General features: G+C 48.9%; 1 protein-coding gene across 3 annotated transcripts; it reads right to left on the bottom strand.

The window, feature by feature from the left end:
* Positions 1-52,540: 52,540 nt before the first annotated feature.
* LOC140204705 (ceramide synthase-like) lies at positions 52,541-121,119 on the bottom strand. Of its 3 annotated transcripts, none has more exons than XM_072271398.1 (6): positions 121,057-121,119; positions 96,542-96,668; positions 92,087-92,173; positions 73,538-73,754; positions 72,549-72,644; positions 52,541-53,285 (listed from the first exon to the last, which is right to left on the bottom strand). In XM_072271398.1, the coding sequence occupies exons 1-6, from the start codon at positions 121,109-121,111 to the stop codon at positions 52,983-52,985; spliced, it is 885 nt and encodes a 294-aa protein (XP_072127499.1). In that variant the 5' UTR covers positions 121,112-121,119; the 3' UTR covers positions 52,541-52,982. The 3 variants fall into 3 exon arrangements, with proteins under 3 accessions (XP_072127499.1, XP_072127500.1, XP_072127501.1); XM_072271399.1 differs by lacking the exon at positions 121,057-121,119 and adding an exon at positions 99,716-99,796; XM_072271400.1 differs by lacking the exon at positions 121,057-121,119 and adding an exon at positions 97,551-97,640.
* Positions 121,120-144,179: the final 23,060 nt, after the last annotated feature.

Consider the following 144,179-nt stretch of genomic DNA (forward strand, 5'->3'; position numbering starts at 1 on the left):
CCTTTCTATGGTTTCCAAATCCTTCCTATAGTGAGGTGACCAGAACTGAGCACAGTACTCCAAGTGGGGTCTGACCAGGGTCCTATATAGCTGCAACATTACCTCTCGGCTCTTAAACTCAATCCCACCATTGATGAAGGCCAATACACCGTATGCTTTCTTAACCACAGAGTCAACCTGCGTCGCAGCTTTGAGTGTCCTATGGACTCAGACTCCAAGATGCCTCTGATCCTCCACACTGCCAAGAGTCTTACCATTAATACTATATTCTGACATCATATTTGATCTACCAAAATGAATCACTTCACACTTATCTGGGTTGAACTCCATCTGCCACTTCTCAATCCAGTTTTGCATCCTATCAATGTCCCACTGTTACCTCTGACAGCCCTCCACACTATCCACAACACCTCCAACCTTTGTTTCATCAGCAAACTTACTAACCCATCCCTCCACTTCCTCATCCAGATCATTTATAAAAATTACAATGAGTAGGGGTCCCAGAATAGATCCCTGAGTCACTCCACTGGTGACTGACCTCCGTACAGAATATTCACCCATCTACAACCACTTTTTGCCTTCTGTGGGCAAGCCAGTTCTGGATCCACAAAGCAATGTCCCCTTGGATCCCATGCCTCCTTACTTTCTCAATAAGCCTTGCATGGAGTACCTTATCAAATGCCTTGCTGAAATCCATATACACTACATCTACTGCTCTTCCTTCATCAATGTGTTTAGTCACATCCTCAAAAAATTCAATCAGGCTCTTAAGGCACAACCTGCCCTTGACACCAGCAAACCATGCTGACTATTCCTAATCATATTATACCTCTCCAAATGTTCATAAATCCTGCCTCTCAGGATCTTCTCCATCAACTTACCAACCACTGAGGTAAGACTCACTGGTCTATAATTTCCTGGGCTATCTCTACTCCCTTTCTTGAATAAGGGAACAACATCTGCCACCCTCCAATCCTCCGGAACCTCTCTCATCCCCATTGATGATGCAAAGATCATCGCCAGAGGCTCAACAATCTCCTCCCTCGCCTCCCACAATAGCCTGGAGTGCATCTCATCCGGTCCCGCTGACTTATCCAATTTGATGCTTTCCAAAAGCTCTAGCACATCCTCTTTCTTAATATCTACATGCTCAAGCTTTTCAGTCTGCTGCAAGTCATCACTACAGTCACCAAGATCCTTTTCCATAGTGAATACTGAAATAAAGTATTCACTAAGTATCTCTGCTATTTCCTCCGGTTCCCACTGTCACACTTGATAGGTCCTATTTTTTCACATCTTATCCTCTTGCTCTTCACATACTTGTAGAATGCCTTGGGGTTTTCTTTAATCCTGCCCACCAAGGCCTTCTCATGGCCCCTTCTGGCTCTCCTAATTTCCTTCCTAAACTCCTTCCTATTAGCCTTATAATCTTCTAAATTTCTAACATTACCTAGCTCTCTGAACCTTTGTAAGCTTTTCTTTTCTTCTTGACTAGATTTATTACAGCCTTTGTACACCACGGTTCCTGTGCCCTGCCATAACTGCCATGTCTCATTGGAACATACCTATGCAGAACTCCACACAAATATCCCCTAAACATTTGCCACATTTCTTCAGTACTTTTCCCTGAGAACATCTGTTTCCAATTTAAGCTTCCAATTTCCTGCCTGCTAGCCTCATAATTCCCCTTACTCCAATTAAGCACTTTTCTAACTTGTCTGTTCCTATCTCTCTCCAATGCTATTGTAAAGGAGATAGAATTTTGATCACTATCTCCAAAATGCTCTCCCACTGAGAGATCTGACATCTGACCAGGTTCATTTCCCAATACCAGATCAAGTACAGCCTCTCCTCTTGTAGGCTTATCTACATATTGTGTCAAGAACCCTTCCTGAACACACCTAACAAACTCCAGCCCATCAAAGCCCCTGCTCAGTAACTGGAGTCTGTGCTGGCCATGTGTTCCTGCGTTCCACGTCAATCTCCATGGGATCCTCCACATCTGTGATGGTGGGTCTCTGGAGGTTGGAGAGTTACTGCTACTTTACATTCAAAACGTCTGCTTTTATATTTATTGCTTACCAGTTCAACTGTTGCATTTCAGTGGTATTGGCTATGGGTCATGTGACAGATCTAGAACACCTTCTTATTGACCCTGGTCCAGGCCAGCATCCATTTATTGCCCTTCTCCCACAAGTGATAACTGGTCATTTATGGCTCTTTGTTCTCTTTGACTCTGGTTCAAACCAATCAAACTAGATCACTCAGACACTGGACCAAGATAAGGAAATTACTTCTGCAAGCCTGCTAATTGTTCACAATACACAGTTTATCTGAGAATGCTCTCAGGTTTAGCGGGTCAATAGCAGAAACACCTGTGTCCACCTTCAATTGCTCTGATTAGATTATCTCAGAGTGAAAATCAGTTCTCAACCAGTTCAGAATGGCAGCCTCCATCTCCTTTAAGTACATGGCAAAAGCAAATACAATTGATTTGTCTACTTCCACTGTCCTTGACCCATTCAAATTTACTGATTTGAAAACATAGAAACATAGAAAATAGGTGCAGGAGTAGGCCATTTGGCCCTTCGAGTCTGCACCGCCATTTATTATGATCATGGCTGATCATCCAACTCAGAACCCTGCGCTAGCCTTCCCTCCATACCCCCTGATCCCCATAGCCACAAGGGCCATATCTAACTCCCTCTTAAATATAGCCAATGAACTGGCCTCTACTGTTTCCTGTGGCAGAGAATTCCACAGATTCACCACTCTCTGTGTGAAGAAGTTTTTCCTAATCTCAGTCCTAAAAGGCTTCCCCTTTATCCTCAAACTGTGACCCCTTGTTCTGGACTTCCCCAACATCAGGAACAATCTTCCTGCATCTAGCCTGTCCAATCCCTTTAGGATTTTATACGTTTCAATCAGATCCCCCCTCAATCTTCTAAATTCCAACGAGTACAAGCCTAGTTCATCCAGTCTTTCTTCATATGAAAGTCCTGCCATCCCAGGAATCAATCTGGTGAACCTTCTTTGTACTCTCTCTATGGCAAGGATGTCTTTCCTCAGATTAGGGGACCAAAACTGCACACAATACTCCAGGTGTGGTCTCACCAAGGCCTTGTACAACTGCAGTAGTACCTCCCTGCTCCGGTACTCGAATCCTCTCGCTATAAATGCCAGCATACCATTCGCCTTTTTCACCGCCTGCTGTACCTGCATGCCCACTTTCAATGACTGGTGTATAATGACACCCAGGTCTCGTTGCACCTCCCCTTTTCCTAATCAGCCACCATTCAGATAATAATCCGTTTTCCTATTTTTGCCACCAAAGTGGATAACTTCACATTTATCCACATTAAATTGCATCTGCCATGAATTTGCCCACTCACCTAACCTATCCAAGTCACCCTGCATCCTCTTAGCATCGTCCTCACAGCTAACACTGCCACCCAACTTCGTGTCATCCGCAAACTTGGAGATGCTGCATTTAATTCCCTCATCCAAGTCATTAATATATATTGTAAACAACTGGGGTCCCAGCACTGAGCCTTGCGGTACCCCACTAGTCACTGCCTGCCATTCTGAACAGGTCCCGTTTATTCCCACTCTTTGCTTCCTGTCTGCTAACCAATTCTCTATCCACATCAATACCTTACCCCCAATACCATGTGCTTTAAGTTTGCACACTAATCTCCTGTGTGGGACCTTGTCAAAAGCCTTTTGAAAATCCAAATATACCACATACACTGCTTCTCCCCTATCCACTCTACTAGTTACATCCTCAAAAAATTCCATGAGATTCGTCAGACATGATTTTCCTTTCACAAATCCATGCTGACTTTGTCCGATCATTTCACCGCTTTCCAAATGTGCTGTTATCACATCTTTGATAACTGACTCCAGCAGTTTCCCCACCACCGACGTTAGGCTAACTGGTCTATAATTCCCCGGTTTCTCTCTCCCTGCCTTGTAGTTATCAATGTAGTTATAAAGAAGGCAAGACAGCGGCTATACTTTGTTGGGAATTTGAAGGGATTTGGCATGTCAACAAATACACTCAAAATCTTCAATAGATGTACCGTGGAGAGCATTCTGACAGGCTGCATCACTGTCTGGTATGGAGGGGCTACTGCACAGGACCGAAAGAAGCAGCAGAAGGTTGTAAATCTAGTCAGCTCCATCTTGGGTACCAGCCTACAAAGTACCCAGGATATCTTCAGGGAGCGGTGTCTCAGAAAGGCAGCGTCTGTTATTAAGGACCTCCAGCACTCAGGGCATGCCCTTTTCTCACTGTTACCATCAGGTAGGAGGTACTGAAGCCTGAAGGCACACACTCAGCAATTCAGGAACACCTCTTCCACTCTGCCATCCGATTCCTAAAAGGACATTGAAGCTTCGGACACTACCTCATTTTTTTTAATATACAGTATTTCTGTTTTTGCATATTCTTTTAAATCTATTCAATATACGTAATTGATTTACTTGTTTATTTATTATTTTGTTTATTTTATTATTTTTTCTCTCTCTGCTAGATTATGTATTGCATTGAACTGCTGCTGCTATGTTAACAAATTTCACGTCACATTCCGATGATAATAAACCTGATTCTGATTGTGACTCTAGTTTTTTCTGACCAACAGTCTGGTCGGATGGTATTGCAGGTTCATTCCCCAAATCCACCACACTTGCTGCATCTAATCTTACTGCAAAGTCTGTAAACAACCCAGTGATGTGGACAAGTAAGTATGAAAATGTTTTTCAAACCCTTAAAGCTCAGCTGTTCTTCAGAGCCCAGACTTTAACTGTTCCTTGTCCAGGTAGGTGCCTCAGGAGTAGGCATTGGAGCAAAGCCAGCACAGGGAGGGCCTGGAAAAGAGCGACTTGACCTTTACCTGACCCTTACCTGAGCCAAAAACCCCTCCCAAGGGATACAGGTGTTTCCCCATTGGAAAGGTGTGCCTGGCCATTAAGTGGGCCTGTGACAGCCTCCAGTATGACCTCCTTGGCAGGGAATCTGACCTTTACACCAACCACATAGCGTTGACATGGATTCAAACAATGAAGGGTCCAGAGTCATTGCCAGAGTGACACGGCGATACTTGGAGCTCCAACTCTTCAAATTCTGTGTCCATCATACAGGAGGAAAAGAAAATGTGACAGCAGACTACCTGTCTTGGCTGCTGAATATCGTTGTTGCAGGAGAGAAGGGTGGTAACATGATGGAGAGCACTCAGTAAACACACACAGACATTTCCTTGTCATCGTGCTGAGTGTGTGTCTCTCAGTGTCTTCTCATCACGGGTCCTAAATCGGGCCGATGATCTCGGGTTGGCTTTGTGGTGCCTTTCCTGCCACACACAGCAGAATATTCCATTTCTTTTGTAAGGTTGCTAATCTACTGTATTTCAGGTCAATACTTCTGTTCATTTTGTAATATTGTAACTACATTGTGGGATACATCATATTCTAATTCTTAACTTTGTGGATAATTAAAGATGGTACGTCCTCGTGCTGAAAGGAATGGGGCAGTTCGCTCTAAGTGGCAGAGAGAGAGAAATCGAGGCTGCCAGGAGTTCACAATGCACAAAATAGTACGTAGCTAGAATGGGTGTTTTATGGTAGATATCTTTTTGTAAGTATTGGAGGTTTTCTTTTTGCTATTTTTGCTAATTTTTGTAAGTTTGATTTTTCATAGAAACATAGAACATAGAATAGTACAGCACATACAGGCCCTTTGGCCCACAATGTTGTGCCGACCCTCAAACCCTGCCTCCCTTATAAGCCCCCACCTTAAATTCCTCAATATACCTGTCTAGTAGTCTCTTAAATTTCACTAGTGTATCTGCCTCCACCACTGACTCAGGCAGTGCATTCCACGCACCAACCACTCTCTGAGTAAAAAACCTTCCTCTAATATCCCCCTTGAACTTCCCACCCCTTACCTTAAAGCCATGTCCTCTTGTATTGAGCAGTGGTGCCCTGGGGAAGAGGCGCTGTCTGTCCACTCTATCTATTCCTCTTATTATCTTGTACACCTCTATCATGTCTCCTCTCATCCTCCTTCTCTCCAAAGAGTAAAGCCCTAGCTCCCTTAATCTCTGATCATAATGCATACTCTCTAAACCAGGCAGCATCCTGGTAAATCTCCTCTGTACCCTTTCCAATGCTTCCACATCCTTCCTATAGTGAGGTGACCAGAAATGGACACAATTCTCCAAGTGTGGCCTAACCAGAGTTTTATAGAGCTGCATCATTACATCGCGACTCTTAAACTCTATCCCTTGACTTATGAAAGCTAACACCCCATAAGCTTTCTTAACTACCCTATCCACCTGAGAGGCAACTTTCAGGGATCTGTGGACATGTACCCCGAGATCCCTCTGCTCCTCCACACTACCAAGTATCCTGCCATTTACTTTGTACTCTGCCTTGGAGTTTGTCCTTCCAAAGTGTACCACCTCACACTTCTCCGGGTTGAACTCCATCTGCCACTTCTCAGCCCACTTCTGCATCCTATCGATGTCTCTCTGCAATCTTTGACAATCCTCTACACTATCTACAACACCACCAACCTTTGTGTCGTCTGCAAACTTGCCAACCCACCCTTCTGCCCCCACATCCAGGTCATTAATAAAAATCACGAAAAGTAGAGGTCCCAGAACAGATCCTTGTGGGACACCACTAGTCACAATCCTCCAATCTGAATGTACTCCCTCCACCACCACCCTCTGCCTTCTGCAGGCAAGCCAATTCTGAATCCACCTGGCCAAACTTCCCTGGATCCCATGCCTTCTAACTTTCTGAATAAGCCTACCGTGTGGAACTTTGTCAAATGCCTTACTAAAATCCATATAGATCACATCCACTGCACTACCCTCATCTATATGCCTGGTCACCTCCTCAAAGAACTCTATCAGGCTTGTTAGACACGATCTGCCCTTCACAAAGCCATGCTGACTGTCCCTGATCAGACCATGATTCTCTAAATGCCTATAGATCCTATCTCTAAGAATCTTTTCCAACAGCTTTCCCACCACAGACGTAAAGCTCACTGGTCTATAATTACCCGGACTATCCCTACTACCTTTTTTGAACAAGGGAACAACATTCACCTCCCTCCAATCCTCCGGTACCATTCCCGTGGACAATGAGGACATAAAGATCCTAGCTAGAGGCTCAGCAATCTCTTCTCTGGCCTCATGGAGCAGCCTGGGGAATATTCCGTCAGGCCCCGGGGACTTATCTGTCCTAATGTATTTTAACAACTCCAACACCTCCTCTCCCTTAATATCAGCATGCTCCAGAACATCAACCTCACTCATATTGTCCTCACTGTCATCAAGTTCCCTCTCATTGGTGAATACCAAAGAGAAGTATTCATTGAGGACGTCGCTCACTTCCACAGCCTCCAGGCACATCTTCCCACCATTATCTCTAATCAGTCCTACCTTCACTCCTGTCATCCTTTTTTTCTTCACATAATTGAAGAATGCCTTGGGGTTTTCCTTTACCCTACTCGCCAAGGCCTTCTCATACCCCCTTCTTGCTCTTCTCAGCCCCTTCTTAAGCTCCTTTCTTGCTTCCCTATATTCCTCAATAGACCCATGTGATCCTTGCTTCATAAACCTCATGTATGCTGCCTTATAAACACCCTTGCACAAAATTGCTAAGCGATTCCAGCCATCTTTACCCTGGGGGAAAGGCACTGGATGTCCACTCATTTTGTGCCTCATTATCTCGTACACCTCTATCAGATCACCCTTCATCCTCCTGCATTCCAAAGGGAAAAACCCTAGCTTGCTTAAACTTTCCTCATACAACATGCTCTCTAAACCAGGCCGCATCCTGGTGAATCTCCTCTGCACCCTCTCTAAGCCTTCTACATCTTCCTATAATGATGGGACGAGAACTGAACACAGTATTCCAAGTGTGGTCTGACCAGGGTTGCAGATCTTGAACTCAATCCCCCGACTAATGAAGGCCACCTTGTGCCTTCATGTTTGAGTCCTGGGTGAATGAGAAGGGAGGGGACCAGTATATCTACCTCAAGGGGTGGTGTAAGTTGAAACTTTGTACTTTCCACAGTTTTGTATATGATATTAAATATCTTTTACACCCACCCTCGTTCTCACCAGCTCTGGGTCTCTGTCCAGGAAAGATACTGTGGAATATCGCAATGAGTACAGACTGGGGGTGAGGCAGAAGGAACTGTGTGTGCATGTGTGTTATATCTGCCCCAGGAGCTCTCGAAGCCCTCACTGGGTACAGAGTATCCTTGGACCCACGATGTTATGTCGAACTAGTTATAATGATGATACGAAATCCCTTCACCAACACAATGTCCATCTCCCTCCATTTCTGCAATTCCATGTCTTTCTCTAAGACTGTTAATCACCTCTATCGTGTCTGCCTCCACCACCACTCCTGGCAGCACACTGCAGCCACCCACCATTCTCTGTGCAAAGATCTTTCTCACACATCTCCTTTGAACTTTCCCCTTCATCCCTGCTGATGTTAGACATTTCCATCCTGGGGATCAGGATACCAGCTGTCTATCTGTGAGAACCTCTTTCAGGTCTGCCCTTGCTTTCTGCCATTCCAGAGAAAACAACCCAAGTTTGTCCAACCTTTCCTTACACTCAGGCCCTCTAATCCAGTCAGCATCCTGGTGACTCTCTTAAGCACCCCGTCCAAAACCCCACACCCTTTCTTTCATAGGGTGACTGGAACTGAATTCAATATGCCATATATGGTCTAATCAGAGTTTTAGAAAGCTGCAACATGACCTCCTCATTCTTCTGCTCAATACCCCGACTGATGAAGACAAACGTGCCATACGCCTTCTTCACCACCCGTCAACCTGTGCAGAAACTTTCATGAAGTTGTGGACATGGACCCCAGGATCCCTCCTGCCATTAACTGTGCCCTGTCCCTTTGCATTTGACCTCCCAAAGTTTAACCTCTCACACCTGTCCGGGTTAAACGCCATCTGCCATTTCTTCGCCCTATCTGTAACTGGCCTATATCCCACTGTATCACTTGGCAGCCTTCTACACTGTCCACAATTCCACCAACATTTTACCCTCCACACTGAGATTCTTCACATCAGATATTGTGAATATTTAATGAATGTGGAGCAATACAAACACAGAATAAAAACAAATCCAGTAGATCTATTGTTAATTGCCAGAGGTTGCTTGAATTCAAATATTTGCTCTGGAGTCATTGAGTTTTACCTACAGAAAACAAAAGAGTGAGTGGGTAGATAGACCCCTCCCTCCCCATCCACTGCACCCCCTACTATTCCATTTCACCTGCTCACCCTCCCATCACTCCCTTCCTCCACCCCATCACTCTCTCCTTCTAGTCACTCCCCCACCCCACAACCCCGTCACTCTCTCCCTCCTTCCCTTCATTGCCACCCTCCTCCCACCACTCTCTCCTCATCACTCCCGCCACAACCCCATCACTCCCTCTCTCCTCCCCTTCATCTCCCACCCTCCTCGTTACTCCCACCTCCCTCCTCCCTACCACTCTTTACGCCCAGACACTCCCACCTCCCTCCTTCCCATCAATCCCAACCCTCCCTCCCTCTCACTCCCAACTCTCCACTCCCCTTGACATCCACAATCCCTCTGCAAGTGACACTACAAATGGTGATGTGGTCATCAGTGCAGATGGCGATCAAGATTTACAGGGGGTTCTTGATCAGCTGGAAAAGTGGGCCGAACAATGGCAAATGCAGTTTAATTCTGATAAGTGTGAGCTGTTGCATTTTGGGAAGACAAACCAGTGGAGAACTTTCACAGTGAGTGGTAGGACCCTGGACAGTGTTGTAGAACAGATGGACTGAATGTTTCAGGAATGTGGTTCCCTGAAAGTGGCCTCAGAAGTAGACATGCTGGAAAACACAGAAAACCTACAGCACAAGTCATCCCTACAATTGCCAAGATCCTTTTCCGTAGTGAATACTGAAGCAAAGTATTCATTAAGTACCTCTGCTATCTCCTCCGGTTCCATACACACTTTTCCACTGTCACACTTGATTGGTCCTATTCTCCCTCATTTTATCCTCTTGCTCTTCACATACTGCTAGAATGCCTTGGGATTTTCCATAATCCTGCTCACCAAGGCATTCTCATGGCCCCTTCTGGCTCTCCTAATTTCATTCTTAAGCTCCTTCCTGCTAGCCTTATAATCTTCTAGATCTCTATCATTACCTAGTTTTTTGAACCTTTCATAAGCTTTTCTGTTCTTCTTCATTAGATTTACAACAGCCTTTGTCCACCACGGTTCCTATACCCCACCATTCTTTCCCTGTCTCATTGTAACGTTCCTATGCAGAACCCCACGAAAATATCCCCTGACCATTTGCCATATTTCTGCTGTACATTTCCCTGAGAACATCTGTTCCCAATTTATGCTTCCAAATTCCTGCCTGATAGCCTCATATTTCCCCTTACTTCAATTAAACGCTTTCCTAACTTGTCTGTTCCTATCCCTCTCCAATGCTATGGTAAAGGAGATAGAATTATGATCACTATCTCCAAAATGCTCTCCCACTGAGAGACCTGACAGCTGACCAGGTTCATTTCCCAATACCAGATCAAGTACAGCCTCTCCACTTGTAGGCTTATCTACATATTGTGTCAGGAAACCTTCCTGAACACTCCTAACAAACTCCACCCCATCTAAACCCCTCGCTCTAGGGAGATGCCAATCAATATTTGGGAAATTAAAATCTCCCACCACGACAACCCTGTTATCATTACACCTTTCCAGAATGTGTCTCCCTATCTGCTCCTCGATGTTCCTGTTACTATTGGGTGGTCTATAATAACACCCAGTAGAGTTATTGACTCCTTCCTATTCCTAACTTCCACCCACAGAGACTCTGTAGACAATCCCTCCATGACTTCCTCCTTTTCTGCAGCCGTGACACTATCTCTGATCAGCAGTGCCACGCCCCCACCTCTTTTGCCTCCGTCCCTGTCCTTTCTGAAACATCTAAAGCCTGGTACTCTAAGTAGCCATAAATAATCTTCCGGAAATAGTAGGGGACAGAGGGTCCAGTGAGATGGAGGAACTGAGGGAAATACATGTAAGAAGGGAAGTGGTGTTAGGTAAATTGAAGGGATTAAAGGCAGATAAATCCCCAGGGCCAGATGGTCTGCATCCCAGAGTGCTTAAGGAAGTAGCCCAAGAAATAGTGGATGCATTAGTGATAATTTTTCAAAACTCTTTAGATTCTGGACTAGTTCCTGAGGATTGGAGGGTGGCTAATGTAACCCCACCTTTTAAAAAAGGAGGGAGAGAGAAACCAGGGAATTATAGACCGGTTAGCCTAACATCGGCGGTGGGGAAACTGCTACAGTCAGTTATCAAAGATGTGATAACAGCACATTTGGAAAGGGGTGAAATCATCGGACAAAGTCAGCATGGATTTGTGAAAGGAAAATCATGTCTGACGAATCTCATAGAATTTTTTGAGGATGTAACTAGTAGAGTGGATAGGGGAGAACCAGTGGATGTGGTATATTTGGATTTTCAAAAGGCTTTTGACAAGGTCCCACACAGGAGATTAGTGTGCAAACTTAAAGCACACGGTATTGGGGGTATGGTATTGATGTGGATAGAGAATTGGTTAGGAGACAGGAAGCAAAGAGTGGGAATAAACGGGACCTTTTCAGAATGGCAGGCGGTGACTAGTGGGGTACCGCAAGGCTCAGTGCTGGGACCCCAGTTGTTTACAATATATATTAATGACTTGGATGAGGGAATTAAATGCAGCACCTCCAAGTTTGCGGATGACACAAAGCTGGGCGGCAGTGTTAGCTGTGAGGACGATGCTAAAAGGATGCAGGGTGACTTGGATAGGTTAGGTGAGTGGGCAAATTCATGGCAGATGCAATTTAATGTGGATAAATGTGAAGTTATCCACTTTGGTGGCAAAAACAGGAAAACAGATTATTATCTGAATGGTGGCCAATTAGGAAAAGGGGAGGTGCAACGAGACCTGGGTGTCATTATACACCAGTCATTGAAAGTGGGCATGCAGGTACAGCAGGCGGTGAAAAAGGCGAATGGTATGCTGGCATTTATAGCGAGAGGATTCGAGTACCGGAGCAGGGAGGTACTACTGCAGTTGTACAAGGCCTTGGTGAGACCACACCTGGAGTATTGTGTGCTGTTTTGGTCCCCTAATCTGAGGAAAGACATCCTTGCCATAGAGGGAGTACAAAGAAGGTTCACCAGATTGATTCCTGGGATGGCAGGACTTTCATATGAAGAAAGACTGGATGAACTGGGCTTGTACTTGTTGGAATTTAGAAGATTGAGGGAGGATCTGATTGAAACGTATAAAATCCTAAAGAGATTGGACAGGCTAGATGCAGGAAGATTGTTCCCGATGTTGGGGAAGTCCAGAACGAGGGGTCACAGTTTGAGGATAAAGGGGAAGCCTTTTAGGACCGATATGAGGAAAAACTTCTTCACACAGAGAGTGGTGAATCTGTGGAATTCTCTGCCACAGGAAACAGTTGAGGCCAGTTCATTGGCTATATTTAAGAGTGAGTTAGATATGGCCCTTGTGGCTAAAGGGATCAGGGGGTATGGAAGGAAGGCAGGTACAGGGTTCTGAGTTGGATGATCAGCCATGATCATACTGAATGGCGGTGCAGGCTCGAAGGGCCGAATGGCCTACTCCTGCACCTATTTTCTATGTTTCTATGCCCCTGAGCCATCCAAGTCTCTGTAATGGCCACAACATCATAGCTCCAAGTACTGATCCACGCTCTAAGCCCATCCGCTTGTTCATAATACTCCTTACATTAAAATAGTCATCTCAAACTGTTGGTCTGAGTGCGTCCCTTCTCTATCGCCTGCCTATCCTTCCTCTCATACTGTCTACAAGCTTTCTCTATTTGTGAGCCAACCGCCTCTTCCTCTGTCTCTTCAGTTTGGTTCCCACACCCCAGCAATTCTAATTAAAACTCTGCTCAATAGCCTTAGCAAACCTCCCCACCAGGTTATTGGTCTCACTGGGATTCAAATGCAACCCGTCCTTTTTGTACAGGTCACACCTGCCCCAAAAGAGGTCCCAATGATCCAGAAATATGAATCCCTGCCCCCTGCTCCAATCCCTCAGCCACACATTTATCCTCCACCTCACTATTCGTATACTCACTGTCACGTGGCACAGGCAGTAATCCCGAGATTACTATCTTTTGTGGTCCTGTTTTTTTCATGTTTTTTTCCTGCGTCCACGGAATCACCTGTCTGACCCCCTAACTCTAGAGTCCCCTATCACTGCTGCCATCCTCTTCCTTTCCCTACCCTTCTGAGCCACAGGGCCAGACTCTGTGTCAGAGGCGCGGCCACTGTCACTTCCCCCAGGTAGGTTTCCTCCCCAACAGTACTCAAACAGGAGTACTTATTGTTAAGGGGGACAGCCACAGGGCTACTCTCTAGTATTTGACTCTTGCCCTTCCCTCTCCTGACTGTTACCCAGTTATCTGTCTCCCCAGGCCCCGGTGTGACCACCTGCCTATAGCTCCTCTCTATCACCTCCTCACTCTCCCTGACCAGACGAAGGTCATCGAGCTGCCTAACCCGGTCCCTAAGGAGGTGCAGCTCCTCCTACCTGGCGCATATGTGGCCATCCGGGAGGCTGGGAGTCTCCAGGACTTCCCACGTCAGACACCGAGCACAGAACATTGGCCTCACACACATACTTCCTGTCTGTATTCTACACAGGCAACCTACCTCGCTTCAACCCGTTATCGCCGAAGTCCCGTTAAGACAAAGCCCTCCTACTCTGTCTCCCTCTACTCAGTTGCCCGCTCTGTAAAGCTGTCTCCTTTTAAACTCTTCTCACTGTTCTAACTGGCTGAAGATGTTAGTGAAGATGTTTGGCACACTGGCTTTATCAGTCAGGGACCTGAGTACAGAAGTTGGGATGTTACGTTGTAGTCGTCCATGATGTGAGTAAGGCTGTCTAACTCCGCCATGGACAGTACAAAGCCTGGCAGTGAAAGGAGGGTCACTGGGCATGGGGCTAGCAACCACATCCCATAAAAACCCACCGCTACAGAGGCTCCAAAGACCTCATCCCTGGGAAAGGAAAGACGTTAAAATGGTCTACATCTGGGGGCGACGTGAAAGACAGAGGGACTCTAGTGAGTGGCTGTCGATGGCCTGTGCCCCAGCAGCAGTGATGGGCTGAAGGAGACGTGAGGCCTCACTTGGAGAATTGTGTTCCGTTCTGGTCACCCTGCTGTAGGAAAGATGCCACTAACTTGTTAAAGATGCAGAGGAGATTGACAGGAATCGAAGGACTGGAGAGAGGGTGGGCAGGTTGGGATTTTATTCCCTGGAGTTCAGGACACTGAGGGGTGACCTTACGGAGGTGTATAAAACCACGAGGGGTACGGACAGGGTGAATGTGCACAGTCTTTTCCCCCAGGGTTGGGCAATCAAGAACCAGAGGGAACAGGTTTAAGGTGAGAGGGGAGAGATTTAGCAGGGACTCGATGATCAACGTTTTCATCCAGAGGGTGGTCTGTATGTGGAACAAGCTGCCAGAGGAAGTGGCTGAGGCAGGTACATTAACAACATTGAAAAGACACTTGGACAGGCTCATGGATAGGAAAGGTTGAAAGGGATAGGGGCCAAATGCAGACAGGTGGGGATCTAGTCAGGCAAGGACCTGTTGGGCTGTGCGATCTGTTTCCAAGCTGTATCTCTCCCTCAACTCCCGAATCCTCTGAGCTCTCACCGGAAGCAGCACATCAGTCCCAGCATCACCGCAAAGGCAGCACAGAAAGATCCCAGCAGAACTTTCTTCATCACCCCATCCAGAGTGTCTGCAGTGGAGGGAGGGGCAGTCAGCATTCTCTTCCAATCACACGCCTCAGAGACCATGAACACGGACCCTCCCTATGTGCTGTACCCACTGCCCGCACCTGGTTCCTCTACAATGCATGGACTCTGTTACACATTCAATTCAATATAGAACACTACAGCACAGTCCAGGTCCTTTGGCCCATGACATTTTGCTGACCCAACATCAATTGAACCCTTCCCTCCTGCACAGTCACCATGTTTCTATCATCCATGTGCCCATCTAGGGGTCTACCACCACCCCAGCAATGCCTCCACCACTCTGTGTAAAAAAAAACCTCCTCTGACATCCCCCCAATACTTTCCTCCAATCACCTGATCCTCTTGTATGAACCCTCTCATATTCCACCCTCCAGCTGCCCACTCTATCTACAGAGACTTGGAAAAGTATTCAGCCCCCACAACTATTTTCACATTTTACTGTCCCATTTTCTAAATCTAAAATATATTGAAGTAGAATTTTTTGAGCTAATCTACAAAACATTGTGCATATGTTAAATCAAAAATGGAAAAAATATGAAACCAACACCACACTGCCTAGGTAGGCCATCCCTCTAAACTTAGTTGCTGGAGAAGGAGGGCTCTAGTAAGAAAGCCAACAGTCACTCTGAGTAAACTGCAGAAGTCAGTGGCTGCAACTGGAGATGAACTTCACGACTCCACAATCTCTAAGGCCTTGCACAAAAAGGGTATTTATGGAAGAGTGGCAAGGAAAAAGCCTTAGCTAAAAAAAGCATATCCTTGCCCATAAAGACTTTGCAAAGCATCAGAGTAAAGATTTGGAAGAAGGTCTTGTGGTCGGATGAGACTAAATTGGAACATTTTGGCTTCAACATGTCAGTGGTACATGAAGTCTAAATCTAATACTGCACATCAGCCAGATAACACCATCCCTGCTGTAATGTATGTGAAGCAGGGACTGGAAATCTGGTCAGGATTGATGCTGCTAAATACACAGAGATCCTGGGTACAAATCTGCTAATGCCTCTGCCAGAAAGCTTAAACTGTGGAAGAAACTAATCTTTCTACTGGACAACAACCCAAAGCACACTGTCAGAGCATCTATGGAGTGGTTTCAAATGAAGAAAATTAATGTCCTTGAGGGGCCCAGTCAAAGTCCTGACCTTGGCCTGATCAAATATCTCTTGCAAGAACTCAATGTTGCTGTCTGCAGCCACTCCCCAACTAACCAGGAATAATTTTACAAGGAGGATTGGGCAAACCTTGCTCCATTATATTGTGCAAAGCTAATAGAGACTTATCCAAAAAGACTACTGGCTGGGATGGCTACGAGAGGTTGTTCAACTAAGCACTAAGCAGAGGGGGATGAATACTTTCGAACCGCTGACATTTCAATTTTTAAATTTTTACTTCTTTATGCGTAACAATTTTTTGGGCTCTACTGTGAAAATAAAAACTCCCAGTTAATACTCAAAAAATCACTGGTTGTAATACTCATTTATGTGAACAAAGGATTGGGGGCTGAATACTTTTCCCAAGGCCCCATCAACTTGTACAACTCTTATTAAGTCACCTCATCCTTCACTCAAAGAGAAACGCCCTCGCTTGTCCAAGCTTCCCTCATCAGACACGCTCTCTAGCTCAGGCAGCATCCTGCTAAATCTCCCCTGCACCCTCTCTAAAGCTTCCATGTTCTTCCTATAATGCGATGACCAAAACTGAACACAATATTCCAAGTGCAGTCTGACCAGAGTTTTACGGAGCTACAACACTCTCTCCCTGTTATTGAGCTCAATCTCATGACTAATGAAGGCCAACACACCCTACACCTTCTTAACCACCCTGTCAACTTTGAGACATCGATGGACGTTGACTCCTCTGTTCTTCCACACTGCTAGGAATCCTGCATTAACCCTGTATTCTGCCTTCAAGTTCAACATTTCAAAGTGAATCACTTCACAGTTTCCAGGACTAAACTCTGCCTGCTATTCCTCAGCTCAGCTCTGTGTTCTATCAATGACCCTTGCACCACACCCACAACTCCTGTATGACATGCAGACGCCATTCTGTAGTCCCCGCTGCCCACATGCCTCACATACGATTCCAATTATTGGCGTTTTGCTCACTCACTTGCAGGAAGGTCAGGGCTCTCGTGGATCCAGCCGTACGTCTGCTCGATGAGGCGTCGGTCGTTGTCGCCATAATCCCACCAGTGACGGCGGGACCCTGCACAGACCCAGAGAGATGGCAAGGGGTCACCCTGGGTCAGGAGGTCGCACACTGACCCCTAGTGGAGGTCAGGTGGTCATAGAATGGCCACTGGTGGGAGGCCAGGAGGTCAAAATTGACCACGACCCCTACCCCGTTGACAAGTCAGGAGGTCACAGATTTGCCCCAGTGAGAGGTGAGGAAGTGCAATTGAGGTGCATAAAGACCCCAGCAGAACCTTCTTCATCACCCCATCCAAGTGTCTGCAGCAGGGGAGGCGGAAGGGGGGCAGTGTGCCCTCTCCATCCCACACCTCACACACCATGCACACAGATCAGATTGATCTCCCGGTGGCAGATCAGGAGGTCACAGATTGACCCCTGGGGGGAGGTCACGAGGTCACAGACAGTACCCTTGGTGGCAGATCGGGAGGTCACTAAGGGAAAGAGGTCACGAGGAGGGGTTCACTCACAGACCCCACCTGTGAGCCCAGGGCACCAGAGGTCAGGGGTGATGAGAGAACCTACCGTCAGCAGCAGCCACAGCAACTGTGCAGAGAAAGATCCCACAGACAGTAGCCCGACCCCACATCCCTAGGCTGGACTGAACACAGTGGGTGGGGTGGACATGAATGGAATTCTCTCCACTCCTGATGACCTGACAAAGGTGCCCAGGGTGAGGTCACAGTGACCCATGACCTTTCACCCACCCTCACACAGTGACATCACAACTCTAACACCCACCCGCTTCTTCTCAGCAAATGGCTGTGCAGCATTTGATGGTGGAGTTACACAGGAAGACCCCAGGGGTGGATGGGATGGACATAGAGAGACCCCCCCCCCAGCATCTGTACCCAGTGTGGGTATAGAGAGCTCCCAGGCCAGGTATCAGACACACACACACACCCTCTACCTCACCCCCCAGTCTGTACCCAGTGTGGGTATAGAGAGCTCCCGGGACTGGTATCAAACACACACTCACCCTCTACCTCACCCCCCAGTTGTAACCAGTGTGAGTATAGAGAGCTCCCGGGCCAGGTATCAGACACACACATACCCTCTACCTCACCTCACAGTCTGTACCAAGTGTGAGTATAGAGAGCTCCCAGGCCAGGTATCAGACACACACGCTCCCTCCACCTCACCCCCCAGTCTATACCCAGTGTGGACATCGAGAGCTCCCGGGACAGGTATCAGACACACACACGCTCCCTCTACCTCACCCCCCAGTCTGTACCCAGTGTGAGTATAGAGAGCTCCCGGGCAAGGTATCAGACACACACGATCCCTCTCCCACCCGCCCAGTCTGTACCCAGTGTGGACATCGAGAGCCCCCGGGACAGATATCAGACACACACACTCCCTCTACCTCACCGCCCCCCCCCCCAAGTCTGTACCCAGTGTGTGTATAGAGAGCTCCCGGGACAGGTATCAGACACACACGCTCCCTCTACCTCACCCCCCAGTCTGTACCCAGTGTGGACATAGAAAGTTCCCGGGACAGGTATCAGACACATACACTCACCCTCTACCTCACCCCCGAGTCTGTACCCAGTGTGAGTATAGAGAGCTCGCGGGACAGGTACAGGTATCAGACACACACACACTCCCTCTACCTCACCCCCCAGTCTGTGCCCAGTGTGTATAGACGGCTCCCAGACCAGGTATCAGACACACACACACCCTCTACCTCACCCCACAGTCTGTACCCAGTGTGGACATAAAGAGCTCCCGGGCCAGGTATCAGACACACAAGCTCCCTCTACCTCACCCCCCAGTCTGTACCCAGTGTGGGTATAGAGAGCTCCCGGGCCAGGTATCAGACACACACTCACCCTCTACCTCACCCCCCAGTCTGTACCCAGTGTGGGTATAGAGAGCTCCTGGGCCAGGTATCAGACACACACACACCCTCTACCTCACCCCCCAGTCTGTACCCAGTGTGGGTATAGAGAGCTCCCAGGCCAGGTATAAGACACACACACACCCTCTACCTCACCCCCCAGTCTGTACCCAGTGTGGACATCGAGAGCCCCCGGGACAGGTACCAGACACATACACTCACCCTCTACCTCACCCCCGAGTCTGTACCCAGTGTGAGTATAGAGAGCTCGCGGGACAGGTATCAGACACACACACGCTCCCTCTACCTCACCCTCCAGTCTGTACCCAGTGTGTATAGAGGGCTCCCGGACCAGGTATCAGACACACACACACCCTCTACCTCACCCCACAGCCTGTACCCAGTGTGGACATAGAGAGCTCCCGGGCCAGGTATCAGACACAAACTCACCCTCTACGTCACCCCCCAGTCTGTACCCAGTGTGGGTATAGAGAGCTCCCAGGTCAGGTATCAGACACACACACACACACCCTCTACCTCACCCCCCAGTGTGGACATAGAGAGCTCCCAGGCCAGGTATCAGACACACACACTCACCCTCTACCTCACCCCCCCAGTCTGTACCCAGTGTGTGTATAGAGAGCTCCCGGGACAGGTATCAGACACATACACTCACCCTCTACCTCACCCCCGAGTCTGTACCCAGTGTGAGTATAGAGAGCTCGCGGGACTGGTACAGGTATCAGACACACACATGCTCCCTCTACCTCACCCCGCAGTCTGTGCCCAGTGTGTATAGACGGCTCCCAGACCAGGTATCAGATGCACACACACCCTCTACCTCACCCCACAGTCTGTACCCAGTGTGGGTATAGAGAGCTCCCGGGACAGGTATCAGACACACACGCCCCCTCAACCTCACCCCCAGGTCTGTGCCCGGTGTGGACATCGAGAGCTCCCGGGACAGGTATCAGACACACGCGCTCCCTCAACCTCACCCCCCAGTCTGTACCCAGTGTGTATAGAGAGCTCCCGGGCCAGGTATCAGACACACACTCACCCTCTACCTCACCCCCCAGTCTGTACCCAGTGTGGGTATAGAGAGCTCCTGGGCCAGGTATCAGAGACACACACGCTCCCTCTACCTCACCCCCCAGCCTGTACCCAATCTGAGTACAGAGAGCTCCCGGGCCAGGTATCAGACACACACACTCCCTCGACCTCACCCCACAGTCTGTGCCCAGTGTCGACATCGAGAGCTCCCGAGACAGGTAGCAGACACACACACGCTCCCTCTACCTCACCCCCCAGTCTGTACCCAGTGTGAGTATAGAGAGCTCCCGGGACAGGTATCAGACACACAACCTCCCTCTACCTCACCCCCCAGTCTGTACCCAGTGTGGACATAGAGAGCTCCCAGGCCAGGTATCAGACACACACACTCACCCTCTACCTCACCCCACCAGTCTGTACCCAGTGTCAGTATACAGAGCTCCCGGGCCAGGTATCAGACACACACGCTCCCTCAACCTCACCCCACAGTCTGTACCCAGTGTGTATAGAGAGCTCCCGGGCCAGGTATCAGACACACACTCACCCTCTACCTCACCCCCCAGTCTGTACCCAGTGTGAGTATAGAGACCTCCCGGGCCAGGTATCAGACACAAACATTCACCCTCTACCTCACCCCCAGTCTGTACCCGGTGTGAATATAGAGAGCTCCCGGGCCAGGTATCAGACACACACATACCCTCTACCTCACCTCACAGTCTGTACCAAGTGTGAGTATAGAGAGCTCCCAGGCCAGGTATCAGACACACACGCTCCCTCCACCTCACCCCCCAGTCTATACCCAGTGTGGACATCGAGAGCTCCCGGGACAGGTATCAGACACACACACGCTCCCTCTACCTCACCCCCCAGTCTGTACCCAGTGTGAGTATAGAGAGCTCCCGGGCAAGGTATCAGACACACACGATCCCTCTCCCACCCGCCCAGTCTGTACCCAGTGTGGACATCGAGAGCCCCCGGGACAGATATCAGACACACACACTCCCTCTACCTCACCGCCCCCCCCCCCAAGTCTGTACCCAGTGTGTGTATAGAGAGCTCCCGGGACAGGTATCAGACACACACGCTCCCTCTACCTCACCCCCCAGTCTGTACCCAGTGTGGACATAGAAAGTTCCCGGGACAGGTATCAGACACATACACTCACCCTCTACCTCACCCCCGAGTCTGTACCCAGTGTGAGTATAGAGAGCTCGCGGGACAGGTACAGGTATCAGACACACACACACTCCCTCTACCTCACCCCCCAGTCTGTGCCCAGTGTGTATAGACGGCTCCCAGACCAGGTATCAGACACACACACACCCTCTACCTCACCCCACAGTCTGTACCCAGTGTGGACATAAAGAGCTCCCGGGCCAGGTATCAGACACACAAGCTCCCTCTACCTCACCCCCCAGTCTGTACCCAGTGTGGGTATAGAGAGCTCCCGGGCCAGGTATCAGACACACACTCACCCTCTACCTCACCCCCCAGTCTGTACCCAGTGTGGGTATAGAGAGCTCCTGGGCCAGGTATCAGACACACACACACCCTCTACCTCACCCCCCAGTCTGTACCCAGTGTGGGTATAGAGAGCTCCCAGGCCAGGTATAAGACACACACACACCCTCTACCTCACCCCCCAGTCTGTACCCAGTGTGGACATCGAGAGCCCCCGGGACAGGTACCAGACACATACACTCACCCTCTACCTCACCCCCGAGTCTGTACCCAGTGTGAGTATAGAGAGCTCGCGGGACAGGTATCAGACACACACACGCTCCCTCTACCTCACCCTCCAGTCTGTACCCAGTGTGTATAGAGGGCTCCCGGACCAGGTATCAGACACACACACACCCTCTACCTCACCCCACAGCCTGTACCCAGTGTGGACATAGAGAGCTCCCGGGCCAGGTATCAGACACAAACTCACCCTCTACGTCACCCCCCAGTCTGTACCCAGTGTGGGTATAGAGAGCTCCCAGGTCAGGTATCAGACACACACACACACACCCTCTACCTCACCCCCCAGTGTGGACATAGAGAGCTCCCAGGCCAGGTATCAGACACACACACTCACCCTCTACCTCACCCCCCCAGTCTGTACCCAGTGTGTGTATAGAGAGCTCCCGGGACAGGTATCAGACACATACACTCACCCTCTACCTCACCCCCGAGTCTGTACCCAGTGTGAGTATAGAGAGCTCGCGGGACTGGTACAGGTATCAGACACACACATGCTCCCTCTACCTCACCCCGCAGTCTGTGCCCAGTGTGTATAGACGGCTCCCAGACCAGGTATCAGATGCACACACACCCTCTACCTCACCCCACAGTCTGTACCCAGTGTGGGTATAGAGAGCTCCCGGGACAGGTATCAGACACACACGCCCCCTCAACCTCACCCCCAGGTCTGTGCCCGGTGTGGACATCGAGAGCTCCCGGGACAGGTATCAGACACACGCGCTCCCTCAACCTCACCCCCCAGTCTGTACCCAGTGTGTATAGAGAGCTCCCGGGCCAGGTATCAGACACACACTCACCCTCTACCTCACCCCCCAGTCTGTACCCAGTGTGGGTATAGAGAGCTCCTGGGCCAGGTATCAGAGACACACACGCTCCCTCTACCTCACCCCCCAGCCTGTACCCAATCTGAGTACAGAGAGCTCCCGGGCCAGGTATCAGACACACACACTCCCTCGACCTCACCCCACAGTCTGTGCCCAGTGTCGACATCGAGAGCTCCCGAGACAGGTAGCAGACACACACACGCTCCCTCTACCTCACCCCCCAGTCTGTACCCAGTGTGAGTATAGAGAGCTCCCGGGACAGGTATCAGACACACAACCTCCCTCTACCTCACCCCCCAGTCTGTACCCAGTGTGGACATAGAGAGCTCCCAGGCCAGGTATCAGACACACACACTCACCCTCTACCTCACCCCACCAGTCTGTACCCAGTGTCAGTATACAGAGCTCCCGGGCCAGGTATCAGACACACACGCTCCCTCAACCTCACCCCACAGTCTGTACCCAGTGTGTATAGAGAGCTCCCGGGCCAGGTATCAGACACACACTCACCCTCTACCTCACCCCCCAGTCTGTACCCAGTGTGAGTATAGAGACCTCCCGGGCCAGGTATCAGACACAAACATTCACCCTCTACCTCACCCCCAGTCTGTACCCGGTGTGAATATAGAGAGCTCCCGGGCCAGGTATCAGACACACACACACACCCTCTACCTCACCCGCCAGTCTGTACCCAGTGTGAGTATAGAGAGCTCCCGGGACTGGTATCAGACACACACGCTCCCTCTACCTCACCCCCCAGTCTGTACCCAGTGTGGACATAGAGAGCTCCCGGGACAGGTATCAGACACACACACTCACCCTCTACCTCACCCCCCACTCTGTACCCAGTGTGAGTATAGAGAGCTCCCGGGCCAGGTATCGGACACACACGCTCCCTCTACCTCACCCCCCAGTCTGTACCCAGTGTGGACATCGAGAGCCCCCGGGACAGGTACCAGACACATACACTCACCCTCACCCCCGAGTCTGTACCCAGTGTGAGTATAGAGAGCTCGCGGGACGGGTATCAGACACACACACGCTCCCTCTACCTCACCCCCCAATCTGTACCCAGTGTGAGTATAGAGAGCTCCCGGGCCAGGTATCAGACACACACGCTCCCTGTACCTCACTCCCCAGTCTGTACCCAGTGTGGACATCGAGAGCCCCCGGGACAGGTATCAGACACAAACTCACCGTCTACCTCACCCCCTAGTCTGTACCCAGTGTGGGTATAGAGAGCTCCCAGGTCAGGTATCAGACACACACACACACCCACTACCTCACCCCACAGTCTGTACCCAGTGTGGACATACAGAGCTCCCAGGCCAGGTATCAGACACACACGCTCCCTCGACCTCACCCCCCAGTCTGTGCCCAGTGTCGACATCGAGAGCTCCCAAGACAGGTAGCAGACACACATACGCTCCCTCTACCTCACCCCCCAGTCTGTACCCGGTGTGAGTATAGAGAGCTCCCGGGACAGGTATCAGACACACAAGCTCCCTCTGCCTCACCCCCCAGTCTGTACCCGGTGTGGACACAGAGAGCTCCCAGGCCAGGTATAAGACACACACACACCCTCTACCTCACCCCCCAGTCTGTACCCAGTGTGAGTATAGAGAGCTCCTGGGCCAGGTATCAGACACACACGCTCCCTCTACCTCACCCTCCAGTCTGCACCCACTGTGGGTGTACAGAGCTCCCGGGCCAGGTATCAGACACACACGCTCCCTCTACCTCACCCTGCGAGTCTGTACCCAGTGTGGACATAGAGAGCTCCCAGGCCAGGTATCAGACACACACACTCACCCTCTACCTCACCCCCCCAGTCTGTACCCAGTGTCAGTATATAGAGCTCCCGGGCCAGGTATCAGACACACACGCTCCCTCAAACTCACCCCCCAGTCTGTACCCAGTGTGAGTATAGTGACCTCCCGGGCCAGGTATCAGACACACACATTCACCCTCTACCTCACCCCCAGTCTGTACCCAGTGTGAATATAGAGAGCTCCCGGGCCAGGTATCAGACACACACACACACCCTCCACCTCACCCCCCAGTCTGTACCCAGTGTGAGTATAGAGAGCTCCCGGGCCAGGTATCAGACACACACGCTCCCTCTACCTCACCCCCCAGTCTGTACCCAGTGTGAGTATAGAGAGCTCCTGGGCCAGGTATCAGACACACACGCTCCCTCTACCTCACCCTCCAGTCTGCACCCACTGTGGGTGTACAGAGCTCCCGGGCCAGGTATCAGGCACACACGCTCCCTCTACCTCACCCCGCGAGTCTGTACCCAGTGTGGACATAGAGAGCTCCCGGGCCAGGTATCAGACACACACACTCACCCTCTACCTCACCCCACCAGTCTGTACCCAGTGACAGTATACAGAGCTCCCGGGCCAGGTATCAGACACACACGCTCCCTCTACCTCACCCCCCAGCCTGTACCCAATCTGAGTATAGAGAGCTCCCGAGCCAGGTATCAGACACACACGCTCCCTCTACCTCACCCCCCAGTCTGTGCCCGGTGTGGACATCGAGAGCTCCTGAGACAGGTATCAGACACACACACGCTCCCTCTACCTCACCCCCCAGTCTGTACCCAATGTGAGTAGAGAGAGCTCCCGGGACAGGTATCAGACACACATGCTCCCTGTACCTAACCGCCCAGTCTGTACCCAGAGTGAGTATAGAGAGCTCCCGGGTCAGGTATCAGACACACACGCTCCCTCTACCTCACCCCGCAGTCTGTACCCAGTGTGAGTATAGAGAGCTCCCGGGTCAGGTATCAGACACACACGCTCCCTCTACCTCACCCCCCAATCTGTACCCAGTGTGGACATAGAGAGCTCCCGGGCCAGGTATCAGACACACACACTCACCCTCTACCTCACCCCCCAACCTGTACCCAGTGTGAGTATAGAGAGCTCCCAGGTCAAGTATCAGACACACACACTCCCTCTACCTCACCCCCCAAATCTGTACCCAGTGTGAGTATACAGAGCTCCCGGGCCAGGTATCAGACACACACGCTCCCTCTACCTCACCCCCCAGACTGTGCCCAGTGTGGACATCGAGAGCTCTCGGGACAGGTATCAGACACACACACACACTCCCTCTACCTCACCCCCCAGTCTGTACCCAGTGTGAGTATAGAGATCTCCCGGCCCAGGTATCAGACACACACGTTCCCTCTACCTCACCCCCCAGTCTGTACCCAGTGTGAGTATAGAGAGCTCCCGGGACAGGTATCAGACACACACGCTCCCTCTACCTCACCGCCCCCCGCAGTCTGTACCCAGTATGAGTATAGAGAGCTCCCGGGACAGGTATCAGACACGCACACACCCTCTACCTCACCCCCCAGCCTGTACCCAGTGTGGGTATAGAGAGCTCCCGGGCCAGGTATCAGACACACACACACCCTCTACCTCACCCCCACTCTGTACCCAGTGTTGTCATAGAGTGCTCCCAGGTCAGGTATCAGACACACACGCTCCCTCTACCTCAACCCCCAGTCTGTACCCAGTGTGAGTATAGAGAGCTCCTGGGCCAGGTATCAGACACACACACTCCCTCTACCTCACCGCCCCCCGCAGTCTGTACCCAGTATGAGTATAGAGAGCTCCCGGGCCAGGTATCAGACACACACACACCCTCTACCTCACCCTCCACTCTGTACCCAGTGTGGACATAGAGTGCTGCCAGGCCAGGTATCAGACACACACACACATTCACCCTCTACCTCACCCCGCAATCTGTACCCAGTGTGAGTATAGAGAGCTCCCGGGCCAGCTATCAGACACACACGCTCCCTCTACCTCACCCCCCAGTCTGTACCCAGTGTGAGTATAGAGAGCTCCCGGCCCAGGTATCAGACACACACGCTCCCTCTATCTCACCCCCCAGTCTGTACCCAGTGTGAGTATAGAGAGCTCCCGGGCCAGGTATCAGACACACACGCTCTCTCTCATCCCCCCAGTCTGTACCCAGTGTGGACATCGAGAGCCCCCGGGACGGGTATCAGACACACACACTCCCTCTACCTCACCCCCCACTCTGTACCCAGTGTTGTCATAGAGTGCTCCCAGGCCAGGTATCAGACACACACGCTCCCTCTACCTCACCCCCCACTCTGTACCCAGTGTTGTCATAGAGTGCTCCCAGGCCAGGTATCAGACACACACACATTCACCCTCTACCTCACCCCCCCAGTCTGTACCCAGTGTGAGTATAGAGAGCTCCCGGGCTAGGTATCAGACACACACGCTCCCTCTACCTCACCCCGCAGTCTGTACCCAGTGTGGACATAGAGAGCTCCCGGGACAGGTATCAGACACACAAGCTCCCTCTACCTCACCCCCCAGTCTGTACCCAGTGTGGACATAGAGAGCTCCCGGGCCAGGTATCAGACACACACGCTCCCTCTACCTCACCCCCCAACCTGTACCCTGTTTGGGTATAGAGAGTTTCCGGGCCAGGTATCAGACACACAAGCTCCCTCTCCCACCCCGCAGTCTGTACCCAGTGTGAGCATCGAGACACAACTCTGAGAAAGGAATCTCTGACAATTTCTGGGGTTGTAAGTACTTTATTAGCTAGTTTATATTAAAGCATGTCAACAGGAAGAGGGAAATCGGTGTACAAGGGTAGGACACACGCTGTCAGTGGTGGGGAGTGTCAAGGGACAGAGGGACCTCCATGTATCCATGTCCAGGGTAGGAAACACACCAAGACTGGTTGGGAGACTCGAGGGACAGAGAGACCTCGGAGTACCAGGGTATGACACACACTGTGAATGGTGGAGAGAGTCGAGGGACAGTGGGACCTACCGCGAAGTACCAGGGTATGACACACATTGTGAACGTTGGGGAGTGTTGAGCAAGAGACATCAGTGCACAGGGGTAGGACACACACATTGAATGGTGGGGAGCGTTGAGGGACATAGGTGGCTCGGTGTACGAGGGTAGGGGACACACCATGAATGGAGGGGAGTGATGGAGAATAGAGGGACCTCAGTGTACAAGGGTAGGACACACTCTGTGAAGGGAGGGGAGTGTCAAGAGACAGAAGAACCTAAGTGTACAAGGGTAGGGCAATCTCTATCAGTGGTGGGGAGTGTTAAGGGACAGAGGGACCTCAGAGTACCAGGGTATGACACACACTGTGAATGGTGGAGAGTTTCGAGGGACAGAGAAAACTCGGTGAACAAGGGTAGAACACACACATTGAGAGGTGGGGAGTGTTGAGGGACAGGGAGACATCGGTGTGCAAAGGTAGGACACTCACTGTGAATGGTGGAAAGTGATGAGGGACAGAGTGACCCCAGTGTACGAGGGTAGGACATACACCATAAATGGTGGGGAGAGTCGAGGGACAGAGGAACCTCGGTGTAGAAGGGTAGGGCACACACTGTGAACGGTGGAGAGTTTCGAGCGACAGAAAGACATTGGTAAACGAGGTTGGGACAGAGTGTCAAGCGACGTAGGGAGCTCGGTGTACAAGGATATGACACGCAGCATGAATGGGGGTGGGGGGTGTCAGAGAACAGGGGGACCTCAGTGTACAAGGGTAAAGCATACACCATGAATGGTGGGTTGTCGAGGGAGACAGGGAGCTTGGTGTACAAGGGTAGGACACAGTCTGTGAATGGTGGACTGTGTTGAGGGACAGAGGGACCTCGATGTGCAAGGGCAGGACACATGCCATGACTGCTGGTGAGTAAGAAGAGACAGGGAGACCTGGGTGTCGAAGGGTAGGACACAAATTGTGAATGGTGGAGCGTGTTGGAGAATAGAGGGAGCTCAGCGTACAGGGGTAGGACACCATTAATGGTGGGGAGTGTCGAGGGACAGAAAGTGTACATGGTGAGACACTCACTCTGAATGGTGGGAGCATCAAAGGACAGAGAGAGCTGGTGTACAAGCATGGGACACCCTCTGTGAATGGTGGAGACAGACCTTGGTGTACGGGGGTCAGACAGCCACAGTGAATAGTGGGGACTGTTGAGGGACAGAGAGACGTCCATGTTTATAGGTAGGACACACTCTGCGAATGGTTGAGTATCAAGGGACTGAGGGAACTCAGTGTACAAGGGTACGGTACACACCATGACTGGTTGGTTGTGTCGAGGGACAGAGGGACCTCAGTGTACAATTGTAGAACACACACTGTGAATGGTGGAAAGTGTTGAGGGACAGAGGGTCCTCGGTGTAAAAGGTACGACACATACTGTGGACAGTGGTTAGTGTCCAGAGACAGAGAGGCTTTGGTGTACAAGTGTAGGGCACTCACTGTGAAAGGTGGGGAGTGCCAAGAGACAGAGGGAGCTCAGTGTACACAGGGTAGACACTCACTCTGAATTTTAGAGTGTGTCGAGAGGCAGACGATGCTCGGTGTACAAAGGTAGGACACAGACAGTGAACAGTAGGTAATGACCCGGATCCTGACCCGGATCTGGGCCGTACCCTCCAAATATCCGGACCTCCCTCTCGGTTTTTTTCCACTACCTTACTTTCCATTTTCTATTTTCTATTTATGATTTATAATTTAAATTTTTAATATTTACTATTGATTTGTACTCCAGGGAGCGGGAAGTGCAGAATCAAATATCGCTGTGATGATTGTACGTTCTAGCATCAATTGTTTGGGGACAATAAAGTATAAAGTATAATGTTGATGGACAGAGGGACCTTGGTGTACAAGGGTAGAACACACTCACTGTGAAAGGTGGGGAGTGCCAAGAGACAGACGGAGCTCAGTGTACACAGGGTAGACACTCACTCTGAATTTTGGAGTGTGTCGAGAGGCAGACGATGCTCAGTGTACAAGTGTAGAACACAGACAGTGAATAGTGGGTAATGTTGATGGACAGAGGGACCTTGGTGTACAAGGGTAGACCACACACACCGTGAATGATGGGTAGTGTCAAGGAAAAGAGGGACCTCTGTGTTCAAGGGTAGGACACACACCTTCACTGGTTGGGATAGTCAAGGGACAGAGGGACCTCAGAGTACACATACCGTGATTAGAGAGGGGTGTCAGAGAATAGGGGGAGCTCGGTGTACAAGGGTAGGACACACACTGTCAATGTTGAGGGGTGTTGGGGGACATAGGGAGCTCGGTGTAGAAGGGTAGGACACATACCTTGACAGGCTTGGATAGTCGAGGGACAGAGGGATCTTGGAGTACCAGGGTAGGGGACACACTGTGAATGGTGGAGAGTGTCGACCATAGGAAGCTCGGTGTACAAGGGTACAATACACACCATGAATGCTGGGGAGGGTTGGGGAGCAGGGAGACATCAGTGTGCAAGGGTAGGACACCCACTGTGATAGATGGAGAGAGCCGAGGGACAGAAGGACCTCAGTGTAAAAAGGTAGGACACTCACACAGAATAGTGGGGAGTGTTGAGGGACAGAGGGACCTCGGTGTACGAGGGTTAGACAGACACAGTGATTGGTGGGCAGTGTCGAGAGACAGAAAGACCTCCATGTTTATAGATAGGACACACTCTGTGACTGGTTGAGTGTCAAGGGACAGAGGACACAACTGTAGGTCACACACTGAATGGTGGAAAGTGTCGTTGGACAGAGGGTCCTCGGTGTAAAAGGTACAACACATACTGTGGATGGTGGTTAGTTTCGAGGGACAGAGAGACTTTGATGTACAAGTGTAAGGCACTCACTGTGAATGGTTGGGATGTCGAGGGACAGAGGGACCTCAGAGTATATGGTAGGACACTCATTGTGAATGATCGAGAATGTTGACAGAAAGAGGGAACTCAGTGTACAAGGGAAGGATCCACACCATGAACAGTGGGGAGAGTCAAGGGGCGGAAGATCTTGGTGTACAAGGTAGGACACTCACTGTGAATGGTTGGGATGACAGAGGACAGAGAGACCTCGGAGTACAAGGGTAGGAGGCACACTGAACGGTGGGGAGTCTAGAGGATTAGGGTGACCTCGATGTATAAGGGTTGGACACACACTGTGTATGCTAGGTCTCTAGATTTTTCATCCCTAGGGTTGAGGAATCAAGAAACAGATGGATAGGTTTAAGACCAGATACCATAAGATATAGGAGCAGAATTAGGCCAAATTGGTCCATTGAGTCTGTTCGGCATAACATTACGCTGATCTACTTTCCCTCTCAGCCCCAATCTCCTGCCTTCCACCCCATATCCCTTCCTGCACTGAGCAACCAAGAATCTATCAACCTCTGTCTCAAATATACATAAAGACTTGGCCTCAACAGCTACCTGTGGCAACAAATTCAACAGATTTACCAAGAAATTCTCCACATCTCTGTTCTCACCCCTCTATTCTGAGGCTGTGTCCTCTGATCTTAGACTCTCCCACCATAGGAAGCATCCTCTCCACATCCAGTCTATCAATGCCTTTCATCATTCAGTAGGTTTCAATTAGATCACCCATCATTCTTCTGAATTTCAGTGAATACAGGCCCAGAGCCATCAAACACTCTTCATATTACAAGCCATTTAATCAAGGAATCACTTTAGTGAACTTCCTTTGAACGCTCTCCATTTTCAGCACCTCCTTTCTAAGACAAAGACTCAAAACTGCTTACAATATTACAAAGGAGGCCTCACCAGTGCTTTACAAAATCTCAACATTACATCCTTGCTTGTATATTCCAGTCCTCTTGAAATAAATGCCAACATTGCATTTGCCTTCCTCACCACAGACTCAGCCTGCAAATTAACCTTTAGGGAGTCCTGCACAAGCTCTCCCAAATCCCTTTGCACCCCAATTTTTGTATTTTCTTTTGTTTTAACAAATAGTCAACCCTTTTATTTCTTCTACCAAAGTGTATGTCCATACATTTCACGACACTGTATTCCACCTGCCACTTCTTTGCCTATTCTCCTAATCTGAGTACTACTGTAGTCTCTCAAAACTAACTTCCTCAAAACTACCTTCCCCTCCACTATCTTCGTATCATCTGCAAATTTTACAACAAAGCCATCAATTCCATCACCATAATGTAAAAGGAAAGGAACCCGTACACCACTAGTCACCAGCAGCCAACCAGAAAAGGCTCCCTTTATTTTGCTCTTTGCCTCCTGCCAATCAGCCACTGCTTTATCCATGCTGGAATCTTTCTGTAATACCGTAGGCTCATAGCTTGTTAAGCAGCCTCATGTGTGGCACCTTGTCAAAGGCCGTCTGAAAATCCAAGTACACAACATCAATTAATCCTCCATTGTCTATCCTGCTTGTTATTTCTTCAAGGAATTCTAACAGGTTTGCCAAGCAAGATTTTCTCTTGAGGAAGCCACGCTGACTACGGCCTATTTTATCATGTGCCTCCAAATACCCTGAAACCACATCCTAAACAATCGATTCCAATCTCCTAACCGGCCTATAATTTCCTTTCTTCTGCTTCTCTCCTTTCTTGAAGATTGGGGTGACATCAGCAATTTTCCAGTCTTCCGGAACCATTCCAGAATCTAATGATTCTTTACTGATGTTTTCACAGTCTCTTCAGTCACCTCTTTCAGAACTCTGGGTGTAGACTGTCTGGTCCAGGTGACTCATCCACCTTCAGACCTTTCAGCTTCCCAAGAGCCTTCTCCCTAGTAAGGGTAATTTCACACAGGTGAGAGGTTTTAAGATGAGAGTGGAGAGATTTAATACGGACACGAGGGCCACCTTGTTCGCCCAGAGGACGGTTCCTGTATGGATCAAGCTGCCAGAGGAAGTGGTTGAGGGCCATTTTAAAACAACATTTAAGAGACACTCAGACAGGTATGGGAATAGGAAAGGTTTAGAGGGATGTTGGCCAAACGCAGGCAGATGGAATTTGCTGAGATGGGGATTTGGGGTGGCTGAAGGGGCTATTTCCCTGCTGTCTGACTCAGATCACTTCTGACCTGTTGATCATGCTCTCTGATTCCGGCCCTGGTGTTTTGGAGAAGTTCTTGAAAATCTTCCTGCCGGTGAGCTCTTGCAATGGCCAAGATGATTGGCTCTCCAACACTGAGGGTCTCCCGTGAAACACCTTCCTTTTCTATTCTCCTGGATGAACCTTGCCGCACACCACATCCCTGCACTTTCAACTGCAAATCCCCTCATCCCACCAGTCACATATAACGCTGTTCCTGGCGAAATTCTCGTGCAGTGCGTTCAGACCATGATGTCAAGGGCTGTGTCTAGTGGTGTTTCTCACAGCTAGTTGTCATTTAATTAACTCCTATCCAGAGAAGTGTGAAGTGATTCACTTTGGAAGGTCGAATTTGAAGGAAGAATACGGTGTTACTGGTGGGATTCTGTAGCGTAGAGGAACAGAAAGATCTTTGGATCCACATCCTTTGATCCCTCAAAGCTGAAGCCGAAGTTGAGAAGGTGTATGGTGTGTGGGTGGTTCTTCATTAGACAAGAGATTGAGTCCAAGAACCACTAGGTAATGTTGCAGCCCTTTAAAACCCTGGTTAGCTGACACTTGGAATATTGTGTTCAGAACAGTCCATAGGATGGAAAAGGGGACAGGACCTGCGGACGAGAGGCTTCAGGCAGAAGGTAGCAGGAGGCAGCAGCAACCCAATATCTCCTGTGGAGTGAGTGCTTTAGTTCAATGCAATCATTGGGAGTACAGCATGCATTCTTCACCGACATGGTCTCCTCATGGCGCTTCAATATCACTACCTCTCATCATCGCTATCCTCAACTCCCCCTCCACCCCTCCCTCTCCCTCCATCCTCAACACCCCTCCCCCACCCCCTCCATTCTCTCTCTCTCAGTCCTTACCACATCACCCTCTCCCCTTCCCCAACCCTCTCCCTCCATCCTCACCACACTGTCTCTCCTCTCCCTCTTCCTCCATCCTCCTCCCTCTCCCTCTGTGGGACAGTAGGGTGAGCAGGCGAGAGGGAAGGGTGAGTGTGGAGGGAGAGTGAGCAAAGAGAGCAGGAGGAGGAAGGAGGGACAGAGTATGAGAGCAGGAGGGGGCTAGGGAAATCAGAAAGGAAGAAGGATGGAGAGGGGGTAGGAAAAGGGGAAGACAGAGAAAAGAAATGTCAAGGGGAAAAGGGAGAGAGGGGAGGGAGGGAGAGAGGAGTGAGGAGGGAGAGAGGAATGGGAGGGAGAGAGGAGTGAGGGGGAGAGAGGATTGAGGGGGAGAGAGGAGTGAGGGAGGGAGAGAGGAGTTGGGGGAGAGAGGAGTGAGGGGGAGGAGTGAGTGGGAGAGAGGAGTGAGTGGGGAGAGAGGAGTGACGGAGGAGAGAGGAGTGAGGGGGAGGAGTGAGTGGGAGAGAGTAGTCAGTGGGGGAGAGAGGAGTGAGGGAGGGAGAGAGGAGTGAGGGAGGGAGAGAGGAGTGGGGAGAGAGGAGTGAGGGGGAGAGAGGAGTGAGGGGGAGAGAGGAGGGGGGAGAGAGGAGTGAGGGAGGGAGAGAGGAGTGAGGGAGGAGAGAGGAGAGAAGGGAAAGAGAGAGGAGGGAGGGAGAGAGGAGTGAGGGAGGGAGGGAGAGAGGAGTGACGGGGAGAGAGGAGTGAGGGGGAGAGAGCAGTGAGGGAGGGAGACAGGAGTGAGGAGAGAGAGGAGTGAGGGGGAGAGAGGACTGAGGGAGAGAGAGGAGTGAGTGGGGGAGAGAGGAGTGACGGAGGAGAGAGGAGCGAGGGAGGGAGAGAGGAGTGGGGGGAGAGAGGAGTCAGTGGGGAGAGAGGATTGAGGCAGGGAGAGAGGAGTGAGGGAGGGAGAAATGAGTGGGGGGAGAGAGGAGTGAGGGGGAGAGAGGAGTGAGGGGGAGAGAGGAGTGAGGGGGAGGAGTGAGTGGGAGAGGAGTGAATGGGGAGAGAGGAGTGAGGGGGAGAGAGAAGTGAGGGGAGAGAGGAGTGAGGGGAGAGAGGAGTGAGGGAGGGAGAGAGGAGGGAGGGAGAGAGGAGTGAGGGGGAGAGAGGAGTGAGGGGGAGAGAGGAGGGGGGAGAGAGGAGTGAGGGAGGGAGAGAGGAGTGAGGGAGGAGAGAGGAGAGAGGGGGAGAGAGGAGGGAGGGAGAGAGGAGTGAGGGAGGGAGGGAGAGAGGAGTGACGGGGAGAGAGGAGTGAGGGGGAGAGAGCAGTGAGGGAGGGAGACAGGAGTGAGGAGAGAGAGGAGTGAGGGGGAGAGAGGACTGAGAGAGAGGAGTGAGTGGGGGAGAGAGGAGTGACGGAGGAGAGAGGAGTGAGGGAGGGAGAGAGGAGTGGGGGGAGAGAGGAGTCAGTGGGGGAGAGAGGATTGAGGCAGGGAGAGAGGTGTGAGGGAGGGAGAAATGAGTGGGGGGAGAGAGGAGTGAGGGGGAGAGAGGAGTGAGGGGGAGGAGTGAGTGGGAGAGAGGAGTGAATGGGGGAGAGAGGAGTGAGGGAGGGAGAGAGGAGTGAGGGGGAGAGAGAAGTGAGGGGAGAGAGGAGTGAGGGAGGGAGAGGGGAGGGAGGGAGAGAGGAGTGAGGGAGAGAGGAGTGAGGGGGAGAGAGGAGTGAGGGGAGAGAGGAGTGAGGGGGAGAGGAGTGTGGGAGGGAGAGAGGAGTGAGGGGGAGAGGAGTGAGGGAGGGAGAAATGAGTGGGGGGAGAGAGGAGTGAGGGGGAGGAGTGAGTGGGAGAGAGGAGTGAATGGGGGAGAGAGGAGTGAGGGAGGGAGAGAGGAGTGAGGGGGAGAGAGAAGTGAGGGGAGAGAGGAGTGAGGGAGGAGAGAGGAGGGAGGGAGAGAGGAGTGAGGGAGAGAGGAGTGAGGGGGAGAGAGGAGTGAGGGGAGAGAGGAGTGAGGGGGAGAGGAGTGAGGGAGGGAGAGAGGAGTGAGGGGGAGAGGAGTGAGGGAGGAGAAAGGAGTGATGGGAGAGGAGTGAGGGAGCGAGAGAGGAGTGAGGGAGAGAGAGGAGTGAGGGGGAGAGAGAGGATTGGGGGGAGAGAGGAGTGAGTGTGGGAGAGAGGAGGTGGGAGAGAGAAATGAGGGAGGAGAGAGCAGTGAGGGGGAGAGGGGAGTGAGGGGAGTGGGGAGTGAGGGGAGAGAGGAGTGAGGGAGGGAGAGAGCAGTGAAGGGGAGAGAGGAGTGAGGGGAGAGAGGAGTGAGGGGGAGAGGAGTCAGGGGAGAGAGGAGTGAGGGGAGAGAGGAGTGAGGGGGAGAGGGAGTGAGGAAGCAGAGAGCAATGAGGGGGAGAAGGGAGTGAGGGGAGAGAGGAGTGAGGGAGGGAGAGAGGAGTGGGGGAGAGAGGAGTGAGGGGAGAGAGGAGTGAGGGGGAGAGGAGTGAGGGAGGGAGAGAGGAGTGAGGGGGAAAGGAGTGAGGGAGGAGAAGAGTGAGGGGAGAGAGGAGTGAGGGGGTAGAGAGAGGAGTGGGGGAGAGAGGAGTGAGTGTGGGAGAGAGGAGGTGGGAGACAGGAATGAGGGAGGAGAGAGCAGTGAGGGGGAGAGGGGAGGGGAGAGAGGAGTGGGGGAGGGAGAGAGGAGTGAGGGGAGAGAGGAGTGAGGGGGAGAGGAGTGAGGGAGGGAGAGAGGAGTGAGGGGAGAGAGGAGTGAGGGGGAGAGGAGTGAGGAAGGAGAGAGCAGTGAGGGGGAGAAGGGAGTGAGGGGAGAGAGGAGTGAGGGAGGGAGAGAGAAGTGAGGGGAGAGAGGAGTGAGGGGAGAGGAGTGAGGGGGAGAGGAGTGAGGGAGGGAGAGAAGAGTGAGGGAGGGAGAGAGGAGTGAGGGGAGAGAGGAGTGAGGGGGAGAGAGGAGTGAGGGAGGAGAAAAGGAGTGAGGGGGAGAGAGCAGTGAGGGAGGGAGACAGGAGTGAGGGAGGAGAGAGCAGTGAGGGGGAGAGGGGGAGGGGAGAGAGGAGTGGGGGAGGGAGAGAGGAGTGAGGGGAGAGAGGAGTGAGGGGGAGAGGAGTGAGGGAGGGAGAGAGGAGTGAGGGGAGAGAGGAGTGAGGGGGAGAGGAGTGAGGAAGGAGAGAGCAGTGAGGGGGAGAAGGGAGTGAGGGGAGAGAGGAGTGAGGAGGGAGAGAGAAGTGAGGGGAGAGAGGAGTGAGGGGGAGAGGAGTGAGGGGGAGAGGAGTGAGGGAGGGAGAGAAGAGTGAGGGAGGGAGAGAGGAGTGAGGGGAGAGAGGAGTGAGGGGGAGAGAGGAGTGATGGAGGAGAAAAGGAGTGAGGGGGAGAGAGCAGTGAGGGAGGGAGACAGGAGTGAGGAGAGAGAGGAATGAGGGGGAGAGAAGAGTGAGGGGGAGAGAGCAGTGAGGGAGGGAGACAGGAGTGAGGAGAGAGAGGAGTGAGGGGGAGAGAGGAGTGAGTGGGGGAGAGAGGAGTGACGGAGGAGAGAGGAGTGAGGGAGGGAGAGAGGAGTGAGGAGGGAGAGAGGAATGAGAGGGAGAGAGGAGTGAGGGAGGAGAGAGGAGTGGGGGGAGAGAGAAGTGAGGAGGAGGAGTGAGTGGGAGAGAGGAGTGATTGGGGAGAGAGGAGTGATGGAGGAGAGGAGTGAGGGGGAGGAGTGTGTGGGAGAGAGTAGTCAGTGGGGGAGAGAGGAGTGTGGGAGGGAAAGAGGAGTGGGGGGAGAGAGGAGTGAGTGGGGAGAGAGGATTGAGGGAGGGAGAGAGGAGTGAGGGAAGGAGAGAGGAGTGGGGGAGAGAGGAGTGAGGGGGAGAGAGGAGTGAGGGGGAGGAGTGAGTGGGAGAGAGGAGTAAGTGGGGGGAGAGAAGAGTGACAGATGAGAGAGGAGTGAGGGGGAGGAGTGGGAGAGAGGAGTGAGTGAGGGAGAGAGGAGTGAGTGAGGGAGAGAGGAGTGAGGGAGGGAGAGAGGAGTGAGGGGGAGAGAGCAGTGGAGGGGGAGGAGTGAGTGAGGGAGAGAGGAGTGAGTGTGGGAGAGACGAGTGAGGGAGGGAGAGAGGAGTGAGGGGGAGAGAGGAGGGGGAGAGGGAGTGAGGGAGGGAGAGAGGAGTGAGGGAGGAGAGAGGAGAGAGGGGGAGAGAGGAGTGAGGGGGAGAGAGGAGTGAGGGGAGAGAGGAGTCAGGGGAGAGAGGAGTGAGGGGAGAGAGGAGTGAGGGGGAGAGGAGTGAGGAAGCAGAGAGCAATGAGGGGGAGAAGGGAGTGAGGGGAGAGAGGAGTGAGGGAGGGAGAGAGGAGTGGGGGAGAGAGGAGTGAGGGGGAGAGAGGAGTGAGGGAGGAGAAAGGAGTGAGGGGGAGAGAGGAGGGTGAGAGAGGAGTGAGGGAGGGAGAGAGGAGGGAGGGAGAGAGGAGTGAGGGAGGAGAGAGGAAAGAGGGGGGAGAGAGGAGGGAGAGAGGAGTGAGGGGGAGAGAGGAGTGAGGGGGAGAGAGGAGTCAGGGGAGAGGAGAGTGAGGGGAGAGAGGAGTGAGGGGGAGAGGAGTGAAGAAGCAGAGAGCAGTGAGGGGGAGAAGGGAGTGAGGGGAGAGAGGAGTGAGGGAGGGAGAGAGGAGTGGGGGAGAGAGGAGTGAGGGGGAGAGAGGAGTGAGGGAGGAGAAAGGAGTGAGGGGGAGAGAGCAGTGAGAGAGGGAGACAGGAGTGAGGAGAGAGAGGAGTGAGGGGGAAAGAAGAGTGAGGCGGAGAGAGCAGTGAGGGAGGGAGAGAGGAAGGAGGGAGAGGGGAGTGAGGGAGAGAGGAGTGGGGGAGAGAGGCGTGAGGGGGAGAGGAGTGAGGGAGGGAGAGAGGAGTGAGGGGGAGAGAGGAGTCAGGGAGGGAGAGAGGAGTGAGGGAGAGAGGAGTGAGGGGGAGAGAGGAGTGAGGGGGAGAGGAGTGAGGGAGGGAGAGAGGAGTGAGGGGGAGAGAGGAGTGAGGGTAAGAGGAGTGAGGGAGGGAGAGAGGAGTGAGGGGAGAGAGAAGTGTGGGGAGAGAGGTGTGTGGGGAGAGAGGAGTGAGTGGGGGAGAGAGGAGGTGGGAGAGAGGAATGAGGGAAGAGAGAGCAGTGAGGGGGAGAGAGGAGTGAGGGAGAGAGGAGTGAGGGGGAGAAGAGTGAGGAAGGGAGAGAGGAGTGAGGGGGAGAGAGGAGTGAGGGGGAGAGGAGTGAGGAAGGAGATAGCAGTGAGGGGGACAAGGGAGTGAGGGGGAGAGAGGAGTGAGGGAGCGAGAGAGGAGTGAGGGCAGAGAGGAGTGAGGGGGAGAGGAGTGAGGGGGAGAGGAGTGAGGGAGGGAGAAAGGAGTGAGGGGAGAGAGGAGTGAGGGGGAGAGGAGTGATGGAGAGAGAGGAGTGAGGAGGAGAGAGAGGAGTGGGGGGAGAGAGGAGTGAGTGTGGGAGAGAGGAGGGGGAGAGAGAATGAGGGAGGAGAGAGCAGTGAGGGAGAGAGAGGAGTGAGGGAGCGAGAGGAGTGAGGGGAGAGAGGAGTGAGAGGAAGAGGAGTGAGGGAGGGAGAGAGGAGTGAGGGAGAGAGAGTGAGGGGGAGAGGGGAGTGAGGGGGAGAGAGGAATGACGGAGGAGAGAGCAGTGAGGGGGAGAGAGGAGTGAGGGGGAGAGAGGAGTGAGGGAGGAGAAAGGAGTGAGGGGAGAGAGGGGAGAGAGGAGTGAGGGAGGGAGAGAGGAGTGAGGGGGAGAGAGGAGTGTGGGGGAGAGAGGAGTGTGGGGGAGAGTGGAGTGAGGGAGGAGAATGGAGTGAGGAGAGAGAGGAGTGAGGAGGAGTGAGAGGAGTGGGGGGAGAGAGGAGTGAGTGTGGGAGAGAGGAGGGGGAGAGAGGAATGAGGGAGGAGAGAGCAGTGAGGGAGAGAGAGGAGTGAGGGAGGGAGAGAGGAGTGAGGGAGAGAGAGTGAGGGGGAGAGGGGAGTGAGGGGGAGAGGGAGGTGAGGGAGGAGAAAGGAGTGAGGGGAGAGAAGTGAGGGAGGGAGAGAGGAGTGAGGGAGGGAGAGAGGAGTGAGGGAGGAGAAATGAGTGAGGGGAGAGAGGAGTGAGAGGAGAGGAGTGAGGGAGGGAGAGAGGAGTGTGGGGAAAGAGGAGTGAGGGAGGAGAAAGGAGTGAGGGGAGAGAGGAGTGAGGGGGGAGAGGGAGTGAGGGGGGAGAGAGGTGTGGGGGAGAAGTGTGAGGGGAGAGAGGAGTCAGGGGAGAGAGGAGTGACGGGGAGAGGAGTGAGAGAGAGAGGAGTGAGGGGGAGAGGAGTGAGGGAGGAGAAAGGAGTGAGGGGAGAGAGGAGTCAGGGGAGAGAGGTGTGGGGGGAGAGGAGTGAGGGAGAGAGGAGTGAGGGGAGAGAGGAGTGAGGGGGGAGAGAGGAGTGAGGGAGGAGAATGGAGTGAGGGGAGAGAGGAGTGAGGGAGGGAGAGAGGAGTGAGGGAGAGAGGAGTGAGGGGGAGAGGAGTGAGGGAGAGAGAGGAGTGAGGGGAGAGGAGTGATGGAGGGAGAGAGGAGTGAGGGAGAGAGAGGAGTGAGGAGGAGAGAGAGGAGTGGGGGGAGAGAGGAGTGAGTGTGGGCGAGAGGAGGGGAGAGAGGAATGAGGGAGGAGAGAGCAGTGAGGGGGAGAGAGGAGTGAGGGGGGAGAGAGAGGCGTGAGGGGGAGAGAGGAGGGGGGAGAGAGGAATGAGGGAGGAGAGAGCAGTGAGGGGGAGAGGGGAATGAGGGGGAGAGAGGAGTGAGGGGAGAGAGGAGTGAGGGGGAGAGAGGAGTGAGGGGGAGAGAGCAGTGAGGAGGGAGACAGGAGTGAGGAGAGAGGAGTGAGGGGAGAGAGGAGGTGAGTGGGGGAGAGAGGAGTGACGGAGGAGAGAGGAGTGAGGGAGGGAGAGAGGAGTGTGGGAGGGAGAGAGGAGTGAGGAGGGAGAGAGGAATGAGAGGGAGAGAGGAGTGAGGGAGGGAGAGAGGAGTGGGGGGAGTGAGAAGTGAGGAGGAGGAGGTGAGTGGGAGAGAGGAGTGATTGGGGAGAGAGGAGTGATGGAGGAGAGAGGAGTGAGGGGGAGGAGTGAGTGGGAGAGAGTAGTCAGTGGGGGAGAGAGGAGTGAGGGAGGTGAGGTGGAGGAGGGGTGGAGGAGGGTGAGTGGGAGGGGAGTGGGTGTGGGGGAGAGAGGAGTGAGTGGGGAGAGAGGATTGAGGGAGGGAGAGAGGAGTGAGGGAAGGAGAGAGGAGTGGGGGAGAGAGGTGTGAGGGGGAGAGAGAGGTGAGGGGGAGAGAGGAGTGAGGGGGAGGAGTGAGTGGGAGAGAGGAGTAAGTGGGGGAGAGAGAGTGACAGATGAGAGAGGAGTGAGGGGGGAGGAGTGGGAGAGAGGAGTGAGTGAGGGTGAGAGGAGTGAGTGAGGGAGAGAGGAGTGAGGGAGGGAGAGAGGAGTGAGGGGGAGAGAGCAGTGAGGGGGAGGAGTGAGTGAGGAGAGAGGAGTGAGTGAGGGAGAGACGAGTGAGGGAGGGAGAGAGGAGTGAGGGGGAGAGAGGAGGGGGAGAGAGGAGTGAGGGAGGGAGAGAGGAGTGAGGGAGGAGAGAGGAGAGAGGGGGAGAGAGGAGTGAGGGGGAGAGAGGAGTGGGGGGAGAGAGGAGTCAGGGGAGAGAGGAGTGAGGGGAGAGAGGAGTGAGGGGGAGAGGAGTGAGGAAGCAGAGAGCAATGAGGGGGAGAAGGGAGTGAGGGGAGAGAGGAGTGAGGGAGGGAGAGAGGAGTGGGGGAGAGAGGAGTGAGGGGGAGAGGAGTGAGGGAGGAGAAAGGAGTGAGGGGGAGAGAGGAGGGGGAGAGAGAGTGAGGGAGGGAGAGAGGAGGTAGGGAGAGAGGAGTGAGGGAGGAGAGAGGAAAGAGGGGGAGAGAGGAGGGAGAGAGGAGTGAGGGGGAGAGAGGAGTGAGGGGAGAGAGGAGTCAGGGGAGAGAAGAGTGAGGGGAGAGAGGAGTGAGGGGGAGAGGAGTGAAGAAGCAGAGAGCAGTGAGGGGGAGAAGGGAGTGAGGGGAGAGAGGAGTGAGGGAGGGAGAGAGGAGTGGGGGAGAGAGGAGTGAGGGGGAGAGAGGAGTGAGGGAGGAGAAAGGAGTGAGGGGGAGAGAGCAGTGAGAGAGGGAGACAGGAGTGAGGAGAGAGAGGAGTGAGGGGGAAAGAAGAGTGAGGCGGAGAGAGCAGTGAGGGAGGGAGAGAGGAAGGAGGGAGAGAGGAGTGAGGGAGAGAGGAGTGGGGGAGAGAGGCGTGAGGGGGAGAGGAGTGAGGGAGGGAGAGAGGAGTGAGGGGGAGAGAGGAGTCAGGGAGGGAGAGAGGAGTGAGGGAGAGAGGAGTGAGGGAGAGAGGAGTGAGGGGGAGAGAGGAGTGAGGGGGAGAGGAGTGAGGGAGGGAGAGAGGAGTGAGGGGGAGAGAGGAGTGAGGGTAAGAGGAGTGAGGGAGGGAGAGAGGAGTGAGGGGAGAGAGAAGTGTGGGGAGAGAGGTGTGTGGGGAGAGAGGAGTGAGTGGGGGAGAGAGGAGGTGGGAGAGAGGAATGAGGGAAGAGAGAGCAGTGAGGGGGAGAGAGGAGTGAGGGGAGAGAGGAGTGAGGGGGAGAAGAGTGAGGAAGGGAGAGAGGAGTGAGGGGAGAGAGGAGTGAGGGGGAGAGGAGTGAGGAAGGAGATAGCAGTGAGGGGGACAAGGGAGTGAGGGGAGAGAGGAGTGAGGGAGCGAGAGAGGAGTGAGGGCAGAGAGGAGTGAGGGGGAGAGGAGTGAGGGGGAGAGGAGTGAGGGGGAGAGGAGTGATGGAGAGAGAGGAGTGAGGAGGAGAGAGAGGAGTGGGGGGAGAGAGGAGTGAGTGTGGGAGAGAGGAGGGGGAGAGAGGAATGAGGGAGGAGAGAGCAGTGAGGGAGAGAGAGGAGTGAGGGAGCGAGAGGAGTGAGGGGAGAGAGGAGTGAGAGGAAGAGGAGTGAGGGAGGGAGAGAGGAGTGAGGGAGAGAGAGTGAGGGGGAGAGGGGAGTGAGGGGGAGAGAGGAATGACGGAGGAGAGAGCAGTGAGGGGGAGAGAGGAGTGAGGGGGAGAGAGGAGTGAGGGAGGAGAAAGGAGTGAGGGGAGAGAGGGGAGAGAGGAGTGAGGGAGGGAGAGAGGAGTGAGGGGGAGAGAGGAGTGTGGGGGAGAGAGGAGTGTGGGGGAGAGTGGAGTGAGGGAGGAGAATGGAGTGAGGAGAGAGAGGAGTGAGGAGGAGTGAGAGGAGTGGGGGGGAGAGAGGAGTGAGTGTGGGAGAGAGGAGGGGGAGAGAGGAATGAGGGAGGAGAGAGCAGTGAGGGAGAGAGAGGAGTGAGGGAGGGAGAGAGGAGTGAGGGAGAGAGAGTGAGGGGGAGAGGGGAGTGAGGGGGAGAGGGGAGTGAGGGAGGAGAAAGGAGTGAGGGGAGAGAAGTGAGGGAGGGAGAGAGGAGTGAGGGAGGGAGAGAGGAGTGAGGGAGGAGAAATGAGTGAGGGGAGAGAGGAGTGAGAGGAAGAGGAGTGAGGGAGGGAGAGAGGAGTGTGGGGGAAAGAGGAGTGAGGGAGGAGAAAGGAGTGAGGGGAGAGAGGAGTGAGGGGGAGAGAGGAGTGAGGGGGGAGAGAGGAGTGAGGGGGAGAAGAGTGAGGGGAGAGAGGAGTCAGGGGAGAGAGGAGTGACGGGGAGAGGAGTGAGAGAGAGAGGAGTGAGGGGGAGAGGAGTGAGGGAGGAGAAAGGAGTGAGGGGAGAGAGGAGTCAGGGGAGAGAGGTGTGGGGGGAGAGGAGTGAGGGAGAGAGGAGTGAGGGGAGAGAGGAGTGAGGGGGGAGAGAGGAGTGAGGGAGGAGAATGGAGTGAGGGGAGAGAGGAGTGAGGGAGGGAGAGAGGAGTGAGGGGAGAGAGGAGTGAGGGGGAGAGGAGTGAGGGAGAGAGAGGAGTGAGGGGGAGAGGAGTGATGGAGGGAGAGAGGAGTGAGGGAGAGAGAGGAGTGAGGAGGAGAGAGAGGAGTGGGGGGAGAGAGGAGTGAGTGTGGGCGAGAGGAGGGGGAGAGAGGAATGAGGGAGGAGAGAGCAGTGAGGGGGAGAGAGGAGTGAGGGGGAGAGAGGAGTGAGGGGGAGAGAGAGGCGTGGGGGGGAGAGAGGAGTGAGTGTGGGAGAGAGGAGGGGGAGAGAGGAATGAGGGAGGAGAGAGCAGTGAGGGGGAGAGGGGAATGAGGGGGAGAGAGGAGTGAGGGGAGAGAGGAGTGAGGGGGAGAGAGGAGTGAGGGGGAGAGAGGAGAGAGGAGTGAGGGGGAGAGAGGAGGGAGGGAGAGAGGAGTGAGGGAGAGAGGAGTGAGGGGGAGAGGGGAGTGAGGGGGAGAGAGGAGTGAGGGAGGAGACAGGAGTGAGGGGAGAGAAATGAGGGAGCGAGAGAGGAGTGAGGGAGGGACAGAGGAGTGAGGGGGAGAGAGGAATGACGGAGGAGAGAGCAGTGAGGGGGAGAGAGGAGTGAGGGGAGAGAGGAGTGAGGGGGAGAGAGGAGTGAGGGAGGAGAAAGGAGTGAGGGGAGAGAGGAGTGAGAGAGGGAGAGAGGAGTGAGGGAGGGAGAGAGGAGTGAGGGGGAGAGGGGAGTGAGGGGGAGAGAGGAGTGAGGGCGGAGAAAGGAGTGAGGGGAGAGAAGTGAGGGGCGAGAGAGAGGAGTGAGGGAGGGACAGAGGAGTGAGGGGGAGAGAGGAATGACGGAGGAGAGAGCAGTGAGGGGGAGAGAGGAGTGAGGGGGAGAGAGGAGTGAGGGGAGAGAGGAGTGAGGGAGAGAGAGGAGTGAGGGAGGGAGAGAGGAGTGAGAGGAGAGAGGAGTGAGGGAGGGAGAGAGGAGTGAGGGAGGGAGAGAGGAGTGAGAGGGAGAGAGGAGTGGGGGGAGAGAGCAGTGTGGGGGAGAGAGGAGTGTGGGGGAAAGAGGTGTGAGGGAGGAGAAAGGAGTGAGGGGAGAGAGGGGAGAGACGAGTGAGGGAGGGAGAGAGGAGTGAGGGGGAGAGAGGAGTGTGGGGGAGAGAGGAGTGAGGGAGGAGAATGGAGTGAGGGAGAGAGGAGTGATGGAGGGAGAGAGGAGTGAGGGGGAGAGAGGAGTGAGGGGAGAGAGGAGTGAGGGAGGGAGAGAGGAGTGACGGAGGAGAGAGGATTGAGGGGGAGAGAGGATTGAGGGGGAGAGAGGAGTGAGGGGGAGAGGAGTGAGGGGAGAGAGGAGTCAGGGGAGAGAGGAGTGACGGGGAGAGGAGTGAGGGAGAGAGGAGTGAGGGGGAGAGAAGTGAGGGAGGAGAAAGGAGTGAGGGGAGAGAGGAGTCAGGGGAGAGAGGAGTGAGGGGGAGAGGAGTGAGGGAGAGAGGAGTGAGGGGAGAGAGGAGTGAGGGGGAGAGAGGAGTGAGTGTGGGAGAGAGGAGTGAGGGGAGAGAGGAGTGAGGGAGGGAGAGAGGAGTGACGGAGGAGAGAGGATTGAGGGGGAGAGAGGATTGAGGGGGAGAGAGGAGTGAGGGGGAGAGGAGTGAGGGGAGAGAGGAGTCAGGGGAGAGAGGAGTGACGGGGAGAGGAGTGAGGGAGAGAGGAGTGAGGGGGAGAGGAGTGAGGGAGGAGAAAGGAGTGAGGGGAGAGAGGAGTCAGGGGAGAGAGGAGTGAGGGGGAGAGGAGTGAGGGAGAGAGGAGTGAGGGGAGAGAGGAGTGAGGGGGAGAGAGGAGTGAGTGTGGGAGAGAGGAGGGGGAGAGAGGAATGAGGGAGGAGAGAGCAGTGAGGGGGTGGGGGAGTGAGGGGAGAGAGGAGTGAGGGAGAGAGAGGAGTGAGGGGGAGAGAGAGGAGTGTGGGGAGAGAGGAGTGTGGGGAGAGAGGAGTGAGTGGGGGAGGAAGGAGGTGGGAGAGAGGAATGAGGGAGGAGAGAGCAGTGGGGGGAGAGAGGAGTGAGGGGGAGAGGAGTGAGGAAGGAGAGAGCAGTGAGGGGGACAAGGGAGTGAGGGGAGAGAGGAGTGAGGGAGCGAGAGAGGAGTGAGGGGAGAGAGGAGTGAGGGGGAGAGGAGTGAGGAAGAGGAGAGCAGTGAGGGGGAGAAGGGAGTGAGGGGAGAGAGGAGTGAGGGAGGGAGAGAGGAGTGAGGGGAGAGAAGAGTGAGGGGGAGAGGAGTGAGGGAGGGAGAGAGGAGTGAGGGGAGAGAGGAGTGAGGGGGAGAGGAGTGATGGAGAGAGAGGAGTGAGGAGGAGAGAGAGGAGTGGGGGGAGAGAGGAGTGAGTGTGGGAGAGAGGAGGGGGAGAGAGGAATGAGGGAGGAGAGAGCAGTGAGGGAGAGAGAGGAGTGAGGGAGGGAGAGAGGAGTGAGGGAGAGAGAGTGAGGGGGAGAGGGGAGTGAGGGGGAGAGGGGAGTGAGGGAGGAGAAAGGAGTGAGGGGAGAGGAGTGAGGGAGGGAGAGAGGAGTGAGGGGGAGAGAGGAGGGAGAGAGAGGAATGACGGAGGAGAGAGCAGTGAGGGGGAGAGAGGAGTGAGGGAGGAGAATGGAGTGAGGGGAGAGAGGAGTGAGGGAGGGAGAGAGGAGTGAGGGGGAGAGGAGTGAGGGAGAGAGAGGAGTGAGGGGGAGAGGAGTGATGGAGGGAGAGAGGAGTGAGGGAGAGAGAGGAGTGAGGGAGGGAGAGAGGAGTGACGGAGGAGAGAGGATTGAGGGGGAGAGAGGATTGAGGGGGAGAGAGGAGTGAGGGGGAGAGGAGTGAGGGGAGAGAGGAGTCAGGGGAGAGAGGAGTGACGGGGAGAGGAGTGAGGGAGAGAGGAGTGAGGGGGAGAGGAGTGAGGGAGGAGAAAGGAGTGAGGGGAGAGAGGAGTCAGGGGAGAGAGGAGTGAGGGGGAGAGGAGTGAGGGAGAGAGGAGTGAGGGGAGAGAGGAGTGAGGGGGAGAGAGGAGTGAGTGTGGGAGAGAGGAGGGGGAGAGAGGAATGAGGGAGGAGAGAGCAGTGAGGGGGTGGGGGAGTGAGGGGGAGAGAGGAGTGAGGGAGAGAGAGGAGTGAGGGGGAGAGAGAGGAGTGTGGGGAGAGAGGAGTGTGGGGAGAGAGGAGTGAGTGGGGGAGGAAGGAGGTGGGAGAGAGGAATGAGGAAGGAGAGAGCAGTGAGGGGGACAAGGGAGTGAGGGGAGAGAGGAGTGAGGGGAGAGAGGAGTGAGGGGGAGAGGAGTGAGGAAGAGGAGAGCAGTGAGGGGGAGAAGGGAGTGAGGGGAGAGAGGAGTGAGGGAGGGAGAGAGGAGTGAGGGGAGAGAGGAGTGAGGGGGAGAGGAGTGAGGGAGGGAGAGAGGAGTGAGGGGGAGAGGAGTGATGGAGAGAGAGGAGTGAGGAGGAGAGAGAGGAGTGGGGGGAGAGAGGAGTGAGTGTGGGAGAGAGGAGGGGGAGAGAGGAATGAGGGAGGAGAGAGCAGTGAGGGAGAGAGAGGAGTGAGGGAGGGAGAGAGGAGTGAGGGAGAGAGAGTGAGGGGGAGAGGGGAGTGAGGGGGAGAGGGGAGTGAGGGAGGAGAAGGAGTGAGGGGAGAGGAGTGAGGGAGGGAGAGAGGAGTGAGGGGGAGAGAGGAGGGGGAGAGAGGAATGACGGAGGAGAGAGCAGTGAGGGGGAGAGAGGAGTGAGGGGGAGAGAGGAGTGTGGGGGAGAGAGGAGTGTGGGGGAGAGTGGAGTGAGGGAGGAGAATGGAGTGAGGGGAGAGAGGAGTGAGGGGTGAGAGGAGTGAGGGGGAGAGAGGAGTGAGGGAGGGAGAGAGGAGTGAGGGAGAGAGGAGTGAGGGGGGAGAGGGGAGAGAGGAGTGAGGGAGGAGAAAGGAGTGAAGGGAGAGAAGTGAGGGAGGGAGAGAGGAGTGAGGGAGGGAGAGAGGAGTGAGGGGGAGAGAGGAATGACGGAGGAGAGAGCAGTGAGGGGGAGAGAGGAGTGAGGGAGGAGAAAGGAGTGAGGGGAGAGAGGAGTGAGGGAGGGAGAGAGGAGTGAGGGAGGGAGAGAGGAGTGTGGGGGAGAGAGGAGTGTGGGGGAGAGAGGAGTGAGGGGGGAGAGAGGAGTGAGGGGGAGAAGAGTGAGGGGAGAGAGGAGTCAGGGGAGAGAGGAGTGACGGGGAGAGGAGTGAGAGAGAGAGGAGTGAGGGGGAGAGGAGTGAGGGAGGAGAAAGGAGTGAGGGGAGAGAGGAGTGAGGGGAGAGAGGAGTGAGGGGGAGAGGAGTGAGGGAGAGAGGAGTGGGGGAGAGAGGAGTGAGGGGGAGAGAGGAGTGAGTGTGGGAGAGAGGAGGGGGAAAGAGGAATGAGGGAGGAGAGAGCAGTGAGGGGGAGAGGGGAGTGAGGGGGAGAGAGGAGTGAGGGAGAGAGAGGAGTGAGGGGGAGAGAGGAGTGAGGGGGAGAGAGGAGTGAGGGAGGAGAAAGGAGTGAGAGGGGAGAGAGGAGTGGGAAGGGAGAGAGGAGTGAGGGGAGAGAGGAGTGAGGGGGAGAGGAGTGAGGGAGTGAGAGAGGAGTGAGGGGGAGAGGAGTGAGGGAGAGAGAAGAGTGAGTGGGAGAGGAGTGAGGGAGGGAGAGAGGAGTGAGGGAGAGAGGAGTGAGGGAGAGAGGAGTGAGGGGAGAGAGGAGTGAAGGGAGAGAGGAGTGAGGGGAGAGAGGAGTGAGGGAGGGAGAGAGGAGTGAGGGGAGAGAGGAGTGAGGGGGAGAGGAGTGAGGGAGAGAGAGGAGTGAGGGGAAGAGAGAGGAGTGAGGGGAGAGAGGAGTGAGTGTGGGAGAGAGGAGGTGGGAGAGAGGAATGGGAGGAGAGAGCAGTGAGGGGGAGAGAGCAGTGAAGGGGAGAGAGGAGTGAGGGAGGAGAAAGGAGTGATTGGGAGCGAGGAGTGAGGGGGAGAGGGGGGAGATTGAGAGGCGAGGGGGAGAGTAACTGATGGAAGGAAGGAGAAGAGGAATATGGGAGAGGGAGGAAAGGAAGAAAGGGGGAAGTGAGAAGAATGAAAGAAAGAGAGAATGGGGCAAGGGGTAAAGCATAGAGAAACATAAACAGAAAAGCTACAGGACAATACAGGTCGTTCAGCCCACAAAGCTGTGCTGAATATGTACTTTAGAAATTACCTGGGGTGACCCACAGCCCTCTGTTTTTCTAAGTTCCATGTACCTGTCCAGGAGTCTCTTAAAAGACCCTATCGTTTCCGCCTTCACCACCGTCACCGGCAGCCCATTCCACGCACCCACCACTCTCTGCGTAAAAAACTTACCCGACATCTCCTCTGTACCAACTTCCAAGCACCTTAAAATGATGCCCTCTCGTGCCAGCCATTGCAACCCTGGGAAAAAGCCTCTGACTATCCACACAATCAATGTCTCTCATCATCTTATACACCTCTATCAGGTCACCTCTCATCCTCTGTCACTCCAAGGAGAAAAGGCTGAGTTCACTCAATCTATTCTCATAAGGCATGCCCCCCAATCCAGGCAACATCCTTGTAAATCTCCTCTGCACCCCTTCTATGGTCTCCACATCCTTCCTGTAGTGCGGGGACCAGAACTGAGCACAGTACTCCAAGTGGGGTCTGACCAGGGTCCCATATAGCTGCAACATTACCTCTCGGCCCTTAAACTCAATCCCACCATTGATGAAGGCCAATGCACTGTATGCCTTCTTAACCACAGAGTCAACCTGCGCAGCAGCTTTGAGTGTCCTATGGACTCAGACTCCAAGATCCCTCTGATACTCCACACTGCCAAGAGTCTTACCATTAATACTGTACTCTGTCATCATATTTGACCTACCAAAATGAACCACCTCACACTTACCTGGGTTAAAAAAGCAAGGAAAGGAAATAAGGGGGAGAGGGGAAGGCAGAGAGGGGGAGAAGGGGAGAGAGTGAGGGTGAGGGAAGGAATGGGAGAAAGGGGTGAGGGAGATATGTTCTAGGGAGAGAGGGCAAAGGAAAAGGGAAGAGGGAGAGAAGGGGTAGGGGAGGGAGAGAGGAAGGAGAAGGAAAGGGGAGAGGGGGAAGAGAAAGGGAGAGGAGAAGGAAGAGAGGCGGTGAAGGGGAGAGTTAGGCAAAGGACATATGGAAAAAGATGGGAAGCTTGGGGTAGAAAGCCAGCAAGGCACAGGAAGATGTCACAAAGAATCAGAAAGAGTCAAATGAATCGGGGATGGAGAAATAGAGTGGATGGATGGGTGGAGGGAGAGATGAGGGAGATGGATGGATGAGAGGTGGGGAGATGGGTGGAGGGAGAGGTGGGGAGATGGATGGAGAGGTGAGGGAGATGGATGGATGGAGGGAGAGGTGGGGAGATGGGTGGAGGGAGAGGTGGGGAGATGGATGGGGAGATGGATGGGGAGATGGATGGGTGGAGGGAGATGGATGGATGGAGGGAGATGGATGGATGGAGAGAGATGGATGGGTGGAGGGAGAGGCGGGGGAGATGGATGGAGAGAGATGGGGAGATGGGGAGATAGATGGATGGAGGGAGATGGATGGATGGATGGAGGGAGATGGATGGGTGGAGGGAGAGGTGGGGAGATGGATGGAGAGGCGGGGAGATGGATGGCGGGATAGGTGGGGAGATGGATGGAGAGGCGGGGGAGATGGATGGAGAGAGAGATAGGGAGATGGATGGATGGAGGGAGATAGATGGGTGGAGGGAGAGGTGGGGAGATGGATGGAGAGGCGGGGGAGATGGATGGCGGGATAGGTGGGGAGATGGATGGAGAGGCGGGGAGATGGATGGAGAGAGAGATGGGGAGATGGGGAGATGGATGGATGGAGGGAGATGGATGGGTGGAGGGAGAGGTGGGGAGATGGATGGAGAGGCGGGGGAGATGGATGGCGGGATAGGTGGGGAGATGGATGGAGAGGCGGGGGAGATGGATGGAGAGAGAGATGGGGAGATGGGGAGATGGGGAGATGGATGGAGAGGTGGGGAGATGGATGGAGAGAGAGATGGGGAGATGGGGAGATGGATGGATGGAGGGAGATGGATGGGTGGAGGGAGAGGCGGGGGAGATGGATGGAGAGGCGGGGGAGATGGATGGAGAGAGAGATGGGGAGATGGGGAGATGGATGGATGGAGGGAGAGGTGGGGAGATGGATGGAGATGTGGGGGAGATGGATGGATGGAGGGAGGGAGAGAAGGGAGAGATGGGAGAGATGGGGAGATGGATGGGTGGAGAGAGAGGTGGGGGAGATGGATGGCGGGATAGGTGGGGAGATGGATGGAGAGGTGGGGGAGATGGATGGAGAGAGAGATGGGGAGATGGATGGATGGAGGGAGATGGATGGGTGGAGAGAGAGGTAGGGGAGATGGATGGAGAGGTGGGGGAGATGGATGGAGGAAGAGATAGGGAGGTAGATGAATGGAGAGAGAGATGGTGGAGATGATTGGATGGAGAGAGAGGTGGGGAGATGGATGGAGAGGTGGAGGAGATGGACAGGGAGAGATGGGGGAAATAAATGAATGGAGGAAGAGGTGGGGGAATGGAGGAGACGATGGTGAGACAACATCTTGACAGCCAGTCGGACAGAGAACAAGGAAATCGGTGGGAGAGTTGAAGGTTTTTATAGATACAAGAACTTTACAGCAGTTTTTAAACAACCTGTGTACAATATTTCACACAGTCCCACACCATTCCACCCCCCAGGACACTCCCCTTTCCCTCTCCCCTCACCAGGGCATTCCCCTCTCCACACACTGGGACATTCCCCTCGTCCTCTCCCCAGCACGGAGGAGGCTGTGGGCAGGGAGGGTGGCGACCCAGGGATGTGGCTCACTCTGTGGAGGAGGGTGAAGTGTATTCAAGACCCTCTCCACTCCCCTACCCACCTATACGAGCCCATCCCTCCACAGTGGTCCAGTTCAGTACAGAGTTGGGGAGAGAGGGAAGTGATATAAGAGGAGATATCCAATATTCTGAATCCAACTCTTGTCCCCTCCCACTACCACATCACTCTGTGAGGGAGGGACTGTGGGGTGTGAAGGTACACTGACAGAGTCTGAGGTCCCAGCACCCGACCTACGCCCAACCCCACAGGTAATAAATAATCAATAAATAGGATAAAATATTTACAGCAACATTGGCCCCCAAAGTGCAGAGAAACGGGGCAGAAAATAAATACACATGGTGTGGGGTGGGGGAGGCAACAAGACCAGTGACAGACCCCAACATTCACCCTCCCACTCCATCTGGTGTGTGTGTGTGTGTGTGTGTGCGTGTCTGTGTGAGTGTGTGTGTGAATGTGTACGTGTATGTGCGTGCGTGAGTGTGTGTGTGTGAGTGTGTGTGCGTGAGAGTGTGTGTGTACGTGTGTGTGTGTGTGTGAGTGTGAGTGTGTGTGTGTGCATGAGTGTGTGTGTGTGAGTGTGTGTGTGTGAGAGTGTGTGTGTACGTGTGTGTGTGTGAGTGTGTGTGAGTGTGTGCGTGAGTGTGTGTGTGAGTGTGTGTGTCTGTGTGTGTGAGTGTGTGCATGAGTGTGAGTGTGTGTGAGAGTGTGTGTGTATGTGCATGTGTGAGTGTGTGTGTGAGTGTGTGTGAGAGAGTGTGACTGTGTGTGAGAGTGTGTGTGTATGTGCATGTGTGAGTGTGTGTGTGTGTGAGTATGTGTGAGAGAGTGTGACTGTGTGTGAGAGTGTGTGTGTGTGGGTGTGTGTGAGAGTGTGTGTGTGTATGTGTGTGTATGTGCGTGCATGAGTGTGTGTGTGCGTGAGTGTGTGCGTGAGTGTGTGTGTGTGAGAGAGTGTGAATGTGTGTGTATGTGCATGCGTGAGTGTGTGTGCATGAGTGTGAGTGTGTGTGAGAAAGTGTGAGTGTGTGTGAGAGAGGGTGAATGTGTGTGTATGTGCGTGCGTGAGTGTGTGTGTGTGACAGTGTGTGTGTGTGAGTGTGTGAGTGTGTGTGTATGTGTGCGTGAGTGTGAGTGTGTGTGAGAGAGTGTGTGTGTATGTGCGTGTGTGTGTATGTGCATGTGTGAGTGTGTGTGTGTGTGTGTGTTTATGTGTGTGTAAGTGTGTGTGCACACTTGCACACACATAAGTGTGGTGTATCTGACCTGTGCACAGGCGGGGGGGGTTATATCTTTTCTACCTATCATCCATCTCTCTATCCCTTCTTCCCACTCTCTCCTCCCCATTCCTCCCCATCTCTCTCTCTTCCCACTTCTCTCCCTGTTCTTCCTCCTTCCTCTCACTTCCCCTTCCACCCTCTCTCCCCTCTCCTCTTTACCCGCTCTCCTGAATCCTGCAACCCCACCTATAAACACCTCCATTCTCCAGTGTCAGCTACCCTCCGATCTCCCCACGTCTTCCCCCTCTCTCCCAATCAGCCTCTCCACACACACTTCCCTAAAACCCTCGGGAGGCAGCGGGAATTCTGAGACAGCCCCTCCTGCTCTTCTTAAACCTCTGCGGTGAGGGAGGGGTTGAGAGGGAAGAGGAGAAAGGGAAGGGGTTGAGAGGGAGGGGAATGGAGTGAGAGTAGTGGGGGGAGAGGAAGACAGAGACAGGAGAGAGGGGAGGGAGAGGGAGAAGAGGATAGAGCGGAAGAGGGAGGGTGGAGGCCCACCCCTCTGCCCTCAAACCTCAGGAGATCTCACCCCTCCTCGGTGGTTCAAGCTGACCCTACTCCTTGATGCTGGAGGGTGAGGGTCAGGAGGGGAAAGGTGGCTGAAGGTTTGGGAGGAGGGATGATGAGGAGGAGAGAGGGTGATGATTAGGAGGGGGGAGGTCCAGGTGCCCAGCCATTGATCTGCGGGCGTCCGGAGCATCCCCGACGGAATAGGCGCAGTGCCCCACGGCAGATGAGAGCAAACCAGTACAGCTGGGGAGCCATCAGGGTGAGGGCGGCCAGGTTAACGTGGAAGGGAAGTTCTAGGGGCACGCGGTGGAGAGGCAGCCCCGTGTGCTGCCCGTACGCCCAGTACAGGTAGGGGAAGAGGGCTACTCGGCAGGCGAAGAATGTCAGCAGCATTAGGATGCCGTTCAGCTTGTGCAGGAGCGTGTGCTGCTGTCTGTACTGTAGTGGGGTGGGGTGGAGAGAGAGAGAGAGAGAGAGAGGTCAGTGTGCTCATACGGAGACAAACATGAGTAACTGTTCACAACTGCACTCAGACGCAAACACACCAGCCACCACGCTCAGATACGAGTGCTGCACCCAATCACAAGTCAGTCACCAACGCAGACAACTCGCCACTCATAAATGTACGGCCTCTGACAAGTGCACATCACTCAAACACATGCAGCCGCTCTCAAATCCACAGCACCATTTTGTAAATGTGAGCAACCACACTCAAACATGGACAGCTGCTCTCAAACACACGCACGACCAATGCCTCCTAAACACCAGTCACTGACCTCAGATGTAAGCAACGATTTTGAACTGCAGGATCCCCTATCAAAGACCACTCACTAGGGCAAAGGAACCCCCGAATGCCTCAGATCGAGGAGGGGGTTGCAGGGGGGAGTCAAATATCCCATATCCAAGTTCTTTTGGGTGTGGGTGGTGAGGGGAAACAGGGAGGGATCAGTTGCGGCATGGAGGAAGAATGGGGAGTGTGCACAGGATGAGAGAGTGGACAGAGAGGCTTGGTTCAACCATGTAGACACCATGTCAAGAAAGCTCACCAGCACTTCTAATTCCCCAGGAGGCGAAACACATTTTACATATCCCCACTGAACCTCAGCAATTCCACAGAGGGCGTCCTGTCCAGATTGGTCTGGCAACTGCTCTGCCCATGACCACAAGAATTGTGGACACAGTCAGCACATCACAGGAACCAGCCCCACCTCTACGGACCCTGTCTACACTTGCCACTGCCTCGCTTAAGCAGCCAACATAATCAAAGACCCCCTTCCCACCACGGACATTCTCCCTTCTTCCTCTTCCCTTCGGGCAGAAACTACAAAAGGCTGGAAGCACATCCCACCAGCTTCTACCCTGCCATTATAAGATTACTAAACAGTCCCCTGTACAATAAAATGGATTTTTGATCTCACAATCTACCTGATCATAGCCCTTGCCAGTACTGTCTGCCTGCACTGCCCTTTCTCTGTAACTGTAACACTTCATTCTGCATTGTTATTTATTTATTTTCCTGAGATACGCCACAAAGTTAGTTGGCCCTTCAAGCCACACCACCCAGCAATCCCTCGACTTAATATAAGCCATTTTACAATGACCAGCTGGTGCATCTTTGCATTATGGGAGGAAACCCATGTAGTCAGGGGTAGAATGTACAAATTCCTTACACGCAATGGTGGGAATTGAACTCAGGGTGCCTGTGCTGTAAAGCATTGTGCCAGCCAATGCACTACCACGCCACCCCTGTGATTATTGTTCTACCTCAATGCACTGTGTAATGATCTGATCTGTATGGACAGTATATGGGACAGGTTTTTCACTGTATCTCAGTATACGGGATAAGAGTAAGCCAACTTTCCAGTTCTCTGCCTCTCATAATCTTATAAACCTCTATCAATCTCCCATCAGCCTCCACCACTCCAGAGAAAACAGCCCAAGTCTGTCCAACCTCATGCCTTCTAATCCTCTCTGAAGCCCCCACATCCTTACTGTAATGGGCGACCAGAACGGAATGCAATACTCCAAGTGCAGCCTAACCAGACGTTTATATAGTTGCAACGTGAGATGTATCTGTCTACCTGTGATGAGGTTCCACACTTTGGGGCTGGGAAGAAAGGGGGTATTGGTATCCAGGCGTCCCAGTACTGCGAGCAGTGAGGGATACAGTGAGACATCAGACTTTATCTCTGGAGAGGGGATGGCAGGCTGGGGGTTACAGTCTGGAAACAGAGATGGCCCCTAGAGCATTGTGAACAACTTCAGGCTAACACACTGTGCAGACATCCCACCTCTCCCAGAAGTTCCGGGAGTCTCCCGCATATTAATAGCGGCTCCCTGATGCCCGCAAATTATATACAATATCATGGAAATCAATTTTTTTGAGAGAGAGCGAGAGCAAGCAAGCAAGAGCGAGAGAGCGAGAGAGAGCAAGAGCAAACAAGCGAGCGAGCGAGAGAGAAAGCAAGCGGGGGCGCTTGGGAACACGGGAGCGACCACGAGAGAGAGAGAGAGCACGAGCGAGAGTGCGCCATTGCAGAGTGTTCCAAGGAAAATATAAAACGTACGTCACCCCAGACTACACTAAAGTGTACCCCTGCCTAATAGGGGTCAAAAATAATGACAGTGTTGCTCGTTGCACTGTTTGACACAGTGACTTTTCTATTGCCCATGGTGGGTTAAGACTGTAAAAGACATGTTGAGGTGAGTTTAACAGGTGTCATTCGTTCACTAGCATAGCTAACGTTATTTAAACTAGCTGGCTAGCTGCTAAGGAGCTACTCTATTGTAGACATCCCACCTCTCCCGGGAGCCTCCCGCAAATTGATGGTGCTACCTCTCTGAAATGAGTTTTTGCAGGGTGGGATGTCTGCACTGTGAACAGCTTCAGGCCTAACACAGTTGTAATGTATTGTGTGAGTATTCGTAGCATCAGAGTGTGTATGACGTCAGGACGTGGAAAAAGGGTTTAAAAAATGGAAGTCTGGTGAATAAAGGTTGGTTGTTCAATCTACAGCGGTGTCTGAGTCACATCAATATTACATGGTGTCAGAAGAAAACGCGAAAAATAAAAAGGAAGAGAAGACACGTAAAAGATGTCGCAGTTACAGCCACCGTCAGGTTTAAGCCGACAAGGTAATCTTGCTGAAAACTGGAAAATATGGATGCAGAAGTTTGAGCTGTTTTGCACTGCTAGCGGCCTAGCTGAAAAGACGGAGAAAGTGCAATGTGCTACGTTCCTGCACGTAGCGGGAGAAGAGGCAATAAAGGTTTGCAACACGTTTGTCTTCTAAGATGATGAGCAAAAAAAAATTGAAGTGTTGAAGAAAAATTTTCAAGATTACTGCGAACCGAGAAAAAACCTACTGTACATCCCACACCGGTTTTTCATGAGGGCTGAAGGACCAACGGAGACCATAGACGCCTGCGTAACAGATTTAAAGAGCAAGGCAAAAGAATGAGAGTTGGGACAACTGCATGATTCTTTAATACGTGACAGCATTGTATGCGGCATACGGGACGATCAAGTGAGAGGCAGGCTATTGAGAGAGGCAGATCTTACATTAGAAAAGGCGATTGATGTTTGCCGTGCCAGCGAGATCACGTCAAGTCAGGTTAAAGTGCTCAATGAAGAGACTGAAGTGCACAAAATAAAAACTGTGAAAACTGACAAGAGTAGGACAAAGCCAGCTCCACAGGATGATCAAAAGGAAGTTAACTGCAACAGATGTGGTTATAAACATGGATACAGAAAATGCCCAGCCTTTGGTCAGACTTGCAAGTTATGCCAGAAAAGAAATCACTTTGCAAAGATGTGCAAATCGAAGGAGCACGCAAGGAAAATGCATGCTGTGGAAGAGAGTGAGGGCAACAGTGACATGTTCATTGGCACAGTTGAAGTGGAACAGGAGGTAAGCATCAAGAATATTGACAATGCAGAGATGGAGGATGAAGATGATTGGTCTCAAGATCTGATAATAAACGGAGGAAAGTGACATTTAAGCTTGACACTGGGGCAAAGTGCAATGTAATGTCGGCAGAAACATTCAACTCACTGGACATCAGAGGAAGACTGGAAAAATCCACCTGCAAGCTTGTTGCATATTTCAGCCACAAGATGGCGCCACTGGGCAAAAAAGCACTCACCTGTGTGTACAAAGGTGAACAACACAAGATCGAGTTTGAAATAGTACAGCAACGTGTTCCGGCAATACTGGGCAAAGCAACATGCACAAAGCTAGGCCTGGTGAAGCGAATCTATGGTGTTGAAAAAGAAAATGACATTCTCAAAGACTTTGATGACTTGTTTTCTGGATTAGGATGTTTACCAGGGAAACACCATATCCAGATTGATTCAACTATTACACCAGTCATGCATGCCCCGAGAAAGATTCCAGTAGCTCTCAGGGATCGAGTAGTGGAGGAGCTACACAGAATGGAACAGATGGGAGTCATAACAAGACAAATAGAACCGACCGACTGGGTGAATAGTATGGTGACAGTGCTCACAGAAAAAAAGACGAGGATTTGCATGGATCCACAAGATCTCAACCAAACCACCAAAAGAGAGCACTATCCGCTGCTCACGGTTGAAGGGGTTGTCTCCCGCATGCCTAATGCAAAATACTTTTCAGTATTAGACGCAAATCAAGGCTTCTGGCAGATCAAGCTGGATGAAGAAAGTTCCAAATTATGCACTTTCAACACACCCATAGGGAGATATCGTTTCCTGCGTCTACCCTTTGGGATTTCTTCTGTATCAGAGGTATTCCAGAGATCCGTGGCACAAATGATTGAAGACAGGCCAGATTGAGTTTCCACGTACAGATGCACAGGACATTTCCACATGTACAGACATGGAAACAAACGACACCAAGAGTGATGCAGACCGCAAAAACACAGAGGTCCCTCGAGAGACTGACACAGATGAGGGTCAAGCACAGTCACAGTTGTATCACACACGGTCTGGGAGACGGTCAAACTTCCAGCTAGATACAGAGACTAGACACACAGCTTGAGGCAAAGTCACACGTGTCATAAGTTCCAAGGTGTGAAATAAAAGGTTTATTAGTCTATGTTAGTAAAAGAAAACACACTGCTGTTAGTATTGTAAAATACGATGCAGAATACAGTACAAGAAGGTAAGATTTTTTTAGTTTATGTCATGGTTGTTGCACTGTGAGAAGGGCATACCTAGAGGCATTGTTTTGGTAATTCACAGTGTTGTAAAAAAAATCTTGAGAAGGGGGATGTAATGTATTGTGTGAGTATTCGTAGCATCAGAGTGCGTATGACGTCAGGACATGGAAAAAGGGTTTAAAAAAATGGAAGTCTGGTGAATAAACGTTGGTTGTTCAATCTACACCGGTGTCCGAGTCACATCAATATTACAACAGTGTGAACAACTTCAGGCCTAACACACTGTGGCTTGGACTGGAAATCCACGTCTAGTGGTGTTCCCTGGGATTCGGTGCAGGGCCCATTGGTAATTGTCATCCATATCAACAGTTTCAACGAGAATGTATCACACAGAAACCAACCCTTCGGCCTATCTAGTCTGCCAACTTGGTCTTCTGCCTCGTACTATCCACCTACATCCAGGCCATAGCCTTCCATATCCCTCCCCCATGTCGGGCATCCCACCTCTCCTGGAAGTTCCGGGAGTCTCCCGCATATGAATAGTGGCTCCCTGATGCCCGCAAATGATAGACAATATCACGGAAATCAATTTTTTTGAGAGCAAGCGAGAGAAAGCAAGCGAGAGCGGGAGAGAGAAAGCGAGAGAGAGCACGCGAGCGACCATGAGAGGGAGAGAGCGAGAGCGCGCCATGGCAGAGTGTTCCAAAAAAAGAAAATATAAAACGCACTTCACCCCAGACTACACTAAAGTGTACCCCTGCCTAATAGGGGTCAAAATAATGACAGTGTTGCTCACTGCACTGTTTGCAACAGTGACTTTTCTATTGCCCATGGTGGGTTAAGACTGTAAAAGACATGTTGAGGTGAGTTTAACAGGTGTCATTCATTCATTAGCATAGCTAACGTTATTTAAACTAGCTGGCCAGCTGCTAAGGAGCTACTCTATTACAAACATCCCACCTCTCCCGGAAGTCTCCCGCAAATTGATAATGCTACCTCCCTGAAATGAGTTTTTGCAGGGTGGGATGTCTGCCATGTACCTATCCAAACTTCTCTTAAATATTACAATCAAATCTGTATCCACGTCTTCTGCAGGCAGCTTGTTTCACACTCACACCCTCTCTGACTGAAGGAGCCCCCCCCTCAGGTTTTGCTAAGTATTTCACATTTCACTCTTAACCTCCAGTTCTATTGTCCCCCAACCTGAGGGGAGAAAGCCCAGTTAGTAAGTTTACGAATGATATTACAATATGTGCGGTGGCTATCACTGAAGATGGTTATCAGGGTTTACAGGGGGATCTTGATCAAGTGGGAAGTGGGCCATCGAATGGCAAATGGAGTTTAACTCTGATAAGTGCGAGATGTTGCATTTTGGGAAGACAAACCAGGGCAGGATTTTCACCAGCAACAGCAGGGGACTGGGGAGTGTTGTAGAACAGAGGGACTGAGGGGTTCAGGTATGTGGTCAGTTGTATGAGGTGTTGGTGAGGCCACTCAGAGTTTTCTGTTCAGTTTTGGTCGCCCTGCTATAGAAAAGATGTTATCAAACTATGGAGAATGCGGAAATGATTTACCAGGATGTCACCTGGACTTGAGGAGACTTCTTCTCTCAGAGTGGAACGAGCTGCCAGCACAAGTGTTTGAAAGAACTTTGGATAGGTACATTGATAGGGGTAAGGAGGACCATGGTCCAGGTGCGGATCAGTGGAACTAGACAATTGAAATGGTTTCTGCATGGAGATGAGCCAAAGGCTCTGCTTCTGTGCTGAACTCTTCTACACTCTGCGACTCCATTTAAATAAAGGGACATCAGGGGCTACTTCATCACACAGAGAGTGAAACAGCTGCCAGACTACTGGTTAAGGCAGCACATTAGCAAAGTTTAAAACATCCAGATAATCTTACAGACGTACAGTAGAGAGCTTTCTCACTACTCGCATTGCCGCTTGGTACGGAGGCTCCAAAGCACAGGATTGGAAAAGGCTGCAGACGGTTGTACAGCCAGCCAGCTCCAGCTTGGCAACGCTCCAGGCCACTGAGGAATTCTTCACGATGATATCCACCACTGAGGAATTCTTCACGATGATATCCACCACTGAGGAATTCTTCACAATGGTATCCATCACTGAGGAATTCTTCATGATGATATCCACCACTGAGGCCCCTCACCATCCAGGACATGCCCTCTTCTCATTATTGCCAACGGGGAGGAGGAAAAGGGCGTGAAGAGCCACATTCAACAATTCCCCTCTGTCACCAGATTTCCATAAGGTTCATGAACCCATGAACATTACCTTGTTATTCATCTTTTGCACTATTTATTTACTTTACAATTTATAGCAATGTTTATGTTTTTGTAAAACAACAAATTTGTCATTGTATAAGACAGCAATAATATGAAACTGGAACTGGTTGCTTATTGTCACGTGTATAGAAATACAGTGAAAATCTTGTCTTACACACTGTTCATTCTGAATAGATCATTACCCAGTGCATTGGGATAGAACAAGGTTCTGCCAGTTGGATACTGGACTTGTTAACAGTAAAGCCACAGTCAGTCTATGTGGGCGGCAACGTCTTAGTCCTATTACAGTGAGTACAGGCACTCCCCAAGGCTGTGTGCTCAGCCCACTGCTGTTCACACTGCCGATGCATGACTGTCATAAGATGCAGCTCAGATATGTCAGCAGGTTTGCAGATGATACAACAGTGGTTGGCCTTATCAAGAATGATGACGAGATGGAGTATGGAGAGGAAGTGGAGTGGTTGGTGGATTGCTGTGAGTAGAATAAGTGTAGCCTGAACAAAGAGAAGACAACAAAACTCATTGTGGACTTCAGGAAGGTGCAGATGAACCACCCCCCTCTGTGAATACACAGCTTCTCCACAGAGAGAGTTAAATGCTCCAAGTTCTTGAGCGTTCATATCACAGATGATCTCACCTGGTCCCTTAATATCACATCTCTGAATGAGAAAGCACAGCAGTGCCTCCACTTAGTAAAAGATTGAGACAAGCAAGGCTCCCCCCAACCCCATCTTACTGCGTGTACAGGAGCACCATTGAGAGCACCCTGACAAGTTGCATCTCCATCTGGTCTGGGAGCAGTCGAGCATTCGACCAGAAGCCCCTACAAAGGACTGTGAGAACAGCTGATAGGATCATAGGGGTCACCATCCATCAGGGACATTTATCAGGAGCACTGTGTACCATAAGACCATAAGACATAGGAGCAAAATTAGGCCATTCAGCCCATCGAGTCAGCTCAACCATTTCATCACGGTTGATCCTGGATCCCGTTCAATCCCATACTCCTGCCCTCTTACTGTATTTCTTGATGCCTCAACCAATCAGGAATCTATCAACTTCTGCTTTAAATATGCCCTCAGACTTGATCTTCACCGCAGTCAAGGTCAAGGGCATTCCACTGATCCACCACTCTTTGGCTAAAAAGAAATTCTATTCTAAAAGGTCACACCTCAATTTTGAGGCTGTGTCCTTTAGAGCTGGATACCTCCACCATAGGAAACATCCTCTCCACATCCATCCAATCTAGTCCTTTCAACATTCGGCGGGTTTCAATGAGATCCCCCCAATTCTTCTAAATTCCAGTGAGTACAGGCCCAAAGCTGCTAGATACCCCTCATATTTAACCACTTCATTCTCAGAATTATCCTCATGAATCTCCTCAGGACTCTCTCCAAAGACAATACATCCTTTCTGAGATAAGGGACCCAAAACTGTTGACAATACTCCAAGTGTGGCCTGACTAATATCTTGTAAAGCCTCAGCATTATCTCTTTATTTTTATATTCTATTCCCCTTGATACAAATGCCAACATGCATTTGCCTTCTTTACCACGGACTCAAGCTGTGTATTAACCATCTGTGAGTCTTGCACGATGAGCCCAAAGTCCCTTTGCACCTCTTATGTTTGAACCTTCTCCCCATTTAGATAATACTCCGCATTATCATACATTTCCCAACACTGAATTCCATCTGCCACTTTTTTGCCCATTCTTCCAATTTATCTAAGTCCTGCTGTAATCACATTGCTTCCTCAGCACTACCTACCCCTCTGCACCTATCTTCGTATCATCTGCAGACTTTGCCACAAAGCCAGCAATTCCAGTATCTAAATCACTGACAAACAATGTGAAAAGTAGCAGTCCCAATACCAACCCCTGAGGAACACCACTAGACACTGGCAGCCAATCAGAAAAGGCCCCTTTCATTCCCACTTGCTGCCTCCTGCCTGTCAGCCATTCCTCTATCCATGCCAATATATTTCCTGAAACACCATAGGATTTTACCTTGTTAAGCAGCTTCATGTGTGGCACCTTATCAAATGCCTTCTGAAAATCCAAGTAAATGACATCCATTACCTCTCCTTTGTCCACCCTGTATGTTACTTCCTCAAAGAATTCTAACAGATTTGTCAGGCAAGAGTTCCCTTTACAGAAACCGTGCTGACTTTGACTTGCTTTATCATTAGTCTCCAAGTACCCCAAAACCTTATCCTTAATAATGACTCCAATACTTTCCCAACCACCGAGGTTAGGCTAACTGGCCTATAATTTCCTCTCTTTTGTTTTTCTCCCTTCTTAAAGAGGGGTAAAGCATATGCAGGGCCTTTAATAATATTAAGGATCCCACCCATGCATCCAGCATCCTGGTTGATTTTCTACCATCAGGCAGGAGACTACAGTGCATAAAAACCCAAGGCCATTAGGCTTTGAACTCCCAACCACATCGTATTCGAAGTGTCACTGGTTAATCTGTTCTGTACCTTACAATATTTAATATTATTGCACTTTAGTTTGTTATTTATGTGTGATTCATCTGTAGATTTTATCCTTACCTTCATAAGTTAGTGCGTGTTATGTGTACTATTGTGCTTTTCACCCTTGTTTGGAGAAACACTATCTTGTTTCTTTATCCATTATATGATTATATACGTTATGTATGTGTATGTAGTTAAATGACAATAAACTTAACTTGATGTGGAAACAGTAAAAGAATGCAGAATAAGATGTAACAGTTACAGAGAATGCGCAATGCAGGCAGACGATAAGGTGCACGGTAGACTGTGACAAGAGTACATCTTATTAGGGAATTGTTCAGTAGTCTGATAACAGTGGGGTAGAAGCTATCCTTGAGATGGTGCTACGTACTTTGATGGGAGACGTGAGAAGAGAGAATGTCTGGGGTGTTTGGCTGCTTTACCGAGGCAGTGGGGAGTGTAGACAGAGGCTGCGGAGGGAAGACTGGTTTCCGTGATGTGCTGAGCTCTGTCCACAACTCTCTGCAGTTTCTTGCGGTCACTGGCAAAGCAGATGCTGTACGAAATGCAATAACCTCGACTCTGAATTGGATTTTGAAGCATGTGGACAAGGTGTAGAGGATGGAGATGACGAAGGATAGTCATAGAATCACAGAAAAAGTACAGCACAGAAACAAGTCCTTCTGCCCACCTAATCTGTGCTGAACCATTTAAACTGGCAATGCCTACCGATCTGCACTTGGAACATAGCCCTCCACACCACAAACATCCTTGTATATCTATCCAAACCACTTAAATGGTGAAATCAAGCTTCCATGCACTACTTGCACTGGCAGCTCGTTCCACACCCTCACGGCCCTCTGAGTGAAGAGGTTTCCCGCATGTTCTCCTTAAGCTTTTCACCTTTCACACTTAACCCATGACCTCTAATTGTAGTCCCACCCAACCTCAGTGGAAAAAGCCTGTACTCCTCATAATTGTGTATCTCTCTATCAAATCTCCTCTCAATCGTCTACATTCCAAGGAATAAAGTCCTGACCTATTCAATCTTTCCTTATAACTCAGGTCCTCCAGTCATAGCAATATCCATAAGACCATAAGTTATAGGAGCAGGAGTAGGCCATTTGGCCCATCGAGTCTGCTCCACCATTCAATCATGGGCTGATCCAATTCTTCCAGTCATCCCAACTCCCCCGCCTTCTTCCCATACTCTTTGATATCCTGGCTAATCAAGAACTTATCTATCCCTGCCTTAAATACACCCAATGACTTGGCCTCCACAGCTGCTCATGGTAACAAATTCCACAGCCTCTGACTAAAGTAATTTCTCCGCATCTCTGTTGTAAAGGAACATCCTTCAATCCTGAACTCGTGCCCTCTTGTTCTTGACTCTCTCACCGTGGGAAATAACTTTGCCATTTTCAATATGTTCAGGCCTTTTAACATTCGAAATGTTTCTGTGAGACTCCTCCCTCATTCTCCTGAACTCCTGGGAATACAGTCCAAGAGCTGCCAGACGTTCCTCATATGGTAACCCTTTTATTCCTGGAATCAATCTCATGAATTTTCTCTGTACCTTCTCCAATGTCAGTATATCCTTTCTAAAATAGGGACCCCAAAACTGCACACTATACTCCAAGTGTGGTCTCACGAGTGCCCTATAGAGCCTCAACATTACATCCCTGCTCTTGTAGTCTATACCTCTAGAAATGAATGCCAACATTGCATTCACCTTCTTCACCACTGACTCAACCTGGAGTTTAACTTTTAGGGTGTCCTGCACAAGGACTCCCAAGTCCCCTTGCATCCCTGCATTTTGAATTCTTTCCCCATCTAAATAATAGTCTGCCCATTTATTTCTTCCATCAAAGTGAATGACCATACGTTTTCCAACATTGGATTTCATTTGTCATTTCTTTGCCCATTTCCCTAAGCTACCTTAGTCTCTCTGCAGGCTCTCTGTTTCCTCAACACTACCCACTCCTTCACCTATCTTTGTATCATTGGCAAATTTAACCACAAATCCATTAATCCCATTGTCCAAATCATTGACATACATCATAAAAAGCAGCTGTCCCAACACCGACCCGTGTGGAACTCCACTGGTAACCGGCAGCTAGCCAGAATAGGATCCCTTTATTCCCACTCTCTGTTTTCTGCTGACCAGCCAATGCTCCACCCATGCTAGTAACTCCCCTGTAATTTCATGGGCTCTCACCTTGCTAAGCAGCCTCATGTGTGGCACCTTGTCAAAGGCCTTCTGAAAATACAAGTACACCACTTCTACTGCATCTCCTTTGTCTAACCTGCTTGTAATTTCCTTAAAAAATTGCAGAAGGTTAGTCAGGCAGAATTTTCCTTTCAAGAAACCATGCTGGCTTTGGCCTATCTAGTCACGTGCCTCCAGGTACTCCGTAACCTCATCCCTAACAATCAATTCCAACAACTTCCCCACCACTGATGTCAGGCTAAAAGGCCTACAGTTTCCTTTCTGCTGCCTCACACCCTTCTTAAATAGCAGAGTAACATTTGCAATTTTTCAGTCATCCGGTACAAGCCAGGATCTATCGATTCTTGAAAGATCACTGTTAATGCCTCCACAATCTTTCCAGCAACTTCCTTCAGAACCCGAGGGTGTATTCCATCAGGTCCAGGAGATTTATCCACCTTCAGACCATTAAATTTCCTGAGCACCTTCTCAGTCATAATTTTCACTGCACATACTTCACTTCCCTGACACTCTTGAATGTCCGGTATACTGTAGATGTCTTCCACTGTGAAGACTGATGCAAAATATGCATTCAGTTCCTCTGCCACCTCTGCACCTCTCATTACAATATCTCCAGCGTCATTTTCTATCAGTCCTATATCTACCCTCAATTCTCTTTTACCCTTTATATACTTAAAAATGCTTTTAGTATCTTCTTTGTTATTAGTCGCCAGCTTCTTTTCATAATTCATCTTTTCCTTCCTAATGGCCTTCTTAGTTTCCTTCTGCAAGTTTTTAAAAGCTTCTCAATCCTCTATCTTCCCACTAGCTCTGGTTTCCTTGTATGCCCTCTCTTTTGCTTTTACTTTGGCTCTGACTTCACTTGTCAGCCATGGTAGTGTCCTTCTTCCATTTGAAAATTTCTTCTTATTTGGAATATATCTGTCTTGCATTTCCCTCATTTTTTTTTACAGAATCTCCAGCCATTGCTGCTTTGCTGTCCTTCCTACAAGTGTCCCTTTCCAGTCAACTTTGGCCAGTTCCCCTCTCATGCCATTGTAATTTCCTTTATTCCATTGAAATACCAACACATTGGATTTAGTTTCTCCTTCTCAAATTTCAAAGTGAACTCAATCATATTATGATTACTGTACTTGTAAATTTTCTCTGTACTCTTTCAAACCTTATTTACAACTTTCTGGTAGGTAGGTGGCCAAACCTGCACACAATAACAAAGAAGAGAAAATCTGCAGATACTGGATATCCGAGCAACACACACAAAATGCTGGAGGAACTCAGCAGGCCAGGCAGTATCTATGAAAAAGAGTACAGTCTGCCAAATTAGGGTTCACCAACATCTTATACAACATCAGTATAACACACCATCTACTAGACACTAGAATACTACAGCACAGTACAGGCCCTTTGGCCCTTGATGTTGTGCCGACCCATATGTTCCTTAAAAAAAAAGTACTAAACCCACACTACCCCGTAACCCTCTATTTTTCTTTCATCCATGTGCCTGTCCAAGAGGCTCTTAAATACCCCTAATGTTTTAGCCTCCACCACCATCCCTGGCAAGTCATTCCAAGCACCCACAACCCTCTGTGTAAAAAACTTACCCCTGATGTCTCCCCTAAACTTTCCTCCCTTAACTTTGTGCATATGCCCTCTGGTGTTTGCTATCCGTGTCCTAGGAAACAGGTACTGGCTATCCACCCTATCTATGCCTCTCATAATCCTGTAGACCTCTATCAAGTCCCCTCTCATCCTTCTACACTCCAAAGAGAAAAGTCCCAGCTCTGCTAACCTTGCCTCATAAGACTTGTTTTCCAATCCAGGCAACATCCCGGTAAATCTCCTCTGCACCCTCTCCATAGCTTCTATATCCTTCCTATAATGAGGTGACCAGAACTGAACACAATACTCTAAGTGTGGTCTCATCAGAGATTTGTAGAGCTGCAACATGACCTCTCTACTCTTGAACTCAACCCCCCTATTAATGAAGCCTAGCATCCCATAGGCCTTCTTAACTACCCTATCAACCTGTGCAGCGACCTTGAGGGATGTATGGATTTGAACCCCAAGGTCCGTCTGTTCATCCACACTCTTAAGTAACCGACCATTAACCCTGTACTCAGCCTTCTGGTTTGTCCTTCCAAAATGCATCACCTCACACTTATCCGGATTGAACTCCACCTGCCACTTTTCTGCCCAACTCTGCATCCTGTCTATATCTTCTTGTAACCTTCGACAACCTACAACTCCATCCACAACTCCTCCAATCTTCGTGTCATCCGCAAACTTACTCACCCATCCTTCTGCCTCTTCATCCAGGTCATTTATAAAAATCACAAAGAGCAGGGGTCCCAGGACAGATCCTTGCGACACTCCACTAGTCACTGACCTCCAGGCAGAATACTTTCCCTCCACTACCACCCTCTGCTTTCTTCCTGTAAGCTAATTTTTTATCCAAACAGCCAAAGTTCCACTGAACCCATGCCTCATGACTTTCTGGATGAGTCTCTGGTGGGGGACCTTGTCAAATGCCTTGCTAAAATCCATGTAGACCACATCTACCACCCTACCCTCATCAATTTCTTTTGTTACCTCTTCAAAAAACTCAATTAGGCTTGTGAGGCACGACCTTCCCTTCACAAAGCCATGTTGACTATGCTTGAGTAGACTGTACTTCTCCAAGTGCTCGTAGATCCTATTCTTAAGAATCCTTTCCAATAGTTTGCAGACCACCAACGTAAGACTCACCGGTCTATAGTTCCCAGGATTCTCCCTATTACGTTTTTTAAACAAGGGGACTACATTTGCCATTCTCCAATCCTCCAGCACCTCCCCTGCAGCCAAAGAGGATTCAAAGATCATAGCTACTGCTCCAGTGATCTCTTCTCTCACTTCCCACAGCAACCTGGGCTATATCATGTCCAGCCCTGGGGACTTATCACTTATCTTGATGTTTTTAAGAAGATCCAACACTTCTTCTTCCTTAATCTCCACATTGTCCAGCACACAGGCCTGTTCTATTTTGACCTCAGCCTGATCAAGGTCCTTTTCACTTGTGAATACTGAAGCAACGTATGTATTTAGGACTCCCCAACCTCCTCCGCCTCCAGGCACATGATGCCTTCTTTATCCTTTAGCAGTCCCACCTTCATTCTTTTCATCCTTCTGTTCTTCACATACCCATAGAACGCCTTGGGGCTCTCCTTAATCCTACATGCCAAGGACTTCTCATGTCCCGTTCGAGCTCTCCTAAATCCTTTCCTAAGCTCCTTCCTGGTTACCCTGTATTTCTCATGAGCCCCTCCCGCTTCCTACTTATATCTAATATATGCTTCCTTCTTCCTCTTGACGAGTTGCCTCACATGTTTCGTCAGCCATGGTTCCCTTTTCCTACCATTTTTTCCTTGTCTCAGTGGGACAAACCTATCCTGAACCCAGCACAAGTGGTCCCTAAACTTCCTCCACATTACCTCTGTGCTTTCACCCTTGAACATCTGTTTCCAATTTACTCTCGCTAGTTCCTGCCTCATCCCTTCATAGTTAGCCCTTCCCCAGATAAGCACTTTCCCATTTTGTCTGTTTTTATCCTTTTCCATAGCTATGCTGAAGCTAAGGGAGTTGTGGTCATTCTCACCAAAATGCTCCCCCACCAAGAGGTCTGCCACCTGACCAGTTCATTCCCCAGAACTAGATCCAGTATGGCCTCTCCTCTCGTCGGCCAGTCCACATACTGTGTCAGGAACACACCTGACAAATTCAGCCCCATCTATCCCCCTTGCAGTCAGGAGGTGCCAGTCAATATGAGGGAAGTTGAAATCACCCAGAACTACAACCCTGTATTTCCTGCATCATTCTAAAATCTGCCTGCTTATCTGCTCCGCGGTGTCCTGAAGGCTATTTGGGGGCCTATAGACTACTCCCAGCACAGTGATTGATCCCTTCCTATTTCTGACTTCCACCCACACCGACTCAGTGGACACTCCCTCTGCAGCGTCCTCCCTTTCTATAGGCATGATACTATCCCTGACCAGTAATGCTACTTCCCACCCCTTTTCTACCTCTCATCCTATTCCTTTAAAACACCTAAACCCCGGTACCTGCATCGGCCAATCCTGCCCTTCCTCCAGTAACGGCCACAATATCGTAGTTCCACATACTGATCCATGCTCTAAGTTCATCCCTTTTATTCCTAATACTCCTAGCATTGAAATAGACACATTTCAACCCCTCGAACTGGCTACATTTATGATTTGTCCCCTGCCTGTCCTTCCTCACCAACTCAGAACACACAGCATCATGCCCTTGTCCTTCTACCCTCATCCCCGCACTCACATTCTGATTCCCACCCCCCTGACAAACTAGATTAAACCCTCCCCAACAGCTCTAGCAAACCTGCCCACCAGGATATTGGTCCCTTTCCAGTTCAGGTGCAGCCCATCCTTTTTGTACAGGTCAGACCTTCCCCAGAAGCGATCCCAATGATCCAGAAATCGGAACCCCTGCCCCCTGCACCAACTCTTCAGCCACGCATTCATCTGCCATGACTTCCTGTTCCTACCCTCTCTGTCTCGTGGCACAGGCAGCAATCCCAAGATTACCACCCTTGAGGTCCTGCTTTTTAACTTCTTTCCTAACTCCCTATATTCCTTCTTCAGGACCTCATCCCTACTTCTATCTATGTCATTGGTCCCCACGTGGACCACGACATCTGGCTGCTCAGCCTCTCTCCTGAGAATACCGAGAACTCGATCCGAGATATCGCGGACTCTGGCACCAGGGAGGTAACAGACCATCCGGGATTCTCGATCTCTCCCACAGAACCTCTTATCTGTCCCCCTAACTATCGAATCCCCTATCACTACTGCTCTCCTCTTTTCCCTCCTTCCCTCCTGAGCTGAGGGTCCAGTGTCGGTGTCAGAGATGCGACCACTGCAGCTTGTCCCTGGCAGGTCATCCCCACCAACAGTATCCAAAACGGTATACTTAATGTTGATGAGAACCACCCTGATTTATGAAGGCTGATGTGCCAAAAGCTTTCTTTAACGCCATTTCTACCTGTGCCACCACTTTCAATGTATTATGCACCTGTATTTCCAGATCCCTTTCTTCCATTGTACTCTTCAGTGCCCCACTGTTAACGGTGTAAGACTTACCCTGGTCGGTCCTACTGAAGTTCAAAGGCTCACACTTGTCTGCATTAAATTCCATCTGCCATTTTTCAGCTCATTTTTCCAACTGGTCCAGATCCTGCTGCAAGCCATGACAGTCTTCCTCGCTGTCCACTACACACCAGTCTTGGTGTCATCCGCAAATTTGCAAATCACATTATCATTGATATACAGCACAGGCTCAGCACCGATCCCTGTGGCACACCACTAGTCACAGACCTCCAGTCAGGGAGGCAACAATCTATTACCACTCCCTGGCTTCTCCTACAGAGTCAATGTCTCATCCAATTTACTACCTCATCCTGAATGCTAAGCAATGAACATTTCCAACCAACATTCCATGCAGAACCTTGTCAAGGGCCTTGCTAAAGTCCATATAGACAACACCTACTTCCCTCCTTCATCCATTTTCCTGGTAACGTTTTTCAAAACCTCTATAAGACTGGTTAGACACAACCTACCACACACAAAGCTGTGCTGACTATCCCTAATCAACCCATATCTATCAAGATACTTATAAATCTGGTGCCTTAAAATACCTTCCAATAACTTTCCCACTATTGGTGTCGGGCTCACCAGCCTATAATTTCCTGGTTTATTTATAGAGCTTTTCTTAAACAATGGGAGAAGACTAGCTATCCTCGAATTCTCTAGTACCTCATTTGACACTAAAGATGATATAACTATTTCTGCTAGGGCCCAGTAAATTCTGCACTTCCCTATCACAGGGTCCAAGGGAACACCTCGGACACTGTGGGTTGTCAGGACTCTTTTATTCCGTGAATGCGTTCTTGGTAATGGGTTTTAGCACCCTGGCCCTGAAGAATGCTGTCTCATTTGACTGTATTCATGGGTTAGGGTTGAATGGCAATTAAACTTTAATTGAATTGGATTGAACCTTGTCTAAGAGATAGGGAAGAGAGGTGGGGAGAGAGGGGTCGGCAGAGAAGGAGACCAAACACAAGGAGACAAGCTTAGCAGCAATGTGTTTGGCCGAAGGGTGCTGTTTATTAGACTTAGGAGAAGAATTAGGCCATTCCATCATGGCAGATCCCGGATCCCTCTCAACCCCATACACCTGCCTTCTCCCCATATCCTTTGAAGCTCTGACTGTTCAGGAAACTATTAACTTCTGCCCTAAATATGCCCACAGACCTGGCCTCCACCGCAGTCTGTGGCAGAGCATCCTACAGATTCACTAATCTCTGGCTAAAAATATTCCTCATTTCCTCTGTCCATGCCCATATCTTTCCTGTGACGCCATAGGATTTTATCTTGTTAAACAAACTCATGTGTGGCACCTCATCAAATGCCTTCTGAAAATCCAAGTAAATGACATCCACTGTCTCTCCTTTGTCCACCCTGCTTGTATGTTCCTCAAAGAGCTCTGACAGATTTGTCAGACAAGATTTCCTTTTACAGAAACCATGCTGACTTTGACTTATTTTATCATTAGTCTCCAAGTAGCCCGAAACCTCATTCTCAATAACAGACACCAACACTTTCCCAACCACTGAGGTTAGGCTACTGGCCTGTAATTTCCTTTCTTTTGCCTTCCTCCCTTCTTAAAGAGTGGAATGAGAGTGACATCTGCAATCTTTCAGTCCTCTGGGACCATGCCAGAATCAAGTGATTCTTGAAAGATCATGACCAATGCATCCGTTATCTCTTCAGCAACTTCTTAGGAATCTGGGATGTCGTCCATCTGGTCCAGGTGACTTATCCACCTTAAGACCTTTCAGCTTGCCTGGCACTTAGTAATAGTAATGGCACTCACTCCTGCTCCCTGACACTCGCGGACCTCTGGCACGTTGCTAGTGTTTTCCACAGTGAAGACAGATGCAAGTACCCGTCAAGTTCATCTGCCATTTCTTTGTCCCCCATTACTACCTCAGCAGCATCATTTTCCAGTGGTCCAATATCAACTCTCATCTCCTTTTTATTCTTTATAGAACTGAAAAATCTTTTGGTATTATTGGCTAGTTTGCCAATTATTTCAAAGTTGCTGGTGAACGCAGCAGGCCAGGCAGCATCTCTAGGAAGAGGTACAGTCGACGTTTCAGGCCAAGACCCTTCGTCTGATGAAGGGTCTCGGCCTGAAACGTCGACTGTACCTCTTCCTAGAGATGCTGCCTGGCCTGCTGTGTTCACCAGCAACTTTGATGCATGTTGCTTGAATTTCCAGCATCTGCAGAATTCCTGTTGTTTGCCAATTATTTCATCTTTTCCCTTCTTATAGCTTTTTAGTTGCCTTTTGTTAGATTTTAAAAGCTTCGCAATCATCCAACATCCCACTCTTTTTTGTTACCTTATATGCAATCCTTAACTTCCCTTGTTAGCCACGGTTGCCTACTGCTGAACATGGTGTTCAGACGCAGTGACTCACCTGAATCAACACTTTCCCCAGACAGACGAAGGGTGTGCTGACCTCAGCCAGAAAGAGGCAGCCCACAAAGTAGTCTCCACGTCCATCCCGTAGAAACTGGAAGAGAATAGGAGTAATGGTGAGATCAGCCACCTCAGGGGGACGCAAGCTCAATCTCAACTCCCCCGCCGCTGTCTGCATGCAGCTCGCATGCTCTTCCAGTCACTGGGTGGCTTCCTGTTCCCCCTCACTTCCCAATGATCAGACCTCCACCCCCTGCCCATGAGGCCTCAATGGGGCAAACAGCCTCTGTCTGATAATGTCCAATGAAACACAAGATGAATGGAGGGGCTGGCTGTTGGTTGGGATGAGAGACAGAAAGTAGAGAGGGAGGCAGGGAGAAGGGGACGGGTAAAGGGGAGAGGGAGAGTTGGAAGAGGGGTAGAGAGGGGGAGAGGAGGATAGGAGAGAGAGAATAGAGGGAGGTAGAGAGATGGGAAGGAAGAGAGGGGAAAAGTTGGAGAGCAGGGGTAGAGAGGGGGAGAAAGGAGGAAGGGAAAGGGGTAAGAGAGAAAAGGGGGAGGTATGGCAGAGAGATGGAGAGAGAGGAGAGGGAGGGGAAAGGGGAAGAGGAGGAAAGGGAGAGAAGTGGGGAGGGGAGGAGATGGGGAGTGCGGGGAGAGGGCAGAGAGAGGGGGGACGATGGTAGAGTAAGAGAGTGAGGAGGAGGAGAGTGGTGAAGGGGGGGAGAGGGCAGAGAGAGGGGGGACGATGGTAGAGTAAGAGAGTGAGGAGGAGGAGAGTGGTGAAGGGGGGGAGAATGTGATGGGTGGGAGTGTGATTAGTATGGAGCCGATGACACTGGGTGCACTGTTCGGCCCCGTGTGTGATGTACACTGTATGTTACTGTGTGCGCTGTGTTAATATGTTATACATTACTGTGTATGCTGTACACTGTACAATATGGTGTACGCTGTGTCGCGGTGTGGCGCTGACCTGGTAGAACTCACCACAGAGACGGGGAAGCAGATGGTGAACATCACACTGTGGTGAATGACCATAAGGAGGTCCTTCCTCAGATAGGAGCGCAGAACACTGACACAGGCTTCCTGTTCCACCCCGTGCCCTTTCACACGGGTCCTGTGCCAGTGGCAGAGGTACATGGCATAGATATCATAGGCAAAGTAGGGAACCGCAAACAGCACATAGGTGTTGGTCAGCCAGTGCCTGGAAACACAGCAATGGGTCAGTTCTGCATACAGAGATGTCAGGTACCACACAGAGTACCTTTCTTCACCGAGGTCCCTCTGGCCCTCGACACTCCCCACCATTCACACTGCGTGTCCTATCCTCGTACACCGAGTTCCCTCTGCCCCTCGACACTCCCCACCATTCACACTGCGTGTCCTACCCTCGTACACCGAGTTCCCTCTGCCCCTCGACACTCCCCACCATTCACACTGCGTGTCCTATCCTCGTACACCGAGTTCCCTCTGCCCCTCGACACTCCCCACCATTCACACTGCGTGTCCTACCCTCGTACACCGAGTTCCCTCTGCCCCTCGACACTCCCCACCATTCACACTGTGTCCTACCCTCGTACACCGAGTTCCCTCTGCCCCTCGACACTCACCATCATTCACACTGTGTGTCCTACCCTCGTACACCGAGTTCCCTCTGCCCCTCGACACTCACCATCATTCACACTGTGTGTCCTATCCTCGTACACCGAGTTCCCTCTGCCCCTCGACACTCACCATCATTCACACTGTGTGTCCTACCCTCGTACACCGAGGTCCCTCTGCCCCTCGACACTCCCCACCATTCACACTGTGTGTCCTACCCTCGTACACCAAGGTCCCTCTGGCCCTCGACACTCCCCACCATTCACACTGTGTGTCCTACCCTCGTACACCGAGTTCCCTCTGTCCCTCGACACTCCCCACCATTCACACTGTGTGTCCTACCCTCGGACACCGAGTTCCCTCTGCCCCTCGACACTCCCCACCATTCACACTGTGTCCTACCCTCGGACACCGAGTTCCCTCTGTCCCTCGACACTCCCCACCATTCACACTGTGTGTCCTACCCTCGTACACCGAGTTCCCTCTGTCCCTCGACACTCCCCACCATTCACACTGTGTGTCCTACCCTCGTACACCGAGTTCCCTCTGCCCCTCGACACTCACCATCATTCACACTGTGTGTCCTACCCTCGTACACCGAGTTCCCTCTGCTCCTCGACACTCACCATCATTCACACTGTGTGTCCTACCCTCGTACACCGAGTTCCCTCTGCCCCTCGACACTCACCATCATTCACACTGTGTGTCCTACCCTCGTACACCGAGGTCCCTCTGCCCCTCGACACTCACCATCATTCACACTGTGTGTCCTACCCTCGTACACCGAGGTCCCTCTGGCCCTCGACACTCCCCACCATTCACACTGTGTGTCCTACCCTCGTACACCGAGTTCCCTCTGTCCCTCGACACTCCCCACCATTCACACTGTGTGTCCTACCCTCGTACATCGAGTTCCCTCTGTCCCTCGACACTCCCCACCATTCACACTGTGTGTCCTACCCTCGTACACCGAGTTCCCTCTGTCCCTCGACACTCCCCACCATTCACACTGTGTGTCCTATCCTTGTACACCGAGGTCCCTCTGCCCGTCTACCCTCTCCACTATTCACACTGTGTGTCCTATCCTCGTACACCGAGTTCCCTCTGCCCCTCGACACTCCCCACCATTCACACTGTGTGTCCTATCCTCGTACACCGAGTTCCCTCTGCCCCTCGACACTCCCCACCATTCACACTGTGTGTCCTACCCTCGTACACCGAGTTCCCTCTGCCCCTCGACACTCACCATCATTCACACTGTGTGTCCTACCCTCGTACACCGAGTTCCCTCTGCCCCTCGACACTCACCATCATTCACACTGTGTGTCCTACCCTCGTACACCGAGTTCCCTCTGTCCCTCGACACTCCCCACCATTCACACTGTGTGTCCTACCCTCGTACACCGAGTTCCCTCTGTCCCTCGACACTCCCCACCATTCACACTGTGTGTCCTACCCTCGTACACCGAGTTCCCTCTGTCCCTCGACACTCCCCACCATTCACACTGTGTGTCCTACCCTCGTACACCGAGTTCCCTCTGCCCCTCGACACTCACCACCATTCACACTGTGTGTCCTACCCTCGTACACCGAGTTCCCTCTGCCCCTCGACACTCACCATCATTCACACTGTGTGTCCTACCCTCGTACACCGAGTTCCCTCTGCCCCTCGACACTCACCATCATTCACACTGTGTGTCCTACCCTCGTACACCGAGGTCCCTCTGTCCCTCGACACTCACCATCATTCACACTATGTGTCCTACCCTCGTACACCGAGGTCCCTCTGGCCCTCGACACTCCCCACCATTCACACTGTGTGTCCTACCCTCGTACACCGAGTTCCCTCTGTCCCTCGACACTCCCCACCATTCACACTGTGTGTCCTATCCTTGTACACCGAGGTCCCTCTGCCCGTCTACCCTCTCCACTATTCACACTGTGTGTCCTATCCTTCTACACTGGTGTCTGTTTGTCCCCCATTCACGATGTTTGTCCTACACTTGCGCATTGAGGTTCCTCAGCACTCCCCTTCATTCACATTGTGTGCCCTACCCCTTGTAGACCGAAATCCCGCTATCCCTTGACACTCCCCACTATTCATGGTGTGTACCCTCCCCTTGCACCACGAGGTCCCTCTGACCTTCTGCACTCCCTACCATTCATGGTGCGTGCCCTACCCTTGTACACTGAGGTCTCTTTGTTCCACAGCACTCCTTAGGATCCCACTACTCACATAGGCAGGAAGGATTTACAGTGGGAATTGGTGTGGGAGATTATCACTGAGGTATAAAACCAATTGCAGTCAGTTCAGATAGTGGCATGATCACGTGGTGATCCCAGTCACTAAGGTTTAATCCCACGGGACAGGGGTAGCTGAGCTGAATCCCTAATAGGCCTGCTATTCCTGTAACTTAACCAGCAGGACATCTTACACCCTAAGCAGTCCCTAATTACAGACTAGGGTAACCTCGCAACACAGGCTGGAGTGAAACACAGCCCTCAGTGTGGAAACACTAGCACAAGAATCTAGGCCAGCCTGCCAGCTGCGAGGGACAGAGGGGTTTTCTGGCTGCCAACAAAACCCAGGCTCCTCGGGGAGAGAGGAGGGAACTTGGGGAGACTTATCTAGTAGTTGATATGTCGATCAGAGTTAGTGATGGAGCAGGAGGAGAATAGACTAGATCCAGAGGGAGGTGTCTGTGTGTTAGTGAAAAGGGTTGTGAGGTGGCAGACAGAGTAATGTCCCAAGAGAAGACATGCGTGTTGGGAGTGTTAATGAGGCTGGGACACATATTGAATGATGCTGAGTATCAACCCGAAGACCAGAGGACACTGAAGTAGAATTAAGCCATTTGGCCCATCGAGTCTCTCTGCCATTCCATCATGGCTGATTAATTATTGCTCTTAACCCCATTCTCCTGCTTTCTCCCTATGATGCCGTGATTAATCAAGAGCATACAAACTGTCACTTTAAATATACCCAATAACCTCGCCTCCATAGCTGTCTGTGGCAAAGAATTCAACAGATTCACCACCCTCTGACTAAAGCAATTCTTCTAAATTTATGTTCTAAAGAGATTCTGAAGCTGTGCCCTCTGGTTCTGGACTCCCCACTGTAGGAAACTTTCTCTCCACATGTACTCTATCTAGCCCTTTATATATCCGATAGGTTTCAGTGAGATTCCGCTTCCCCTTCATTCTCCTAAACAAGCCCAGAACCATCAAATGCTCCTCATACATTAACCCTTTCATTCCTGGGATCATTCTCATGAACTTGCTCTGGGCCCTCTCCAATGTCAGCATATCCTTTGTTAGATTAGGGGCTCAAGCTGCTCACAGTAATCCAAGTGAGGCCTCACCACTGCCTTATAAAGCCTCAGAATTACAACCTTGTAAGTTAACCTTTAGGAAATCCTGCATGAGGACCCCCAAGTCCCTTTGCACCAAAGATTTTTGAATTTCTCCCCATTTAGAAAACAGTCTATGTCTTTATTCCTTCTACCAAAGTGCATGACCATACACTTGCCTGCACTCTATTCCATCTGCCACTTCTTTGCCCATTTTCCCAACTTGCCCAACACTACCTGCCCCTCTTTATATCTCTGTATCAACCGCAAACTTAGCCATAAAGCAATCAATTCTGTTATTGAAATCATTGACATATAATGTGCAAGAAATGTTCCCAACACCAGTCCCTGCAAAACACCATTAGTCCACCAGCGTTCAACCAGAAAAGACCCCTTTATTCCCACTGTTTGCCTCCTGCCAGTCAGCCAAACTTCTATCCATGCTAGTAACTTTCCTGCAATACCATGGGCTCTTAGCTTGTTTAGCAACCACATGTGCGGCACCCCGACTCTCCTTTGTCTATCCTACCTGATATTTCCTCAAAGAATTCCAACAGATTTGTCAGGCAAGATTTCCCCCTGAGGAAATCATGCTGACTTCATCCTATTTTACCATGTGCCTCTAAGTACCTCAAAACCTTTTTCTTAATAATGGTCTCCAACATCTTACCAACCACTGCAGTCAGGCTAACCAGCCTATAATTCCCTGTCTTTTTCCTCTCCACACCATGAATGGTGGGGAGTGTCAAGTAACAGAGGGACCTCAGTGTACAAGGGTCAGAGACATGTTGTAATGGTGGGGAGACTCTTTAACCAACAGACCTCAGATATCAAGATGTTCTCCCATCATCCTCAAAACAGGTGCCCGTCCTCCATGGCTGTGTGCAGAGCCCAATGCTCACACAAATCTGCATTGCCAAACACACAGGTGAGCACATTGTCAAGTTCACTGATGATACAACAACGGTGGGGCTCATCACCAACAATGATTAGGTGGCCTACAGAGCTGGTGAAAGAGTTTGTGGCCTGATGCCAGGCAAATAACCTCTTCCTCAGTGTCAACAAGACAAAGGAGATGGTTATTGATTTCAGGAGAACTCATACCACTCACACTCTTCTGTACATCGGCAGCACAGTGGTGGAAACTGCGAGCAGGATCAAACTCCTGGCGGTACACATTTCACACAACTTCTCATGGTCTCAGAACACATCCTACACAGTCAAAGAAAGCTCTACTTTCTGAGGAGGCTGAAGAGAGCTGCACTATGCACATCCATCCTCACGACCTTCTGTAGACGCGCAGCAGAGAGCATCCCAACAAGCTGCACCACTGCTTTGAGAGGAAACTGCACTGCAGCAGACAGGGCGGTCTACAGCAGGAGCCACTCTGCATCACTGGCACCATGTATACAGAAAGGTGCCAGAAAAAAGGCCAGGATATATATATTTATACATCCTGACCCTTACCTCTCTCGACAGGATTTTGAACACAGTGTGCACAAGACATCCCAAAGATGTACTGATAACTGGATGTTTGTTCAACAGTCCTGTCACCCAGAGTATTATACACAGTTGTGGTCACCAAACTATAGGAAGGGTCTGCTGGTAATACAGAGGGTTCTGAGAAATTCATCAGGAAGTTACCTGGATTGGAGGGGTGTTGTAATAAGGAGAGATTAGTTAGGCTAGTTCTGTTCTCTCTGGAGTGTAGGAGACTGAGGGGTGATCTTACAGAGGTCTTTAAAACCATGCATTAGAGTTAGGGTTAATGTGCACAGTCCTTTCCCCTGGGCTGTGGAATCAAGAACCAGAAGGCACATGTCTCGGGGGATGGGTAGATTTAATAGGGACCCAAGGGGCAATATTTTCATGCAGTGGATGGTCTGTATATACAGTCCTAGAGAAGTTTAGCCCAGAAACAGGCCCTTTGGCCCATCTAGTCCATGCCAAACCATTTAAACTGCCTACTCCCTCGACCTGCATCAGGACCATATCCCTACCATCCATGTACCTATCCAAACTTCACTTAAATGTTGCATAACATACCATCTCCTGTATTCAATACATGATTTATGAAGGCCAATGTGCCAAAAGCTTCCTTTACCACACTATCTACCTGTACAGCCACTTCCTACAAATTATGGACCAGTATTCCTAGATCCCTTTGTTCTACCTCTCACTCACTGTGTAAGACCTACCCTGGTCGGTCCTACTGAAGTGCAACACCTCACCCTTGTCTGCATTAAATTCCATCTGCCATTTTTCAGACCATTTTTTCAGCTAGTCCAGATTCCACTACAAGCTGTGATAATCTTCCTCATTGTCCACGACACCCCCACTCTTGGTGTCATCCACAAATTTGCTGATCCAATTAACCACATTATCATCCAGATCAGTGCTAGAGATGACAAACAACAAAGGGCCCAGCATCGATCCTTGTGGCACACCACTAGTCACAGGCCTCCAGTCAGAGAGGCAACATAAGACTGTAAGACCATAACATAGAGGAGCAGAAGTAGGCCATTCAGCCCATCGAGTCCGCTCCGCCATTGAATCATGGGCTGATCCAATTCTTCCAGTCATCCCCACTCCCCTGCCTTCACCCCATACCCTTTGATGCCCTGGCTCCTCAAGAACCTATCTATCTCTGCCTTAAGTTTACCCAATGACTTGGCCTCCACAGCCACTCCACAGAGTTACCACTCTCTGACTAATTTCTGCACATCTCTGTTCTAAATGGACGTCCTTCAATCCTGAAGTTGTGCCCTCTTGTCCTTGACTCCCCATGGGAAATAACTTTGCCATATCTAATCTGTTTAGGCCTTTTAATATTCAGAACATTTCTATGAGATCCCCCCTCATTCTCCTGAACTCCAGGGAATACAGCCCAAGAGCTGCCAGACATTCCTCATATGGTAACCCTTTCATTCCTGGAATCATTCTCATGAATCTTCTCTGTACCTTCCCCAATGTTAGTATATACTTTCTAAAATAAGGAGCCCAAAGCTGTACACGATACACCAAGTGTGGTCTCACGAGTGCCTTATCGAGCCTCAATATCACATCCCTGCTCTTATATTCTATACCTCTAGAAATGAATGCCAACATTGCATTCACCTTCTTCACAACCGACTCAACCTGGAGCTTGTGGTAGCATCCGTTAGTCTCGCGAGACCATGGATCTGTGCCTGGAAAGCTCCAGGGCGCAGGCCTGGGCAAGGTTGTACGGAAGACCGGCAGTTGCCCACGCAGCAAGTCTCCCCTCTCCACGACACCGATGTTGTCCAAGGGAAGGGCAAAGGCCGATACAGCTTGGCACCTGTGTCGTCACAGGAGTTGCCAGAACAAGGTTGAAGGCAACGTCAGACTGCCTTAGGGACTTCCAGCTCCGGATTTGCAAGGCAGCGGAGGTTTGAAATCAGAGTTTTCCCTCTCTCAGATGGACTGCCTTCTCAGCTGACAAGCTCCATCTACCCAAAACTCTATACCTGGAGGATAATCTTCAGGGTATCTTGCACAAGGACTCCCAAGTCCCTTTGCATCTCTGCATTTTGAATTCTCTCCCCATCTAAATAATAGACTGCCTGTTTATTTCTTCCATCAAAGTGCATGACTGTACACTTTCCAACTTTTTATTTCATTTGCCACCTCTTTGCCCATTCCCCTAAACTATCAAAGTCTCTCTGCAGACTCTCTGTTTCCTCAACACTACCCGCAAATTTAGCCACAAATCCATTAATGCTGTAGTCCAAATCATTGACATACATCGTAAAAAGCAGGAGCCCCAACACCAACCTCTGTGGAACTCCACTGGTAACTGGCAGCCAGCCAGAATAGGATCCCTTTATTCCCACTCTCTGCTTTCTGCCCTCCAGCCAATGCTCTACCCATGCCAGTAACTTCCCTGTAATTCCATGGGCTCTTTTCTTGCTAAGCAGCCTCATGTGTGGCACCTTGTCAAAGGCCTTCTGAAAATTCAAGTACACCACTTCTACGGCATCTCCTTTGTCTACCCTGCTTGTAATTTCCTCAAAAAATTGCAGTAGGTTAGTCAGGCAGGATTTTCCTTTCAGGAAACCATGCTGGCTTTGGCCTATCTTGTCATGTGCCTCCAGGTACTCTGTAACCTCATCCCTAACAATCAATTCCAACAACTTCCCAACCACTGATGTCAGGCTAACAGGTCTATAGTTTCCTTTCTGCTGCCTCCCACCCTTCTTAAATAGCAGAGTAACATTTGCAATTTTCCAGTCATCCAGTACAATGCCAGACTCTATCAACTTTTGAATGATCATTGTTAATTTCTCCACAATCTCTCCAGCTACTTCCTTCAGAACCTGAGGGTGCATTCCATCAGGTCCTGAGCACCTTCTCAGTCATAATTTTCACTGCACAAACCTCACTTCCCTGACACTCTTGAATGTCCAGTATACTGCAGATGTCTTCCACTGTGAAGACTGATGCAGATGCAAAATACGCATTCAATTCCTCTGCCATCTCTGCATCTCTCATTACAATATATCCAGTGTCATTTTGTATTGGTCCTATATCTACTCTCAACTCTCTTTTACCCTTTATATACTTAAAAAAGCTTTTAGTATCTTCTTTGATATTAGTCGCCAGCTTCCTTTCATAAATCATCTTTTCCTCCCTATAACCTTCTTAGTTTCCTTCTGCAAGTTTTTAAAAGCTTCCCAATCCTCTATCTTCCCACTAGCTCTGGTTTCCTTGTATGCCCTCTCTTTTGCTTTTACTTTGGCTCTGACTTCACTTGTCAGCCATGGTAGTGTCCTTCTTCCATTTGAAAATTTCCTCTAATTTGGAATATATCTGTCTTGCACTACCCTCATTTTTTGTGGAAACTCCAGCCATTGCTGCTCTGCTGGCTTCCTGCAAATGTCCCTTTCCTGTCAACTTTGGCCAGTTCCCCTCTCATGCTATTGTAATTTCCTTTATTCCACTGAAATACCGACACCGTGGATTTTATTTTTTACCCTCTCAAATTTCAATGTGAACTTAATCATATTGTGATTACTGTTCCTTAGGGGTTCCTTAACCTTAAACTCTCTTATCACCTCCAGATCATTGCACAACACCCAATCCAGCACAGCCGATCCCCTAGTGGGCTCAACAACAAGCTCTTCTAAAAAGCCATTCTACCAATTATCTCTCTTGAGGTCCAGTACTGACCTGGATTTCCCAATCCACTTTCATGTTAAAATCCCCAACAATTATCATGACATTGCCTTTCTGACACGCCTTTTCTATCTCCTGCTCTAACTTGTAATGCACATCCCAGCTGCTGTTTGGAGGCCTGCATATAACTGCCATTAGGGTCCTTTTACCTTTGCCATTTCTTAACTCAACCCATAGAGACTCTACACCTTCCAATCCTATGTCAACTCTTTCTAATGATTTAATATTATTTGTTATACACAGAGCCACACCACCCCCATCGCCTACTAACCTATCTTTCCAATACACCGTATATCCTTGGACGTTCAGCTCCCAATGGCAGCCATCCTTCAGCCAAGTTTCAGAGATGGCCACAACGTCATATTTGCCAATCTGTAGCTGAATTTCAAGATCATCCATTTTATTCCTTATGCTGCGTACATTCAAATTTAACACTTTCAGTCCAGTATTTGTTGCGTTCTGTTTTAACTGCACCATGTCTCTATTGTAACTCATGCCACTGGCTGTGATTAAGCTTCATCTCCTGCTGTTCTTTCTCTAATCTCTGTTGCACGCTATCTTTGATTTATTTCTGTTTTCCCCCTCCTCAGCCCTATCACTCCAGTTCCCATCCCCCCACCAAATTAGTTTAAACCCTCCCTGACAGCTCTATTAAATGTGTCCGCCAGGATATTGGGCCCCTTTGTGTTCAGGTCTATTATCACTCTCTGGTTTCTTCCACAAAGCCAATGTCTGATCCAATTTAGTACCTCATCTTGAACACTGAGTGACTGAACCTTCATAACCAAACTCCCATGCAGAAGCTTGTCAAATGCCCTGCTAAAGTCCATGTAGACAACAGCCACTGCCTTACCTTCATCCACTTTCCTGGTAACGCTTTTCAAAATCTGTTAGATTGGTTAGACTTGACCTACCATACAAACATAGAAAACCTACAGCACAATACAGGCCCTTTGGCCCACAAAGCTGTGCCGAACATGTTCTTACCTTAGAAATTACCTAGGGTTACCCATAGCTCTCTATTTTTCTGAGCTCCATGTACCTGTCCAGGAGTCTCTTAAAAGACCTTAACATATCCGCCTCCACCACCATCACCGGCAGCCCATTCCACACACTCACTACTCTCTGTGTAAAAAACTTACCCCTGACATCTCCTCTGTACCTACTTCCAAGCACCTTAAAACTGTGCCCTCTCGTGTTAGCCATTTCAGCCCTGGGAAAAAGCCTCTGACTATCCACACGATCAATGTCTCTCATCATCTTATACACCTCTATCAGGTCACCTCTCATCCTCCATCACTCCAAGGAAAAAAGGCCGAGTTCACTCACCCTATTCTCATAAGGCATGCTCCCCAATCCAGGCAACATCCTTGTAAATCTCCTCTGCACCCTTTCTATGGTTTCCACATCCTTCCTATAGTGAGGTGACCAGAACTGAACACAGTACTGTACTCCAAGTGGGTCTGACTAAGGTCCTATATAGCTGTAACATTACCTCTCAGCTCCTAAACTCAATCCCACCATTGATGAAGGCCAATGCACTGTATGCCTTCTTAACCACAGAGTCAACCTGCGCAGCAGCTTTGAGTGTCCTATGGACTCGGACCCCAAGACCCCTCTGATCCTCCACACTGCCAAGAGTCTTACCATTAATACTATATTCTGCACGCACAAAGCCAGGCTAACTATCCTTAATCAGTCTATAGCTATCCAAATACTTATACATCCAGCCCCTTAGAATACCTTCCAATAACTTTCCCACAACTGATGTCAGATTCACTGGCCTACAGTGTCCTGGTTTATGTTTACATACGTTTTTAAACAGTGGAACAACAATGTCTATCCTCCAATCCTCTGGTACCTCTCCTGTCACTAAGGATGATTTAAATATCTGCACTTGCCTCCCACAGGGTCCAAGGGAACACATTGTCATGCCCTGGGGATTTATCCATGCTGATTGGCCTCAGGATAGAAAGCGGCAGTTGTCATGGGGGATTTTAACTTCCACATAGATTAGGTGAATCAGGTTGGTCAAGGAAGTCTTGAGAAGGACTTCATAGAATGCATCCGTGATGGCTTTCTTGAGCAGCATGTTCGTGAACCTACAAGGGAAAATACTATCTTAGATCTAGTCCTGTGCAATGAGACAGGTAAGATTAACAATCTTGTAGTCAGGGATCCTCTTGGAAAGAGTGATCATAGTATGACTGAATTTCACATTCAGATGGAGGATGAAATAGATCTAAAACTAGTGTATTATGCTTGAACAAGGGAGACTACAACAGGATGAGGGAGGAGTTGGCTAATGTGGATTGGGAGCACAGGCTACTTGGTAGGACAGTTGAGGAACAGTAGAATACTTTCAAAGAGATTTTTCACAGCGCTCAACAAAAGTATATTCCAGTCAAAATTAAAGACAGTAAGTGTGGAGAGAGCCAGCCTTGGATAACTAGGGAAATAAAAGATAGTATCAAATTAAAAGCTCATGTGTACAAAGTCGCAAAGAGTAGTGGGAGACTGGGGGATTGGGAAAACTTTAAAAAGCAACAAACAACCACCAAGTAAGAAATAAGGAAAGGAAAGATAGAGTATGAAAATAAATTAGCACAAAATATAAAAACAGTTAACAAAAGTTTTTATAAATGTTGTATATAAAGCGGAAGAGGGTAAAGTCAACGTAGGTCCCTTGGAAAATGAGAAGGGAAAATTGATATTGGGTGATAAGGAAATGGCTGAGTCATTGAACGACTGTTTTGTGTTGCTCTTCATGGTGGAGGACACGCCTGATATTCCAAAGAAGGATGTTATGGACAAAATGGGAGGTGAGGACCTCGATAAAATCACTGTCACTAAAGAGATAGTGATGAGCAAGCTAGAGGGCCTGAAGGTAGATAAGTCCCCTGGTCCTGATGGGATGCATCCCAGGGTGCAGAAGGAATTGGCGGAGGTTATAGTAGATGCGTTGGTAATCATTTATCAAAGTACTGTGCTGTACTAGTCTATGTTCTATGTTCTAAAATTCTCCAGACTCTGGGCAGGTCCCGGCAGATTGGAAGACAGCAAATGTCACACCAATTTTTTAAAAAGGATGCAGGCAAAAGACGGGCAACTATAGGCCAGTTAGCTAACATCTGTAGTTGGAAAAATGCTTGAAGCTGTCATTAAGGAAGAAATAGTGAAACATATAGAAAGGAGTGGTTCCATTAGACAGATGCAGCATGGATTCAGAAAGGGCAGGTCCTGTTTGACAAACTTACTGGAGTTCTTTGAGGACATAATGAGTACAGTGGGTAGAGGGGAACAGGTGGATGTTGTATACTTGGATTTCCAGAAGGCGTTCAATAAGGTGCCACACAAGAGACTTATAAATACGATACGCATGGAGTCGGAGGAAGTGTATTGGCATGGATAGTGGATTGACTAACCAATAGAAGGTGGAGAGTTGGTATAAATGAGTGTTTCTCCGGTTGGCAGTCAGTGGTGAGTGGGGTGCCGCATGGGTCGGTGCTGGGCCCGCAGCTGTTTACCATTTACATTGATGATTTGGAAGAGGGGACTGAGTGTAGTGTAGCAAAATTTGCTGATGACACTTAACTGAGTGGAAAAGCAAATTGTACAGAGGATGTGGAGAGTCTGCAGAGGGATATAGATAGGTTAAGTGAGTGGGCCAAGGGCTGGCAGATGGAATACAACATTCGTAAATGCGAGATCATCCACTTTGGGAGGAATAATGGAAGAGCAGATTATTATTTAAATGGTGAAAGATTGCAGCATGCTGATGTGAAGAGGGACTTGGGAGTGCTTGTTCATGAATCGCAAAAAGTTGGCTTGCAGGTACAACAGGTTATTAAGAAGGCAAACGGAATGTTGGCCATTGCTAGAGTGATTGAATTCAAGAGCAGGGAGGTCATGCTGCAACTGTACAGGGTACTGGTGAGGCCGCACCTGGAGTACTGCGTGCAGTTCTGGTCTCCATACTTGAGGAAGGATATACTGGCTTTGGAGGCAGTGCAGAGGAGGTTCACCAGGTTGATTCCAGAGATGAAGGGGTTAACCTATGAGAGATTGAGTCACCTGGGACTACACTCTCTGGAGTTCAGAAGAATGAGAGGGGATCTTATAGAAACGTACAAAATTTTGAAAGGGATAGATAAGATAGAAGTAGGAAAGTTGTTTCCATTGGTAGGTGAGACTAGAACTAGGGGACATTGCCTCAAGATTCAGGGGAGAAGATTTAGGACGGAGATGAGGAGAAACTATTTTTCCCAGAGAGTGGTGAATCTGTGGAATTCTCTGCCCAGGGAAGCAGTTGAGGCTTCTTCACTAAATATATTTAAGATACAGTTACATAGGTTTTTACATAGTAAGGGAATTAAGGGTGATGGGGAAAAGGCAGGTAGATGGAGATGAGTTTACCAACAGATCAGCCATGATCTTATTGAATGGCGGGGCAGGCGTGATGGGCCAGATGGCCTACTCCTGCTCCTATCTCTCATGTTCTTATGTATGTCCTCCTGCTCTGTAATCTGTACGGGGTCCATGAAATTGATGCCACTTTGCCTCACTTCTATAGACTCTGTCTCCATCTCCTGAGTAAATACAGATGCAAAAACAAAATATTTAATATCTTCCCCATCCCTTTTGGCTCCACATATGTATTAGAATTCTGATCTTCCAGGGAACCAATTTTGTCCCTTGCAATCCTTTTGTCCTAAACATACCTGTAGAATCCCCTGGGGTTCTCTTTCACCCTGTCTGCTTCAGCAACTTCATGCCTTCTTGTAGCCCTTATGATTTCTTTCTTCAGTGTTCTCTTGCATTTTGTACTGCATAAGCACCTCATTTGTTCCTACTTGCCTATTCCTGCTATGCACCTTTTTTTCTCTTAATCAGGACCTCAATGCTCTTGAAAACCAAGGTTGCCTACACTAGTTGTCTTTACCTTTTATTCTGACAGCCACATACAAGGTTTGTATTCTCAAAATTTCACTTTTGAAGGCCTCCCACTTACCAAGTACAACTTTGCCAGAAAACAGCCTGTCCCAATACACACATGCCAGATCCTTTCTGAGACCATCAAAATTGGCTTTTCTCCAATTTAGAATCTCAGCCCACAGACCAGACCTATCTTTACCCATATTTACTTTAAAACTAAGGCATTATGGTCACTAGATGCAAAGTGTGGCCCTACACAAATCTCTGTCTCCTCCCTGTCTCATTCCCCAATAGCAGATCAAGTATCGCACACTCTCTCTTTGCAACTTCTACATACTGAAGGAGGAAACTTTCCTGAACACATTTGTCACACTGTCCCATCTAGTCCTTTTACAGTATGGGATTCCCAGTCAATGTGTGGAAAGTTAAAATCACCACTTCAACAACCTTGTTTCTGACAACAGTCTTCAAATTTGCTCCTCTAAATCCTTAGGACTGCTGGGTGGTCTGCAATATAGCCCCATTAACATGGTCATACCTTTCTTATTTCTCAGTTCCACCCACAACACCTCACGAGAAGAGATCTCCCATCTGTCCTGACAGAGCACTGCTGTGACATTTTCCCTGACTAGTAATGCCACCCCTCCTTTTTTAATCCCTCCTGCTATGTCACGTCTAAAACAACAGAACCCCGAAATACTGAGCTGCCAGTCCTGCCCCTCCTACAACCAAGTCTCACTAATGGCCACAATGTTATAATTCCAGGTCTCATCCATGCCCTGAGATCATCCGCCTTTCTTACGATACTTCTTGCATTGAAATATGGAAGAACGAGCTGGTAGAGGGCGGGCAAAACTACGTTTAAAAGACAGATGACTGCATTGGAAAGAATCACGGGGTTATGAAGCAGTGGCAGGGGATGGCGTCATAGAGAAAGGGAGGAGTGCGAGGGGATAGAGAGTGCATAGAGATCAGAGAAGCTCACAGCGATGAGGTGGAGAGTAGGGAGGGAGAGTTTTAGAGAAATGGGCAGGGGTGTGCAGTAGGGAAGTATAGTGGGTTTCACAGAGAAAGGGAGAAGACCAGAGGTTTCAGAGAGAAGGAGAGTGGTGTAGATGCCGAACAAGGTCACACAGATGAGGAGGGGAGTGGGAAGAGAGGGGTTTAGAGAAATGGCCAGGAGTATAGAGTGGGCAGGGAGTGATGCAGACAAGGAGGGGTCTAGAGAAAGAAACAAGTCACACACATGAGGGAGTGCAGGGAAGACAGGGAGGGTCATAGAGATGGGTAAGGAGGGGGCAGTGTTGGACCTAGGGAAACGAGGGTATCACAAGGTCGGGGAAGAGTGTAGTAGAGGGAAGGGTGATGGAGATGGAGAGAGAGGGTTTGACAGAGTCAGGGTGGGATGTGGGGAGGGAAGGGTGATGGAGATGGAGAGAGAGGGTTTGACAGAGTCAGGGTGGGATGTGGGGAGGGAAGGGGTGATAGAAATGGGGAGAAGTACAGGGGAGGGAAAGGGGTGACGGAGATGGGAAGGAGAGTGGGGGATGGAGGGGATAATGTGGAAGGGAAGAGGTGTAGGGGAGGGAGGGGGTGATAGAGACAGGGAGGGTTGTAGGGGATGGAAGGGGTGATGAAGACTGGTAGGGAGGGTTGATGGAGATATGGAGGGAGGGGTAGAAGACAGGGAAGGGTATAGGAGAGGGAGGGGTGGCAGAGACAGAGAGGGGAATAGGTGATGGAGGTGATTACGGAGACGAGGAGGGTGGAATTGATGGAGACAAGGAGGGAGGGGTGACAGAGACGGGGGGAGGGGTGATGGAGATGAGGAAGGAAGGGGTGATGGAGATGAGGAGGGCTGTATGCGAGTGAGGGGGTGATGGAGATGAGGAGAGGTGTACGGGGTGACAGAGGGGTGGGGGTTTAACTGAGATGGGGAGGGCTGCACGGGAGGGAGGGGATGACAGAGATGGGGAGAGGTGTAGGGGAGGGAGAGGATGATGGAAACGGGGAGAGGGGATGGGGGGGCCGATGGGGAAGGGTGTATGGGAGAGGGGGGAGACGGGGATAGGTGTGGAGTGGGAGGGACGACAGACACGGAGAGGGGGAAGGAGGTGACAGAGACAAAAATGGGTGTAGGAGAGGGAGGAGGTGACCGAGACATGAGGGGTGTAGGGAAGGGAGGGGGTGACAGATGGCGAGGGGTGCAGGCATGGGAGGGGATAATGGAGCCAGGGAGGGGATTAAGAGAGGGAGGGAGTGACAGAGATGGGAAGTGGTGTAGCGGAGGGAGAGGGTGATGGAGACTGGGAAGGGCGTAGGGGAACAAGGGGGTAAGGGAGGTGTGGGTACGACAGGGAGGTGTGTAGGGGACGGAGGGTTTTACGGAGATGGGAGGGGCATAGGGGAAGGAGGGATGTTGACGGAGATGGGAAGGGGTGTAGAGTAGGAAGGGGTGACAGATATGGATGAGGAGGGGTGACGGGATAGGGAAGGGAGGGTTGGGAGATGAAAGGGTATGGGGAGGAAGTGGGTGGTGGAGACAGGTAGAGGAGTAGGTGATGGAGGTGATTACTGAATTGGGAAGGGGTAAGAGGAAGGTACATAGGGGAGGGTGGTGGTGATGGAGATGGGGCACAAGGGAGGGGGGTGTCGGAGATGGGGAGGGAGCGAGTAATGATGGGGAGGACTGTAGGGGAGTGAGGGACTGATGGAAACAAGGAGGGGGGAATCAGGGATGACAGAGTTGGGAAGGGAGGGGTGACGGAGATGGGGGGAGTGAAGGGAAGGGAGGAGGTGACGGAGACGGGGGAGTGTAAGGAAGGGAGGAGGTGATGGGGATGGGGAGGAGTGTAGGGAAGGGAGGAGGTGATGGGGAAGGGGGTACAGGAGAGGGGGTTAGATGGGGAGGGGTGTAGTGAGGGATGGTGTGACAGTCACAGGAAGGGGTTTAGGGGAGGGAGGGGGTGACAGAGATGGGGAGGGCTGTAGGGGAGGGGAAGGGGGTGTGGGGGGGGTGACAGAGATGGGAAGGGTGTTGGGGAGGGAGGAAGTGACAGAGACGGGAGGGGTGTTGGGGAGGGGGGTGACAGAGATGGGGAGGGGTGTAGGGGAGGGGGTGACAGAGATGGGACGGGTGTTGGGGAGGCAGGGGGTGACAGAGACGGGAGGGGTGTTGGGGAGGGAGGGGGTGACGGAGATGGGAGGGGTGTGGGGGAGGGAGGGATTGACAGAGACAGGAGGGGTGTTGGGGAGGGAGGGGCTGGCAGGGATGGGAGGGGTGTAGGGGAGGGAGGGAGTGATAGAGACGGGAGGGGTGTAGGGGAGGGAGGGGGTGACAGAGACGGGAGGGCTGTAGGGGAGGGTGGGGGTGACAGAGACGGGAGGGGTGTAGGGGAGGGAGGGGGTGACAGAGACGGGAGGGGTGTTGGGGAGGGCGGGGGTGAAGGAGATGGGAGGGGTGTTGGGGAGGGAGGGGGTGACAGAGACGTGAGGGGTGTAGGGGAGGGAGGGGGTGACAGAGACGGGAGGGGTGTAGGGGAGGGAGGGGGTGCAGAGACGGGAGGGGTGTTGGGGAGGGAGGGGGTGACGGAGACGGGGAGGGGTGTTGGGGAGGGAGGGGGTGACAGAGATGTGGCGCGAGGGAAGGGGTGATGAAGACAGAGTGTTTGCATAAACAGATCCTTTGAAAAGGACTGAGATTAAAGCCTTTACATTACACGAGGTCATGTACTTCTCTGACGATAATCTGAGTGGCAGTGTGTGGTGTGACTGTCTGCATGTGTGGCAAATCCCCTTGACATTTCCTTAACCGAAACACGGAAACTGGTTAAACCCCACTAGGACTCTCCAAGAAATACCTTGTGAATCACTCTCCAGACTCTCTTCTGCCAGCATCTGCTCCCTCCCTCCCTTGAGGGGCCTCATCAAGTTCCAGTTCTCCTGTGTCACCCCCAGCGGATCTCTCACACTCTGCTCCGGGGATCTCAGTGACATCCGCCCCATCAAATAGACCGTGAGAGTTTGTCTCAGCCTGCTCACCCTCCACTGGCACCCCTCCCTCTGTTGCAGCCCCCATGCTCTCTCCCTCTAGATTGCTATCTCTGCCTTCTCTCTACCTCTCCCTCCCATCACTTTCTCCTCTCCATCTCCTCTCTCTATCTCTCTCCTCTCTCTCCATCTCTCCCTTTCTCTCCATATCGCTTTCTCCCCATCTCTTTATCCTCTCTCTATTTCTCTCCTGCCTGCCTCCATCTCTCCCTCTCGCTCTCTATTTCTCCATCCCTCCCTTTCTCTCTCCATCTCTCCCTGCCTCCCTCTCCCTTTCTCTCTGTCCATCTCTCCCTCCACTCTCTCCATCTTTCTCTCTCCCCCTCACTCTCATAGCTCCATCCCACCCCCTATCCCCCTATCCGCCAGTGTCCCATCCCAGTCCCTCTGGTGAACGTCTCACCTGGTTTCCAGGATGTTATTTCGGCAGGACCGGACGATGATAAGACCTGCACTTGATGCCATCACTGCCTGTACTGAGGATACCAGCCTGTAGAGAGGGGGAGAACCATCGAACATAGAACACTACAGCACAGTACAGTCCCTTTGGCCCATGATGTTGTGCCAACTTTTAATCTAACCTAAGATCAATCTAACCTTTCCTCCCACATAGCCCCCCGTTTTTCTTTTATCCATGTGCTTATCTTAAATGTCCCTGATGTATCTGCCTTCAACACCACCCCTGGCAGCGTGTTCCACACACCCACCACTCTCTGTGTAAAATACCTACCTCTGACATCCTCTCTGCACTTTCCTCCAATCACCTTAAAATTATGCCCTCTTGTATTAGCCATGTTCATCCTGGAAAAATGTCCCTGGCTCTCCACTCGATTTATGCTTTTCAGTGTCTTATATACCTCTGTCTTCACCTCTCATCTTCCTTCGCTCCAAAAAGCCCTAGCTCACTCAGCCTTTCTGCATATGACACGCTCTCTAATCCAGGCAGCATCCTGGTGAATCTCCTCTGCACTCTCTCTAAATCTTCCATATCCTTCCTCTAATGACCAACCACAACTCAACACAATGCTCCAAATGTGCTCTAAGCAGGGTTTTATAGCTGCGACATTACTTTACGGTGCTTGACTCAGTCCCCTGGCCAAACACCATAAACTTTCTAAACAACCCAATCAACTTGCGTAGCAACTGTAAGAAATCGACGGACATGGGCCTCAAGATCTTTCTGTTCTTGCAAATTGCTAAGAAACCTGCCCTTAACCCTGTACTCTGCCTTTGTACGACCTTCCAAAGTGAATCACTTCACACTTTTCCAGATTGAACTCCATCTGCCACTCCTCAGCCCATCTCCACATCATGTCAATATCCTGTTGTAACCTACAACAATGTTCTATACTATTCACACCTCCAGTAACCTTTGTGTCAACCGCAAACTTACTAACCCACCTTTCTCCTTCCTGATCCAAGTAATTTATAAAAATCATAAAGAGCAGGGGTCCAAGTACAGATCCCAATCGTCACCAACACTTGGGCAGAATACGCTCCATCTATAATCAATGTTCCCTCTGAGGTGGTCACAGATGTACAAGCACACATCTTTTGTTACTAGTACACAAAGGAATTTAAATTGCACATGTTAAGTATATTTCATGATCGCATTTCTTTTTCCGGTTTCTGATGTGGATGGTGTTGACAATGTGGAGTTTGTGATTATTTGTCTGCGGATTTTAGAACTGGCATATTTATACTGTTTTTATTGAAGAAATTATTCAGTGCACACATGTTGTTGGCATTGGGCAAAAAATTGCACAGCACAAGATTTTTGTGCACACTGGTCATTACAAATTAAAGGGAACATTGCCTTCTATGGGAAAGTCAATTCTGTATCCATACAGCCAAGTTTCCCTGGATCCCATACCTCCTGACTTTCTGAATGAGCCTACCATGGGGCACCTAATCAGATTCCTAACTTAAATTCATATTCACCACATCCACTGCTCTATCTTTATCAATGTGCTCTGTCACATCCTCAAAGAATTCAATCAGACTCATGAGGCACGACCTGCCCCTCACAAAGCCAAGTTGACTATTCCTAATCAGACTATGCTTCTCCAAATGCTCATAAATCATGTCTCTAAGAAGCATCTCCAATAATTGCCCACCACTGAAGATTCAGTTAATTCATTGGCTAGTTAAACTCGTCATCTCTACAAGGACATAGGCTGCCGACAGCAGATTGCCAGAGTTCTCCAATCTGGGCCAGACTGCTGCTGGTCCTGGATGATAGAAGGTTGATTGACCAGTGGCTTCCACGGACTAGCAGCTTTCGCTGCATGACTTCATACGTCTTCTAGGCAAAGATCCTTCCTCTCCCAGGAATGAGGTCTTCAGTGTTTCTGTAGCTCTGGGTTTTTATGGGATGGGGTTCATAGCCCCATGCCCAACTGTCCTTCTTTCTCAGCCGGACTTGGGACTGTCCATAGCAAAGTTGCAGTTAGACTCACTGGTCTGTAATTCCCAGGGTTATCCCCACTCCCTCTCTTGAACAAAGGAATTACATTTAGCACCCTCCAATCATGTGGCACTGCTCTTGTAGGCAGTGATAATGTAAAAATCATTGCCAAAGGCACAGCAGTCCCTTTCCTTGCTTCTCACTGTAACTTTCCGGGGTATAATCCTTCCGGTCCTGTGGACTTACCTATCCTAATGTTTTTCAAAAGTTCTAGCATACCCACTTTATTAACATCCAGCACATGTTCCAGCACATAAGCCTGTTTCATGGTGTCCTCACAAACATCACTAAGGACCTCCCATACCTCCTCCAACTCCAAGCATGCTTTCTCTCGGGCTCTGATCAGTGTTCCCCTCACTCTGGCCATCCACCTGCTCTCCACCTGTAGAATGCTTCAGAGTTTTCCATAATCCCACTTGCCCTCGCCTTAGAATTTCCCCTTTGAGATTTCGGGTGGGAGTGAGAAGTGGTGAGAGGGAAAGCAGAGAGGCACTGCAGTGAGGGGAGAGGGGGGAAGAGCCGGGGGGGAGGGGGAAGGGTGGGGGTGATGGGGGAATGGGGACGCGTGATGGAAGAAAAGGAAAGGGGAAGGGGAGAAGGTGAAGGGGAAGTGGGAAGAGGAGATGGATGGAGAAGGGAATATATAAGATGAGAGGGTGGGCAGAGAGGGGGAAGGGGAGAAGGAGGAAAGGAGAGGGGAAGGGAGATAGGGAAGGGGAGAGAGAGAAGAGGTGGGGGAAGGGACAGATGAAGGAAAGGGAAGGGGAAGGGGTGAGGGGAAAGGAAAGGGGAGAGGGAGAGAGAGACAGAGAGGGTAGGGGAGACAGAGGGGGAGGGGAGGGAGAGAGGGGAAGCAGGAGGAGAAAGGGGAGAATGTGAAGGGAAAGGGTGGATAGGAAGGAGAAGGGGAAGAGAAAGGGGGACAAGAGGAAAGCAGGTGGGTGAAGAAGAAGGGGAAGGAGAAAGTGTGAAGGGGAGGGGTGGAAGGGGAGGGAGAAGGGGTACAGGGAAGGGGAGTAGGAGAGAGGAGAGAGGGGAAGGGAGGGGGGAGGGAGAGGGAAAGGGAGAGGGAAAGGGAGGGGGGGAAGGGAGAGGGGGAAGGGAGGGGGGAAGGGAGGGGGAAAGGGAGAGGGAAAGGGAGAGGGAAAGGGAAAGGGAAAGGGAGAGGGGAAGGGAGAGGGGAAAGGAGGGGGGAAGGGAGAGGGGGAAGGGAGGGGGAAGGGAGGGGGAAGGGGGGGAAGGGGGGAAGGGAGGGAGAAGGGAAAGGAGGGGGGAAGGGAGAGGGGGAAGGGAGAGGGGGAGGGAGGGGGAAGGGAGGGAGAAGGGAGGGGGAAGGGAGGGGAAGGAAGGGAGGGGGAAGGGAAAGGAGGGGGGAAGGGAGGGGGAAAGGGAGAGGGGGAAGGGAGAGGGGGAAGGGAGAGGGGGAGGGAGGGGGAAGGGAGGGGAAGGGTGAGGGGGAAGGGAGGGGGAAAGGGAGAGGGGGAAGGGAGGGGGAAAGGGAGAGGGGCAAGGGAGGGGGAAGGGAGAGGGGGAAGGGAGAGGGGGAGGGAGGGGGAAGGGAGGGGAAGGGAGGGGGAAAGGGAGAGGGAAAGGGAGAGGGGAAGGGTGAGGGGAAAGGAGAGGGGGAAGGGAGGGGGGAAAGGGAGGGGAAAGGGAGAGGGGGAAGGGAGGGGGGAGGGAGAGGGGGGAAGGGAGGGGGGAAGGGAGGGGGCAGGGAGGGGGAAGGGAGGGGGAAGGGAAAGGAGGGGGGAAGGGAGGGGGAAAGGGAGAGGGGGAAGGGAGGGGGAAAGGGAGAGGGGGAAGGGAGAGGGGGAAGGGAGAGGGAAGGGAGGGGGAAGGGAGGGGAAGGGAAAGGAGGGGGGAAGGGAGGGGAAGGGAAACGAGGGGGGAAGGGAGGGGGAAGGGAGGAGGAAGGGAGGGGAAGGGAGGGGGAAGGGAGGGGGGAGGGAGAGGGGGAAGGGAGAGGGAAGGGAGGGGGAAGGGAGGGGAAGGGAAAGGAGGGGGGAAGGGAGGGGAAGGGAAACGAGGGGGGAAGGGAGGGGGAAGGGAGGAGGAAGGGAGGGGAAGGGAGGGGGAAGGGAGGGGGGAGGGAGAGGGGGAAGGGGAAAGGAAGGAGAGAGAGGGAAGGAGGAGGGGGAAGATGATTGGGGAAGGAGAGAAGGGAAGGAGAGGAAGAGGAGGATGGGGAGAAGGGAGGGAGGGGGGAATGGAGGAAGGGAGGGAGGACAAAGGGGAGAGGGGAGTGGGAGATGGGTGGTGAGTGAAGAAGGGTATATGTGAAGTGAGAGGATGGGGGAAGAGGAAGGAAGAGAAGGGAGATGGGAGTGATAGAGACTGGGGAGACACAGTCCATTTGAGGGGCACAGTCACCACAACCTGGCTCACACTCACCTGGAGGAGAGAATGACAGCATCGGTCTCCCCCCATCCCGGTACTGGCAGCTGCTTCAGGCACCTCCGGCACAGACTGAACAGAGCGGGGAAGAACAGGGAGCCCAAAGCCAACTCGGTCAGCATGTCTGGAGAAGGGAAAGAGGAGTGAGTGAGGCAGTTAAACCACTCACTGTCTCCATCATCTCCTACCCATCTCTGACACTCTCTCTCCATCGCCATCACCCCCAACCCCTCCCCATCAACACAAACCCCTTCCTCCCCTACACCACTCCCCATTGTCATCAGCCCCTTCTCCCCTCCGTCAGACCCTTCCCACTTCTGTCTCTACAAATCACCCCCTGTCTCTGTCACCCCTTCCATTCCCTACACCCGTCCCCATCTCCATCTCTACAAATCCCTCCCCATCTCCATCACCCCTTCCCTGAATCTATCACCACTTCCCCATCTCTGTCAACCCCTCTCCATCTGAGACACTCCCTCCCCATCTCTGTCAACTCCTCCTTGTCTGCATCACCTTCTCCCCATCTTCGTCACCCCCCCCTCCATTCCATCACCACCTCCCTATCTCCATCACCCCCTCCCTATCTCCATCACCCCCTCTGTCCTGGACACTGCCCTCCCAACACCACTACCCCTCACTATCTCCATCAACCCCTCTCTGTCTCTGTCAACCACTTCCTCCCCTACACATTCCCCATTTCCGTCATCCCTTCCCTCCCCATGCCTCTCTCTGTCTCTGTGACCCCTTTGGCCCTGACGGTTAATGTGAGAGGTTTGACAATCTGTGCAGACCCTCGGCCACAACAGACAACCCCAGTGGATCTGGGAGCAGGTGAGAAATGGAGATCATGTGGAGACCTCTTCCCCTCCAACTTTGGCTCAGAACCCTAGAGTCATCTGTTTAACATCTGCATCTTGGTAAAAGTGAGTAGAGCTCCCTCTCACCCCCGTCTCCTTTCTCTCTCTCTCTCTCTCTCTCTCTCTCTCTCTCTCTGGGATTCACTCACCTCTGTTTCTCCCTCTCGCTTTCTGACTCTCTCTGTCTCTCGTTCTCTCCTTCTTTCTCTTGTCTCACTGTATCTTTCCCTGTCTCTCTCTCCATCTCTATTGCTCCCTATCTGTTTCTTTCTCCCCATCTCACTCTATGTCTCTTCCTGTCTCTTTCTCACTCCATCTCTCTATTGCCCTCTCTATCCATCTCCATCTCTCTCTCTCTCTCCAAATGCAGTTCATAGTCTGACCACAGCCGCACTCCTCAACAACCTCTCGCAGAATCTGATGTAACTCCCCTGCACGTTCACCCTGCCATGTACAGAAACTGCTCTGGAGGGAGGGGGACATGCAGTGAAGAGTGATAGAGAGAGGTGGGAATGAGGAGGAAGTGGGGAGAGGGAGACAGAAATGGAAGAGCAGAGGGAAGGGGACAGGGTGTGAGAGAGGAGGAAGGAGAGGAGGGAGGGGGACAGAGGGAAAGGAAGGAAGAGGGGAAGAGAGGTGAGGAGAGAGGAGGAGGGGGAAAGTGGGAAGAGGAAGACAGGAAGATGAGAGAAATGGGATGGGGCAATAAAGAGGGTATGGAGGGCAAGAAGGTGAGGTAAAGAGTTTGGTTAGAGTGAGGGAGAGAGAAAGGTGAGTGAGGTCAGAAAATGGGGAGGAAAGAGATTGAGAAGAGGCAGAAGACGGGGAGAGAATGCAGAAAAAGGGTGGACAGGGTGGGAGAAGAGTTAGAGACAGGGACAGAGTGGTGGAGAGAGGTGTGGGGAAGAGAGGGAGGCAGAACAATGGAGGGGAAGAAAGAAGGAGAAGGGGAGAGAGGGAAAGAGAAGAGAGAGTAAGGGAGAGAGGGGGTAGAGTGGGAAGAAAGAGGAAGGTGGGACTGGGGTTACAAATGGGGATTAGAGGAGAAAGAAGGAGAGAGGGAGGGTTGAGTGGCGAGAAGGAAGGGGTGAGAGGGTGTGAGAGACAAAGGGGTGGGGAGAGTGGTTGAGAAAGTGGAAGGAAGGTGGAGAATGTGGGATAGAGTGTGGAGGAGGAGAGAGAGAGTGGGAGAAAAAGAATGGAGAAAGAGGAGAGAGGGGACAGAGAGAGGGAGAAGATAGGGGGAAGAGAGGAGGAGAGAGGGAACAGAGAGAGGGAGAAGATAGGGGGAAGAGAGGAGGAGAGAGAATAGCGAAAGAGGAGGAGAGAGATGTGGCAAGGGAAACAGAGATAGGGGGAGAGAGAGGAGGGAAGAGGAGGAGAGAGAGGTGGAGAGGGGGACAGAGAGAGGGGAAGAGAGGAGGAGAGAGAATGGCGAAAGAGGAGGAGAGAGAGGTGGAGAGGGGGACAGAGAGAGGGGGAAGAGAGGATGACAGAGAATGGTGAAAGAGGAGGAGAGAGAGGTGGAGAGGGGGACAGAGAGAGGGGAAGAGAGGGGGAAGAGAGGAGGAGAGAGAATGGCGAAAGAGGAGGAGAGAGATGTGGCAAGGGGAACAGAGATAGGGGGAGAGAGAGGGGGAAGAGGAGGAGAGAGAGGTGGAGAGGGGGAAGAGAGGAGGACAGAGAATGGTGAAAGAGAAGGAGGGAGAGGTGGAGAGGGGGACAGAGAGAGGGGGAAGAGGGGGTGAAGAGAGAAGGACAGAGAATGGTGAAAGAGGAGGAGAGAGAGGTGGAGAGGGGGACAGAGAAAGAGAGGGGGAGAGGAGGAGGAGAGCGAAGGGGAGATGGATGAAGAGAGAGGGTTGAAGATTAGGCCCGGTCATTATCAGTGGGAAAGGAAAGGGGATGGAGGCAGACAAAAGAAATTAACAAGATGGAAGATGGGAAGAGAGAGAGAGAGAGAGAGAGTCAGAGAGACAGAGACAGAAAGACAGAGAGAGAGAGAGAGAGAGAGAAGGAAGGACGCAGTGAATAAATAGATGAAGAGAAATGGGGAGGGAGCAGGAGAGACTGGAGGGGGAAGGGTCAAAATGAGATGGGGTGGGAGGGAGGCAGAGGGGTGATGGACAGACAGGGAGAGACAGTGACAGAGAAATGGACAGCGACAGAGATGGAGAACGAGACAGAGAGAGTCTCTCTCTGCCTGGCCCTCTCACTCACACTCTCTCTCTTGCTCTCTCTGTCTCTCTCTCTCTCTCTCTCTCCTCCCACTGACTCACTGTCAAGATATACATGATATTGTGTGTGATCTTACCCACACGAAGCTGAATGCCCCCCCCGGCTCAGTGCATACCGAGTGCCTGTGTACGAGAGCAGCGAGATCAGTGACTGGTGGGCGATGGGAGTGGATCGAGGTAGAGAGAGAGAGAGAGAGAGAGAGACAGAGAGAGAGAGAGGCAGAGGGAGAGAGAGAGTGTGCTTAAGAGGCTGTCCCGGTGTTTGGCTCTGCAGCAGATTACCCGAGATTAAAATGCTGCCACTCAGCTGTTTATGCGAACAGGGCCAGGATATGGATCAGCGTGACATTGCTTCAAGGGTGACGTGGTTCCAAATCCCTGGGATTACTTCCCATGGTCTGCCCCCACCCCCCTTCCTCTCCCCACCTCCCTCAGGGCCTGAGAGCATCTGTCCTGGAGGTGGCTGGGGAGAGGGGATGGAAAATCAGCTGTGTGTCTGTCTCTCTCTGTGTTTTGTTGTGTGTGTTTATGTGTGTACATGTCTGTGTTTATATGTACTGTATATCCGTGTTTGTCTCTGTGTATTGTCGTATGTGTGTGTCTGTGTTTATGTGTGTACATGTCTGTGGTTATATGTATATCCCTATATCTGTCTGTTTTGTTGTGTGTGTGTGTTTATGTGTATATCTGTGTGTGTTGTGTATGTGTCACTGTTTATGTGTACATATGCCTGTCTTTCTGTTTTTGTTGTATCTGTGGTTGTTATGTGAATCTATATGTATGTTGTGCCTGCATGTCAGTGTTCATGCGTACAGTTACATTGCATCTGTGTGTCACTGATAATGTGTGTGTCTACGTTATGTTTGTGTGTCTGTATACGTCCCGTGTTTTTGTGTCTGTCAGTATTTATGTTTGTGTATATGTTGCTGTGTGTCATGCATGTGTCTATCTGGATATAAGTCTGTGTCTGTTATCTGTTTTTCTGTATCTGTGTTGTGTTGGTGTGTGATGAGGGTGACAAAAGTCACAGCAATGAGTGGCTACGTGTGAAAAAATGGGTACTTGTCAATTTCAGAATGTGTGTGCACAGCTGGTAAATGTATGTGAATGTGCAAATGTATGTTCTGAGTGTGTAAAGCCATATACGTATCTGTAACACACATCAAAGTTGCTGGTGAACGCAGCAGGCCAGGCAGCATCTCTAGGAAGAGGTACAGTTGACGTTTCGGGCCGAGGCCCTTCGTCAGGACTAACTGAAAGAAGAGCTAGTAAGAGATTTGAAAGTGGGAGGGGGAGGGGGAGATCCAAAATGATAGGAGAAGACAGGAGTGGGAGGGATGGAGCCAAGAGCTGGACAGGTGATTGGCAAAAGGGATATGAGAGGATCATGGGACAGAAGATCCGGGGAGAAAGACGGGGGGGGGGGGACCCAGAGGATGGGCAAGGAGTATAGTCAGAGGGACAGAGGGAGAAAAAGGAGAGAGAGAAAAAGAATGTGTGTATATAAATAAATAACGGATGGGGTACGAGGGGGAGGTGGGGCATACGTGCAACTCAATTCAAGTCGTTTATTGTCATTTAACTACATACAATGAGACAACGTTTCCCCAAACCAGGGTGTAAGGCACAGTAGTACAAATAACACACATAACACATAATAACTTATGAAGGTAAGAATAAAATCTACAGATGAATCACACATAAATAACAAACTAAAGTGCAATAATGTTAAATATTGTAAGGTACAGGTACAGAACAGATTAACCAGTGACAGTTCTAAGATGAGGCGGCAGGGAGTTCAGAAGCCTATTGGCCTGGGAGACGAAACTGGTTCTCATCCTGATCATTCTTGTTTTTTCGTCTCCTGCCTGATGGTAGAAAGTCAGAGGATGCTGGGTGGGTGGCTGGGATCCTAATTAATACTAAGAGCTCTGTGTATGCATGCTCCTGGTAAATGTCCTCGATGGGTGGTAGGGAGACCCCTGTGATCCTCTCAGCTGTTATCACAGTCCTCTGTAGGGGCTTCTGGTCCGATGTTCTGATGATCCCAGACCAGATGGAGATGCAACTTGTCAGGATGCTCTCAATGGTGCTCCTGTACACGCAGTAAAGATGGTGGTGGGGGGACCTCACTGCCTCAATCTTAGAAACACAGGAAACCTACAGCACAGTACAGGCCCTTCAGCCCACAAAGCTGTGCTGAACATGTCCCTACCTTAGAACTACCAAGGATTACCCACAGCCCTCTATTTTTCTAAGCTCCATGTGTCCATCCAGGAGTCTCTTAAAAGACCCTATCATTTCCACCTCCACCACCGCCGCCGGCAGCCCACTCCACACACTCACCACTCTCTGTGTAAAAAACATCTCCTCTATACCTGCTCCCAAGCACCTTAAAACTATGCCCTCTTGTGCTAGTCATTTCAGCCCTGGGAAAAAGCCTCTGACTATCCACATGATCAATGCCTCTCATTATCTTATACACCTCTATCAGGTCACACCTCAACCTCCTTCACTCCCAGGGTAAAAGGACGAGTTCACTCAACCTATTCTCATAAGGCATGCTCCCCAATCCAGGCAACATCCTTGTAAATCTCCTCTGCACCCTTTCTATGGTTTCCATGTCTTTCCTATAGTGAAGCGACCAGAACTGAGCACAGTACTCCAAGTGGGGCCTGACCAGGGTCCTATATACCCGCAACATGATCTCTTGACTCTTAAACTCAATCCCATGATTGATGAAGGCCAATGCACCGTATGCCTTCTTAACCACAGAGTCAACCTGCGTAGCAGCTTTGAGTATCCTAAGGACTTGGACCCCAAGATCCCTCTGATCCTCCACACTGCCAAGAGTCTTACCATTAATACTATATTCTGCCATCATATTTGACCTACCAAAATGAACCACCTCACACTTATCAGGGTTGAACTCCATCTGCTATTTCTCAGCCCAGTTTTGCATCCTATCAAGATCCCGCTGTAACCTCTGACAGCCCTCCACACTATCCACAACACCCCCAACCTTTGTGTCATCAGCAAATTTACTAACTCATCCCGCCACTTCTTGGGTCCCAGAACCGATCCCTGTTTCAAGAAGGCCGATTGATGACCTTTGAGAAATTAGTAACTAAATATTCTCTTTCATACTCACACTTTTTGCAATATCTTCAGGTCAGACATTTCTTACAAGAATATTTAAGTAATTTTCCTTATATACAAGATTCCGACCTGTTAGACATTATTTTAAGAATGAATCCTTTAGTGAAAGGTTTTATTGGGAAAATTTATAATTTACTATTACAACAGGATAATTATCCTTTACCTAAGATTAAGCAAGATTGAGAAAGAGAGTTTAACATGACCTTGATAACAGAGGATTGGTTGTGAATTTTGAAGTTGTTAACTTTTCTCCAATTTGCGCCAGTCACTCTCTAATTCAATTTAAAATTGTACATCGTTTGACAAAGGAGACACTATCTAAAATATTTCCTAATGTTAATGGTCAGTGTGATAGATGTAAAACTGAGACGGCTACATTGACACATATGTTTTGGTCGTGTTCTGTATTGAAGCAGTTTTGGAAATCTATTTTTTCTGCAATTTCTAAAGCTTTAAAAATTAATTTACAACCTAATAAATTGACAGTTTTGTTTGGTATAATTCCTCAATATATTCATGGTATTTCTATATCAGACCAACGTGTAATTGCATTTGTCACATTATTGGCCAGAAGGGCTATTTTGTTGAAATGGAAAGATGTCTCTGCTCCCACTTTGATACAATGGTTCTCTCAGGTGATGTTATGTCTTATTTTGGAAAAAATCAGAAGTTGAACTTCTGATCCTCAATTTGACTTTGAGAAAATGTGGGGCTCTTTTGCCTGCTACTATCATTTGATTTGATTTAATTAAGATGGTCCCCTTCTGATTCTTGGGTAAATGGATTTGGTTGACAGATTGATGTTTTTGTTATGGAAGCTTGCGTGGCGTATGGCTCCAGGTTTGTGCTCCCAATGAGCTTTTTTTCCTCGTTTTACTTTGTTAGTGGGGGGGGGTGTTGCTTTAGTTAGTAGGGTTCTTTTTTCCTTCTTTCTTTTTTCCAAAAAAAAATAGCTTTAACATTTTGTTTTTTTTATTATTATTGATATACTTTTAGCTTGGTTGATAGTTTAACTCTTATTATACATATTGATATGTTGACTTGATTATTTTAATGTATTTTTGTTGTAGATTTTCAATAATAATTAATAAAAAGACTTAACAATGAAAATGAAAATACTATATTCTGCCATCATATTTGACCTACCAAATTGAACCACCTCACACTTATCTGGGTTGAACTCCATCTGCCACTTCTCAGGCCAGTTTTGCATCCTATCAATGTCTCACTGTAACCTCTGACAGCCCTCCACACTATCCACAACACCCCCAACCTTTGTGTCATCAGCAAATTTACTAACCCATCCCTGCACTTCCTCATCCAGGTCATTTATAAAAATCATGAAGAGTAGGGGTCCCAGAACAGATCCCTGAGGCACACCACTGGTGATGGACCTCCATGCAGAATATGACCCGTCTACAACCACTCTTTGCCTTCTGTGGGCAAGCCAGTGCTGGATCCACAAAGCAATGTCCCCTTGGATCCCATGCCTCCTTACTTTCTCAATAAGCCTTGCATAAGGTACCTTGTCAAATGCCTTGCTGAAATCCATATACACTACATCTACTGCTCTTCCTTCATCAATGTGTTTAGTCACATCCTCAATAAATTCAATCAGGCTTGTAAGGCATGACCTGCCTTTGACAAAGCCATGCTGACTATTCCTAATCATATTATACCTCTCCAAATTTCATAAATCCTACCTCTCAGGATCTTCTCCATCAACTTACCAACCACTGAAGTAAGACTCACTGGTCTATAATTTCCTGGGCTATCCCTACTCCCTTTCTTGAATAAGGCAACAACATCCGCAATCCTTCGGAACCTCTCCCATCCTCATTGATGATGCAAAGATTATCACCAGAGGCTTCCCACAGTAGCCTGGGGTACATCCCATCCGGTCCCGGTGACTTATCCAACTTGATGCTTTCAAAAAGCTCCAGCACATCCTCTTCCTTATATCTACATGCTCAAGCTTTTCAGTCCGCTGTAAGTCATCCCTACAATTGCCAAGATCTTTTTCTGTAGTGAATACGGAAGCAAAGTATTCATTAAGTACCTCTGCCATCTCCTCCGGTTCCATACACACTTTTCCATTGTCACACTTGATTGGTCCTATTCTCTCACATCTTCTCCTCTTGCTCTTCACATACTTGTAGAATGCCTGGGGGTTTTCCTTAATCCTGTCCGCCAAGGCCTTCTCATGGCCCCTTCTGGCTCTCCTAATTTCATTCTTAAACTCCTTCCTGCTAGCCTTATAACCTTCTACAGTGGTCCCCAGCCTCCAGGCCACGGACCGACACATTGCTGCGAAGAATGCAGCGGTGCAGCGGTAGTCGGGACGCACCCGGTACATCTTTAAGAAAAAAGCTGAAATAAACAAGCTAATTAATTAGGTGCCGCCCGGCACGTAAATGTCGGCCCAGATCAGAGGTGACGCAATCGGCACACCTTTCCAGAATCTGTCTCCCCATCTGCTCCTCGATGTTCCTGTTACTATTGGGTGGTCTATAAACAGCACCCAGTGGAGTTATTGACCCCTTCCTGTTCCTAACTTCCACCTACAGAGATTCCGTAGACAATCCAGGCCGACTAGGGGTAATGCCATACTAAATCTAGTATTAGGTAACGAACCGGGTCAGGTCACAGATCTCTCAGTGGGTGAGCATCTGGGGAACAGTGACCACCGCTCCCTGGCCTTTAGCATTATTATGGAAAAGGATAGAATCAGGAGAGGAAAATTTTTAATTGGGGAAGGGCAAATTATGAGGCTATAAGGCTAGAACTTGCAGGTGTGAATTGGGATGATGTTTTTGCAGGGAAATGTACTATGGATATGTGGTCGATGTTTAGAGATCTCTTGCGGGATGTAACGGATAAATTTGTCCCGGTGAGGAAGATAAAGAATGGTAGGGTGAAGGAAGCATGGGTGACAAGTGAGGTGGAAAATCTAGTCAGGTGGAAGAAGGCAGCATACATGACGTTTAGGATGCAAGGATCAGATGGGTCTATTGAGGATTATAGGGAAGAAAGAAAGCAGCTTAAGAAGGGGCTGAGAAGAGCAAGAAGGGGGCACGAGAAAGCCTTGGCGAGAAGGGTAAAGGAAAATCCCAAGGCATTCTTCAATTATGTGATGAACAAAAGGATGACAGGAGTGAAGGAAGGACCAATTAGAGATAAATTGTGGGGGCCCTGGCAGAAATATTTAAAATGCCGCTGTCTACGGGTGAAGTGCCGGAGGATTGGAGAGTGGCTCATGTTGTTCCGTTGTTTAAAAAAGGATCGAAAAGTAATCCGGGAAATTATAGGCCGGTGAGCTTAACGTCGGTAGTAGGTAAGTTATTGGAGGGAGTACTAAGAGACAGAATCTACAAGCATTTGGATAGACAGGGGCTTATTAGGGAGAGTCAACATGGCTTTGTGCGTGGTAGGTCATGTTTGACCAATCTGTTGGAGTTTTTCGAGGAGGTTACCAGGAAAGTGGATGAAGGGAAGGCAGTGGATATTGTCTACATAGACTTCAGTAAGGCCTTTGACAAGGTCCCGCATGGGAGGTTATTTAGGAAAATTCAGTCGCTAGGTATACTTGGAGAGGTGGTAAATTGGATTAGACATTGGCTCGATGGAAGAAACCAGAGAGTGGTGGTAGAGAATTGCTTCTCTGAGTAGAGGCCTGTGACTAGTGGTGTGCCACAGGGATCAGTGCTGGGTCCATTGTTATTTGTCATCTATATCAATGATCTGGATGATAATGTGGTAAATTGGATCAGCAAGTTTGCTGATGTTACAAAGATTGGAGGTGTAGTAGACAGTGAGAAAGGTATTCAGAGCCTGCAGAGGGACTTGGACCAGCTGGAAAAATGGGCTGAAAAATGGCAGATGGAGTTTAATACTGACAAATGTGAGGTATTGCACGTTGGAAGGACAAACCAACGTAGAACATATAGGGTTAATGGTAAGGCACTGAGGAGTGCAGTGGAACAGAGGGATCTGGGAATACAGATACAAAATTCCCTAAAAGTGTCGTCACAGGTAGATAGGGTCGTAAAGAGAGCTTTTGGTACATTGGCCTTTATTAATCGAAGTATTGAGTATAAGAGCTGGAATGTTATGATGAGGTTGTGTAAGGCATTGGTGAGGCCGAATCTGGAGTATTGTGTTCAGTTTTGGTCACCAAATTACAGGAAGGATATAAATAAGGTTGAAAGAGTGCAGAGAAGGTTTACAAGGATGTTGTCGGGACTTGAGAAACTCAGTTACAGAGAAAGGTTGAATAGGTTAGGACTTTATTCCCTGGAGCATAGAAGAATGAGGGGAGATTTGATAGAGGTATATAAAATTATGATGGGTATAGATAGAGTGAATGCAAGCAGGCTTTTTCCACTGAGGCAAGGGGAGAAAAAAACCAGAGGACATGGGTTAAGGGTGAGGGGGGAAAAGTTTAAAGGGAACATTAGAGGGGACTTCTTCACACAGAGAGTGGTGGGAGTATGGAATGACCTGCCAGACGAGGTGGTAAATGCGGGTTCTTTTTTAACATTTAAGAATAAATTGGACAGATACATGGATGGGAGGTGTATGGAGGGATATGGTCCGTGTGCAGGTCAGTGGGACTAGGCAGAAAATGGTTCGGCACAGCCAAGAAGGGCCAAAGGGCCTGTTTCTGTGCTGTAGTTTCTATGGTTCTATAAAGGTGGGAAGATGTGCCTGGAGGCTGTGGAAGTGAGCGAGGTCCTCAATGAATACTTCTCTTTGGTATTCACCAATGAGAGGGAACTTGATGATGGTGAGGACAATATGAGTGAGGTTGATGTTCTGGAGCACGTTGATATTAAGGGAGAGGAGGTGTTGGAGTTGTTAAAATACATTAGGACGGATAAGTCCCCAGGGCCTGACGGAATATTCCCCAGGCTGCTCCACGAGGCGAGAAGAGATTGCTGAGCCTCTGGCTAGGATCTTTATGTCCTCGTTGTCCACGGGAATGGTACCGGAGGATTGGAGGGAGGCGAATGTTGTCCCCTTGTTCAAAAAAGGTAGTAGGGATAGTCTGGGTAATTATAGACCAGTGATCCTTACATCTGTGGTGAGAAAGCTGCTGGAAATAGGATAGGATCTATGGGCATTTAGAGAATCATGGTCTGATCAGGGACAGTCAGCATGGCTTTACTCTTTGAAGTGAAGGAGGATGAGAGGAGACATGATAGAGGTGTACAAGATAATAAGAGGAATAGATAGAGTGGATAGCCAGCGCCTCTTCCCCAGGGCACCACTGCTCAATACAAGAGGACATGGCTTTAAGGTAAGGGGTGGGAAGTTCAAGGGGGATATTAGAGGAAGGTTTTTTCACTCAGAGAGTGGCTGGTGCGTGGAATGCACTGCCTGAGTCAGTGGTGGAGGCAGGGACACCACTAGTCACAATCCTCCAATCTGAATGTACTCCCTCCACCACGACCCTCTGCCTTCTGCAGGCAAGGCAATACACTAGACAGGTATATGGAGGAATTTAAGGTGGGGGGGTTATATGGGAGGCAGGGTTTGAGGGTCGGCACAACTTTATGGGCTGAAGGGCCTGTAATGTGCTGTACTATTCTATGTTCTATGTAATCCCTCCATGTCTTCCTCCTTTTCTGCAGCCATGACACTATCTCTGATCAACAGTGCCACGCCCCCACCTCTTCTGCCTCCCTCCCTGTCCTTTCTGAAACATCTGAAGCCTGGCACTCGAAGTAACCATTCCTGCCCCTGAGCCATCCAAGTCTTGTAACATCATCTGGAAATACTGCAGTTCTGGGTGTAATTACAGAAATATTTTCAGGACTTGAGAGACTGAGTTATGGAGATGGTTGGGTAGGTTGCAACTTTATTTCTTGGAGCGTAGGAGACCGAGGTGTATAAAACCATGAGGGGCACAGATAGGGTGAAGGTGCAGTCTTTTTCCCCAGGGTTGGGGAATCAAGAACCAGAGGGCAGAGGTTTAAGAGGAGAAAGAGATTTAATAGGGACCTGACGGGCAACATTTTCACCCAGGGGGTGGTCTGTACATGGAATGAGCTGCCAGAGGCAGATACATTAACAAAATTTAAAAGACACTTGCACAGATGAGTGGATGAGAAAGAGAGAGACGGGCTAAACGTGGGCAAATGGGATGAGCTCAGATGGGAATCATCGCCAGCATGGAGTGGCTGGGCCAAAGGGCCTGTTTCCGGCAATGTGACTCTCTGACTCCTTAACCACTGAGGACATCTTCAAGAGGCAAAGTGGCATCCATCAGTAAGGACCCTCATCACCCTGGACATGCCCTCATCTAATTGCTATCATCAGGGAGAAGGGACAGGGGCCTGAGGCCCCACACTTGATGATGCAAGAACAGCTTCTTCCCCTGTACCATCAGAATTCTGAATGGTCCAGGAACCATGATCACAGAAACATAGAAAACCTACAGCTCAATACAGGCCCTTTGGCCCACAATGCTGTGCTGAACATTTACTTACTTAGAAATTACTTAGGGTTACTCATAGCCCTCTATTTTTCTTAGCTCCATGTACCTGTCCAGGAGTCTCTTAAAAGACCCTATCATATCCGCCTCCACCACCGTTGCCGGCAGCCCATTCCACGCACTCACCACTCTCTGCGTAAAAAACTTACCCCAGACATCTCCTTGGTACCTACTTCCAAGCACCTTAAAACTTTGCCCTCTCGTTAGCCGTTTCAGCTCTGGGAAAAAGCCTCTGACTATCTACACAATCTCTCATCGTCTTATACATCTCTATCAGGTCACCTCTCATCCTCTGCCGCTCCAAGGAGAAAAGGCCGAGTTCACTCAACCTATTTTCATAAGGCATGCTCCCCAATCCAGGCAACATCCTTGTAAGTCTCCTCTGCATCCTTTCTGTGGTTTCCACATCCAGTTTCCACACTACCTCACTATTCCCTTTTGTCTGCATTATTCACTAATTTTTGCAATTTATAGTAACTTTATACCGGCCTTTTCTCCTTGGATATGTTTCTATCTTTGCACTGTACTACTGCCATAGAATAACAGATTTCACACCATAGAAGTCATTGATAATAATTTGATCCCATGTTTAAAATGGGCTGGGACACATACAGAGAAATATAGAATGGTAATGAGGCAGAAATGTTTGATGGCTCTGGGCCTGTACTTGCTGGAGTTTAGGAGAATGGGGATGAGGGTGGATCTTATTGAAGTCTCTAGAATATTGAAAGGCCTATATAGAGTGAAGGTATAGAGAATGTTTTTATCAGTGGAAGAGTCCAGGACCAGATGACATAGCCTCAGAATAGTAAAATATCCCTTTAGAACAGAGATGAGGTAGAATCTCTTTAGCCAGATAATGATGAATCTGTAGAATTCATTACCACAGACTGCTGTAGAGGGCAAGTGATTGAGCATATTTAAAACAGAGGTAGGTAGGTCCTTGATTAGTAAGGGTGTCAAAGGTTATTGGGAGAAGGCAAGAGAATGGTGTTGAGAGGGATAATAGATGATTCTTGGTTGAATGGCCTCATTCTACTCCTCTGTCTTGTGGTCTAAAGCAGGGGTTCCCAATCTGGGGTCCACAGACTCCTTGTTTAAGGATATTGTTCCATGGCATAAAAAATGTTTGGGAACCCCTGGACTAAAGAATAGCAATGAACAGAAAGACACTGGGATCCAAGTCCACAACTCCCTGAAAGTGGGAACACAGGTTGCTTGGGAGGTAAAGAAGCCATATGGCATAGTTGCCATACGGCAGACTGGAAGGCATAGGCGGTGGTGTGGTTCTGTTGGTAAGAGATGGAATTACATCTTTAGAGAGAGGTGACATAGGGTCAAAGAATGTTGAATATTTGTGGGTGGAATTAACAAACTGCAAGAGTAAAAAAAAACTATTATGGGAATCATATGTATAGACCTCCAAACAGTAGCCAAATGTGGGGTTGAGATTGCAAAGGGAGCTGGAAAGGACATGTAATAAGGGTAATGACACAATTATAATGGGAGGACTTCAATATGCAAGGGGATTGTGAAAGTCAGGTTGGTATCAGATCGTAACAGAGGGAATTTGTTGAATGCCTATGAGATGGCTTTTCAGAGCAGCTTGTGCTTGAGCCTATTCGGGGAAAGGCTATCTTAGATTGGGTGTTGTATTATAATCCAGATCTTATTAACATATACAAAATGTTGGAGGAACTCAGCAGGCCAGGCAGCATCTAAAAAGCATCAAAAAAGGTACAGACAACATTTCAGGCCGATCTTATTAGGGAGCTTAAAGGAACCCTTAGGAGGCAGTGATCATAATGTGATTGAAGTCATACTGCAATTTGCAAGGGAGAAGCTCACATGTATCTGTATCGCAATGGAATAATGGGAATTACATAGGCATGAGAGAAGAGCTGCCAAGGTGGATTGGAGGAGGATACAGGCAGGGATGACGGCAGAGCAGAGATGGCGAAGTTTCTGGGAATCGTTCACAAGGTGCAGGATAGATATGTCCCACAGAGAAAAAGGTTCTCAAATGGCAGGGGTAGGCAACCATGATGGACAAGGGAAATTAAGGACCGAATAAGAGCCAAGCAAAGGGCATATAAGGTAGCAAAAGTGAGTGGGAAGTTGGATGATTGGGAAGCTTTTAAAATCCAACAGAAGGCAACTAAAAAAGCTCTAAGAAGGGAAAAGATGAAATATGAGGGCAAACCCACCAATAATATAAAGCAGGACACTAAAAGTTTTTTCAGTTGTATGAAGTGTAAAAGGGAAGTGAAAGTTGATATTGGATCAATGGAAATGATGCTGGTGAGGTAATAATGAGGGACAAAGAAATGACAGATGAACTTAATGGGTACTTTGGATGCGATGGGAGGTGAGAACCTCAACACAATAGCTATCTCTAAAGAGGTAGTGCTGAGCAAACTTGTGGGCCTGAAGACAGATAAGTCGCCTGGTCTTGATGGGATGCATTCCACAGTACTGAAAAAAATGGCAGAAGTTATGGTAAAGGCTTTGGTAATAATAATTCAAAATTCTCTGGACTCTGGGCAGGTTCAGGTGGATTGGAAGATGGCGAATGTCACGCCACTGTTCAAAAAAGCATGTAGGCAAAAGGCAGGTAACTATAGGCCAGTTAGTTTCCCTGTAGTTGGGAAAATGCCTGAAGCTATCATTAGAGAAGAAATAGCGAGGCTTCTGGAAAAAAATGGGTCCATCAGGCAGACGCAGCATGGATTCAGCAAAGGCAGGTCCTGTTGACAAACTTATTGGAGTTCTTTGAGGATATAACCAGCGCAGTGGATAGAGGGGAACAGATGGAAGTTATTTACTTGGATTCCCAGAAGTTGTTTGATAAGGTGCTACACATGAGGCAGCTTAATAAGATAAAATCCTATGGTGTTACAGGAAAAATACTTCTTTAATTGTTGGCGTGTGGCCAAGTGGTTAAGGCGTTCATCTAGTGATCTGAAGGTCGCTAGTTCGAGCCTTGGCTGAGGCAGCGCATTGTGTCCTTGAGCAAGGCACTTAACCACATATTGCTCTGCGACGACACTGGTGCCAAGCTGTATGGGTCCTAATGCCCTTCCCTTGGACAACATCGGTGTCGTAGAGAGGGGAGACTTGCAGCATGGGCAACTGCTGGTCTTCCATACAACCTTGCCTAGGCCTGTGCCCTGGAAACCTTCCAAGGTGCAAATCCATGGTCTCATGAGGCTAATGGATGCCTAAATTTACTGGAATGGATAGAGGAATGGCTGACAGGCAGGAGGCAGCAAGTGGGAATAAAAGAGGCCTTTTCTGGTTGGCTGTCCCTGACTACTGCTGTTGCTCAGGGCTCAGTATAGAACTGCTACTTTTCACATTGTTTGTCAATTATTTAGATAGTGAAATTGATGGCTTTGTGGCAAAGCTTGAGGATGATACAAAGATAGCTTGAGCAGTAGATAGTGCAGAGAAAGCAATGCGATTGCAGCGGACTTAGACAAATTGGAAGAACGGGCAAAAAAGTGGCAGATAGAATATAGTGTTAGAAAATGTATGATAATACATTCTGGTAAAAGTAACCATAGTGTGGATTATTATTTAAATAGGGAAAAGGTCAAACATCAGAGGTTCAGAGGGATTTAGGAGTCCTTGTGCAAGACTCCCAGAAGGTTAATTTACAGGTTGAGTCTGTGGTAAAGAAGGCAAATGCAATGTTGGCATTTATTTCAAGGAGAATAGAATATAAAAGCAAGGAGATAATGCTGAGCAACACACACAAATTGCTGGAGGAACTCAACAAACCAGGCAGCATCTATGGAAAAGAATACAGTCGACATTTTGGGCTGAGACCCTTCAGCAGATACAGAACTACAGGGCACAGCCTCAAAATTGAGAGACAACCTTTTAGAACAGAAGTAAGGAGATTTTTTTTTAACCAGAGAGTAGTGAATCTGTGGAACGTTCTGCCACAGGTCCTGCTGAAGGGTCTCAGCCTGAAATGTCAACTGTACTCTTTTCCATAGATGCTGCCTAACCTGCTGAGTTTGTTCTGCATTTTGTGTGTGTTGCTTGGATTTCCAGCATCTGCAGATTTTCTCTTGTTTGAGATAACACTGAGCTTTTGTAAGATACTAGTCAGGCCGCACTTGGAGTGTTGTCGACATTTTTGGGCCCCATATCACACAAAGGATGTGTTGTCATTAGAGAAAATCCAGAGTAGGTTCATGAGATTCCGGGAATGAAAGGGTTAACATACGAAGAGTGTTAGGCAGCTTTGGGCCTGTACTGGAATTTATTAGAACACAGGGGATCTCATTAAAACCAACCTAAAGTTAAAAGGGCTAAATAGGGTGGATGCGGAGAGGATGTTTCCTATGGTGGAGGTATCCAGAACTACAGGGCACAGCCTCAAGATTGAGGGACAACCATTTAGAACAGAGGTAAGGAGGATTTTTTTGAGCCAGAGAGTAGTGAATCTGTGGAATGTTCTGCTACAGACTGCGGTGAAGGCCATATCCGTGCATATATTTAAGGCGAAAGTTGATATTTTCCTGATCAGTCAGGGCTTCAAAGGATATGGCGAGAAGGCAGGTGTATGGGACCAGCCATGATGGGATGGTGGAGAGACTTGATGGGCTGAATGGCCTAATTCTGCTTTCATTGGACAGCTCATTGAGTCTAGGGGTTGGGCCTTGATTATATTTCAAAAATATGAAACATCCCTGCATTCGGATTGTTGTATGAAGTTCTGGTCACCCGACTACAGGAATGATATGGAGGCTTTGGAAAGAGTGCAGAAGAGCTTCATCAGGATGCTTTCTGCATTAGAGGGATGAGTTATACGGAGAAGGTGGGAAATGATTCACAGGGTAGTACATGGTGACATACAGTAAATGGACTTTAATAATAAATTTACTTTGAACTTTGAAGACTGGAGTTGTTTTCTCTGGAGCAGCGGAGGCTAACAGGAGACTAAATAGAGGTTTATAAGTTTGGATAGTCTCTGCATAGAGGTATCAACAAGAGGGTACGGTTTCAGGGATGAAATGGGGAAGGTTTCCCCACACAGAGAGTTAGTGATAACCAGAAAGTGATGCCAGCGGAGCTGTTGGCATCAAAGCTAGTCACTGATTTTAACAGTGACAAGATATGCACCAAGGCAGGCAACAAGGAGGTCTTACTGCGGACAAGTGGGATTGATGTATGGGATTGAGGTTTGGTGTAGATATTACAGGCAAAAGTACAACTGTACAACTACCATCTGTACACCCCATATCTCTTTCACACATATCAAAACCACCTGAAATCGCTCCATCCAACCAATACTACCCAATTAAACAACATCAATAATTAGCAAAATCACACAATCTGCACTGCCCGATGTCACATCATCAGCATTACCCGATCTCACGACATCAACAACCCCCAATGTCACTATCTACACTACCCAATATCAAACCATCAGCTTTACCTGATTTCACACCATCAACACTACCCAGTCTCAAACCATCAACATGATCTGATTTCACAACATTGACACTGTCAGATCTCACACCATCGACACTACCCGATGTCACAGCATCAACACTGTCCAATCTCACACCATCAATGCTACCTGATCACACACTATTAACACTACCCAATCTCACACCATCAATAAAGACCAATCTCACACAATCGGCAGTGTCCGATCTCACTCTGTCAGCATTCTCTGATTTCACACCGTTAATGCTCTCTCGATCACACACCATCAACACTGCCCAAATTCACATCATCAACACTGCCCAATCTCACACCATCAACACCGTCCAATCTCATATCATCAACACTGCCTGATCACACACCATCAACACTATCTCTATCTCACCCATCAACAGTATACAATCTCACTCCATTCAACACTGACCAATTTCACACTATCAACACTGTCCAGTCTCACACCATCAACACTGTTCAATCTCACACCATCAACACTGTTCAATCTCACACCATCAACGTGGTCTGATCTCACACTATCAACACTGCCTGATCACACACCATTAATACAGTCAACTCTCACTCCATCAACACTGTTCAACACTATCCAATCTCACTCCACAACACTGTCCAATCTCACACCATCAACACTGTCTGATCTTACACCATCCAGATGATCTGACTTCACACCATCAACTCTGTCCAATCTCACACCACCAACACTGTCTGAACTTACACCATCAACACTGTCCGATCTCACATCATCAACACGAACCAATTTCTCACCATCAACACTGTCCGATCTCACATCATCAACACTGATCTATCTCACTCCATCAATTCTGTCTGATCTCACTCCATCAACACTGTCTGATCTGACTTCATTAACATTCTCTGATTTCACACCGTCAATGCTCTCTCATGCCACACCACAGACACTGACAGACACTGATTGATCACACACCATCAACACTGTCCGAATTCACATCATCAGCATTACCCGATCTCATACCATCAACGTTGCCCGCTCTCACTTCATTGACACATTCTCTCACCATCTACCCAGCACTATCCCATCTGCTCCATTGGGCAAGTTTTAATCCTACAGCAGGAGTTAGTGAGTTAGTTGTCCACAGCTATCCATCCAGTCTAGCCTTCATACTCCTCCCCTATAACAGCAATCCTGACCTGTGGCCTCACATTCTTGTTCTGTATTAAGTGCTGACCTTTACTCCTGACCTGTGACCCCCCCCTCACCCCCCCGAATAGCTTAATGGCGTTTGGGATAGATAAGTCCCTAATGCGAGGCAGTATACACTCTGCTTACTATGGGAAGTGAAAGAAGAGCTTGCTGAGCCTTTAGCAATATCTTTGCATCATCACTCAATGCGGGTGTAGTACCAGATGATCGGAGGAGGGCAAACGTTATTGCTTTGTTCGAGAAAGTCAGTAGGGATAACCCTGGGAATTATAAACCAGCGAGAATACCTCAGTGGTGAGCAAATTACTGGAGAGGATTCTTGGAGACATGATTGATGGGAATGTGGAGAAGCATAGTCTGATTAGGGATCATCACCATGGCTTTGTTATCAGCAGGTCATGGTCACGAAACTTGAATGAATTCTCTTGAGGATGTGACAAAGCACATTGACGAACTAGAGCAGTGGATGGGATGTACATGGATTTTAGTAAAGTGTTTGATAAGGTTCCTCATGGGGGGAGGGGGCGGGGGGTCTCATTCAGAATGTCGGGAGGCTTGGGATCCAGGGAAACCTGGCTGTGTGGATTCAGAATTAGCTTGCCTTCAGAAGGCAAAAGTTGGGGGGAGGTATTAGATTTTATCTGGAGGCTAAAGACCAGTGGTATTCTACAGAGATCTGTTCTGGGGTCTCTGCTCTTAATGATTTTTATAATTGGCTTGGATGAGGAAGAGGAAGGGTAGGTTAGAAAGTTTGGAGATGACATGAAGGTTGGTGGAATTGTGGATCATGTTAAAGTTGTCGTAGATTACAATAGGATGCAGAGCTGGCCTGAGAAATGGCACATGGAGTTCAACCCAGAAAAGTGTGAAGTGATTCACTTTGGAAGGTGAAATTTGAAGGCAGAATACAGAGTTAATGGCAAGATTCCTAGTAGAGTAATGGAACAGAGGGATCTTGGGGCCCATGTCCATAGATCCCTCAAAGTTGCCATGCAAGTTGATAGGGTGGTTAAGAAGACGTATGGTGAGTTGGTTTTCGTTAGTCAGGGGATTGAGTTCAAGAGCCGCGAGGTAATGTTGCAGCTCTATAAAATGCTGCTTGTACCATATTTGGAATATTGCGCTCAGTTCTGGTTGCCTCATAAGAGGAATGTGTAAGCTTTAGAGAGGGTGCAGAGGAGATTTACCAGGGCGCTGCCTGGATTACACAGTACGTCTTTTAAGGATAGGTTGAGTGCGTTAGGGTGTTTCTCTTTTGAGAGAAGGAGGATGAGAGCTGTACAAGATGGTAAGAGGTAAAGATAGAATGGACAGCCAGAGGCATTTTCCCATTACGGAAATGGCTAATACATGGGTGCTTTTTAAGATAATTGGAGGAAAGTAAAGGGAGGATGTCAGAGAATGGTGGGTGAATGGAACAGCATGTCATGGGTGGTTGTAGATATATTAGGCACATTTAAGAAACTCAGATGGGTATATTGATGATTAAACAAATGGCTATGTATGGGGGAACGGTTAGACTGATCTTTGGGAAAAGGGTTGGCATGTCATGGAACAAAGACCCTGTACTGTGCTGGTAATGTTCTATGTCCATTTAGGGAATTGAGTTCAACAGCCACAAGGTAATGCTGCAGCTCTACAAAACCCTTCTTAGACCACACTTGGAATATGAGAGACAGCTTGACAGAGGTGTACAAGGTAAGAGTGGGCAGCTTGCAACTTTCTCCCAGGATGGAAATGGCTAATACAAGAGGGCATAATTTTAAGGTGATTGGAGGAAAGTGTGGAGGGGATGTCAGAGGTAAGTTTTTTTACACAGAGTGGTGGGTGTGAGGAACGCACTGCCAGGGGTGGTGATAGAAACAGATACATTAGGAATGTTTAAGAGACTCTTAGTGAGGCACACGGATGAAAGAAAAATGGAGGCTATGTGGAACTAAAGGAGTAGATTGATTGTGGAGTAGTTTAAAAGGTCAGCCTATTGTGGGCTTAAAGCCCTGGACTTTGCTGTACTGCTCTACATTCTCTATAACCTGTGACCCTTGACCTGCCACAGACTGAGAGACTGCAATATGCCCAGTATTGCTTTACCTGGGATTATATGATATTGAATGTTGCCATGTAGGTCAGGGTTCAGTGGGAACCCCAGGTAAGGTCAGAGATTAAGGTTCAAAGTCAAACAGCCAAAAAGCTAGGGTGATGCAGGGAAATCCCAGGGCATACATGTTAGTAGGGAAGTGGTGTTAGGTAAATTGAAGGGATTGAAGGCAGATAAATCCCCAGGGCCAGACGGTCTGCATCCTAGAGTGCTTAAGGAAGTAGCCCAAGAAATAGTGGATGCATTAGTGATAATTTTTCAAAACTCGTTAGATTCTGGACTAGTTCCTGAGGATTGGAGGGTGGCTAATGTAACCCCACTTTTTAAAAAAGGAGGGAGAGGGAAACCGGGGAATTATAGACCGGTTAACCTAACGTCGGTGGTGGGGAAACTGCTGGAGTCAGTTATCAAAGATGTTATAACAGCACATTTGGAAAGCGGTGAAATCATCGGACAAAGTCAGCATGGATTTGTGAAAGGGAAATCATGTCTGACGAATCTCATTGAATTTTTTGAGGATGTAACTAGTAGAGTGGATAGGGGAGAACCAGTGGATGTGGTATATTTGGATTTTCAAAAGGCTTTTGACAAGGTCCCACACAGGAGATTAGTGTGCAAACTTAAAGCACACGGTATTGGGGGTAAGGTATTGGTGTGGGTGGAGAGTTGGTTAGCAGACAGGAAGCAAAGAGTGGGAATAAACGGGACCTTTTCAGAATGGCAGGCGGTGACTAGTGGGGTACCGCAAGGCTCAGTGCTGGGACCCCAGTTGTTTACAATATATATTAATGACTTGGATGAGGGAATTAAATGCAGCATCTCCAAGTTTGCGGATGACATGAAGCTGGGCGGCAGTGTTAGCTGTGAGGAGGATGCTAACAGGATGCAGGGTGACTTGGATAGGTTGGGTTAGTGGGCAAATTCATGGCAGATGCAATTTAATGTGGATAAATGTGAAGTTATCCACTTTGGTGGCAAAAATAGGAAAACAGATTATTATCTGAATGGTGGCCGATTAGGAAAAGGGGAGGTGCAACGAGACCTGGGTGTCATTATACACCAGTCATTGAAAGTGGGCATGCAGGTACAGCAGGCGGTGAAATAGGCAAATGGTATGCTGGCATTTATAGCGAGAGGATTTGAGTACAGGAGCAGGGAGGTACTACTGCAGTTGTACAAGGCCTTGGTGAGACCACACCTGGAGTATTGTGTGCAGTTTTGGTCCCCTAATCTGAGGAAAGACATCCTTGCCATAGAGGGAGTACAAAGAAGGTTCACCAGATTGATTCCTGGGATGGCAGGACTTTCATATGAAGAAAGACTGGATGAACTGGGCTTGTACTCGTTGGAATTTAGAAGATTGAGGGGGGATCTGATTGAAACGTATAAAATCCTAAAGGGATTGGACAGGCTAGATGCAGGAAGATTGTTCCCGATGTTGGGGAAGTCCAGAACGAGGGGTCACAGTTTGAGGATAAAGGGGAAGCCTTTTAGGACTGAGATGAGGAAAAACTTCTTCACACAGAGAGTGGTGAATCTGTGGAATTCTCTGCCACAGGAAACAGTTGAGGCCAGTTCATTGGCTATATTTAAGAGGGAATTAGATATGGCCCTTGTGGCTACGGGGATCAGGGGGTATGGAGGGAAGGCTGGGGCAGGGTTCTGAGTTGGATGATCAGCCATGATCATAATAAATGGCGGTGCAGGCTCGAAGGGCCGAATGGCCTACTCCTGCACCTATTTTCTATGTTTTCTATGTTTCTATTATATGATGCAGGGCAATATCATTAAACCCTGAGCTCCAGGGTTATACTATGCTAGCTGCAACCTTTAACCTGCAACCTAGCATGAGAAAGCCATACCACCTTTAACCTTTGTCCTGCAAATTATATGACATGCTCTGCTACTCGGTGACTTCTGACCAGTGACCTTGTGTGGCCATCAACACAGGATGGTCGTTACGAATTGGGGGAGAATTAATAATAAATTATCCCCCAGAGCCCAGAGAGAATGGAGAGAGGGCTGAAGAGAGGGTTGGAGAGATGAAATAGGGGAGAAAGAGAGAGGGGGGAGAGAGGGGAGCGAAAGAGGGTGTGAGAGAGAGGGGAGGAGAGGGGGAGGGGAGGGGGAAGAGGGAGGGGAAGAGAGAGGGGGAGGGGAAGAGAGAGGGGAGGGGAGAGGGGGAGGGGAGAGGGGGAGGGGAGAGGGGGAGGGGAGAGGGGGAGGGGAGAGGGGGAGGGGAGAAGGGGAGGGGAGAAGGGGAGGGGAGAGGGGAGGGGAGGGGGGAAGGGAGAGGGGGAAGAGAGAGGGGGAGGGGAGGGGGAGAGAGAGGGGGAGGGGAGAGGGAGAGAGAGGGGAGGAGAGGGGGAAGAGAGAGGGGGAGGGGAGGGGAGGGGGAAGAGAGAGGGGAGGGGAGAGGGGGAAGAGAGAGGGGAGGGGGAAGAGAGGGGGAGGGAGGGGGAGGGGAAGAGAGAGGGGAGGGGAAGAGAGAGGGGGAAGAGAGAGGGAGGGGGAAGAGAGGGGGGGAGGGGGAAGAGGGGGGGAGGGGGAAGAGAGGGGAGGGGAGGGGAAGAGAGAGGGGGAGGGGAGGGGGAAGAGAGAGGGAGGAGGGGAGGGGGAAGAGAGGGGAGGGGAGGGGAAGAGAGAGGGGGAGGGGAGGGGGAAGAGAGAGGAGAGGGGGAAGAGAAAGGGGAGGGGAGAGGGGGAAGAGAGAGGAGAAGGGGAAGAGAGAGGGGGGAGGGGAGGGGGAAGAGAGGGGAGAGAGGAGGGGGAAGAGAGGGGGAAGAGAGAGGGGAGGGGAGAGGGGGAAGAGAGAGGGGGGAGGGGAGGGGGAAGAGAGGGGAGAGGGGGAAGAGAGAGGGGAGGTGCAGAATGAGGGGAATAGACGGTTAAGAGAGTTAGTAGAGAGAGGAGGGAGAAATAGACACTGAGGGTCAAGGTGCGTGTACCAGGGGTCACAGCTTGGACTTAGCAACAGGGTCAGGGGTCAGAGGGCGACCTCACTCACCGCCGCCTCCAGCTGCGCATGAGCAATGACGATCCCCGCAAACCTTCCTTCCCATTGGCCCGTGCTCGACACGCCCACAAGGCTACCCAACCATCAGTCTTAATCGCTGCACGAGCTGGACCCGCTCCCGGCTTCCCATTCCATTGGTCATGTTGTCAGCTCGCGCCAGTCGAACGCATTTGTCTCCCGTTGATTGTCCCGCCCTCCATACATTCTCATTGGAACCGTTCACCCATCAATCATTGCTATGCGCAGGACTCGCCTTCTTAACTACCCTATTGTCCCCCCCTTCTCCGAACCGCATTGGTCTGTGCTGGACGCCCGGTCCCATCAATCACACGTACTCAGTGCGAAGCCGCAACTGACCTCATTGGCTTGCACTAGTTCCGTCCTCCAATCCAAGGATACGGAGCCTTGCAGGACCCGCCCCTACGTGATCGCGCGTACCCAATCGTCCTCTCTCCCACTGGACAACGCCGAAGACAGACATCTCATCCGCGACCGCCTTTTCGTCCTGATTGGCTGTCGCCGACCGGCAGTCCGAGCTCTCGACGAATAGGTGAAAGAAGCGGACGGTCTCGGTGCTCTCTCGTTGGTCCAATTGCGTGGGACGAACGACTGAGTTGGTTTCTCCTTTCTTCGAACGCTGACCGACCTCATGGGTGTTTTCAACGTTCCCTGGGTTGTAATCCAAACTCGAAGGTCGACCTTATTTCCCTCCCCTCAGACGCTGACCGACCTGAAGGTTGTTCCCATCCACTTCCCTTGGCCGGAGCAGCACTGGCCCCGGGATGTTGGAGATCTTGAACATTGAGACCCTATTCTTGCCATAAGATGCTGCCGGATTTGATGTGTGTTTCAACCCACTTCACTGGGTTTATTTTAGATCCAATTAGCCAATACTATGTGCAGTGGAGGCCAATTCTCTGGATTCTTTCAAGATTTAAATAGAGCTCTTAAAGATAGTGGAGTCAATGGATATGGGGAGAAGGCAGGAAAAGGATACTGATTGTGGATGATCAGCCATGATCACCGTGAATGGCGGTGCTGGCCTGAAGGGCTGAATGGCCTACTCCTGCACCTATTGTCTATGTGCCTCCCCTCAGATGCTGCCCTTATCCCTTAGTTTGTTCTTAGAATTGTCAAATTTATTTCCCTCCATTCACTTTGCACCCATTTCCTTGTGGTTTATACTGTACCAGAACTGTGGGCCCCGTTTCCCTCCCTCAGGCACTGACTGGCCGATTAACTATTTCACCTCCTTCTCTGGGGTTATACTAGATATTAAACGTCAACCTTTTTTCCCTACCCTCTGACACTGAGCAAGCATGTATATTGCCACGCACTTCCCTGGGGTTATCCTAGAAGACAATTTGGGGTCTCTTGAGTCATTAAAGCTACACTCGATCAGCAAACTGGGGAGTGTCCCATCAGAGCCCTAAGTAATGTGGATGCTGTGTTCACAGACTAACTCCTTCCAGGGAAGTGGGGAGTGTGCCACCACCCCCCTAATCTGCAAACAGGGGATAGGTAATGTAGCAGATATTGAGTGAATGGACTAGGCCGGGAAAGAATCACCTTTCGCTAGATCCCCACCCTTGGACCTGCACTTGTTGGTCTGGATCACACTTCAGGTTGTTGACCAGTGAGTGACTCACCTCCAGTATCAAATGTGGGGATTGTTCCTCAGAAATCTGGTAGCCTATGCTCCCAATCTCTTTTGTACAAGATGACAGTGAGGCTGCAATTGGAGTATGGTGTTCAGTTTGGTCATCCCGCTGTAGGGAAGATCCTGCCATTAAAGTAGAAAGAAGTGCAGAGGAGATTTCAGAAGATACAGTGGCAATGTTTGAGAGGACTCATGAACAGGCAGGGGTTGATGGGTATGGGTCAGGTTGTGTTTCACAAGCTTGATTTTGTTTTTTAAGGAGGTGAGAAAACAGATTGATGAAGGCAGAATGGTGTATGTGGTGTATTTAGATTTTAGTAAGAATTTTGAAAAGGCTCATCCATAAAGCCAAGAAGCACGAGATCCAAGGAAAGCTGGCTGCAAAGATTTGGAAGAAGGCAGATCAGTATATTCTGCCAGGAGGTTGGTGACATTGATAGGATACTGAGCTGGGTTGAGAAGTTGCAGTTGAAGTTCAATCTGAAAAAGTATGATCCAAACTGAACAAATTTCATGAAACATGCCGGTGATAATTAACCCAATTCTGATTCTGACATTATTCACTTTAAAAGATCAAACTTGAAGACAAAGTACAAGGTTAATGGCAGAATTCTTAGCATTGTGGAGAATGGAGGGATCTTGGGGTCCACATCCTTTAGATCCCTCAAAGTTGCCATATAAGTTGATAAGGTGGTTAAGAAGGCCTATGGTGTGTTGGCCGTCATAAGTCGCAGATTGAGTTCGAGGGTCACGAGGTAATATTGCAGCATTGTAAAACTGATTGGAGTATTGTATTCAATTCTCATTGCCTCCTTATAGAAAAGATGTGGAAAATTTGTAGAGGGTTCAGAGATTTACCAGGATGCTGCCTGGATTAGAGACTATGTTTTTATGAGAAAAGGTAGAGCGAGGTAGGATCTTTGCCCTCTCTGATGGTGACTGAGGAAGAGGCTTGAGGAGGGAGGATACCCGGAGGTGAGCAGGTCACACACGGTATCAGGAGAGTGACAGTGATGTGATTTCTTGTGTCACAGCTATGGACAGTAGTCTCATGTGAGCAGCTGGTGAAGGTGCAATTGTCAATTGTTTAGCAAAACTCTTTTGGTGTTTGTTTTGTCCAGGTGATCTAAGGCCATGTGAAGAGCCATTGCGATCACATCTGCCATAGACCTATTCTGGTGATGGGCAAATTTCAGTGGGTCCAGGTCCTTGCTGAGGCAGGAGTTCATTCTCACTATGACCAACCCTTCAACATTTCATCACCAGAGATGTGCGAGCCACTGCACGATAGTCAGTAAAGCAGCTCACACTGCTCTTCATATTCGTTGTCATCTGTCATCTGTAATCAGTAATTGGGTTGAGAATGTACAGTGTACAGGGTATGGATAGTAAGTTTGTAACAAGTGAGTTCAAACAATTACGTTATTGAAAAATAGTAAGTATAAACACTCCCCTCTGTTTCCTTGTCCCCAATTGACCTCGCCCCCTCCTTACTGCCTTCCCTCTCCACCCCATCTTCCCTCTCACCCCCACATTGGACATAAGTTCAGGGTGAAAGGTGAAATATTTTAGGGGAATCTGAAGGGGAATTCTTCACTCAGAGGTTGATGGGAGTGTGGAATAAGCTGCCAGCGGAAGTGGAAGATGTGGGTTCAATTTAGACACTAAAGAGAAATTTGGGTGATGATATGTATGGGAGGTGTGTGGAGGCTATAGTGCAGGTAGTTGGAAATGGGCAGTAAAAACAAAAACAGGTCAGCATTGACTAGAAGGGCCGAAGGGCCTGTTTCAGTGCTGCCTGGCTCTGTGACTCTGAGACTCTTTGAGTGGAGGAGGATGAGAGACAACTTGATAGAGTTGTATAAGATGATGAGCCATAAATAGAGTAGAGAGCCATTAACTTTTTCCTAGGACACTTCCACCTGCTGCTTAATGGAGTAACACACAATTTCTGTGACTGCCTTTAATTCTTCCTTTTCCCCAGTTTAAACTCTAATTTTTTAACTTTTATTTGTCGGATCTTGGAGGGGAATAGTTGTCATTATGTCACAATCTTTAAGAAGTGGAAAGCAGCTTTCTGAATCCAGCAATGGAAAGGGAAAAACTTCGAAAGAAAAATCAGAAGATATGCCTGTTTGGGCTGAGCGTTTGGGACATGCATTGATGGCTCTCGATAAGAAAATAGATAATAACATTTCTGAGATGAAGTCGTTTCGACAGAGTTTTCAGTTTGTTGAGGAAAATATTATTTCCTTGAATTCTGAGCATAAAGAGTCGAAGCGTCAGATAGCGGATATTTCAGCCCACTTGGAACAGTCTCAACGCAAGATTATCGATCTGGAAGCAAGGTCTCGTCGGAATAACATTCGAATTGTTGGACTGAAGGAAGGATCTGAGAGTGGGGAGTTATTGGACTATTTTGCTATTTTGTTTCAATCTCTGTTTCCAGATATTCTACCTCAGCCTCCCGATATGAAAGAGTGCATAGAATTTTCACTTCGAAATCTCAAGATCCAGATAAACCAAGGTCAGTTTTGGTCAGTTTTCTTCGTTTCAAAGTTAAAGATCAAATCATAAAATATGCAAGGAAACACAGAGCTTTTAAATTCAAGGGTTCCAAGATTCGTTTTTATGAAGACTATCCACGGGAAGTTATGGAACAGCAGTTCAAATTCGTTCCAGCCATGAAAATAGCCCATGATAAGGGATTATTCCCATCACGTCACTATCCAGCCCGATTAAAATTATTTCCTAAAGATTCAACTCCACGTGTTTTTTTGGATCCCAAAGCAGCATTGGACTATGTTAACAACAGGAATTCTGCAGATGCTGGAAACTCAAGCAACACACATAAAAGTTGCTGGTGAACGCAGCAGGCCAGGCAGCATCTCTAGGAGGAGGCACAGTCGACATTTCAGGCCGAGACCCTCCGTCAGGACTAACTGAAGGAAGAGTGAGTAAGGGATTTGAAAGTGGGAGGAGGAGGGTGAGATCCAAAATGATAGGAGAAGACAGGAGGGGGAGGGATGGAGCCAAGAGCTGGACAGGTGATAGGCAAAAGGGGATACGAGAGGACCATGGGACAGGAGATCCGGGAAGAAAGACAGCGGGGGGGGGGAACCCAGAGGATGGGCAAGGGGTATAGTCAGAGGGACAGAGGGAGAAAAAGGAGAGTGAGAGAAAGAATGTGTTCATAAAAATAAGTAACAGATGGGGTACGAGGGGGAGGTGGGGCATTAGCGGAAGTTGGAAAAGTCGATGTTCATGCCATCAGGTTGGAGGCTACCCAGACGGAATATAAGGTGTTGTTCCTCCAACCTGAGTGTGGCTTCATTTTTACAGTAGAGGAGGCCGTGGATAGACATGTCAGAATGGGAATGGGATGTGGAATTAAAATGTGTGGCCACTGGGAGATCCTGCTTTCTCTGGCGGACAGAGCGTAGATGTTCAGCAAAGCGGTCTCCCAGTCTGCGTCGGGTCTCGCCAATATATAAAAGGCCACATCGGGAGCACCAGACGCAGTATATCACCCCAGTCGACTCACAGGTGAAGTGTTGCCTCAGCTGAAAGGACTGTTTGGGGCCCTGAATGGTGGTAAGGGAGGAAGTGTAAGGGCATGTGTAGCACTTGTTCCGCTTACAAGGATTAAGTGCCAGGAGGAAGATTAGTGAGGAGGGATGGGGGGGATGAATGGACAAGGGAGTTGATCAGTGGGGAGGGATGGGGGGGACAAATGGACAAGGGAGTTGGACCATGTTAATTTTATTTTGGAGGTGGCTGAGGTTTGAATGGTATTAGATCTGCTGAATAATTTTCTGAAAGAAAACAAGCTTTGAAGATCTCTGATAGGTTGAAGATGTCCTTTGATCGATGGGCCATTTAAAGAAGATGTGAACTTCTTGATTTGACTGATGAATGACTTTTCCGAAATCTGTTTGGTATACTGAGTGAATTAACACAGCGGACATATTGTTAACTGGTTTGATTATTTGTTTTTATTCTTGCTTTTCTTCATTAATTAAGTGATAGTTTTGATAGTTTATAAAGACTTTTTCATATATATATATAGTGAGGAATGCTTAGTAAATAGATAATTAGTCTCAGTTTTTCTTCTAAAAATAGTTTTTTTTAATTGGGCAGTAAGTCAAAGGGATAATGGCACCGATTTTTCGTCGTTAGAGATTACATAGACATTTTTCTCTTTGTTTAGGTTTAATTGTATTGTTTTGACGTCTTTGGAGATTGTTTTTGCATTCCCCAGTTTATTTTTAATGATTAAGCATAAACATCTTATTTTCTCTCTGCAGGGCTTTCCTATTTTAGGGCCGTGTGTTTTTGTAAAGGGGGGGTAATTAAGAAAAACATTTAAAATCATTGTTTCAATTGAGCAGCTCGCAGAGTTCTCTCTTTTTTTTCTTTTTCTATGGGGACGCATTCTGGCCTGTTCCTTCTCTTTGCTGGATTTCTAGCTCTCGGGATGGTGGGAGGGTAGTTTCAAACTATAGGTTTCATTGTAGGATGAATTTCATTTTTTTCAGTTTTTTTTCTTGTATTTTTTCCCATTACAGGGTCCTGGAGCATGCATGTTTTCTATATGGTTATACTTATCACTGCCATTTTTGATTAGCCCGCATTGGTATGCGTGTATTTATGTGTTAAAAAAAACTTATGGTAGTTAAACAGATAAACGTTATTAGTTGGAACGTATGTGGCTGGAATCACCCTATTAAGTGAAAGAAGACTTTTAAAATTATTAATCGATTCTAGCCTGATATAATTTTTGCTCAAGAAACGCATATCAGAACGGACGATCAAAATAGATATTTTAAAACATGGAAGGGCCTTCAATGTCATGCCACTTGTCAAAATAAAATGAAGGGAGTATCTATTTTTATCAAATCTAATATTTTATTTATCCAAGAAGATATTGTGTCAGATAGTTAGATATGGCCCTTGTGGCTAAAGGGATCAGGGGTATGGAGGGAAGGCAGGTACAGGGTTCTGAGTTGGATGATCAGCCATGATCGTACTGAATGGCGGTGCAGGCTCGAAGGGCCGAATAGCCTACTCCTGCACCTATTTTCTATGTTTCTATACTAATGATAGATTTTTAATTGTCAAAGGAACAATTTGTAATAGAAAAATTGTCCTGGTTAATCTATATGGACCTAATGTAGATGATTCTTCTTTTTTAAAAAACGTATTTGGTTTATTGCCAGATTTAAATTAATATATGTTGTTAATGGGTGGTGATTTTAACTGTTGTCTAAATCCTTTGATTGACAAGAGTTCAACCAATCAGCGGCTTCCGAATTGTTCAGCATCACTTATTAACTCTTTTTTAATTGATTATGGTTTGATTGAAATCTGGAGACATCTACATCCTAATGACAGAGATTATTCCTTTTATTCACATGTTCATAAAAAGTATTCGAGAATCGATTATTTTATAGCTGATTTCTGATTGTTGTCCAAAGTCCAGAAATGTGAATATGATGCTATCATTGTTTCGGATCATGCTCCTTTAAGCTTAGCTTTTGAATTGAATGATGTCGGTATTGCAAACTTGCCTTGGCGTTTTCCTGAAAATTTATTACAAAGTTCGGACTTTGTCAAATTTATTGAGACTGAGATAATTTTTTTCTTTTCAACAATACGGGAAATGTGTCGAAATTGATTATATGGGATACATTTAAAGCATATTTGCGAGGTCAGATAATCTCCTATTTAGCTAAGTTTAAGAAACAGACAAAAATAGAGTTAGATAAGATTTCAAAACAAATTAAAGACTTGGATAATATTTATGCAGTCTCTCCTAATTTCCTAATCTTTATTTAAACAAAGGGCTGAACTTCAATCACAATATAATTTACTATTAACTTATCCTATTGAAAGAAATTTGCCTAAATTGAAAAGTCAATTTTATGTGTTTGGAGATAAAAATAATAAGCTATTAGCATCCCAATTAAAGGCAGCTAGAGCTAAAAGACAAATTTTAAAAATTCATAAGGGAGACAGTAGTTTAGCTTGTAATTAGGAAGACATTAATAAAATTTTTCAAGACTTTTACAGTGAACTTTATAAATCTCAGTTTCCAGCTGATCCTTCTAAAATTAATGATTTTTTACAAAAGATTGATTTTCCTAGAATATCTGTTGAAGATCAATGAACTCTTGATACTCCTATTACTGCAAAAGAAATTCAGAAATCTATTCTTTTAATGCAGTCTGGTAAAGCTCCTGGATTGGATGGTTTTTCTGTAGGATTTTATAAAAAATTTGAAAAATTGCTTTCTCCATATATGTTGGAAACGCTTAAAGATTCTTTTTTGTTAGGAGAGTTACCTTCCACATTTTATGAAGCTTCTATTTCTTTAATTCTTAAGAAAGATAAAGACCCTACTGACTGTGCTTCATATAGACCTATCTCATTATTAAATGTGATGCTAAAATTCTTTCAAAAATAATGACTAATCGACTGGAGAACATTCTAGCTAAAATTATTTCTCAGGACCAAACAGGTTTTATAAAAGGCCGTTATTCCTTCTCTAATACTCGGAGACTGTTAAATGTTATATATTCATCCCTGTCTAAGACTCCCCAATGTGTTGTTTCTCTTGATGTTGAAAAGGCATTTCATACAGTTGAATGGAAATACTTATTTAACATTTTAGAGAAATTCAGCTTTGGTACTAATTTTAATATGTGGATTAGAATGATATGTAAAATCCCTATTGCCACTGTTATTGCTAATAATTGCAGATCTCCTTTTTTCTGGCTTTTGCAGGGTAAGAGACAAGGATGTCCGTTAAGTCCTTTGTTATTAAATTTGGTGCTGGAACCTTTGTCTATTGCACCTCGTGAAGTTAAAGATATTCAAGGAATTTCCATAAATGGGACTATTCATAAGATCTCCCTTTATGCTGATGATCTCTTAGTTTATGTTTCGAATCCTGAAGAATCCATTCCTAGTTTATTGAAACTATTAAATGAAATTGTAAAGTTTTCAGGATATAAACTAAACCTTCATAAAAGTGAATTATTTCCTCTAAATGATTCTGCTTTTGTATATAATGACATTCCTTTTAAAGTTACAGAGTCTTAAATATTTAGGTATTATCATCACTAAAAATTATAGACCTTTATAGAGCTAATTTGGTTCCCTTTAGTGGATTTTATGAAGCAATTATTTTGTAGATGGAATCCACTTACACTTTCGTTAGCTGGCCAAATTCATGCAGTTAAAATGATGATTTTACCAAAATTTTTATATGCATTTCAAAATAATCCTTTTTTTTAAACTAAGAAGTTTTTTTGATCAGGCTGATTCTATTATTTCATCTTTTGTTTGGAATAATAAAAGACCAAGAATTGGGAAATATCATTTACAAAAATTAAAAAAGGATGGAGGTCTTGCTCTGCCAAATTTAAGAATGTATTATTGGGCTGTTAATATACTTTATGTGTGTTCTTGGTTATATTGGATTGATAAAAATGAACAACCACCTTGGGTTGATTTGGAATTAAAAGCTGTGAAACAATTTTACTTAACTTCGTTATTAGGAGCTTTTTTACCTGTATAACTAGCCAAAATTTCTAATCTAAATTTATATCCTATGATTAAGCAGTCATTATGAATTTGGTACCAGTTTCATAATTTTTTTAGTCTCAAAAAATTAACCTCCTTAGTTTAATTTATATAAATTATTTATTTAAACTTTCACTTAGTGATCCTACCTTTTTTCTTTGGAGGAATAAAGGAGTCTATTCCTTCATAGATCTGTTCCATGAAGGCGGATTGATGTCTTTTGAGAAATTAGTAACTAAATACTCTCTCTCATACTCACATTTCTTGCAATATCTTCAGGTCAGACATTTCTTACAAGAATATTTAAGTAATTTTCCATATATACAAGATTCTGACCTGTTAGACTTTACTTAAAAAATGAATCCTTTAGTGAAAGGTTTTATTAGGAAAATATATAATTTACTATTACAACAGTACAATTATCCTTTACTTAAGATTAAGCAAGATTGGGAAAGAGAGTTTAACATGACCTTGATAACAGAGGATTAGTTGCGAATTTTGAAGTTGGTTAACTCATCTTCGATTTGTGCCAGTCACTCTCTAATTCAATTTAAAATTGTACATCGTTATTATTTGACAAAGGAGACACTGTCTAAAATATTTCCTAATGTTGATAGTCAGTGTGACAGATGTAAAACTGAGACAGCTACATTGACACGTATGTTTTGGTCGTGTTCTGTATTGAAACAGTTTTAGAAATCTATTTTCTCTACGATTTCTAAAGCTTTAAAAATTAATTTACAACCTCGTAAATTGGCAGTTTTGTTCAGTATAGTCCCTCAATATATTCATGGTATTTCTATATCAGACCAACATGTAATTGCATTTGTCACATTATTGGCCAGAAGGGCTATTTTGTTGAAATGGAAAGATGCTTCTGCTCCCACTTTGATACAATGGTTCTCTCAGGTGATGTTATGTCTTAGTTTGTAGAAAATCAGAAGTTGAACTTTTGATCCTTGATTTGACTTTGAGAAAAGGTGGGGCTCTTTTGCCTGCTACTATCATTTGATTTGATTTAATTAAGATGGTCCCCTTCTGATTCTTGTTTAAATGGATTTGAGTTGGCAGATTGATTTTTTTCTTTTATGGAAGCTTGTACAGCGTATAGCTCTGGGGTTGTGCTCCCAATGGGTTTTGTTTTCATTTTTTTCTATTAGTAGGGATTTTTTGTTTGTTTTAGTTAGTAGGGGTTCTTTTTTTCTTCTTTCTTTTTTCCAAAAAATAGTTTTAGCATTTTATTTTTTCTTATTATTATTGATATATTGTTTAGCTTTGTTAATCAGTCATTTGATAATTTAATTCTCATTGTACATATTGACATGTTGACTTGATTAATCTATTTTTTGTTGATCTTCAATAATTAATAAAAAAGATTTAAAAATGAAAAAAACTTTTTCCTAAGGTGGCAATAGCCAATACCAGAGGACATCCATTTAAGGTGGAGGAAAGTAGTACAAGTTCTGTGATCACTCGAGTCGAATATGGTGTTCTCCAAAGGGGTCATCTATCGGTGGGTCCTCAGGTAGCTGTGGAGGCTGATCCAGGATCTGCATGGGCATCTGTCCTTAACAGATCAGCGGTGTGGTGAGTGGCAACCCTTCACTGCCATTGTGCTGTGTCATCATCTTCGGAGAGATCCACCATTGAGGTCTCGGTTGGAGGAAAGTTTAGGAGGATGTCAGAGATAGGATTTGTTTTTAAACACAGAATGTGGTAAGTGTGAGGAATGCTCTGCCAGGGTAGTGGTAGAGGCAGATACATCAACCAGATTCAGATGCATTGATTTATCACGTGTACATCAAAACATACAGTGTAGTGTCTTCTACATTAACAGGCAGCACAACTCAAGGATATACTGGGGCAGCCTGCAAGTGTCACAACATATTCCAATGGCAACATAGCATGTCCACAATGCAGACTAGCACTATTTCAGTCAGCAACATGGATATAAGGAAAATGAAGAGCTACAAAGTTTTACAGGATGAAAAGGTAAGATTAATGGTGGAGTGGGTTACACTCACAGATCTCAATTTTGCAGATGACATAGTCCTGCTCTCTGACCAGATGGAGGAAGCACAGCAGCTACTGACAAAACTGGAAATTGAGTGCAATAAAGTTGGACTTCACCTAAATGCTAAAAAGACAGAATGCATGGCATTCAACTGCAAAAAAGATACTCTCAAGACCGTAAAGAATGATACTATTAAGAAAGTCTTTGACTTCAAGTACCTCGGGTCAAGAATGAGTTCGGAGAAGGACATAAAGATACGGAAGGCGCTGGCGTGCAGGGCTATGAACAACATGAAGGAAATCGAACCTGACCAGAGGGCTTAAAAAGATCTTCATAGCAGTCATAGAGTCCATTCTCACATACTGATATGAGACGTGGACACTCACCAAGACTATGCGAAAGTCTCTAGATGGCTGCTATACACGAATGCTCCGGCTGGCTCTTGACGTGAGTTGGCAACAGCACATGTCGAACGTCGAGCTCCATGACGACCTACCGATGCTCACCATTAAAATCGAGGCGAGAAGACTGCAACTAGCGGGGCATTGTCTACACCACCCCGAGCTACCTGCCAGTCTAGTCATCATATGGGAGTCCAAGCATGGGAGAATGAACCCTGGGCACCCTCCCAAGACTATGGTCAACATGCTCCTAGAAGACAGCGGCGCAGCTAATGTAGATGAACTGAACACACTGATGAGGTAGAGGGAGAAGTGGAGAGTCCGTCATCATGCCCAACGCCGGCCTCCTAGGCCTGAGTCGACATAGTAGTAGTAATGAGTTTAAAAAGGTCAGCGCATCATGGGCTGAAGGGCCATTACTGTGCTGTGCTAAATTCTAGGGTAGGACCACTCAAAGATAAAGGAGGGAAATGTGTTTGGATGTATCCTCCAAGAATACTTTGCATCCGTACTTACCAAGGTGATGGACATAAAGGGCGATCAGTATCTAGTGTGTTAATATGCTAGGTCATTTGAGATTAAGAAAGATGTGGTGTTTGATCTCTTGGAGAACACTGAGGTGGATAAGTCCCCAGACCAAACGGGATACAGCCCTAGTTATTGAGAGAGGCAAGAGCTGATATTGCTGGGGTCTTGATCAAAATCTTCAGGCCTTCTTTAGCAGCAGGTGAGAACTCAGAGGATCACCGAATAGTTAATGTTATTCCATTGTTTCACAAGGGAAATGGGGATAATCCTGGATTATCTGAGTCTCACATATAACTCAGATTTCCATCTAAATGAGTCCCATCTCACCACATTTAGCCTATAATCCTTTCCTAATCATTTACCCTCTCGTGTCTTTTAAATGTTGTTAATATTCCTACTTCTTTCATATACAGACCACTCTCTGGGTTAAAAAGTTGTCTCTCAGGTCCCTATTAAACCTCAGTTTAAACCTGTGCCCTCTGATTCTTGGGGAAAAGACTGTGCATGTTCACCCAGTCTATGCCCCTCAAGGTTTATACTCCTCTGTAAGGTCACCCCTTGTTCTTCTACACTCCCAACCTGCCCAGATGTCAGTCCAAAACATCGATTACATCCTTCCATGGATGTTGCCTAAGCTGCTGAGTTCCTCCACCATGTGGTGTGTGTTATTCCAGCATTGCAGCATCTGCAGAATCTCATCTCAGCCAGTGGGATTCCTCTGTGTACAACTGGCATAGTGCTGAAAAACCAGGCTATCGATGGCTGTTTTCCAGAGAAATGTTTGTAAAATATTCACATTTGGAAAAGCATAAACAGTTTTTGGACAGTCAGCATGGCTTTGTACAAAGCAACTTGCCTGAGTTTTTTTTTGAGGTGGTGTGAAGGTGATTTTTGAGGATGGGGCAGTGAATATAGCCTACATGTATATTAGAAAGCCACTTGACAAAGACCTCTCATGGGAGGCTTATCCAGAAAGTTAAAATGTATGGGATGCACATTGAATTAGCTGTTTGGATTCAGAATTGGCTTGTCCAAGGAAGACAGTGGACAGTATCAATGGGGCTTATTCTATCTGGAGGTATGTGACTAGTGGTGTTCCACAGGGAACCAGCAGGTACCTCAGCTGTTTGTGAGAGATAGAAGTGGCCTGATGAAAACATGGGTGGATGGATACAGGGATTGGTGAAGTTGGGGACAGTGTAGAAGTTTGTGAAAGGACACAGCAGGATATAGATCAGTGGCAGACACGGGCGGAGAATTGGCAAATGGAATTTATCTAGGCAAGTGAGAGAGGTTACACTTTGGGGTGTTAAATGTAAAGAGACAGGACAAAGTTAATGGCAGGAATCTTAACAATGTTGATGTACAGAGGAATCTTGCAGTCAAGTCCACCACTCCCTGAAAGTGGCCGAGCAGATAAAAAAAGGCGTACGCGTACTTGCTATTGTTAGTCAAAGCATTGAGTTCAAGAATCAGGATGTTATGTTGCTGTTTTCTAGAACTCTGGTTAGGCCGATTCTGGAGTATTACATTAATCTCTGGTTGTCCCATTACAGGAAGGGTGAGGGGCCTTTGAAGAGGGTCACCAGGATGCTGTCTGGAGTGGCAGAGAATGAAGGGATTCCTGATAGAGGTTTATAAGATGATGAGAGGCACAGATAACAGTGGAGAGCTGGTGGAAATGTCTAATACCAGAGAGCATGCATTTAAGGTGCGAGGGGAGGAAGTTTGAAGGAGATATCCAGGGCAAGTTTATTTTGCACACAAAGTGGTAGGTGTCTGGAATTTTCTGTCAGGGGTGGTGGTAAAGACAGATACGATGAGGTGTTTAAGAGGTTGTTGGACATGAAAAACGATGGATATCGTGTCAGCAGGAGAGACATGGTAGACTGAGGGGTCTGTCCCTCTGTGACACTGTTTGAGGTTCCTATCCCATTCCCTTACTCTCTCCAAATCCCTCAACCTGTGGTCACAATTCCCTCTCTGCTGCCTTACAGAGTGCTCCTCCATTGCCTCTGTAGCCTCCTCCTACTCCCTGCCCGTATCTTTCAGATTTACATACACAGGTCTCCCAGTGCATTCTAACACAAGGGGGACTCTGCATGCGGCTTCCGGTTTGGTTTAACGGGAGGGGAACACCGCACATGGCTCCTGAAGAGGGGAACCCCAAACAACAGAGCGTCATGTGATGAAAGACTCATCTCTCATTTGTAACTGGCATTTATTTATACAGAGACATATATCCATCGTCACTCTGCTCCTGCCTTGCCTGCGCTGGTCAGCGGCAGTCCCAACATGCCCTTGGCAGTGGCGAAGAGGTTGACTGGTGTGGAGCCATCAGTGATCAGGGTCGAGTTCAGCCCCAGTCCCTGCAGCAGCTTAACCTGGAGTGCGGATAAAGATTACAAGTCAGAGGCTGATGAGGAGGTTGCCTGGCCCCTCCAGTGGCTGCTGCACTTTCCCATTCCACCCTCAACCCATCATCTACTCCTCTCCTTCCCTATTAGCATCTTCCACATCCCCCTCAACTTCTTCCAACCTCATCCACCTCCCTGCTTCGTCCCCTCAACTGATCTACCCCTCTACCCCCCCTCAACCTCTCCCACACTCCCCTCACCCTTGTTCACCTGCCCTGCTTTGTTCCTTCAACTGTTCTACCCATCTCCCTCCCTAACCTGTCCCAAACTCCCTCAACCTCTTCCCACCTCATCCATATCCCCTGCCTCACCCCCCACCATACTCCCTGCCCAACCACCTCCACCTCTCTTCTCCAGAAGCCCTTTTCCTTCCCAACATCCCTGTCACTTACCAAAGGGAAAAAAACAGTTTCCCCACAGCCCCTCCCCACAACATTTTGTCTGAAATATGCCAGCCCCGCGTTTTAAACTGTGACCCCCCCCCACCCAACTTCTTACTTCCAACTCTAGCTTTCCCCACAAGAGGCCATTGTGTCAGTGATGTTTTATAGAACTGTAGAGTGAAGAGACTACCCCATCCATGCCAGTCTCTCCCCACAGTCCCTGCCCGTCTCACTAAGACTATAAGATACAGGAGCAGAACTGGGCAATTCGGCTGTTTGAGTCTGCTCCGCCATTTCATGGCTGATCCAATCTTCCTCTCAGTCCTAATCTCTTGCCTTCTCCCTGTATTCCTTCATGCCCTGACCAATCAAGAATCTATCAACAACCTCTGTCTTAAGTATACATGAAGACTTGGCCTCCACAGCTGCTTGTGGCAAAGAATTCCACAGATTCACCACTCTCTGGCTAAAAAAATTCCTCCTCATTTCTGTTCTAAAAGGACACCTCTGTGCCCTCTAGTCTTAGACTCTCCTACTATAGGAAACATCCTGTCCACATCCACTCCATCAAGGCCGAACCATTCCATTAGTTTCAATGAGATCACCTCACATTCTTCTGAATTCTAGGGAATAAGGGCCCAGAGCCATCAAAAGCACTTCATATGATAAACCATTCAATCCTGGAATCATTTTCATGAACCTCCACTGCACCCTCTCCAGTTTCAGCACATCCTTTCTGAGATAAGGGGCTCAAAACTGCTCACAATACTCCAAGTGGGGCCTCACCAGAGCTTTATGAAGCCTCAACATTACATCCTTGCTTTTATATTCTAGTCCTCTTGAAATGAATGCTAACATTACGTTTGCCTTCCTCAGCACAGACTCAACCTGTAAATTAACCTTTAGAGAATCCTACACAAGGGCTCCCTGACCATGGACTCATCTCCTCCTACCTGCCTTTTCCCCATAACCCTTAATTCCCCTACTATGCAAAAATCTATCAAACCTCGTCTTAAATATATTTAGTGAGGTAGCCTCCACTGCTTCATTGGGCAGAGAATTCCACAGATTCACCACTCTCTGAGAAAAGCAGTTCCTCCTCATCACCGTCCTAAATCTACTCCGCCGAATCTTGAGGCTATGTCCCCTAGTTCTAGTCTCACCGACCAGTGGAAACAACTTTCCTGCCTCTATCTTATCTACCCCTTTCATAATTTTATATGGTTCTATAAGATCTACTCTATTCTTCAGAGTCCCTTTCAGCCTTCCACACTGTATTTCAGTATTTTTCTGCCCATTCTCCTGATCTAAGTCCTTCTGTAGCCTCTCTACTTCCTCAAAACTACCTGCCTCTCCACCTATCTTCATATCATCTGCAGTCCTTACAACAAAGCCATCAATTCCATCATCCAAATCATTGACATATAATATAAAAAGAATTGGTCCCAACACAGACCCCTTTGGAACACAACTAGTCACTGGTAGCCAATCAGCCACTGCTTTATCCATGCCAGAATCTTTCCTCTAATACCATGGGCTCGTAATTTGCTAAGCAGCCTCACGTGTGGGACCTTGTCAAAGGCCTTCTGAAAATCCAAGTAAACAACATCAACTGATTCTCCTTTGTCTATCTTAATTGTACTTCTTCAAAGAATTCCACCAGATTTGTCAGGCAAGATTTTCCCTTGAGAAGACCATACTGATTACGGCCTATTGTATCATGTGCCTCCAAGTACCCTGACACCTCATCCTTAATAATCAACTCCAACATCTTCCCAACCACTGAGTTCAGACTAACTGGCCTATAGTTTCCTTTCTTCTGCCTCTCTCCCTTCTTGAAGAGTAGATTGACATTTGCAATATTCCAGTCTTCCAGGACCATTCCAGAACCATTCCAGAATCTAGTTATTCTTGAAAGATCATTACTAATGCTTCCACAATCTCCTCAGCCACTTCTTTCAGAACCCTGGGGTGTAGACCATCTGGTCCAAGAGACTTATCTACCTTCAGAACTTTCAGTTTCCCAAGAACCCTCTCTCTAGTTATGGTAACTTCACACACTTCATGACCCCTGACACCTGGAACTTCCACCATGCTGCTAGTGTCTTCCACAATGAAGACTGATGCAAAATACTTATTCACTCCATCTACCATTTTGTTGCCTCCCATTACTACCTCTCCAGCATAGTTTTCCAGCGGTCCGATATCCATTCTTGCCTCTCATACACTTTATGAATCTGAAGCAACTTTTGGTATCCTCTTTAATACTATTGGCTCACTTACTTTCATGTTCCATCTTTACCTTCTTAACGACCTATTTGTTGTTTTCTGTCGGTTTTTGAAAGCTTTCCAATCCTCTAACTTCCCAATAATTTTTGCTCCATTATATGCCCTCTCTTTGGCTTTTATGTTGGCTTAGGTTTCTCTTGTCGCCACAGCTGTGTCATCTTTCCTTCGAAATTTCTAGAAGCAACTTAAAAGGCACAGGATATATCCATCCCAAAGAGGAAGAAGTATTTTAGTCATTGCTGCTCTGCTGTCATCCCTGCCAGCGTTCTTTTCCAATAAATTCTAGCCAACTCCTCTCTCATCCTCTGTAATTCCCTTTACTCCACTGTAATACTGATACATCTGACTTTAGCTTCTCCTTCTCAAATGTCAGGGTAAATTTAATCATATTATGATCACTTGCCCCTGAGAGTTTGTTTTTTTTTACCTTAAGCTCTCTGGAGCTATAATGTGGCCATTACAGAGACTTGGATTGCTCAGGGGCAGGAATGGTTACTTCAAGTGCCAGGATTTAGATGTTTCAGAAAGGACAGGGAGGGAGGCAAAAGAGGTGGGTTGTGGCACTGCTGATCAGAGATAGTGTCACAGCTGCAAAAAAGGAGGAAGACATGGAGGAATTGTCTACGGAGTCTCTGTGGGTGGAAGTTAGGAACAGGAAGGAGTCGATAACTCTATTGGGTGATTTTTATAGACCACCCAATAGTAACAGGGACATCAAGGAGCAGATAAGGAGACATATTCTGGAAAGGTGTAATAATAACAGGGTTGTCATGGTGGGAGATTTTAATTTCCCAAATATCGATTGGCATGTCCCTAGAGTGAGGGGTTTAGATGGGGTGGAGTTTGTTAGGTGTGTTCAGGAAGGTTTCTTGACACAATATGTAGGTAAGCTACAAGAGGAGAGGCTGTACTTGATCTGGTATTGGGAAATGAACCTGGTCAGGTGTCAGATCTCTCAGTGGGAGAGAATTTTGGAGATAGTGATCACAATTCTATCTCCTTTACCAAGCATTGGAGAGGGATAGGAACAGACAAGTTAAGGAAGAGTTTAATTACAGTAAGAGGAAATATGAGGCTATCAGGCAGGAACTTGGAAACATAAATTGGAAACAGATGTTCTCAGGGAAACGTATGGCAGAAATGTGGCAAACGTTCAGGGGATATTTGCATGGAGTTCTGCACAGGTACATTCCAATGAGACAGAGAAAGGATGGTAGGGTACAGGAACCGTGGTGTACAAAGGCTGTTGTAAATCTAGTCAAGAAGAAAAGAAGAGCTTACAAAAGGTTCAAAAAACTAGGTATTGATAGAGATCTAGAAGATTATAAAGCTAGCAGGAAGGAGCTTAAGAAAGAAATTAGGAGAGCCAGCAGGGGCCATGAGAAGGCCTTGGTGAGCAGGATTAAGGAAAACGCCAAGGCATTCTGCAAGTACGTGAAGAGCAAGAGGAGAAGACATGAGAGAATAGGACCAATCAAGTGTGACAGTAGAAAAGTGTGTTTGGAACCAGAGGAGATGGCAATGTACTTAATGAGTACTTTGCTTCAGTATTCACTATGGAAAAGGATCTTGGCAATTGTAGGGATGACTTGCAGCGGACTGAAAAGCTTGAGCATGTAGATATTAAGGAAGAGGATGTGCTGGAGCTTTTGGAAAGCATCAAGTTGGATAAGTCTCCAGGACCGGACGAAATGTTCCCCAGGCTATTGTGGGAGGCGAGGGGGGAGATTGCTGAGTCTCTGACGATGATCTTTGAATCATCAATGAGGACGGGAGAGGCTCTGGAATACTGGAGGGTTGCAGATGTTGTTCTATCATTCAAGAAAGGGAGTATGGATGGCCCAGGAAATTATAGACCAGTGAGTCTTACTTTAGTGGTTGGTAAGTTGATGGAGAAGATCCTGACAGGCAGGATTTATGAACATTTGGAGAGGCATAATATGATTAGAAATAGTCAGCATGGCTTTGTCAAAGGCAGATCGTGCCTTACGAGCCTGATTGAACTTTTTGAGGATGTGACTGAACACATTGATGAAGGTAGAGCAGTAGATGTGGTGTATGTGGATTTCAGCAAGGCATTTGATAAGGTCCCCATGCAAGGCTTATTGAGAAAATAAGGAGGGATGGGATCCAAGGGGACATTGCTTTGTGGATCCAGAACTGGCTTGCCCACAGAAGGCAAGGAGTGGTTGTAGACGGGTCATATTCTGCATGGAGGTCGGTGACCAATGGTGTGCCTCAGGGATCCATTCTGGGACCTAAGAAGTGCAGGGATGGGTTGGTAAATTTGCTGATGACACAAAGGTTGGGGGTGTTATGGATAATGTGGAGGGCTGTCAGAGGTTACAGCGGGACCTTGATAGGATGCAAAACTGGGCTGAGAAGTGGCAGATGGAGTTCAACCCAGATAAGTGTGAGGTAGTTCATTTTGGTAGGTCAAATATGATGGCAGAATATAGTATTAATGGTTAGACTCTTGGCAGTGTGGAGGATCAGAGGGATCTTGGGGTTGACTCTGTGGTTAAGAAGGCATACTTCATCAATCGTGGGATTGAGTTTAAGAGCCGAGAGGTAATGTTGCAGCTACATAGGGCCCTGGTCAGACCCCACTTGGAGTACTGTGCTCAGTTCTGGTCACCTCACTACAGGAAGGATGTGGAAACTATAGAAAGGGTGCAGAGGAGATTTACAAGGATGTTGCCTGGATTGGGGAGCATGCCTTACGAAAACAGGTTGAGTGAACTCGACCTTTTCTTCTTGGAGCGGCAGAGGATGAGAGTTGACCTGATAGAAGTGTACAAGATGATAAGCATTGATCGTGTGTATAGTCAGAGGGTTTTTCCCAGGGCTGGAATAACTAGCATGAGACGGCGCAGTTTTAAGGTGCTTGGAAGAAGGAACAGAGGATGTCAGGGGTAAGTTTTTTTTATGCAGAGAGTGGTGAGTGCGTGGAATGGGCTGCTGGCGACAGAGGTAAAGGAGGATACAAAAGGGTCTTTTAAGAGACTCCTGGACAGGTACATGGAGCTTAGAAAAATGGAGGGCTATGAGTAACCCTAAGTAATTTCTAAGGCAGGAACACATTCAGCACAGCTTTGTGGGCCGAATGGCCTGTATTGTGCTGTAGCTTTTCTATGTTTCTAATCAAATACAGTTCACTGCACAATACCCAATCCAGAACAGCTGATTCCCTTGGTTGCTCAACCACGAGCTGCTAAAAAGCCATCTCATAAGTATTGTAGAAATTCACCCTCTGGGAGTCCAGCACCAAACTGATTTTGCCAGTTTACCTGATTATTGAAACCCCCCACGACTATCGTAACGTCGCCCTTTTGTCATACGTTTTCTATCTCCCATTGCAATTTGTGGACCACATTCTTATTACTGTTTTGGGTCCGTATACCTCTCCCATCAGGGACTTTTTATCCTTGCAGTTCCTTAGCCTATCCACAATGATTCAACACCTTCTGACCCTATTTCATCTCTGTCTAATGAATTGATTTCATATTTTTACCAACAAAGCAACACCGCCCCCTCTGACTTTCTGCCTGTCCTTTCAATACAATGTGCATGCTTGAACGTTAGAGTTCCCAGCTATAATCTTCTTTTTGCCATGATTCAGTAATGCCTACAACATCATACCTGCCAATCTACAACTGTTCATCTGTACACTGCACTCATTCAAATATAACGCCGTCAGTCCTGTATTCATCTTTTTCCATTTTGTCCACCTCTTATGTTGCAACTCATCTGTTGACTGCAATTTTGCCCCATCAACAGCCTCTCCTCTGTACACATTGCCTCTGTTTGTAAACCAGCTACCTAATTCTCAGCGCTATTATCTGCCTTTTCTACGGTACAACTTGCATTGAGATTTATGCAACTCAGGACACTAGTCACACCAAGCTCAACATTTTGATTCCTAACTTTGTCTGAGGTCTTTCCAATATCTCCCTCCACAACCTCTCCACTAACTGTTCTGGCATTCTTGTTCCCATCCCCCCCTGCAATTCTAGTTTAAACCCCACTGTGCAGCATGAACAAACCTTCCTGCTAGGATATTAGTCTCCCTCCAGTTCAGATGCAAACCTTCCCTTCTGTACAGGTCCCACTTCCCTGCAGGAGAGCCCAACAATTCAAAAATCATGCCCTTCCTCCAACACCAACTCCTTAGCCTTGTATTAATTATTATAATCATCCTAGTTCTGGCCTCACTAGCACGTAGCATAGGTAGTATTCCTGAGATCACAACCCTGGAGGTCCTGCCATTTAACTTAGTACCTAACTCCCTGAACTCCCTGTGCAGAACCTTGACACTTATCCTACCCATGGCATTGGTCCTTACATGGACCATGACTTCTTCCTGTTCACCTTCCCACTTAAGCATGCTGAGGACTCAATCCAAGATGAATATAGAACACAGAAAATCTACAGCACAATCTTCGGCCCACAATGTTGTATCAACCATGTAACCTACACTGGAAGCTGCCTAGAATTTCCTTACTGCATAGCCCTCTAATTTTCTAAGCTCCATGAGTCTCTTAAAAGACCCTATTATATCTGCCTCCACCACCGTCACTGGCAGTGCATTGCACACACCCACCACTCTTATGTGTGAAAAACTTGTCTCTGACATCCCCCTTGTACCTACTTCCAAGCACCTTAAAACTATGGCCCCTCGTGTTAGCCGTTTCAGCCCTGGGAAAAAGCCTCTGACTATCCACACAATCAATGCCTCTCATCATCTTATACACCTCTATCAGGTCACCTCTCATCTTCCGTCACTCCAAGGAGAAAAGACCAAATTGACTCAACCTATTCTCATAAGGCATGCTCTCCAATCCAGGCAACATCCTTGTAAATCTCCTCTGCACTCTCTCTATAGTCTCCACATCCTTCCTGTAGTGAGGTGACCGGAACTGAGCACAGTACTCCACGCGGGGTCTGACCAGGCTCTTGCATAGCTGCAACATTACCTCACGGCTCTTGAACTCACTCTCACAGTTGATGAAGGCCAACACACCAGCCTTCTTAACAACACTCTCAACCTGGACTCTGGAACTCAGGAGGCAACATACCAACAGAGAGTCTTATTCTCACCCACAAAACCGCCTGTCCATTCCCCTAACTAACGGCAGGTGTATGGGGTTAAGTGGGATCCAGGATTAACCATGATGGAATGGTGGAGCAGTCTCGATGGCCTAATTCTGCTGCTATGTCATATGGTTCTGTGGACTCCCCCTATCACCACAGCATGCCTCTTCCTCCTCCCCTTCCCTTCTGAATCACAGAGCCAGACTCAGCCAGAAAACCCGACCACTGTGACTTTCCTCTGTTAGGTCATCCCACCGACAATATCCAAAGTGATATACCCATTTTTGAGGGGGGTGGCCACGGGGTACTCTTAACCCCTTTCCTCTTCCTGACTGTCACCCCCGTTTCCTGTGCCTTGCATCTTGGGTGTAACTAACTCTCTATATGTCCTGTCTTTCACCCCCTCAGCCTCCCAAGTGATCCAGGGTTCACCCAGTCCCAGGTCCAACTCCCTAACGCAGATCTTTAGAAGCTGCAGCTGGATGCACCTCTTGCAGCTGTCGTCAGGAACACTGGCATCTCCCTGCTTTCCCATCCCGCAAAAGGAGCATCTCTACTATCCTACTGAGCAGATATAAAGGGAAGAGCAAAACTCAACCTCCAGCTTTTCTTTGCTTTCTCTGACTGAAGCCTCTCCTTGCAGAAGCCTCAAAGAGCTAAAGCCTCAAGATCACCAGTCCAACTCTGTCCACTCAGATGATGGCTGCTGCACTTGCCCTGTTAATTTACTCTTGCTAATCA

The sequence above is a fragment of the Mobula birostris genome, chromosome 11, assembly GCF_030028105.1.
Source record: "Mobula birostris isolate sMobBir1 chromosome 11, sMobBir1.hap1, whole genome shotgun sequence".
Taxonomy (NCBI): Eukaryota; Metazoa; Chordata; class Chondrichthyes; order Myliobatiformes; family Myliobatidae; genus Mobula; species Mobula birostris.

Bases quoted from the DNA above. Each gene is read 5' to 3' on its own strand.
- LOC140204705 (XM_072271398.1), bottom strand. From the start codon at position 121,111: ATGGGAAGGAAGGTTTGCGGGGATCGTCATTGCTCATGCGCAGCTGGA. The intron at 96,669-121,056 runs GTGAGTGAGGTC...TCCCTTCTCCAG, and splicing joins ATGCGCAGCTGGAGGCGGCG to ACATGCTGACCGAGTTGGCT. The intron at 73,755-92,086 runs GTGAGACGTTCA...CTGTGTTTCCAG, and splicing joins AATAACATCCTGGAAACCAG to GCACTGGCTGACCAACACCT.